The sequence below is a fragment of the Pseudophryne corroboree genome, chromosome 9 (assembly GCF_028390025.1).
Source record: "Pseudophryne corroboree isolate aPseCor3 chromosome 9, aPseCor3.hap2, whole genome shotgun sequence".
In the NCBI taxonomy this organism is placed as follows: Eukaryota; Metazoa; Chordata; class Amphibia; order Anura; family Myobatrachidae; genus Pseudophryne; species Pseudophryne corroboree.
The window spans coordinates 334917268-335061446 of record NC_086452.1 but is presented as its reverse complement, the minus strand read 5'-3'; the positions used below and the strand labels follow the sequence as shown (position 1 = coordinate 335061446).

Below are 144179 nucleotides of genomic sequence, written 5' to 3'. Positions count from 1 at the left end.
AGATCCGCTACTGCTGTGCCCCCCGCTGCCCGCTGTGTCCCCCGCCGCCCCGCTGTGAAGGGAACTAGACTCTATGCGTCTAGTTTCCCTTCATGCAGAGGACCTTTGCTGTGCGGTGCGCGATGACGTTATCGTGCAACGCACAGCATTGTGGTACTGACAGACGCTAGGGGTCATTATTGACCTCTAGTGTCTGTCTATGGCAGATCCGAGGAGAGGAGCGACGCCGGCAAAGGTCTGCAGCGGTCAGGAGCGGGGATAGTAAGTATTAATTTTTTTTCTTTTTCAGCGGTGCTACTCTACTGTACAAGGGGCTTAACTGACCATGCCCCCTGTATGAAGCCACGCCCATATTTCCAGCCCGAGGCGCCAAAAGGGCAAGAACCGGCCCTGCTCTCAATAGACCATTAACTCCCCCTGCATCGTCTCTCAGCACACCATCACCTCCCCATGCGTTGTCACTCAGATCACCATCACCTTCACCTGTGACGTCTCTCAGCATACTGTCACCTACCCCCTGCTTAGTCTCTCAGTACACCATCACTTCCAGCTGCATTATCTCTCTGCACTTCATCTCCCACTCTGCATCATCTCTCAGCACACCATCATCTCCCTCTGCATCATCACTCAGCACGTTATCATCTCTCCCTGCGTCGTGTCTCAGCACAACATCACCTCCCCCTGCGACGTCTCTCAGTGTGACACTCTGAACTGGACCCCCTTAATTTTTTTTTTTATACTGTTTATTGAAAGATTTTCATCAAAATACAACAAAAGCATTGAGGTGCATCAAAGAGGGTAGGGAAAAACAGAGAAAAGAGGAGGGAGGGGGGAGGAAAAGGGGGAGTATTGCAGCAACGCTCAAGACATAGTCAAATTGCTTACTATATTAATTGTGTAGCGTACAATAACATCTGATTAATCTAAAAGAAAACTGATTGAAGTAAAAATAAAAATATTGAGGTCTAAACACATAGCGATATAAGTCCCTAAAGGACATTGTCCTCAGAAGCCAAATGTAAGAGGAGGTGTGCTAACCATGTGTTATGCACACCAGTGCCAGCAGGAATGTACTGGTGTCTGAACGGAGAGGGATGCAAAACAAATGAACTCACAGACAGACTGGGGAATATGACATTACATACACAGAAGGCGATAGGGTAACAAAATAAACACAAAGTGAACAGAGAAGCCCAAAGGCTAAGAAACTGGGTGTCTCCCTAGTATTAGGAATGCTCAGATGGAAAGAAGTGAGATGTTGTGATTTAATACGTAGAGAACCCGAAATGCTGTTGCTAAGGGCAACAGCAAAACCCTAAAGGGTTACCAACGGGTGTGGCAGTAAACTCCTTGGTCAGAGATGGAATAATAGACACAAGGAGAGTCTCCACAATCCTAGTCTTCACTTGCAGTGCACTGGTTCAGCTTACTGCCACTAAACTGACACCTGAACACCTTGCACAGTGAGAAAGGATTTTGGCAGGCAAGTCTGAGAATACAGCCGCAAACTTGCTAGGTTCACAGAGTAGCAAAAGAACCCCAGCAGGTTAAATGACTGACTCCAGTCTTACTGCTAGGTCTGGATTGGCAGAGTGTAATACCAAATCCCAAGGCCTATTTGCAGTAAGCAACAAACAAATACAAAGTTTACACAGTGCTAGCTAGCTTTCAGGAACTGACTAACCAACAAAGATTCAGCAGCATCTGCCTAACCTGAGAAGAGGGTTTATATAGCAGGTGCTGTCCACGCCCCACTCAGACCTCACAGACTGTGAGCACAAAAACCAGCACCGGATCCCCTGCCGTGCACAGAGCCTGTAACCACTGCACAGCAAAAGACCCGAACCGGAGTATCAGCTACGCTCAGGTTACTCCGCTAGCACTTGTCTCCCGGTTGCCATGACGACGTGGCAGCACAGAGCAGGAGACCCTAACAGTACCCCCCCTCTGACGAGGGGTCAAAGAACCCCTACCACCGGGTTTATCGGGGAACTGCGAGAAGAAAGAGCGTAACAGTCTGGGGGCATGAAGATCACAACTGCGCACCCACGACCGCTCCTCCGGGCCATACCCCTTCCAGTGCACCAAAAATGACAGCCGACCCCGAACCATCTTGGAGTCAAGAATCCTTTCAACAACAAACTCCCTCTGGCCACGTATCAGAAGAGGGGAAGGTCTTCCACTGGAAGAAGGATTACTAATCGCCCGTTTTAAAAGGGAACAATGAAATGTTTTATTGATACCCAAAGAACGGGGTAGATCTAACTGAAATGCCACCGGATTGATAACCCTAGTGATCTTATAAGGACCGATGAACCGGGGGCCTAACTTATGAGATGGCTGTCTCAACTTCAAATTCTTGGTAGACAACCAGACGAAGTCTCCTAATTTGAAGCTGGAGGGTCTCTTCCGCTTATCAAAAACCCTTTTGGTCACTAATGACACAGACACAAGGGCTTTCTTCACTTTCCTCCAAATACCTCTAAGGACCGAAACCACAGAGGAACCACCAGGCGTGGAGTCCAGGGGGTCAAAAGAATTGGCCTTAGGATGATGCCCATACACACAAAGGAAGGGAGAGATCCCTGTAGCAGAGTGAGCCGCGTTGTTATAGGCAAACTCCGCCATGGACAGATGAGCAACCCAGTCAGTCTGACACTTGGAGACATAACACCTGAGGAACTGCTCCAAGGACTGGTTCACCCTTTCAGTCTGCCCATTAGACTGCGGATGGTAGCCTGACGACAAGCTGACAGAAATCTGGAGATCGGAACAAAATGCCCTCCAGAATTTGCTCACAAACTGAGATCCGCGGTCAGAGACCACATCAAGTGGCAACCCGTGGAGGCGCACAACATGCAGCCTAAATAATTCAGACAGGCGTCTGGCCGATGGCAGCCCAACCAATGGAACGAAGTGCGCCATCTTCGAAAACCTGTCAACGACAACCCAGATGGCTGTCATCCCCGAGGATTTGGGCAAGTCCACCACAAAATCCATTGAAATGTGGGTCCATGGCTTAGATGGAATAGAGAGTGGATGTAATGGGCCAACAGGAACCCCTCTAGGAGTCTTATTTCAGGCACAGATGTCACATGCCCGAACCCACTGATCCACATCCCTAGCCACCGAGGGCCACCACACCGCCCTAGATAGCAACTCCCGAGTTCTGGCAATACCCGGGTGACCTGCCGACTTCTTGGCATGGAATTCCTGGAACACTCGCTGTCTTAACCTAGGAGGCACAAACAAAAGACCTACCGGAAGGTCTGGAGGAGCCTGCTCCTGTGCTCTAAGGACTAATGACAAGAGGTCCTAGGTAATGCCCACTTTAATACATGATGGGGACACAATGGGCAATGGCTCCTCGGTGGTCTCCTGGATTGGAGCAAAACTCAGCGAGAGCGCATCAGCCTTGATGTTTTTTGACCCAGGGCGATATGTTATCAAAAAATTAAAGCGAGCAAAAAACAAAGCCCATCGTGCCTGCCTGGCATTGAGGCGCTTCGCTGACTCTAAATATGCCAAATTCTTATGGTCGGTGAGAATTGAGACCACAAACTTAGCCCCCTCAAGCCAGTGTATCCACTCCTCGAGTGCATCCTTAATAGCCAACAATTCCCGGTTACCCACGTCTTAATTCATCTCGGCAGGCGAAAATTTACGGGAAAAGTAAGCACAGGGATGAAGGCGATTATCAGACACCCCCATCTGAGAGAGCACTGCCCCAATACCCCTCTCAGAGGCATCCACCTCCACCACAAAAGGACGCTCTGGATCTGGGTGTCGCAGCACCTTGGCCGAGACAAATGCCCTTTTGAGACGGGCAAAAGCCGCTTTGGCCTCACAAGACCAGTGAGCAACATCCGCCCCTTTCTTAGTGAGTGCCACCAAGGGCGCCACTATAGACGAAAATCCAGCGATAAATCGTCTATAAAAATTCGCAAAGCCCAGAAAATGCTGAAGCGCCTTCAAACTAGTGGGCTGCACCCAATCCAGGACTGCCTGTACCTTGGAACCCTCCATTTGGAAACCTTCTGGAGAGATAATATATCCTAGAAATGCGATTTGCTGAACTTCAAATTCGCACTTCTCCAGCTTCGCCCCAAGCCGGTGGTCTCTGAGATTCTGGAGGACTAAGCGTACATGCTTCCGATGTTCCTCCAGGGAATGGGAGAAGATTAGGATGTCATCTAAGTATACAACTAAGAATCTATCCAAATATTCCCTGAGCACATCGTTCATGAAGTCCTGGAAGACTGCCGGGGCATTACAGAGCCCAAAAGGCATCACCAAATATTCATAGTGCCCTGAGTGGGTATTAAAGGCAGTATTCCATTCATCCCCCTCTCTTATTCGGATTAGATTGTACGCACCGCGTAGGTCAATCTTAGAAAAAATGGTGGCCGTACGAAGCTGGTCAAACAAGACCGAAATGAGAGGCAGTGGGTATGAGTTTTTAATCGTGATACGGTTCAATTCCCTGAAGTCGATGCAGGGTCGCAACGAACCGTCCTTTTTACCCACGAAGAAGAACCCCGACCCAACTGGAGACTGTGAAGGTCTGATAAATCCCTTAGCCAAGTTCTCCTGAATGTACTCTGCCATAGCCTGAGTCTCAGGACGTGACAGGGAGTACAACCTGCTCTTGGGAAGCTTAGCATTCGGCAACAAATTAATGGCACAGTCATAGGGGCGATGGGGAGGTAGTACCTCTGCAACTCTTTTGGAGAACACGTCCGCAAAATCTACATAACATTCTGGCAATCCTGGCAAACTTAGCTGCGAAAGCCTGACTGGAAGGCTCAAGCAACTCCTGAAACAATCAGTACCCCAACTAAGAATCTCCCCAGAGACCCAGTCAAATTGAGGATTGTGGGCCCTTAACCAGGGTAACCCCAACATCAATGGGGCAAAAGTACAGACAGTCACATAAAAGGACAATTTTTCAGGGTGTGTGGCTCCAATAAACAAAGAAATCTGGCTAGTGCAAGAGGTAATTTTACCCTAGGATAATGGTTCCCCGTTTAACCCACAAATCTCAATTTCCAATGCCAAGGGTACTAAGGGAACAGAGTGTTTCAGGGCGAATTGGCGGTCCATAAAAACCCCGTCGGCCCCACTGTCCACAAAGGCCTCAGTCTTGACAGTTTGACCGAGGATCTTCAAGGTCACCGGAATGATAAAAGTCTTCTTGGGAAATTCTGACTTCTGGCCTGACAGGATATTTCCCATCACCCTCAGGCCCTGAAGTTTTCCGGCTTTTCTGGGTATGATACTACCACATGACCTTTATTCCCACAGTACAAACATAACCCCTGCTGTCTCCTCCGCGTCTTCTCACGCGAGGAGAGGCGGGTAGCCCCAATCTGCATAGGCTCCTCGGAAAATTCCTCAGAGTCTGAGGTTCCCTTGGGAAAGAAGGAAACCTCGGTCTCCCTTTCAAGCCTGCGCTCTCTCAGCCGTCTATCCACCCGAATGGATAACTGCATGAGCTGATCCAAGCTATCAGGCAAGGGATATTGTACCAGTTGGTCTTTTAACTGGTTAGAAAGACCTTTTCGGTACTGGTGTCTCAGGGCTGGGTCATTCCACTGGGTATCATGGGCCAACCTCCGAAACTCCGTACAATAAACCTCAACTGGCCTTCGCCCTTGCTTAAGGATCGAAATCTGAGCCTCGGCTGAGGCCGTCTTGTCAGGGTCATCATACAACATGCCCAGTGCCGTAAAAAAAGCATCAACACTTTTAAGCGACGGACAGTCAGGCTGCAACCCATATGCCCAGACCTGTTGGTCTCCTTGTAGCAAGGAAATCACTATGCCCACCCGCTGAATCTCCGACCCAGAAGACTGAGGCCTAAGCTGGAAATATAGCTTGCAGCTCTCCTTGAAACAAAAGAACTGCGAGCGATCTCCATAAAAACGATCCGGGAGATTTACTTTCGGCTCCTTAACCCCTGAAGGTGCTGCTGCTGCGGGAGCTCCGCCAGCGGCCTGCGAGGTGTGCATTTTAATGGACAAATCATTAAATTGTCGAGTCAGGACCTGCACCTGATCGACCACCTGTTGCAAAGTATTTTGAGGGGTATGCTCCATATTCCCACAAAATTTCAACAGGAGTATTAGGCTGCTGAATATGTTATGCACACCAGTGCCAGCAGGAATGTACTGGTGTCTGAACGGAGAGGGATGCAAAACAAATGAACTCACAGACAGACTGGGGAATATGACATTACATACACAGAAGGTGATAGGGTAACAGAATAAACACAAAGTGAACAGAGAAGCCCAAAGGCTAAGAAACTGGGTGTCTCCCTAGTATTAGGAATGCTCAGATGGAAAGAAGCGAGATGTTGTGATTTAATACGTAGAGAACCCGAAATGCTGTTGCTAAGGGTTACCAACGGGTGTGGCAGTAAACTCCTTGGTCAGAGATGGAATAATAGACACAAGGAGAGTCTCCACAATCCTAGTCTTCACTTGCAGTGCACTGGTTCAGCTTACTGCCACTAAACTGACACCTGAACACCTTGCACAGTGAGAAAGGATTTTGGCAGGCAAGTCTGAGAATACAGCCGCAAACTTGCTAGGTTCACAGAGTAGCAAAAGAACCCCAGCAGGTTAAACGACTGACTCCAGTCTTACTGCTAGGTCTGGATTGGCAGAGTGTAATACCAAATCCCAAGGCCTATTTGCAGTAAGCAACAAACAAATACAAAGTTTACACAGTACTAGCTAGCTTTCAGGAACTGACTAACCAACAAAGATTCAGCAGCATCTGCCTAACCTGAGAAGAGGGTTTATATAGCAGGTGCTGTCCACGCCCCACTCAGACCTCACAGACTGTGAGCACAAAAACCAGCACCGGATCCCCTGCCGTGCACAGAGCCTGTAACCACTGCACAGCAAAAGACCCGAACCGGGTCCGCTAGCACTTGTCTCCCGGTTGCCATGACGACGTGGCAGCACAGAGCAGGAGACCCTAACACCATGGAGCCCATGTTTTAGAGAAAGTTGCTGTATTGTTTTCCACTATACTAGACAGGAATTCCATATGGTATGTATCCCATATAGCCGTTGAAATTGCTTCCATAGAGGGGATGGAGTGGGATTTCCAGTGAAGCGCAATCTTGCACTTCACTGCACAAGTGACATGCCAGATAAGTTTCTGATGTGATTTAGCTGTATCACAAATGGGGCAAGGAAATAGAAAATAGGATGGGGAAAAGGGGATATTTACTTCTGTGATGCGTAAAATCAATCTACGAATCGCTGTCCATAAAGGAGAAATTTTGGGACAGTCCCAGAAAATATGGAGCAGGGTACCCTCCATCCCACAACCTCGCCAACAAAGATCTGAAGAAGATGGGAAATACACTTTAAACATGTTGGGACTAAATACCAGCATACATATATTTTAAATTAATTTTCCCTGTGTCTAATAGCAGTGGAGGAGGCTACAAGGTTTTGCCTTATTTGGGTCCATATAGCAGGATCTAGCTGTTCATGTATATCGGCTTCCCAAGCCATCTCGTGTACTGCAAGATTGTGTTTAAGCAAAATCCGGTATACTGTCAAGATTAGGCCTTTTGAGGGGGAGCGAAGAAAACGAGCAGCGAGTAAGCTTTACTAATTCTGTCCCACAGAGATAGAGTAAATGCTTTAGTCGGGTGTTTTGATAGATCAGTGGGTCTTTGAGTACGAGGGATCCACAAGAACGAGGAAACAGAACTCATCTAGCGCTGATTCTAATTGAACCCATCTACGTGTAGATATGTTAGCTATATAAAGGGTCTTAAGACATACACGCGGCCGTTTGCCAGACCACAAAAATAGAGTAATTTTTTTCTGTAGAGTTAATAAAACGTGTGATGGTATAGTGACTGGAAGCGCTTGGAAAAGATATAAGAGGTGAGACAAAATATTCTCTTTTAAGGCATTCGCTCGCCCCATCCATGAAATAAATTGTCCCATCCATTTATTAAGATCTGTCGTTATAGAATTAATCAACCTAGGGTAGTTAGCTGCGAATAGTTGGGAATATTTTTTAGTAAGGTGAATACCTAGATATGTCATATAAGATTGTCTCCAAGCAAAGGTAAAGCTCGAGGTTAAAGAATCTTTCAGGGAACTAGAAATGTAGAGATCTAAGACCTCTGTTTTAGTAGTATTAATTTGAAAGTTTGAAATGTCACCAAATTCTTGCAGAATCTGAAACAGGTTAGGTAAAGATATAAGGGGGTTAGAAAGAGTGAGGAGGATGTCGTCAGCATAGAGGGATATTTTAAATTCCACTGATCCTATTGTGACACCTGAGACATCCGGACTATTTCTGTTTTTAGAAGCTAAGGGTTCTATCATGAGAGCGAATATAAGAGGGGAGAGGGGGCAGCCCTGTCTAGTGCCATTGTGTATTGTGAAGGATTGTGAAGTGAGACCGTTAACCAAAACACAGGCAGAAGGGGGAATTACAGAGAGAATTAACTCCCGTTAGAAATTCATATAGAGCCATGAAACGCGGTCGAACGCTTTTTCTGCGTCTAAACCAATAATCAGAGAAGGAGTTTTGGAGTGATCTGCAATGTGAATAGTATCAACGGCTCGTCTAATATTGTCAAAAGCCTGTCTGCCTGGAATGAATCCCACCTGATCCGTGTGAACCAAGTGGGAGATCACTCCAGTAAGACGATTCGCTAGAATTTTTGCAAATCATTTTAGGTTGGAGTTTAATAGCGATATAGGACGGTAGTTACCACACATAGTGGAATCACGATCAGGTTTGGGGATAACAACTATCTCCGATTTGGTGGTGGCACTATCAAATGATGCACCTGATAGAATATCATTAAAAAATTATTTTAAGAAGGGTATCAGTGACCTTTTAAATTTCTTGTAGTAAAGGGCAAGTAAACCATCTGGGCCAGGAGCCGATGAATTCCTGAGAGATTTAATAGTATATTCAATATCTTCAGTCGTGATTACCGCATTAAGAGAGTGAAGTTCTTTATCGGATAACCTTGGGAGAGAGCAACTAGAAATGAAGGTGTCAATACGATCTTGTAAGATTATATTATCCACAGAGTTGGGAATATTATATAATGCCTGATAAAATTCCTTGAAACCGTGAGCGATTTTCTGCGTGTCGTAAATCGGTTTATGTTGTGAGTCGTTCAAAGAAAGGATTCTATTTCTTTGCTTGCGGGCACGTAATCGAGCAGCCAAGAGAGAATCTGCCTTATCTCCTTTCACATAAAATTTATATTGTAACCATCTCATGGTTTTGGCTGCCTTAGCTGAAAGGATTTGGTACAGCTGACCTTTGATAGCTAAAAGTTTGCTCTAAATCGAGCGTTTAGGGGTCTGTTGGTGTTTAAACGTCAGAGCCTCTATCTAACTCTCCAAATCTTTAATAGCTTATATATCTTTTCATTTTTGGGCTTTAGCCAGGGAGATAAAGTGACCCCAAATAGAGGCTTTGTGTGCTTCCCAGACTATAGCTAAATATATCCCTTCAGTGGTGTTGAAGTTAAAGTACTCTTCCAGAAATTTCTCAGTTTGAGCCACAAATTCCTGTTTCAGAAGGAGAGAAAAATTCAATCTTCATCGAAAGGAGGAAGGTGTAGAAAGTGTGGAAGAGATAGACAGGGAGACTGCCAAGTGATCAGACCATACGATCGGAGTGACCCTGGCTTTGGATATTCCGGGAACGGAGTTGGCGTCAATCAAAAAGAGATCAATTCTAGAGTGCAAAACGTGGGGATTAGAATAATGTGTGTACGTACGTTCAGAAGGTTACAATACTCTCCATGTATCAAATAGACCCTGTGAGGTTATAGCATTAGCTAATCTTCTAGATTCTCTTATCGTGGAGGGGCTCGGGTTTCTAGTTTGAGAACGATCCCAATGTAGGTCAGGGACTGCGTTAAAGTCGCCTCCAATAATTAAACGTCCTTTGACTAACTGCTCTAATCGAGGGAAAAAATCTTTATGAAAGGCACCCTGCTCCAGATTAGGGGAATATACTGAGGCCACCGTCAAATATGAATGACCCAAGTATAGAACTAGAATAATAAAACGGCCCTTAGGGTCAGAAAAGGATTGTTCTATTGTATAGTTTAGTGTATTACGAAGTAATATAGCCGTACCTTTTTGTTTTTTGTCAACAGCAGAATAAAAAGCCTGAGGGTAGGCACGAGTTGCTAAAGATGGGTGAGAAGTTTTGAAATGAGTCTCCTGCAGGAGAATGATATCAGCTTTTTGCATCTTGAAAAATTGTAAGGCCATAGTATGCTTACGTGGAGAATTTAGACCATTTACATTTAGGGTTAAAATATTCAGAGTCAAACCAGAAAAAGGAGTGGCTAAGAATAACTCTGATATGCTGTATTGTTGAGTGCAACTGCATTTGGGTAGAACAGGAAAACCTGTAGGAAAAGAAAACATGGTGAAAGGGAGGAAGTGGTCCATGGACCAACAGTAAAACCGAATATGGTCGCAGTCTCGAAGACACGACAAAAAACTAGCCAACCAGGAAACAAGCTTACTATTGTAAGAAAAAAAACACCATCATATTAATAATGAAAGTAACAAGGCAGGGCTGGGTAGACCCATAAAACATCATCAAACACTAAACACTGAAAACTTATGTCTGTGCAAAACCATGAAACACTAAGTTAGAGTAACATAACACATCAATCGTCGATAGTCAAAAAGAGCATTAACATCCCAACAATATAAAACATTAAAATATTAGCATAGGAGATAGGAGTGTTACATAAGTCTCCTAAGTCTCATTACCATTAGCAATAATATCAGAAAATGAGACTACCCTGAACGGAGGCACGGGAAACCAAGGCCACAATAAATACAGGGAATGTACACATCTACGCCTAAAAAGGTAGTAAATATCCTCCTGAAGACTGACACTCAAAGAGAGTGTCAACCATTAACAACAGCCGTATCCCCCATGCCCTCAAGCAGGGAGAGACCATCTATCGAGTTCCTGAAAAAAAAGGCAAACAGTGTTACACGTATGTTATAAACCTCTAACACCTGAAAGAGAGAAGAGTCAGACAAAAAGGGGAAGACAAGTCCAAATCAACAATCCGAAAGTATGGTACAGATCAGATTATGAGGCCGACCATTCAGCCTATGAGGGGGATTGTGACTTAGAACTATTCGCAAGGCTATGAGATGGAGATACCGATGTAGGCGGTAAGAGGCCCAATCTCTGAAGGGACTCCACACCATCTTCAGGGTTTCTAACAGTATGATTCCAGCCATTGAATGAGAATTGCAAAGAAAATGGAAATCCCCATCTATAGAGAACTTACTGATTGCGGAGAGCCTTTTTAACCGGCAACATCTCTCTTCTCTTTCTCAGAGTGGAGGGAGCCCAATCTTGAAACCCCCTTAATTTGTATTACAAAGGGTGCACATTGCTGGCATCTGTCGGACTGGATTAGACATGACTAAGGTTCACTAATTTTCCCCTTGGTGAGCTTCAATTATTACCCATCCTGTTAATGCTGAAGGGGTTAACACTCCCTTCTGCTGTTGCCTGGGAGACGTCAGCAGGACCAGTGAGCGGACAAGCACTAGGACCCTGGGGCCGTCTTGTTATGTGAGATGAGAGTGGGAAGCTGGGATGGAGAGGATTGGATGAAGTGAGGTGGGAGAACGAGGGTCGGAGTTGGCGCTCAGTGCACTGTGGAGAGCCCGCTGAGAAGAGTCACTGACGGGAGCCGAGCGGAAGATGGGAGCTGAGAGCTGCCAGCCGCCCACTGCGATCAGAGTCGGGACACATCCGTCGCTGCCAGCCTGCCTGCTGTGGAGGAGATCGTGGTGAGGGAGCCCTGAATCATCGCCCATTGCCACAACCGGAGCCGGTGAGAGCCGTGACCTGCTGAGGAGAAGCGCTGCACACAGGGAGAGAGAGCTTTGAGCTGCCAGATGCAGCAGGGGCGCCTGCTTGTCCAGCACGTAGAAAAGACCACTGGTGATAAGTACCTCCTTCTGTTGCACAAACACCTCAGCCAACACCCGCAGTTAGGGACAACTCTCATAGTTATTATCCCTTTCTACTCAGTTATTCAGCATCACTGCACTAGCCTGAGGGAAAAATCAGATGACTCTGGGGGATATAATGCTATGCTGGGAATTGTGGTACCTTGAAAAACATACTTCCCTGTAATCTTACCTCAGACTTAGGGGAACATTTTCTAAGTAGTGATAAGAGCGGAGAAGTGAGCCAGTGGAGAAGTGGCCCCATCAACCAATCAGCAGCTATGTATCATTTTATAGTATGCAGATTATAGATGTTACTTCAGTGTTGCTTGGTTGCCATGGGCAACTTCTCCACTGGCTCACTTCTCCGCTCTTTTCACTGCTTAGTAAATGTCCCCCTTAGAGAGAGAGAGACACTGTCACTCCCGCCTATGCAGACTCAGTTAAGCAGAGCCCCAGACATTGACTCAGCTTGAGGTAAAAATTTTGCTTCACTCATTTTGTGTGCCTAAAAAACTGTTCTCCTTTGCAACCTAAGAGAATTATGCTGTCTGCATGTTAATGAATCCCTTGTTGCACCTGTCAGCTTATGCATGCTTCCCCATCTTGACTGAACTCTGTGAGGAATTTGCATGCTATTCTTCACTCCACACTGTACTGCTTGCTGTAAACTGTGTACCTTCTACTTGCCATTCTGCACTTATGAACTGTGCTACATTCTGCTATTTAATGTGATTTATTTGCTTATCTGCTAACTTTTGGACTGCAAGTAGTAAGGCGTTCACACTGCAAAGACTTAACGGGACTTTTTTGCTACTTGGCGTAGCCATAAACTGAGCAACAGCTCGCAGGGTCAGTTAAAGTCAAACTGCCACCTAGTAGACAAAGAAGGCTAGTACTAACAGACACCTTTATGAGATGATTAGGGAATTGTATTTCCCTAGGTTATGCCCAATTCTGATGCTTATCACCCAACCTGAGTGTCTTTGCTGCGAAGTGCAGTTTACTATATGTAGTACATACATTTTGTTACATACTAATTGATACTGAGCCTTTGATATTGTACTGTAAATGTGAATACCTTCCTAGTTCTTAACTGAAAGTTAAAGTTACAACAGTGATCATTATTTTGTTCCCGAATAATAAATCTTTATGTCACCGTCCTAACGTGTGGTGACTTAAGTGTTGGGTCCTCCGGGGTTGGGGTTCCTTGTCCCTCTGCCTAGGGTTTTAGCAGCGAGATCCAGTTGAAGAGTTGATCCCGGGCGAAAAATCCAGGTATGTCAACTGACACCGGCTCCTGCATAGACATCCCACCTTTGTTCACCTGTTACATCAGCACACCATCACTTCTTCCCTGCATCATCTCTTAGCACACCATCGCCTCCCCCTTTGTCGCCTCTCTGCACACTAACATCTCCCACTGCACTGCCACTCAGCTCACCATGACTTCCCACTGTGACGTCTCTCAGCACACTATCACCTACCACCTGCATAGTCTCTCAGCACACCATCACCTCCGCCTGTGACGTCTCTCAGCACACCAACACCTATTCCCTGCATCATCTCTCAGCACACCATCGCCTCCCCTGTGTCTCCTTTCTGCACAACATCATCTCTCACCCTGCTTCATCATCAGCACGCCATCATCTCCCCCAGCATTGTCACTCAGCATTACATCATCTCCCACCCTGCATCATCTCTCAGAACACTAAAATCTCCCCCTGCTTTGTCACTCAGCTCACCATCACCTCCACCTGCATCATCTTTCTGCACATCATCTCCCACCCTACGTCACTCAGCACACCATCATCTCCCTGCGACATCTCTCACCACTACATCATCTCCCACCCTGTGACGTCTCTCAGCATACTATCACCTACCCCTGCGTAGTCTCTCAGCATACCACCACCTTCAACTGTGTCGTCTCTCTGCACATCATTGCCCACCCTACGTTGTCACTCAGCACACCATCATTTCAATCTGCGTTGTCACTCAGTATACTATCATCTCTCCCTGCATCGTGTCTCTGCACACCATCACCTCCCTCTGCGACGTCTCTCAGCAGACCATCACCCATTAGCTGCATCAACTCTCAGCACGCCATCATCTCCCCCAGCGTTGTCACTCAGCACTACATCATCTCCCACCCTGCGTCATGTCTCAGCACACTAACATCTCCTACTGAGTTGTCACTCAGCTCATCATCATCTCCCCCTGCGACATCTCTCAGCACACTATCACCTACTGTTAGGGTCTCCTGATCTGTGCTGCCACGTCGTCATGGCAACCGGGAGACAAGTGCTAGCGGAGTAACCTGAGCGTAGCTGATACTCCGGTTCGGGTCTTTTGCTGTGCAGTGGTTACAGGCTCTGTGCACGGCAGGGGATCCGGTGCTGGTTTTTGTGCTCACAGTCTGTGAGGTCTGAGTGGGGCGTGGACAGCACCTGCTATATAAACCCTCTTCTCAGGTTAGGCAGATGCTGCTGAATCTTTGTTGGTTAGTCAGTTCCTGAAAGCCAGCTAGTACTGTGTAAACTTTGTATTTGTTTGTTGCTTACTGCAAATAGGCCTTGGGATTTGGTATTACACTCTGCCAATCCAGACCTAGCAGTAAGACTGGAGTCAGTCGTTTAACCTGCTGGGGTTCTTTTGCTACTCTGTGAACCTAGCAAGTTTGCGGCTGTATTCTCAGACTTGCCTGCCAAAATCCTTTCTCACTGTGCAAGGTGTTCAGGTGTCAGTTTAGGACTAGGATTGTGGAGACTCTCCTTGTGTCTATTATTCCATCTCTGACCAAGGAGTTTACTGCCACACCCGTTGGTAACCCTTTAGGGTTTTGCTGTTGCCCTTAGCAACAGCATTTCGGGTTCTCTACGTATTAAATCACAACATCTCGCTTCTTTCCATCTGAGCATTCCTAATACTAGGGAGACACCCAGTTTCTTAGCCTTTGGGCTTCTCTGTTCACTTTGTGTTTATTTTGTTACCCTATCACCTTCTGTGTATGTAATGTCATATTCCCCAGTCTGTCTGTGAGTTCATTTGTTTTGCTTCCCTCTCCGTTCAGACACCAGTACATTCCTGCTGGCACTGGTGTGCATAACACCTACCCCATGCATAGTCTCTCAACACACCATCACCTTTCCCTGTGTCATCTCTCTGCACAACAACATCTCCTACTCTGCATCATCACTCAGCACACCATCATCTCCCCCAGCGTTGTCACTCAGCACATAATCACCTACCTCCTGCTTCATCTCTCAACACACCAGCACCATGCGACGCATCTCAGCACATCATAATCTCCTCCTGCGTCATCTCTCAGCACACCATTACCTACCCCCTGCGTCATCTCTCTGCACATCATCATCACCCCCCTGTGTTGATTCTCTGAACACCATCATCTCCCACCCTACGTCGTCTCTCTGCACACCATCATCTCCCCTGTGTCTTCTTATGTTCCACCTGTGTCTCACACCATCCCCTTATTCCTTCTGTGTCAGTCAGCCTCCCCATCTTCATTCTGTCTTCCCCCACTTCATTCTATGTCTCTCAGTGTGTATGTCCCCTTTATTCTATGTCTCTATGTTTCTCCCCCATCTTTCAATCTCTCTCTGTGTGTCTTCCTCCCCCTTCATTCTGTGTCTCTCAGTGTGTCACCCCCCTATTCAATGTCCCTCTCTGTGTCTCTCCCCCTTCTTCTATGTCTCCCCACACACACACACACACACACACACACACACACACACACACACACACACTTCTAAGCTTCTCTTGTTTGTCACCCCTCCCCCCCATCCATTCCTACTGGGAGCTACGAACTGGGAGCCGACAGGGACAGTGTGCTCCCAGCAGCATGCAGACATGGTGGAGGGTGGAGAGGATGGACAGCGGTCTGGTAGTGGTGGGCACAATGGTGGCACAGTGGGGTGAGCAGGCCATGCAGGTTCTGGTGGCGCCCCCCTCTGTTGGGCCTGCCACGGTGTCTAGTGCATGTTCCCTGCTCACTCTGTGCTAGTTACACCATCACAATCATGTTGCAATGCACAGGGATGCCAAGAGGAGGGATGGAAGTTACAAACTTGGGTCTGCCCTCTGTAGGGCTTGTAATTGCTTGTAAGGTATAACCATATTGCCTAAAATGTCAGAAACGTGCCCCCCCCCCCCCCTTTCCCAAGCAGCATGCACTGCTACAGTACACAGCTCCTTCAAATGGCACTTGGAGGGTCATTCCGACCAGGTCGCACGCTGCAGTTTTTCGCAGCGCAGCGATCGGGTCGGAACTGGCGCATGCCAGACGGCCGAAGGCCATCATTACCTAGTGATCGCCTCTGCCTGATTGACAGGCAGAAGCATTTCTCTGGGTGGGAGGGGGTGGCACGGTGGCGTTTAGCAGACATGGCTGGACCGTGCGGGGGGGGGGGGGGGCGTGACATCACATACAGCCACTGCGACGAGTAACTCCCGGCCAGCCGCAGGAGCTACGCTGGCCGGGAGTTACTCTTCAAGTACAAAAGCATTACCACTGTGCGATGCTTTTGTACTTGTGCAGGGAGGAAGGGGGAGGCAGACTGCCATGTGGGGGGGACTAGCCCTGTGCTGGGCGTCCCCCCACATGTCAGGGAAGATGATCGTAACTGTGCTAAATTTAGCACAGCTACAATCAACTCGGAATGACCCCCTTGATGGGGTGTGGCCACGTCCTTCAGCATTGGGACACAGCAAAGCTCCTGGGCGCCACGGCGGGCGCCCAGTGCGGTTGCACTGCTCGCCTGCCCCAAGAAACGGCCCTGGTGCCAATAACCCAAAGGGGAGCAGGATTGTATATGAAAATATTAATTGTGAAGAAAAACAGAGGTTTTCACTTTATTACAGGCCCAAGGTAGCTCAGCAGTGGCGTACCTACAGATGGTGCAGGCGATGCAACTGCTATGGGGCCCTGCAAGCATCCCTCTTTTGAATTTTTATTTTTATTTCAGGGTACAGAACCGCCCTCAGTGTGTGACCTGCAGCGCCTCGTGAGAAAACCCGGAAGCATAAAGTATCTACAGTAGCGCTGGTAGCACTGCGCAGATGGCAGAGAGATCGTGTTTAGACAGTGCCACAGCAGCCACACAGACCCGCTGATGGTGAGCCCTCCCTCCCCTACAATCAGTCCATATGTACGTCCATCTATGACCTGGTGTTCTGTCTGTCAATGCCACCCCATGTCTGTCTGTCTGTTCATATATCTATCTATGCCCCCATGTGGTGCTGTGTCCATGTATGACCCTATCCGTCTATGCCAGCCCCCGGTCCGTCTGTCATCTATCCATCTATGCCCCCATATGGAGCTCTGTCTGTCTGTTTATGCCCCCATATCTATCCGTCTGTCCTTCTATGCCCACATGATGCTCTGTCCATCCTTCCATCTGTCCATTTACGTGTCTAGTTCCCTTCGTGGAGAGGACCTTTGCTGTGCGGTGCGCGATGACGTCATCACGCACCGCACAGTAAAGGTCCTCTCCACGAAGGGAAAATAGACGCTACGCGTCTAGTTCCCTTCACAGCGGGACACAGCGGGCAGCTGCAGCGGGGCACAGCGGGCAGCGGGGGGCACAGCAGTAGCGGATCTTGCCATGGTGCAGCGCCCTCTGTACAGTGTAATATGAATTGGTATTATTTTATGGCCATGCCCCTTCCTCGTGAAACCACACCCCTATATTTTTTGCGCATGCCTATGGTGTGCACTGGCCCTGTTTTATATATGATATGGGGGGGCGCAGATGCTGTTTCTTGCACACAGCGCTAAAATGTCTAGTTACGGCACTGCTGGTAAGCTTACCACAGACATACTACAACATCACATTCCGTTTAATACCTAAGACTGACCAACAGATGTCACCTCAATACTTGTTTCTAAACATATTTGGACTAACTACAGCCTGTACTCTACTACATATGTAGCTACGTATCTGAACTTATTTTTTACTGCAAATTTAAACACTTCATTTAGGGCTTGTGCATTCTCTTACATTAATGCTTTTCGTGCTGCTTTTATTTCATGTATTATGTACTGTTTACTGTTTCTAAATCTTATTTCAGTCTAACCTTGTCACTCACAGAACACCTCTGCTGAGTGCAGTACCGACTCTCTCTGTTATATTTGTATTATGTTAGGAGGATCATCTCACAGGTTTACTGCAGCTGGCAACAAATCACTTTTCCTCAGTGAGCGCAGTTAAATATAATTAATAATATACTGTAGTAGCAGGGCTCTGTGTCAAATGGGTCCATGGTGAGTGAGAGGAGTAATGTATCACAAAAGTGGTAAGACCTGCTGGCAAGAAGAGTGGGGCTGCTGCTGCTGCATGCACTGGGTACTGGCTCACCAGTGCATTCTCAGTGCAGTCTCATGACATCCAGAGAGAGCTGCAGCCTGGGAGAGGACAGTAACACTCAGGGACTAATCACAGAACTCAGGTGGCAGCAGCATCAATCAGCAGCGCATGGAGAAAGGCAGGTGACTACATCAAATGAGGGGGGCTGTCACCAAGTCCAGAGGTAAAGGGGGGAGGAGTCTGTATAAGCTGTCAGCATGTGGGGTAGGGACATGCAGTCAGGGGAGGCAGAGCCTCACCCAGAGGCGGATTGGCCATAGGGTTCACAGGGATGATTCCAAGTGGGCCGATGCACCCGTGGGGCCTGTTTTGTTTGAGGACACGTGGTCCTTTTTATAGACATAATGAATAAGATGCAAAATAATTTGCATATATGAAAATGACTTTGCCACTTATCCTGTGATTGCAGATGATCTAGTGTATGCTCTGTCTGCCTGCTTGGCTGACATATAAGATTGAGTGAATAGTGATTGGGATACGGTTGGTGTAATAAGCAAGAAAATATATCTTTCTAAAGAATGATAGTTTCCTAAATTCTGAAGGTGTATCATATAATGTGCTCATAATATTTAATTTTATTTCTTTTTAACTTCCCCTTGATGCTGGACATCCCCACTATCTGGAAAGTCCTGGGGGGAGGGTGCTGCTGCCATGCCCCACGGCTAGACCTTACACCTCTGGTGCTGCCCATGTGGGGCCACTAGTACACCTGTCATGCTCCCTGTCATATTCAGAGTTCTCACTAAAAAAGTGATTGGAAGAACACAAAGAAGATATGTATAACTTACAGTATAAGCATAAACTTTGTACTAATACTTTATAAATAAAACTTACCAGAGTTGCAGGGCTCCTGGAACTGCAGGGAGAGATAGAGATAAGGCAGCTGCAGCTCAGCCTCATCTCTCACACTGTCATAGACTGCCTGCACAGATGGGCGGGGCTACACAGCGGCCAATCAGACCCCATAGAACAGAGAAATGTGAGGCATGCCTCACAGTGGGGGCATGTGTAAGCTCTGATGGACAGCTCAGGTTGGTCATGTGACCAATCCAGGACGGGAAGGAAGACAGACACTGGAGCTGAGCAGTATGGCAGAGGAGGAGGAAAGTGGGGACCCCCAGTCCCAGCAGCAGCCACCCATGCACAGTGACTGGGGTGAGTAGCTGCCAGTACATGGACTCTGTGTGTGTAACATTTGTAGTGAGTGTGGGGACAGGACTGTGTGTGTGTGTGTGTGTGTGTGTGTGTGTGTGTGTGTGTAATCTGTAGTGAGTGTGGGGACAGGACTGTGTGTGTGTGTGTGTGTGTGTGTGTGTGTGTGTGTGTGTAATCTGCAGTGAGTGTGGGGACAGGACTGTGTGTGTGTGTGTGTGTGTGTGTGTGTGTGTGTGTGTGTAATCTGTAGTGAGTGTGGGGACAGGACTGTGTGTGTGTGATCTGTAGTGAGAGTGGGGACAGGACTGTGTGTGTGTGTGTGTGTGTATAATCTGTAGTGAGTGTGGGGACAGGACCGTCTGTGTGTGTAATCTGTAGTGAGTGTGGGGACAGGACTGTGTGTGTAATCTGTAGTGAGTGTGGGAACAGGACTGTGTGTATGTGTGTGTGTGTGTGTGTATAATCTGTAGTGAGTGTGGGGACAGGACTGTGTATGTGTGTGCAATCTGTAGTGAGTGTGGGGACAGGACTGTGTATGTGTGTGTGTAATCTGTAGTGAGTGTGGGGACAGGACTGTGTGTATGTGTGCAATCTGTAGTGAGTGTGAGGACAGGAGTGTGTGTGTGTGTGTGTGTGTGTGTGTGTGTGTGTAATCTGTAGTGAGTGCGGGGACAGGACTGTGTGTGTGTGTAATCTGTAGTGAGTGTGGGGACAAGACTATCTGTGAGTGTGTGTGTGTGTGTGTGTGTGTGTGTGTGTGTGTGTAATCTGTAGTGAGTGTGGGGACAGGACTGTGTGTGTGTGTGTATAATGTGTAGTGAGTGTGGGGACAGGACTGTGTGTGTGTGTATGATCTGTAGTGAGTGTGGGGACAGGACTGTGTGTGTGTGTGTGTGTGTGTGTGTGTGTGTATGTGTGTGTGTGTGTGTGTGTGTGTGTGTGTGTGTGTGTGATATCTGTACTGAGTGTGGGGACAGGACTCTGTGGGTGAGATTCAAATGACATATCACGCCCAATTTCCTTCTAAAATGATCTCCGTTATTGCGCATATTGCGCCCATAGTGATCAGGTTTAGCTGTGTAAAGGGTTGGGTGCCTCCATACTCCGGAGGTAGCAAGCTGAAATAATGATACCACGCCCCTGAGGGCAGAAATAGAATGGGTGTGAAAAGGGGTGAAAAGAATTGAATCTCCCCCTGTGTGTGTGACATCTGTATTGAGTTCTCTCCCTCCCCAGGTGCTGCTGACAATATCACTGATGATTGTATTGCCTTGTGTAACCTGCTGCGCCAGGCCAGCTGTGTTTCTGCAGGTGAGGGGGCAATCGGGGGCATCTCACCGCACCAGTTAACTCACAACACTAGGGTGAAGGCTGTGACCTGGCTATTATTGTATGTATGTTCTCCCTGTGTTTGCATGGATGTAGTGCAGGGACATAAGAGTTCAGTTGTGTAGGGGGTGAGACAGGCTCCTGGCACTGAGAGCCTCCACCATTTGTGCCTCCCCAGCCTCTGACGTCACCGCACGTCACTGATGTCCGTGCTCGCTGTATCCACACATCGCTCCCAGAGGTTCGCTAGCGCTGATCCAGCATGAAGTCTCCTGCAGCTGCTTCTGCGTATAGTACTTAACAGCGCTGTCTTCCATTGTTTCAGTGCTTATTTCTCATTATGCTCTGTTTGGGCCTAGTCAGAGTATCCCTCCAAGTCCGGACATGGGCGCTGCCATCTTGGATTCCATCAGCTGATCCTCCACTGTCCAATCCTGGAGCTCCTTTCGTCAGCTGACTGGAACACCCATTGAATCCATACTGCAAGGTATAAAGGTAACTTCCTGGGATTACCAATTCATCAGTACAACAGTCTCTATCCAGGAAGTAATAGCTATTTGCTGAGCGGCTTCATTCCAGTGACTTTGTATGATCCAGTCCGTCCCGATTCCACTTCGGCTACCATTGTTATATGGACTTTGTCTTTCTTCAATGCTATCAGTGTTAATATTCCGGATCAAGCCCAGTGAACACTCCAATCTGTTTCGGTTCCATACCGTATGCTATTATATTTGTACTGTGTCTTTCTACAATGCTATAAGTGTTAATATTTTGGCTGAAGCCCAGTGAGCACTCCAGTCCGTTCTGGTTCCATTCCGAATTCTATTATATTTGAACTGTGTCTTTCTCTAATGCTATCAGTGTTAATATTCCAGTTCAAGCTCGGTCAGCACTCCAGTCCATTCCGGATATTATTATTATTTGAACTTTGTCTTTTTCAGTCCAATCCAGTTCCATTCCGGTCATCATTTCTGTGGATAACTTGGTATCTTTTGTCAGCATACAGTATCACAAGTGAATCATGGATGTTGTTCTTTAATAAAAGCTTAATTTATTAATATATCTACCTCTGGGTTTGTCACTGCTCGAACACCAACGATTCTTTCAAGTACATGCACCATACCTGGTTAAAGCCTCCTCAATTCATTTATATTTCCTCAGTGTCAGCTCCATCCACAAACGCCTGTCCAAACCAAACCCAACCCTCAGGCATGACATTATGGAAATACATAGGTATCCCTCACAGAGGGAAGACTGAGGGGCGGAGTTATACAGCGCAGTGCGGAATGATTCAGCCTATGGGTTATGAGTCATGTCATGTGAACTCTCCTGATGTAACTGTGGAGAAGAATGGAGCTGCGCTGTCGAAGCAGCATTGACAGGCTCCCATACTGCCCGGACAACCCAATAAAACATTACAAAGCAGCACATTTTAGTGGAACCTGGACCTAGTGAGGTCGATGCAGTCACATGACCGGTGGTCGGGATTCCTGCAGTCAGGATGCCGACGCTGGGATCTCGATCGCTGGCAATGCTGACAGTTGGCATGCCAACAACAAAGGGACTATTCCAACTTGTGGTTGTCCACGACTCCCATAGAGTAGGAATAGAACCTGTGGCGAACCTGCTGCGTGGCAAGCGCAGTGCCTGCATCCCCCCTCCAGAATTCTGGTGCCGGGATCCCAGGGTCGGTATGATGACCTCCGGGATCCCGAACTCTGGCAAAACAGTCCCAACCCCTAGTGAGTGCCCATTAGCACTAAACACACTCTAGAGGAGTGTTCTCCTTTATCAGCATTAAGCTATAACTAGCAACTGCAGCATAGAGAATTGTCGCAGTAGATCACAGCTCAGGGATTACCTTTTGCTGTCAGGTTACACGAAGGACCAATTTAGTTTTAAAACCTGAGCTATTCTGAGTTCTGTCAAAAGACAATTTATATTCAGTTCCTCAGTTAGAAATAGGAGTTGTCATTCCTGTCAGCTATTCTACTGCTACATCAAACCCCTATCTGCCATCAGGACAGTCAGTGACAAGGAAAACTGAGGAATAAAAGCATTTATTTTAACCTATCCTAGCAAGGAGTAGTAATAAGCAAGAGTTCTTTTTTTATTTGAGAGAATACTGTCTTCCGGCATAAATTCTGAGGATTCACACAGAGTAGGAGAAATTTACACAGTTTAGCCAGAGATAAGTAACCTTGTAGACATTCTAAACAAAACCTGTGTCATGGAAACAAAGTTACAGTTGGTAGCATCCTAAAAGGACTCCCTCTTCTTTTATTGCAAGAAATATTTCAAATGTGCACCAACAAAAGAGTACTCAGCTGAAGTGTAATAATAAGATTTTACTTACCGATAAATCTATTTCTCGTAGTCCGTAGTGGATGCTGGGACTCCGTAAGGACCATGGGGAATAGCGGCTCCGCAGGAGACAGGGCACAAAATAAAAGCTTAAGGATCAGGTGGTGTGCACTGGCTCCTCCCCCTATGACCCTCCTCCAAGCCTCAGTTAGGATACTGTGCCCGGACGAGCGTACATAATAAGGAAGGATCTTGAATCCCGGGTAAGACTCATACCAGCCACACCAATCACACCGTACAACTCGTGATCTGAACCCAGTTAACAGTATGATAAATGCAAAGGAGCCTCTGAAAAGATGGCTCAAACAATAATAACCCGAATTTTTGTAACAATAACTATATACAAGTATTGCAGAGAATCCGCACTAGGGATGGGCGCCCAGCATCCACTACGGACTACGAGAAATAGATTTATCGGTAAGTAAAATCTTATTTTCTCTGACGTCCTAGTGGATGCTGGGACTCCGTAAGGACCATGGGGATTATACCAAAGCTCCCAAACGGGCGGGAGAGTGCGGATGACTCTGCAGCACCGAATGAGAGAACTCCAGGTCCTCCTCAGCCAGGGTATCAAATTTGTAGAATTTAGCAAACGTGTTTGCCCCTGACCAAGTAGCTGCTCGGCAAAGTTGTAAAGCCGAGACCCCTCGGGCAGCCGCCCAAGATGAGCCCACTTTCCTTGTGGAATGGGCTTTTACTGATTTTGGCTGTGGCAATCTTGCCACGGAATGTGCAAGCTGAATTGTACTACAAATCCAACGAGCAATCGTCTGCTTTGAAGCAGGAGCACCCAGCTTGTTGGGTGCATACAGGATAAACAGCGAGTCAGTTTTCCTGACTCCAGCCGTCCTGGAAACATATATTTTCAGGGCCCTGACAACGTCTAGCAACTTGGAGTCCTCCAAGTCCCTAGTAGCCGCAGGCACCACAATAGGTTGGTTCATGTGAAATGCAGAAACCACCTTAGGTAGAAATTGAGGACGAGTCCTCAATTCCGCCCTGTCAGAATGAAAAATTAAGTAAGGGCTTTTATATGATAAAGCCGCCAATTCTGACACCCGCCTGGCTGAAGCCAAGGCTAACAGCATCGACACCTTCCACGTGAGATATTTTAAGTCCACAGTGGAAAGTGGTTCAAACCAATGTGATTTTAGAAAACTCAATACAACATTGAGATCCCAAGGTGCCACTGGAGGCACAAAAGGAGGCTGTATGTGCAGCACCCCTTTCACAAATGTCTGAACTTCAGGTACTGAAGCCAGTTCTTTCTGGAAGAAAATCGACAAGGCCGAAATTTGAACCTTAATGGACCCTAATTTTAGGCCCATAGACAGTCCTGTTTGCAAGAAATTAAGGAAACGACCCAGTTGAAATTCCTCCGTAGGGGCCTTCTTGGCCTCACTCCACGCAACATATTTACGCCAAATGCGGTGATAATGTTTTGCGGTTACGTCCTTCCTGGCTTTGACCAGAGTAGGGATGACTTCTTCTGGAATGCCTTTTTCCCTCAGGATCCGGCGTTCAACCGCCATGCCGTCAAACGCAGCCGCGGTAAGTCCTGGAACAGACAAGGCCCCTGCAGTAGCAGGTCCTTTCTTAGAGGTAGAGGCCACGGTTCGTCCGTGAGCATCTCTTGAAGTTCCGGGTACCAAGTCCGTCTTGGCCAATCCGGAACCACGAGTATAGTTCTTACTCCTCTCCTTCTTATGATTCTCAGTACTTTTGGTATAAGAGGCAGAGGAGGGAACACATACACTGACTGGTACACCCACGGCGTTACCAGAGCGTCCACTGCTATTGCCTGAGGGTCCCTTGACCTGGCGCAATATCTGTCCAGTTTTTTGTTTAGACGTGACGCCATCATGTCCACCTTTGGTTTTTCCCAACGGTTTACAATCAGGTGGAAGACTTCCGGGTGAAGTCCCCACTCTCCCGGGTGAAGGTCGTGTCTGCTGAGGAAGTCTGCTTCCCAGTTGTCCACTCCCGGAATGAACACTGCTGACAGTGCTATCACATGATTTTCCGCCCAGCGATGAATCCTTGCAGCTTCTGTCATTGCCCTCCTGCTTCTCGTGCCGCCCTGTCTGTTTACGTGGGCGACTGACGTGATGTTGTCCGATTGGATCAACACCGCCTGACCCTGAAGCAGAGGTTTTGCTTGACTTAAGGCATTGTAAATGGCCCTTAGTTCCAGAATGTTTATATGAAGAGATGTTTCCATGCTTGACCACAAGCCCTGGAAATTCCTTCCCTGTGTGACTGCTCCCCAGCCTCTCAGGCTGGCATCCGTGGTTACCAGGATCCAATCCTGAATGCCAAATCTGCGGCCCTCTAGAAGATGAGCACTCTGCAGCCACCACAGGAGAGACACCCTTGTCCTTGGCGACAGGGTTATCCGCTGATGCATCCGAAGATGCGATCCGGACCATTTGTCCAGTAGATCCCACTGAAACGTTCTTGCATGGAATCTTCCGAATGGAATCGCTTCGTAAGAAGCCACCATTTTTCCCAGGACCCTCGTGCACTGATGTACTGAGACCTGTCCTGGTTTTAGGAGGTTCCTGACTAGCTCGGATAACTCCCTGGCCTTCTCCTCCGGGAGAAACACCTTCTTCTGGACTGTGTCCAGAATCATTCCTAGGAACAGTAGACGTGTCGTTGGAATCAGCTGCGATTTTGGAATATTTAGAATCCACCCGTGCTGACGTAACACTACCTGAGATAGTGCCACTCCGACTTCTAACTGTTCCCTGGTTCTTGCCCTTATCAGGAGATCGTCCAAGTAAGGGATAATTAAGATGCCTTTTCTTCGTAGAAGAATCATCATTTCGGCCATTACCTTGGTAAAGACCCGAGGTGCCGTGGACAATCCAAACGGCAGCGTCTGAAACTGATAATGACAGTTTTGTACTACAAACCTGAGGTACCCTTGGTGAGAAGGGTATATTGGGACGTGGAGATAAGCATCTTTGATGTCCAGAGACACCATATAGTCCCCTTTTTCCAGGTTCGCTATCACTGCTCTGAGTGACTCCATCTTGAATTTGAACCTTTTTATGTAAGTGTTCAAAGATTTCAGATTTAAGATTGGTCTCACCGAGCCGTCCGGCTTCGGTACCACAAACAGCGTGGAATAATACCCCTTTCCCTGTTGTAAGAGGGGTACCTTGATTATCACCTGCTGGGAATACAGCTTGTGAATGGCTTCCAAAACTGCCTCCCTGTCGGAGGGAGACTTTGGTAAAGCAGACTTCAGGAACCGATGAGGGGGAAACGCCTCGAATTCCAGTTTGTACCCCTGTGATACTACCTGTAGAATCCAGGGATCCACTTGCGAGTGAGCCCACTGCGCGTTGAAATTCTTGAGACGGGCCCCCACCATATCTGAGTCTGCTTGTAAAGCCCCAGCGTCATGCTGAAGACTTGGCAGAAGCAGAGGAGGGCTTCTGCTCCTGGGAAGCGGCTGCATGGTGCAGTCTTTTTCCCCTTCCTCTGCCCCGGGGCAGAAAAGAGTGGCCTTTTGCTCGCTTGTATTTATGGGAACGAAAGGACTGAGTTTGAAAAGACGGTGTCTTTTTCTGTTGATGTGAAGTGACCTGGGGTAAAAAGGTGGATTTTCCACCCGTTGCCGTGGCCACCAGGTCCGATAGACCAGCCCCAAATAACTCCTCCCCTTTATACGGCAATACTTCCATGTGCCGTTTGGAATCTGCATCCCCTGACCACTGTCGCGTCCATAACGCTCTTCTGGCAGAGATGGACATAGCACTGACTCTTGATGCCAGGGTGCAAATATCCCTCTGTGCATCACGCATATATAGCAATGCATCCTTTAAATGCTCTATAGTTAACAAAATACTGTCCCTATCCAGGGTATCAATATTCTCAGTCAGGGAATCCGACCATGCGACTCCAGCACTACACATCCAGGCTGAGGCGATTGCTGGTCGCAGTATAACACCAGTATGTGTGTATATACTCTTTAGGATATTTTCCAGTCTTCTATCAGCCGGTTCTTTGAGGGTGGCCGTATCAGGGGACGGTAACGCTACTTGTTTAGATAAACGTGTGAGCGCCTTATCTACCCTAGGGGGTGTTTCCCAGCGCGTCCTAACCTCTGTCGGGAAAGGATATAGTGCTAATAATTTATTAGAAATTAGCTGTTTTTTATCGGGGAAAACCCACGCTTTATCACACACCTCATTTATTTCATCTGACTCAGGAAAAACTATTGGTAGTTTTTTCACCCCCCACATAATACCCTTCTTTGTGGTACTTGTAGTGTCAGAAAGGTTCAATGCCTCTTTCATTGCTGTGATCATGTAACGTGTGGCCCTGCTGGACATCACGTTTGTCTCGTCACCGTCGACACTAGACTCAGTATCTGTGTCTGGGTCTGTGTCGACCCACTGAGGTAACGGGCGTTTTAGGGCCCCTGACGGTGTCTGAGACGCCTGGACAGGCACTAATTGATTTGCCGGCTGTCTCATGTCGTCAACAGTTTTTTGCAAATTGCTGACATTATCACTTAATTGTTTAAATACAATCATCCAGTCAGGTGTCGACTCCCTAGGGGGTGACATCACTAACACAGGCAACTGCTCCGCTTCCACCTCATTTTCCTCCTCATACATGTCGACACACGCGTACCGACACACAGCACACACCGGGAATGCTCTGATAGAGGACAGGACCCCACTTAGCCCTTTGGAGAGACAGAGGGAGAGTCTGCCAGCACACACCCAGCGCTATATATATATACAGGGATAACCTTATATAAGTGTTACTCCCTTATAGCTGCTGTTAATATATTTATTTGCTGCCAAACGTGCCCCCCTTTCTCTTTTTTACCCTGATTCTGAAGCAGGACTGCAGGGGAGAGTCAGGGAGCCGTCCTTCCAGCGGAGCTGTGAGGGAAAATGGCGCTTGTGTGCTGAGGAGATAGGCTCCGCCCCTTCACGACGTCCTTATCTCCCGCTTTTTCTGTGTAAAATGGCAGGGGTAAAATACATCCATATAGCCCAGGAGCTATATGTGATGTATTCTTTTTAGCCACCTAAGGTATATACTGTAATATTGCGTCTCAGGGCGCTCCCCCCCCAGCGCCCTGCACCCTCAGTGACCGGAGTGTGAAGTGTGCTGAGAGCAATGGCGCACAGCTGCGGTGCTGTGCGCTACCTTAGTCTGAAGACAGGATCGTCTTCTGCCGCCGATTTCACCGGACCTCTTCGTCTCTTCTGGCTCTGTAAGGGGGACGGCGGCGCGGCTCCGGTGACCCATCCAGGCTGAACCTGTGATCGTCCCTCTGGAGCTAATGTCCAGTAGCCTAAGAAACCCGATCCACTCTGCACTCAGGTGAGTCCGTTTCTTCTCCCCTTAGTCCCACGATGCAGTGAGCCTGTTGCCAGCAGGACTCACTGAAAATAAAAAATCCTAAACTAAACTTTTATTCTAAGCAGCTCAGGAGAGCCACCTAGATTGCACCCTTCTCGGCCGGGCACAAAAATCTAACTGAGGCTTGGAGGAGGGTCATAGGGGGAGGAGCCAGTGCACACCACCTGATCCTTAAGCTTTTATTTTGTGCCCTGTCTCCTGCGGAGCCGCTATTCCCCATGGTCCTTACGGAGTCCCAGCATCCACTAGGACGTCAGAGAAAATTAGACAGCTTTGGATTTAACTTTAGTACTAAATAAGATTGAATATATAAGATGAAGTTGTACTGTTATGGTAATGTTATTTTGTGCATTGATAAGGTTTTGCATATAAATGTGTTTGTACCTGCCTACAGTCAATGGGGTTAATTCAGAGTTGATTGCAGCAGCAAATATGTTAGCAGTTGGACAAAACCAAGGGGGTAATTCTGAGTTGATCGCAGCAGGAACTTTGGCCCTCATTCCGAGTTGTTCGCTCGCTAGCCGCTTTTCGCAGCAGTGCACACGCTAAGCAGCCGCCCTCTGGGAGTGAATCTTAGCTTAGCAGAATTGCGAACGAAAGATTTGCAAAATTGCGAATAGACATTTCTTAGCATTTTCTGAGTAGCTTGAGACTTACTCTGCCACTGCGATCAGTTCAGTCAGTTTCGTTCCGGGTTTGACGTCACAAACACACCCAGCGTTCGCCCAGACACTCCACCGTTTCTCCAGCCAGTCCCGCGTTTTTCCCAGAAACGGCAGCGTTTTTTCACACACTCCCATAAAACGGCCAGTTTCCGCCCAGAAACACCCACTTCCTGTCAATCACACTCCGATCACCAGAACGAAGAAAAAACCTTGTAATGCCGTGAGTAAAATACCAAACTTCTTAGTAAATTTACTTGACGCAGCCGCAGTGCGAACATTGCGCATGCGCAGTTAGCGGAAAATCGCACCGATGCGAAGGAAAAGAACGAGCGAACAACTCGGAATGAGGGCCTTTGTTAGCAGTTGGGCAAAACCATGTGCACTGCAGGGGAGGCAGATATAACATGTGCAGAGAGAGTTACATTTGGGTGGGGTGTGTTCAATCTGCAATCTAAATTGTAGTGTAAAAATAAAGCAGCCAGTATTTACCCTGCACAGAAACAAAATAACCCACCCAAATCTAACTCTATCTGCACATGTTATATCTGCCTCCCCTGCAGTGCACATGGTTTTGCCCAACTGCTAACAAAGGCCCTCATTCCGAGTTGATCGCTCGCTGCCGTTTTTCGCAGCATAGCAATCAGGCTAAAAATCGGCTGTTCTGCGCATGCGTATGGTACGCAGCGCGCACGCGCGAAGTACTTTCACACAAAACTATGCAGTTTTACACAATCTCGAGCAACGCTTTTCAGTCGCTCGAGTGTTCGTAGTGTGATTGACAGGAAGTGGGTGTTTCTGGGCGGCAACTCAGCGTTTTCAGGGAGTGTGCTGAAAAATGCAGGCGTGCCCGATAAAAACGCAGGAGTGGCTGGGGAAACGGGGGAATGGCTGGCCGAACGCAGGGCGTGTTTGTGACGTCAAACCAGGAACTAAACATTCTTCAGTCATCGAAAGGTAGGAGTAAGTATCGAGCCACTCTGAAACTGCATGAAATTTTTTAGTAGCAGAACTGCTAATCTTTTGTTCGCACTTCTGCTAAGCTAAGATACACTCCCAGAGGGCGGCGGCTTAGCGTTTGCACTGCTGCTAAAAGCAGCTAGCGAGCGATCAACTCGGAATGAGGGCCCAAGTTCCTGCTGCGATCAACTCAGAATTACCCCCCATGTGCACTGCAGGGGAGGCAGATATAACATGTGCAGAGAGAGTTAGATTTGGGTGGGGTGTGTTCAAACTGAAATCTAATTGCAGTGTAAAAATAAAGCAGCCAGTATTTACCCTGCACAGAAACAAAATAACCCACCCAAATCTAACTCTTTCTGCAAATTATATCTGCCCCACCTGCAGTACACATGGGGGGTCATTCAGAGTTGTTCGCTCGTTATTTTTTTCTCGCAACGGAGCGATTAGTCGCGAATGCGCATGCACAATGTCTGCAGTGCGACTGCGCCAAGTAAATTTGCTATGCAGTTAGGAATTTTACTCACGGTTTTTTCTTCGTTCTGGTGATCGTAATGTGATTGACAGGAAGTGGGTGTTTCTGGGCGGAAACTGGCCGTTTTATGGGTGTGTGCGAAAAAACGCTACCGTTTCTGGGAAAAACGCGGGAGTGGCTGGAGAAACGGAGGAGTGTCTGGGCGAACGCTGGGTGTGTTTGTGACGTCAAACCAGGAACGACAAGCACTGAACTGATCGCAGATGCCGAGTATGTTTGAAGCTACTCAGAAACTGCTAAGAGGTGTGTAATCGCAATTTTGAGAATCTTTCGTTCGCAATTTTACTATGCTAAGATTCACTCCCAGTAGGCGGCGGCTTAGCGTGTGCAAAGCTGCTAAAAGCAGCTTGCGAGCGAACAACTCGGAATGACCCCCATGGTTTTGCCCAACTGATAACAAATTTGCTGCTGTGATCAACTCTGAATTATCCCCATTATAATCGAATACCGTATATACTCGAGTATAAGCCGACTTTTTCAGCACATTTTTCTGTGCTGAAAAAGCCCCCCTCGGCTTATACTCGAGTCAATGGCTGCAGCAGACGCCGTGGGCTGTGTGGGCGTCCGCTGCAGCCGGCTCCAGGACAGACACTAGAGGTCATTATTGACCTCTAGTGTCTGTGCGCGTTGCTATGGGAGAGACGTCATGACGTCTCTCCCATAGAGATGATCGGGTGCCGGGGAGCGGGCGGCCGGACAGAGCGGCGGCCGGACGGAGCGTGCGGCCGGATGGAGCGAGCGGACGGACGGAGCGGAGCAGCGCAGCAGCAGAAGAAGCGGTCGGGAAGCAGGAGCGGGGCAGTGGTAAGTATTGTTTTTGTGTGTGTTTGTGTGTTTGTAAGCGGCGACGGGGGCACTGCAACAGGGGGCAAAGAAAGAAGGGGGCACTGCAACAGGGGGCAAAGAAAGAAGGGGGCACTGCAACAGGGGGCAAAGAAAGAAGGGGGCACTGCAACAGGGGGCAAAGAAAGAAGGGGGCACTGCAACAGGGGGCAAAGAAAGAAGGAGGCACAACTACTGGGGGCAATGAAAGGGGGCACAACTACTGGGGGCAATGAAAGGGGGCACAACTACTGGGGGCAAAGAAAGAGAGTGCATAACTACTGGGGGCAATGAAAGAGGGGCACAACTACTGGGGGCAAAGAAGGGGCATAACTACTGGGGGCAAAGCAACGGCAGCATGTTTTTATCTGGCACTGTGGGGGGATATCTGTTACTGGGGGTATATGTGGCACTGGGGGCACAACCCTAGCAACAAGCATAACACCTACCGCATGAAACCCCTGGCAACGAGCATGACACCCTGAGCATGAAAACCCCTGGCACCGTACATTTCCCACCCTAGGCTTATACTCGAGTCAGTCATTTTTCCCAGTTTTTTGTGGTAAAATTAGGTATCTCGGCTTATATTCGGGTCGACTTATACTCGAGTATATACGGTAATTTAAATTCAGGTAATGCTTAATTGGTATATACAAGACCCAGAGTCAGCAAGTTCCTTAATAATACATTTTTCGGTGTAACTCATTCCCATTGTTTGAGTTACAGAATTGTACAGTGTAGTACATATTGTACTAATTGGTGTTTGACCAAATCCATCATTGAGAATCTTCAATAAATAGTAAAGTGAATTAGAAAATGGTAACACAGTTTCTGAAGTGAATTCATATCTTTGACCTTTCTGAGAAGATTTGAGAAGACCTTTGGGCTGAAAAGGGATTGCTGTCACCAGTTATCTGCTTTACTTACCTGTAAAGTCCAGCACTACATTTATCCTGAGTCATACTTACCTGAGTGTCACAGATATAAATAGTATGGGCATGTTGTTGAAAGTGGTTACATATAGAGATGTTGAATTGCTTGCATTGGAAGTCATACTCAGATGGATGATCTGCACCTAGCATAGGGCTGGTGAAAGTTATAATGATACGACCCATGGGGGCACAAAACATGATTTTGAGCATCTGTAGCCATAGAAAGTGGGCATCTCAGTCCTTACATATTTGGACACACAGATGTACACCAGGGAAAACATCATTAGCATAAAGTCACAGATGCAACTGCAGCAAAAGATGCAAGGAAGGCCACAACTGCTACCAACTCAGAAACAGACGCTATGAGGAGGAATCCCACCCCCACAACAGACCCTGCACCCATTAGGGCTTCTTCCAAAAATGTCTTGGGCTGATTTTCCATCCTAGTCCGCCCCTGAAGCCATATGCATCCTTTTGTATGTAATTCCTAAGTAGCTCTGTCTGAAAAGTTAGCAGTCATCACTATCATTGGCATTTACACATGCTCTATGCTGCGTGCAGGAGACACAGCATGTACAACTGAGTATAGTTAATAACTCTAGCAGCAAGCCCATGGCATCCACAGGTGATGGTTCTCATCTATACATACAGTACGCCCACTTGCCACTCACAAATGTCCATATCCCGTTCAGCAATAAATGGCAAAGATCTGTCTGCCCCAGCATATGCACAGATACATATACAGGCTGCACATGCATGCACAGTAAGCAAAAGAAAAAATTCTCAATCTGTACATAATTGGAGCTATTAGTTATTCTCAATCAGGCTATTAATTGTTATGTACATTTTATGAATATTTTTTCATTAATTCTACGTTTTTGTATATTAAATAATTGTTTGAGTAATAATAATAATAATAATAATAATAATAATAAGATACTCAAATCCATCTGTTACATTGCAACTATATATCTTTTTCTTACATATATCTTTACTTTTTATAATCTTATAAATTATGAATTAGTTCTGGCCTTGTGCCTCTTAATAACATATTTTAGTTTTTATTCAAAGGGTAATATTTTCCTGTTATACTGCAGGCAGCGCTCCACTGATTTGTAAGCACATTTAGTAAAATTGGTTTTGGCTAGTTAAGACCTGGCATGCTGCTCCTATGGAATACATGACTTGCCTTTCACATGACTGTGGAACACTTTCATAAGGGTTTGGTCCTCTGGTGTATACACAATTCCTTCCTTCCTAGTCCCCAGGGTTTATAGCCATTTACAATCCTATTTTCTTATTGTTTTAAAAACCAACCACTCCTTTACTATATTTGCTTAAATAAAATGATTATGACCTTGGACATTACTGTTCCGCCTTCACCCTACCTTTTCCTGTCTATCATCTGCAACCCCCTCATTATTTTTTCTCTTTTCTCAAAGAAATAAAATAAGGAACTGAAGAGCCTCTTTACTGTACGTTATTTGTGACCTTCACTGTTCTGTTCAAGCATAAATAATATTGTACTAATGGGATCCAGTCACAATGTCGAGTTAGCATTTCTACAATCATAATGCCACAACGGTGACACTAGAATGTGAACATGGTTCAACATGTTCAGGCACCATGTTGACATCCCCAGAATGTTGACAGGTTCACAGTGTCAACATCTGAAAGGGTTAGGCACTGCCTGGAGGGTTAGGGTACAGCTGTGGCGGAAAGGGTGGTTAGTGTTAGGCACTAAGAGGAGGATTAGGGGTAGGGATTAGGGTAAAATTCTCACCTAAACCGCTGCTCCATCCAAAGTAATGGTCACATGACTGCCGAGGCCCATGAGCTGCGCTGGAGGTGCTACAGCACTAGTAAGCGACCAGTATGGAACCAGGGACGTTAGCTCAACTTTCTATCATGTTGACATGTCCTTCTTGTAGACATAATGAATGTCAAAATGGTCCCTGTCAACTGACCTGCATGCCGACATAGCATCGATGTTGATATTCTCATGTCGACCTGGTAACTGTTGACCTAACCTACCACAGCCCTAAAAATATGTACTGTGATTGTACCTAAGTATGTCTTACTTGATCTTATTATACAGACCTTTTTGCTCTTTTTATTTAATCTAATTAAAAAAAAGAAACAAAGCTTTAACATGTGCATGGCTCCTAAATATTTAGTGTAGCTCATAGATTTTAAATGCTTGTGGAACCCTGAGGTAGGAGACATGTAAGACATATTACAGCACCACATACAGGCAGCGAGCATCGGATACTGTACATACACCTGAGTGAGTGACAAGAGATTAATTAACTTCTATAGTCTTTAGCCCTAGAGCGTTAATGTGTTTAGTAATCCATTAAAGCTAGGACGTCACAGTAAACTGATTTAAGATAATTACAAGGTGTTTTATGAACCATGAATTGATTACTGATTTGCAGCATAATTTGTCAATTCAGCATAATTTGTCTTCTTATCTTAAATAGGACTGAAGATAACAACGCTGGACTTCCCTTTCAAGCATGGTAAATTTTAATGTGAAGTGAAGGGATTTCAAATGATTGTGCTTGTCTGGTATAAAACCTAGAGGGCAACTCCAATCCTATACATATTTTAATCACAGGGTGAGACAGACCACATACTTCTGCAAATATTCCAAAAATGTTATGAATTTAAAAAAAATAGTGATTGGTATACACAATTTGGGAGCCTCTCTGCCATTCTGGGCGGTATATTTACTAAAGTACCAGTCAATCAGATTCTACTTATTTTCTAGCACCATCTAGAAGATAAAAGCTAGAATCTGATTGGTTACTATGGGCAACATCTCCCCTTCTAAAAGCGTGCACGTTAGTAAATATACCCTTTGTGAGAGTAGGCATACATCATAAAGAAAGTGAATTCTATATATGTTGGAAATATAATCCCCCTTTCAAATGAATACATCAACTTAATTATAAAAATAAAAATAAAAAACAGGTGATATGTAAAATATTGGATGACTTGTAAATTATAGTTGTATCTTAATAGTTTAACCACCATTCTATTTGTAGAAGTCACACCTGTAGAAATACCAAAAAGGCCATATGGATGTCCCCGACCCCTGACTCATCACAGAATGCAGTCGCTACATGGGAAGTTCTGTACATGATGACAAGGTCCAAAGGATACCCTCTTTAGCACTGAATTCAACTCCATGGCCTCATTCAACCCCTGGGGGTGGAGTGTATCCAATTGGAATGTCCAGAATATCTCCTGTCTACATAGCCTGTTATATCTATCGCCACCATGGTTAGTTGAGGGGAAATGTTCTAGACCGATTATCTTTAAGGATCTCGGGTCACTCCCATGATGTATAGAGAAGTGTCTGGGTATACTATGATTTTGTAATTTCTTCATGATGTTTCTTCTGTGTTCCATAAAGCGTATTTTTAAGGGTCTGGTGGTTCTCCCCACATATTTTAAATTACAACCACATATCAATAAATACACCACCGAGCTTGTGTCACAATTAATGAAGGTGGATATTTTATTTTCTCTATCAGAGGTGGACAAAGGAAGAGTTGTAGTTTGATTGATCACATGTTGTACAGCAGTTTTTTCCGCATTTATAAAAACCAATTTGTTTACTAGGCAGCCACATAGTTGTTAGTTTCTTTCCTGATTCTCTAGGTTGTTTAACAAAGCTCTGAGGTGCTGTTAAGTAGCAGTTTCTGAGGCTGGTAACTCTAATGAACTTATCCTCTGCAGCAGAGGTTACTCTTGGTCTTTCTTTCCTGGGGCGGTCCTCATAAGAGCCAGTTTCATCATAGCGTTTGATGGTTTTTGCAACTGCACTTGAGGATACATTCAAAGTTCTTGAAATTTTCCGTATCGACTGACCTTCATGTCTTAAAGTAATGATGGACTATTGTTTCTCTTTGCTGAGTTGAGTGGTTCGTGCCATAGTATGGATTACAACAGTAGTCAAATAGGGGTGTCCACTGTGTACTAACTCTTCCTCTGCACAACACAACTGAATTGTGAACACATTAAGAAGGCAAGTACAGTAATTCCACAGATTGACTCTTGACAAGGCACACCTGTTAATTCAAAACCATTCCAGGAGACTACCTCATGAAGCTGATTGAGAGAATGCCAAGAATGTGCAAAGCTGTCATCAAAGCAAAAGGGGGCGACTTTGAGGAATCTAAAATATAAAACATATTTTAAATTAACACTTTTTTGTTTACAACATAATTCCATATGTGTTCTTTCATAGTTTTGATGTCTTCAGTATTAATCTACAACGTAGAAAATAATTAAAATAAATAAAAATCATTGAATGAGAAGGTGTGTCCAGACTTTTGACTGGTACTGTACTCTGTGCTGCTGCCACACCCCTAGCATCCCTAGGGGTGTCTTACACACACAGTGTTTGTTCCCCGACTGTAAGTCATATGTGTAGCAAGTTTGGTGTAAAGTGGTCCAGGCATTCCTGAGTTATGCTATCCCCTGATATATTCTGTGCTTCTGTCCAACCCCTACGGGTGCTAGGTGTGTTTTACCCACACAGTGTTTGTTTCCAGATTGTAAATCATAAGTGTAAGCAAGTTTGGTGTAAAGTGCTCCAGGCATTCCAGAGTTATACTGTCTACTGAATTACGCTGTGCTGCTGTCACACCCCTAGGGGTGCTAGGGGTGTCTTATCCCCACAGTGTTTGTTCCCAGATTCTAGGTTATATGTGTGCCAAGTGCGGTGTAAATTGGTCCAGGCATTCCGGAGTTAGGTTATCTCCTGATAAACTCTGTGCTGCTGTCCCACCTCTAGGGGTGCTAGGGGTGTCTTACCCACACAGTGTTTGTTCCCAGATTGTAAGTCATATGTGTGCCAAGTTTGGTGTAAATTGCTCCAGGCATTCCAGAGTTATGCTATCTGCTGCAATACTCTTAGCTGCTGCCTCACCCCTAGGGGTGCTAGGGGTGTGTTACCCCCCCACAGTGTTTGTTCCCAGAGTGTAAGTCATGTGTGTATCAAGTTCGGTGTAAATTGCTGCAGGCCTTCCAGAGTTATGCTGGAACATACATATATATATATATATATATATATATATATACATACACACATACATTTTTGGCGATTTCCGTGGATGGTCCGTGACGTTTGTAAAACTGGTTCTTAGCAAGCACCTGGGACCTAAGGAGAAGCCACCTGCCAAGTTCCAAGATTGTAGGCCTTGTGGTTTAAGAGATTTCGTGATGAGTCGATCAGTGAGTCAATTTCCTTTTTTGCTATATATATATATCAGGCCAATTATTCCTGATTTACAGTGGATCAATTATTCTGTATTTTTAAAGGGGTGATAAAAAAATTTTAAGGTAACATTTATAGTGCACATTCGAGGCACTACAAAGATGCAATCTGCTTACTGCAAATTTCCCCTAAAGTGTGAAAGCTTTTTTTCCCTTGCTTTTACTGTATTTTTAAAACGGAAGCAGACATTTGCAACTGACACTGAATGTCATCTGTTCTCATCTGTTCACTGTGAGAATAGAAGTTATAGATAAGCTAGCAGACATCAATACAGCAGCAATGTTTTCTGTGGATATTTTGGCTGTGGCAGCGGATGGTTAAGAGTTAATATTTAACCTGTCAATAGTCTGCATGTCATTTGCCCATTGTATTAGAGCAGTGGTTCTCAAACTCGGTCCTCAGGACCCCACACAGTGCATGTTTTGCAGGTAACCCAGCAAGTGCACAGCTGTATTAATTACTCACTGACACATTTTAAAAGGTCCACAGGTGGAGCTAATTATGTCACTTGTGATTCTGTGAGGAGACCTGCAAAACATGCACCGTGTGGGGTCCTGAGGACCGAGTTTGAGAACCTGGGCATTTGCCCAGGAATATAAGTACAGATGAAGCAAGATCATTCTGAGGTACAATAGTCTACACCAGTGATCTCCAACCCGTAGCTCGAAAGCTATCGGTAGCTCGCAGTAGTATTTTCGGTAGCTCACAGAGCGCACGGCCTTGGGCAGTCACTGGCACTCCTCCTCCCTTCATTTTTAATATGGTGCTGGCCGTCAGCCAATCAGAGCTCGTGGACCGGCAGTGGCGGCACCTGATTGGCTGCCGGACCGCGAGTTTTGATTGGCTCACTTACCGGCACCATATTTTAAATGGCCACCGCCGCCGGAGACTCTGTCACCCTCACCGCAGCCGCACTCCGGACTTCACAGGAGAGGCGCGCGCTGCACTCTCCTCCCCTTCCGTCCCTCATACAGGAGGAGCAGCACCGGTGGCAGTAGAAGAAGCCAGCAAGGGATAGCACTGTGTGGGGCACTGTATCGGACACTGCGGGGGGGCATTTTATCTGGCGCTGCGGGGGGGATTTCAAATGGCACTGCTGGGGGAATTGTATCTGGCACTGGTGGGGACATAGTATCTGGCACTGCTGGGGGCATTATTTGTGTATCTGGCACTGCTGGGGGCATTATTTGTGTATCTGGCACTGCTGGGAGGCATTATTTGTATATCTGGCACTGCTGAGGGGCATTATTTGTGTATCTGGCACTGCTGAGGGGCATTATTTGTGTATCTGGCACAACGTGGGGGGAGCATCACTTGTAGTTTTGAGGACACACCCACTTTTGTCAGGCCACACCCACTTTCACAGGAACACACGCGCATTGGGGGAGGGGGTAGCTCCTTTAGAGGTTTTATTTTCCGAAAGTAGCTCACACCCCAATTAAGGTTGGAGACCACTGGTCTACACTCTGGAGTGCTGGAATCAGCAATGTATACAGGTTATTTAACAATCTACATAAATAATAAAACAGCAGTCAGTGGAGATAATGAAAACAAACTACAGTCGTGTGTAACCAACTGTCTTGAAAATAATGAGGTAGTAATTAGAATTAGAGATGTGCGGCGGACATTTTTCGAGTTTTGTGTTTTGGTTTTGGATCTGGATCCCCGCTCGTGTTTTGGATCTGGATTGGATTTGCCAAAAACACCTTTTTGGTAGAGATGTGCAGCTGGCACTTTTGGTGTTTTGTGTTTTTGGTTTTGGTTCTAATTCCACTTTCGTGTTTTGGTTTTGGCTTGGTTTTGCCAAAACCACCCTTTCGTGTTTTGGTTTCGGTTTTGGATCTGGATGACTTTTGAGAAAAAAAACCCATAAAAACAGCTAAAATCACAGAATTTGGGGGTCATTTTGCTCCTACGGTATTATTAACCTCAATAACAATCATTTCCACTCATTTCCAGTCTATTCTGAACACCTCACAATATTGTTTTTAGGCCAAAAGGTTGCACCGAGGTTGCTGGATGACTAAGCTAAGCAACACAAGTGGACAACACAAACACCTGGCCCATCTAGGAGTTGGCACTGCAGTGTCAGACAGGAGGGCAGATATAAAAAAAATGGCCCCAAACAGCACATGATGCAAAGAAGAAAAAGAATTGCAATGAGGTAGTTGTATGACTAAACCAAGCGACACAAACAATTGGCCCATCTAGGAGTGGCACTGCAGTGGCAGACAGGAGGGCAGATATAAAAAAAGGCCCCAAACAGCACATCATGCAAAGAAGAAAAATAATTGCAATGAGGTAGTTGTATGACTAAGCCAAGCGACACAAACAATTGGCCCATCTAGGCGTGGCACTACAATGGCAGACAGGAGGGCAGATATAAAAAAAAGGCCCCAAACAGCATATCATGCAAAGAAGAAAAGTAATTGCAATGAGGTAGTTGTATGACTAAGCCAAGCAACACAAACAATTGGCCCATCTAGGCGTGGCACTACAATGGCAGACAGGAGGGCAGATATAAAAAAAGGCCCCAAACAGCACATCATGCAAAGAAGAAAAATAATTGCAATGAGGTAGTTGTATGACTAAGCCAAGCGACACAAACAATTGGCACATATAGGCGGGGCACTGCAGTGGCAGACAGGAGGGCAGATATAAAAAAAAGGCCCATAACAGCCAGGGGTGTAGTGAGGGTGGTTCCAGTGGAGCGCAAACTCCGGGCGCAGGAAAAGTTAGAGAGTGCACTGCCTCCCACCACTCTCCATGGACCACTGTACTGGCAGCTGCAGCGCAGGAGGAGGAGAAGCAGAGGGGGCGCAAATTGAATTGTACTCAGAGACTAGGGCTCAGATTTATCAAGCCTTGGAGAGTGAGAAATTGCACAGTGATAAAATACCAGCCAATCAGCTCCTAACTGTTATTTTTCAAACACGGACGGTAGCATGGCAGTTAGGAGCTGGTTGGTTGGTATTTTATCACTGTACAATTTATCACGTTCCAAGGCTTGATCTAGGCCTAGGTAGGGAACAGGGCAGGCCAGAGGCGACAGCAGGAGACACTGGGGCAGATTTATTAAGCTCAGTGAAGCGATAAAGTGGAAGGTAATAAAGTACCAGCCAATCAGATCCATGCCGGAGCACTACCCACCCTCTTTATATGTTTCACTTTCTGCTTGTAGTTGTGCAGCAGGGTGTCGAAGTCGAAAATATTACAGGCACATTCATCACATACAAACACCACACAGATTACCTCCGTGCGGGTGCTTGTTCTGCCGTGCATGCGCATACTCGCAAGCTACGTATAATCACTTGCGCGGTCTTTCGAGTTAGCGCGTGGTATGAGTAATTACGGTAGCATATGCATTCGCATGGAAAAGCCATGAAGACATATCTCATATTTAATTCACATAGCACATCATTTACACATAGTCTACACGCACCACACCAGCGAGTTTCATTTGTTTAAAAGGTACAACAACAGAGGGATTTGACTTTACAGGATATGAGGGGACAGAATTAGGTTAGGAGGTGGTGTTTGGTATCCAGCTGTACAGTATTTTAAGAGCAATATTCCGGTAGCAGTTTGCAGAAGATAGCACGCTCCTGTGCATAGATATGCACAGGAACAGAATATTAATATAACACTGTATTTACTGTACTCTGATATTCGTCGGGAACCCAGTGGATAACACCTGCAAGTGCACCTGGACCAGGCATCGCCCACCTATTCAAACCAACCTATGACCCCTCCTGTACTGTAAATGACCAGCCCTTTGACCTATGGGTGAAGAGATTACAGATTCTATAGTGGGGAAAGTATTGGAAGGTATTCTAAGAGATAGTATTCAGAAGTTCCTTGAAGTCAATAAGGTCATTAAAAGGAATCAACATGGGTTTATGAAGGACAGATCCTGTCAAACCAACTTACTTGGCTTTTATGAAACAGTAAGCGCAAACCTAGATCAGGGTAAAGACGTGGATGTAATCTTTTTAGACTTTGCCAAAGTGTTCGATACTGTACCACACATGAGACTTATCTACAAGCTACAAGAATCAGGGCTAGGAAGCACAATATGCACTTGGGTCAAAAACTGGTTAGATAATAGGGAGCAGCGCGTTGTGGTTAATGGATATTTTTCAACTTGGACTGAAGTGCTAAGTGGTGTGCCGCAAGGCTCAGTATTAGGACCGCTATTGTTCAATATTTTCATTAACGACCTAACAGAAGGTCTAGAGAGCATGGTGTCAATTTTTGTAGATGATACCAAATTGTGTAAGGCTATAAATACAGAGGAGGATGCCGAGTCTCCACAGAACGACTTAGTTAAATTAGAAGCATGGGCAGCCAAATGGAGAAGGCGCTTCAACACAGACAAGTGTAAGGTAATGCACTGTGGTAACAAGAACAAAAATTATACCTACCTACTAAATGGGGTAAAATTAAGGGATTCTGTACTGGAAAAGGACTTAGGTGTCCTCATAGATAGCAAACTAAGCAGTAGTACCCAAAGTAGGACTGCAGCAAAGAAGGCTAATAAGATATTAGCATGCATAAAACGGGGTATTGATGCTAGGGACGAGAGTATTATACTCCCGTTATATAAATCACTAGTGAGGCCACACCTTGAATACTGTGTACAATTCTGGGCACCGTACTACAAAAAGGATATCCTGGAGCTAGAAAAGGTTCAGAGGAGGGCGACCAAACTAATTAAGGGCATGGAGACGATGGAATACAAGGAAAGGCTTGAAAGACTAGGCATGTTTACATTGGAAAAGCGGAGACTAAGAGGGGATATGATCAACATCTACAAATATATAAGGGGACAATACAAAGAGCTTGCGCAGGACCTGTTTTTGGTTAGATCAACACAGAGGACTCGTGGACACTCGCTCAGGTTAGAGGAGAGAAGATTCCGCACAATACGGCGTAAAGGCTTTTTCACAGTAAGGACAATACGTGTTTGGAATTCCCTGCCTGAGGGAGTTGTAATGGCGGAATCTGTCAACACCTTTAAGAATGGGTTAGATAAATTCCTAATGGATAAGGATATCCAGGGGTATGGTGCATAGTCATGCATTATAGTTACTATAAATAGGGATAAAATGCAACGGCTGACATCAGCATCAGTCAGAAATTTTAGTCAAATCATCATGCATAGGAGACCACAAATAGGTTGAACTCGATGGACAATTGTCTTTTTTCAACCTCAGATACTATGTTACTATGTTAGATTCCATTGTTTCATGAGTTGGACTAATGTATAAAAGCCACGCTGCCTGGCTGGTCAAACACATTCTCTGAAGGTCATCTATTCAGATAGACTGAGGACCGGAACCGGGTGGCGCTGGCGAACAAACATATGTATCCATTGATTGTAGCCTCTTCTCTTATTGTGATTGTATTATTGTTGTAACCCCCTTTTAGTAAATAACTGTTGGTGGGTCGGATCCCAACATGTTTAAATACAATTGGTGTCGTGTCCCTTTCCTGCTAGGGGTTATAGAGTGTATTCCGCCTCACGTGTAGCTACTCTGTGCTTACAGCGTGACGGCATGCGCACACAACGTGTACGCATCTGTTAGGGGTTTCACACACACACGCTTAGCGGTTGCAGCGGCCTGCACATATAAGTTAAAGGTATTGCTTTTTCTTTCTGAAAGTTAATCAGTGTTAACAATTGGGGGCTCCTCTGGTTTAACACACACTCACAGACTTACAGGCCATAGCAGACTTTGATCTATCAGCAAAGGGTGGAGACGCATGTTGAATAACCTTTTCATTGTGCTGAAACCAGTTTGTGCTGTTAGATCACGTCTGTTCTGTCTAGTCCTAGAGGTGCTGTTGTTGTAATCCGAAGGACACAGGAAAAAAGCAGTTTAAAATTTGTGTGTAAATTTTTGGCGCGAAAAGTGTACACAAAGCATACAGATACTTTGCATACTCTCTCACATATTGTTGCCATAGGTTAACAGTTATTTTAGATCTGTGTGAAATCGGAAACATTTGTTTGCTATATAGATACGCTAGGCCGCCGCCCTCTGGGAGTGTATCTTAGCTTAGCAGAATTGCTAACGAAAGGTTAGCAGTTCTGCTATTAAATATTTCCCTGCAGTTTCTGAGTAGCTCCAGACCTACTCCTAGATTGTGATCACTGCAGACTGGTTCCTGGTTTGACATCACAAACACGCCCTGCGTTTGGCCAGCCACTCCCCCATTTCCCCAGCCACTCCTGCATTTTCATCTGGCACGCCTGCGTTTTTTAGAACACTTCCGGAAAACGCTCAGTTACCAACCCAAAACACCCACTTCCTGTCAATCACTCACCGATCAGCAGAGCGACTGAAAAGCGTTGCACAGCCCTGTGTAAAATAGCATAGTTTTGTGTGAAAGTACTTTGCGCATGCGCCCTGCAGCCCATACGCATGCGCAGAACTGCTGGTTTTTAGCCTGATCGCAATTCTGCTAAAAACGGCAGTGAGCAAATAACTCGGAATGACCACCAGCGTACTGAAGCGTGCACGTGGCGCAGGGTCGCACACGTGGTGTAGAGGCAAACACGGTCGCGTGTTTACGCAAGGTTGCGTACAGTTGTGGGTGCAAGGTATGACCACACGATAGCTGTTCAATATTAAGGTGGGATTACATTTAATACTGTAGCACATAACTATCCGATTTCAAAAGCAGGTTACCTTGATATTTTGTTTAAACTGTACTAGCTCTGGGGTAAAGTAGCCAGCCAAAGGGAGTGATATTTTTCTGTACATAAAAAGAAAATACTGTGTATTTGTGTGAACTGAAAGTAGGAGTGAGTGGATTGAACCCCGGAAGTCGGGATCCCGAGGTGACACTGAGTAAGTAGAGGCTCGGTGGCGTAAGGCTGCTGACTTACGTTAATAAATAAATATGTAAATCGTGAGATTTGCAGAGGAGCGTGATATAGAATTGTGCATTGTGAAGTATAGAATTGTGAATTGAAGTAAAGATTTTGTGTTACGCTCCGGCTGAGGAGCGCAACTTATGTATTCGACTCCAGTGGTCGTAGGGCGGATAGGTAACAAGTACCTATACGCTGTGCAATTGGACCGCGCGTTTGTGTGTGCGATACGTGGTGCAACTTGATACCCTTTTGCAAGCTTTTGCGTAAAACCGTGGTATAATTAGCGCCGTGTAGAGCATACGCAAGCGTGATTTGTGTATAGCAAAAAGGGAAGTTTTCGCTGGTCTCTCTCAGGAAAATCTTCAACGGAAGATATTCACTGGAAAAGGTAAGTCAATCCTAAAAACTTCCAGTGAATAGGAAACCAGGTAGGATCCTAACTGGGTACGCATTGTTCACTATTGGAGTGAGTCTTGGTACGTCAGTGGAGAAGGAGCAAGTGGAAAGCGCTCAGAGGACTTTCACCGTCATCTCAATTGTGCAGTTGGGGATTGCGTTCACAGGCAAAAAATCCATGATGGGATCCAATTGCACAAGCGAGGGGCATTTGGCAGCCAGGGTTCAGGCTGGAGAGCTGCGGCCCAGGGGGTCAGCTCGGTTTATAATGTGTGAGAAGTATGGTTCACACGCGGAAGCTTTTTGCAATAAATGGGTGCGTATGACTGCTGGAGATAGGGCATCATTTTCTAGGGTGGGTAGCTTTGAATCAGAGGTATTACAGAGCATAAGGATTAGAATATGTCTGGTCAAATCTAGAAAACAGAGGATCAGACATACCGACTGTTTAAATCTGTGGCAGCAAGAGGGGGAGGTGCAAAGGGAACTGGCTCGCACAGCAAGTTCCAAACCTAGCAGGAAAGCGATTGTGAGCGCACCACCACTGCCATGTGTCGATGGGGATAAATTGGCTACAACCAATGGTGCATTGGTAAAGAATAGCAAAATGATTAATCAATGTGTTAACCCTAACCCTTGCCAGTTGTATCCCGTTTTGAACTTTTCCCAAAGTTGTGAAGAGGATGATGAGCCCAGCACGATATCGGCACTCTCTTTAGCAGCCACCATACAGGATACCCAAGTAGGCACAGCCCAACCACCAAGAGTAGTAGCGATACCCCCCAGCGGAGGGGTAAGTGAGGTTGTGTCCACCGGTAAGTATGGTACCATACATTATGCAGAGACAATAGCCCCCTGTATTATAGAATCAAACAAAAATGATGTGGTTGAGCTAAATCCAGTCAGGATGATTGCAGTGCCCAATGGAAGAACAGATAGTCAGGGAGTAACTCCAATCAGGAACATTACAATGCATTGTCCTTGGTCCCGATCAGAACTAAGATCGATTATGTCAGAATTCCCCGATCCCAGAAAAGATCTAGTCGGATGCCAGAAATTTATTAAAGAATTGGGCAATGCCCATAAGGCCACAAATAAAGATTGTCGAACAGTGCTACGAGTGAGTTTACCCTCAAATATTAACATCCCAAAATTCATAACTGATTGCAAACTAGATGCAGAAGTGCCTCTCACTGATGAGTACAACCAGGAGAATGTAAAGCAAATTAACCTACAATTAGGAGTGTATTTCCCTACTGTTGTTAAATGGAACAAAATTTTCTCCAAAAGACAGAAGGACAGTGAAATGGCATCCGAATATTTCCATAGAGCACTGCTGGAAATGGCTAGATACACTGGGATAGAAGATATTAAAGAGAATGCCAACCACAGGTAGGTAGCTGTCTCTGTGCTAATGGATGGATTAAAGGAGGCACTGAGGACAAGGGTGCAAACCTCTCTGCCTAATTGGAGAGGTAAAACTGGAAATAGGTGTTGAATTGGCGCTCCACAATGTACACAAACCCAATTAGACTCTGACGGCCGCTCACCAGTTGTGGGCGGGCTGCCCCAACAAAATATCAATATGATCAAAAGAAACGAAAAGTGGGAGCGCTGGGAGAGTCTAATAATTAAATTTATTAATGAAACAGTGTTTCAAATAACACATAAATAACGATAAAATAACCTAATTAAAAAATACATACAGTTTATTTGATACAAAACATGAAAGACAATGTTAGATACGGCTGCAATGTATCACCTGAAATAAATTATAAGAGTCTTTATGGACTGAAATAAAGAATGAAGTAATGCTTCATATAAACCGGTATTTCGGCCGTGCGTCCACAGACTAAAGTGTATTATAGGTGGGAGACTAGTGAGAGATACCTCTTACTGTAATCGTTGCTGTTATAATGAATACAGTCTCTCCTCTCCTTATGTGCATATGAGCCCCGCTATGATGTTAGAGACGGCTCGACTTAGCCGAGCGGGCAGCGTCTCAATGCTGGAATCGTGGACGTTAACATTGAGCTGATCATATAGTGCTGGTTGAAAAGGGGCTGATCTCTCCTGTTATGCGGTGTCCGATGGAAAGAAATCTTTCAATTGTAAATTCTGTACTGAGCCGGGTGTGCAGCGGCTCGATGGAGAGGTACCTCGGTGGCTGCGCTAAGAGAGTCCGCTATCGAGCATGATCGTAAGTAACATCAGTAAACACAGGGAGTCACAAGGGGATAAACTGATGATGGTAAGTATACAGGCTCTTACAGCAAAGCATCATCAACCTAAACCCCAGACCTCTGATGTTAAGCCACTGTCAACATGTTTTCTTTGCAAGAGGGAAGGGCATTACGCAAGGGATTGTAGAAATAGTGGGACACATAACGTTTATAGACCCCCTAGACCTGATTACGAACCACGCTACAATACACATAGTTGGGACAAGGGACCACATAGAAGGGATTAGAGGGGAAACAAGGAGGTACCCACCCAGGAGCGACTGACAGGCCCCCGAGAATATTCAGTTATCCACCTCACATATTGTAGCTGCCAATGCCCTGCGGGAGGGTCCCACTACACAATAGAGGTTAGGCCACACCTGTAGTCTGCAGCCAGTGAAATTGATTGCTGGCCTTGGTAGTGAACCTGAGGTCATGGTTGATGTAGCTGGTGTACCACTACCCTTTCTTGTAGATACAGGGGCGGCCAGATCAGTGTTAAATTCCACCACAAGTGTAACAACCATGGGAAAAATTATTTCGGCAATGGGAGTAACTGGAAAGGTGCAACAATACCCTTTGAGTAGACCTGCAGAGGTTATGATAGGGCCTTTGCAAACCAAGCATTCTTTCCTGCTGGCTGCATCGGCTTCGACTAATCTACTTGGCAGAGACCTATTGTGTAAAATGTGGTGTGTCATATACTGTACCCCTGAGGGGGTGTTCTTAGATATACCTGAGAACCATGCACAAGAGGTGCAAGACATATTAGACACCCCTCAAAGGCTAATGTTGCACTCTACTGTTATAGACACGTGTCCATCAAAGGTAGAGGAAATGATCTTGCAAATACCAGGTTCCCTTTGGATCAAAGATGGACAGGACACTGGATTGATGGCAAATGTAGCCCCAGTAGCAGTACAAGTAAAAGATGGCAGGATAGCTCCAAAAATTCCCCAGTATCCTCTGAAGCCAGAGGTAGTATTAGGAGTGAACCCCGTCATAGAGCGGCTGCTACAGCAGGGCATCCTAGTCAGGACGTTCAGCACAGCCAATAGTCCCATCTTCCCTGTGAAAAAGAGTGGGCGGAGGGGTTACCAGCTAGTGCAGGATCTAAGGGGGATAAACAAGATAGTTGAGAGTCAATTCCCCGTAGTGCCCAATATAGCTGTCATCCTAATGCAGATTACCTCAACCTCAAAATTCTTCACTGTCATTGACCTCTGTTCTGCCTTCTTTTCTGTCCCTCTCCTCCCTGACAGCCAATACCTCTTTGCCTTCACTTAAAGGGGAGTACAGTACACCTGGACTTGTCTCCTCCAAGGTTTTATTGACAGCCCAAGTATTTTCTCCCAGGCCTTACATGACTGTTTGCAAACTTTTCAACCTAAGAGTGGGTCAGTACTAATACAGTATGTTGATGACTTGTTGTTGTGCTCTGACTCATTCGAGTCGTCCTTGGAAGACACTAAACAAGTTCTGTTTCATCTCTCCCAGACAGGACACAAGGTTTCAAAGGATAAGTTGCAGTTGTGCCGGGCTAAGGTTAAATACTTGGGGCATTGCTTGATGCAGGGACTTAGGCACCTGACCACTGACAGGCCATCCACGACATGACTCTGCCACAAACTCAGCAACAGATCCGCACTTTCCTTGGAATGTATGGGTACTTTCAGAACTGGATTCCAGGGTTCTCTATACTGGCACTACCGCTGCAAGAAATGGTCTCCTCAAATAAACCAGAATGGGTCTCTAACACAGATGAGTCCAAACTGGCGTTTGAGAGACTAAAACAGAGCTTGTCGCAAGCACCAGCATTGGGTATGCCAGATTATGAGATGCCCTTTGAATTATACGGTACTGAAAATGCTGAGTGCACGGCAGGAGTCCTAACACAGAAACATGGTGATGCCAGCAGACCGGTAGCCTACTACAGTGCACAGTTGGACACTGTAGCACGGTCTCTCCCCACTTGCTTTCGAAGCATTGCAGCCATAGCTCTCCTGGTAAGTAAAAGCGAGGACGTAGTGTTAGGACACGACTTGACCATCCATACACCTCATGCAGTATCAGCCTTGCTAAACTCTGCCCAAACCAGACATGTTTCATCCGCTCGGTTTACAAGGTGGGAACTATCACTGATGACACCTGTAAACATCACCATTAATAGGTGCAGCTCACTAAATCCTGCAACTCCACAAAGGGTGGAGGATGAGAACGATGGTGAAGGAGGATTTAGTACAGATACTGATATGCATGATTGTATGGAATACCTGAACCAAACTTTCACTGCGAGACCTGACATTGGGGGTCATTCTGAGTTTTTCGCTATATTTTTCGTTCGCACAAGGTATGTGCAAATTTGCGAACATGTTGCAAAATTGCGATATTCCGCCCCCAACGTGTTTTTGCTAATTCGTATGCAGTGTTACACAAAGTGGGCGTACGCCAAATGACCTCGCAACAATGCGAAACCATCGCAGCAATGCGACACCATTGCATTAATACATACTTCATCGTAAAACTTCAAAGTTTTAGTACATTTACACATTCATCTTAAAAGTGCACACTTTTGCGGACAAACGCACCACAATGTGTTTTTTTTCTCCTATTAAGTGGAATTACACCTTTCTGTTAAAAGTCCACAAGCCCTCCTCAATTACGAAGCCAATTAGTGTAAGGAATTGTAATGTTCATGATCAATTAAGTCTTTTAAAAATACCTGAGGAACACTTTGTAGGCATAATTGTCCTGCAACTGTTTTTTTTTTAAATTAGAAATATAGATGTTTGAAATGTGCCTGTTCTAATTTTTTATAATGTTTTTTTGGGTGTCGAGTTTAATTGTGTGAATGAAGGTGTTTGCATGTTTATTTAGACAATAACAACCTTTTTTTGTTTATTTTGGTTATTTAAATAAACCTACGTTAGATGTGTGAAATGTTTAAGGTAATAAATGTATGATAGGCAATCTGCTGTTCCTTTATTGCATTAATAAACACAACACCCGCTTAACTTTAAATATGTTTTTATTTTTTTTAAATAAAAATAGAAAATGTAACATGTTTTTTGTTTTTTTTTAACAAAAAGAAATCAAGCACAATTTTTAAGTTGCTCCACACAAGCAAGCATGGATTGCAGATTTTGCTGCATTGTTGACAGAATGCCCGCAAAAGTGGTGGGATCTCCAACTGCAACATCTGTAATTAAGAGGCAACATAAACATTACTAACTTACTCACATTACCTATTCTACAAGCAAGGAACAAACCACACTTTAATGCAGGCATGTCTAAACTGCGGCCCTCCAGCTGTTGTGAAACTACATATACCAGCATGCCTTGACACAGTTTTGGGGTCCGAGAATGCAAAAGCTGTGTCAGGGCATGCTGGGATGTGTAGTTTCTCAACAGTTGGAGGGCCGCAGTTTGGAGTGGCCTGCTTGAATGGCAAAGTTACTACATCATGGCTGTTGTAATGAAAAATCATTAGCAGAACAACACACAAGCCTGCTCTGAATTTATCATAAATTTTGCTTTGAAAAGTGTACCAGACCATGGGATACATTTACTACTATGTGAGTTCTATTTAAGATGGCACGTTGACCATAGCAAACAAGCCAAATTAAGAATATTATATTGTAGAAGTGGTTCAAACAAATTAAAGTATAATCGTATTGGTTGCTAGGGGCAACATCCCATGTTAAAGAGAACTACCATCTTAGTAAATGTTACACCATGTTGGCATTCATTCACATCTGGAGTGACAAGAAAAATATTTTTGGTGGGTTGTCCCTGCATCATCACAATTCATATCAACATCTTCAGAAGGACAACATATCCTAGCATGCCCACACTCCCTGAAAGCCGCTCTTACTAAATAAGGACAAACAGGTTTGTTTAAATCCAATAAACATTTTGTGAGTGTAACTTTCACACCTCAAATCATTGTGTCGTTAGGCTGGCTAACAAAGTGAAGCATGTTATTTGAAAGTGCAAACATTATGAATACACAGGCACAAGTGTAAAAGACCAACAACATACTAAACTCTATTTCCCTATAGATTGTAAGCTTGCGAGCAGGGCCTTCCTACCTCTATGTCTGTCTGTTTTTACCCAGTTTTGTTCTATTACTGTTGTTCTAATTGTAAAGCGCAACGGAATATGCTGCGCTATATAAGAAACTGTTAATAAATAAAATAAATAAACTCCACTCAGGTATAAATGTTACCCAGAAAACCTAGCACATATAAACACTGTTGTCCTAGCAACCCTGTCGACCTAATGAGTGTCGACCTAGAGTGGTCACACAAAACATTGCACACATAAACACTGTACATATAATGACACTCTCAAAAATGTAAATGCAACATCTAGACCATGATGAAGAACACAAACCTTTTTCCTTGGTGCAAGATTTCCAACAGTACAACACTGCATTTTTTGTCTTTGTAAGTGTAAGTAGGTAATCATTAATGTTAAAATGTTAAAACACTTACTTTCTTCACCAACATGAGGACTCCCCGAAGCTTCCACTGGTGCTTCTTCTGCCCATTCACTGGGTGGGGAAGGCGGCTGGATGGGGGAAGGCGGCTGGATGGGGGAAGGAGGAGGGATTGGGGAAGGAGGAGGGATTGGGGAAGGAGGCTGGATGGGGGAAGGAGGAGGGATTGGGGACGTAATTTCAGAGGGTGGGTCTGATTGAGAGGGTGAGGGGGGCAGAGAGAGTGTTTGGGCAATAGAGGGTGAGGGGGGCTGAGAAGGGGACTGGGAAGGAGAAGGAGAAGGGGACTGGGAAGAAGAGGGGGCCTGAGAAGGAGAATGAGATGGGGGCCGAGAAGGAGAAGGAGAGGGGGCCTGAGAAGTGGACTGGGAAGGACAAGGAGAAGGGGACTGGGAAGAAGAGGGGGCCTGAGAAGGAGCATGAGAAGGGGGCTGAGAAGGAGAAGGAGAGGGGGCCTGAGAAGTGGACTGGGAAGGAGGAGGAGAAGGGGACTGGGAAGAAGAGGGGGCCTCAGAAGGAGAAGGGGAGGGGGGCTGAGAAGGGGACTGGGAAGGAGAAGGGGACTGGGAAGAAGAGGGGGCCTGAGAAGGAGAAGGGGAGGGGGGCTGAGAAGGGGACTGGGAAGGGGAGGTGGACTGGGAAGGGGAGGGGGGCTGAGAAGGGGTCTGGTCTGGCCTCCCTGCAGCAGCTTGCCTTTGTGGTGGTCCTAGAATGACATATGTATTTTATGTGGTGTTGCCTGACAAATTTAAAAAGCAACATTAGTAAATTACACTGTTCTGTCCCATGTAAAAGACACAGGGCTCACATTATTTTGTTTGGCTAATTTTTAATCTGGTGATGTTGTCCATAGCAACCAATCTGATTATACGTAACATTTTTTAAGCTCATTACAGAATCTATTCTATTTACTCATATTGATTGTTATAGGCAACATCACCAGATCTAAAATCAACCCACCTTATGAAATTTACACCACTGAGCAAGTTATTGGGTACAGATTACAGCCTGTGTAGCAATTCTGTACAACAAAATGCACTTGTTTAGAATCACTCTGCTACAGTCAGTACTGCTTGCCCTAACCACACACACTGTCATATTTATTTAACTAGTTCAGTCAGTGTGGCAATTTAGACACTATCACTTAGTGTAATTTTTCAAAGTTTTTGCTAATATTACTTAGTGTAAATTTGCACACTTTATGCTAATATTCTCTGTGTTATGTAATGTATTTTACTTACTGCGTCCACGCAGTTGCCGGATTTGCTGGCGGAGCTCTGCCAACAGTTCCGGCGTCCGCCTGCGGAGATCACTCCATCTCCTCTCCAATTGTATGATGGTCCGACTGCTGCGGAAGCGCATCCTCAGTAGGTGACGGACCTCCGCGTAGGCCTCGCGCTTTACCCGATTAGGTACAAAGCACCCTACGTGGCCTACGCGGTGGTCCATCACCGCCACCAGCACACGGAGCTCACGCCGGGTGAACGGTGCTGCACGCATCATGGCAATGGCGTTTTCCATATTTGGGCATATATTTATAGTGTGTGTTGGCATGTGATTGGTGGAAAATCTATGTTGTCATCTAAATAAACTTTATTGATGTGTGCATTGAATAAACTTTATTGATGTCTGCAGTGCTGTGAAGAGCAGAGGGGTTCGTTCGCTATAGTGGAAATTCGCAGTCGCGGAAGAGCATGATAATCAACGAACCTATTCTCACAATTACACACACACACACACACACACACACACACACACACACACACACACACACACACACACACACACACACACTTTAACTTAAAAGTTATAATCAATCAGTGTGCTCACCACATTTTGGATGAACAATCAGCTGCACAGTCACAAAGTTGACAACATTTAGTATCATATGTTGTGTTTTTGTTTTGGTAAACAGGATTAGACCGAAAAAAAAAGTTAATACAACAATTAAACAACTTAACAATATTTTACAAAGAATACAAACATTGTAAGGTTAACATGTTTGATTATTTACAGAAACAACTAATAATATATTCACACACACCAAAACAATTACACAATGACCTTTCAATAGCTACATAAATGACATCAGAGCAAAATGAACATAAACAGACAGTGTTTATTTTAAAAATTCAAATATTGAAAAAAAAACACTATACCTGAAATATTCTTGCACAATGCGTGCCCTTACTTCGCTTCCCTTCCGGGAAACACTCCCCCCACCGAATCTCCGTCCAACCCCTGGCTCCTCATCTGGCAATTCCTCTGTGTGAGGAAGCTCAACGCAACTCCTTACAGCGATGTTATGTAGAATAGCGCACAGGACCACTATTTTACTTACCATCTCCGGCGAATACATGATGTCGCCACCAGTGCGGTGGAGCACACGAAAGCGTCCTTTAAGGACACCAATCGTGCGCTCCACCAGCTGTCTAGTGGCAGTAAGCGCGGAGTTAAATGCCGTCTGTGGTCCTGGCCTGGGCTTACTGTAAGGAGTCATGAGCCAGGGGGTGCAAGGATATCCACGGTCTCCTGTTTGATGAGAAGACAAGACAAAAATTAGATAGAAAAATGTTAAAATATTATTGTAAGTAAATAAACAAAAACACTCACCCAATAACCACATGTCTTGTCTTTCCATCGATCTTAATCTGTGCCATATCCCTGATTGTCTAATGACATGGGCATCATGGGAGTTCCCCGGGAACTTAGCATTCAGGGACAGGATCTGGAGGGATGGCCCACATACAACCATTACATTCAGAGAATGAAACAGTTTCCTGTTTCTATAAATTTCTTCATTATGTCTTGGTGGTACAATAGCTACATGTGTGCCATCCACAACCCCAATAACATGTAAGAAGCGACTACCACCTTCCTCAAATTGGCGCTTTACCACATCTAGGGCCCCAACATCCAAAGGCATAGCAATAAATTGCTTAACGCGCTTAATAAAAGCCTGGCTGACACGGCGCAGGACCTTACTGAACTGGCCCTGCGACATGCCAACCAGATCGCCCACAACATGCTGGTATAAACCAGTGGCCACAAAATGTAACACAGCAAGGAATTGTGTCAATGCTGGTATTGCTGTAGGATACCTAATGGATTGTTCTAGATCACTCTCTATTATGGAGAGAGTGTCTAGGATTAGATGAGGTGGCAGCCTATATCTGCGCACAACCACATCATCAGGCATCCCAAAAAGGAGGACACGGGTACGGAAAATTGGTGGCCTAGCACGCCTCTGTTGCCTTGGATGATGAGGACCCGGTTGCGGTTGGAGGGCTTGCAGCGGTTGGGGTGGGAGTGGTTCCGTGGGTTGGGGTGGGAGGGCTTCAGCTGCCACATGAATGGACATCACCAACTTAAAATGAAGGTAATAATCAATTTATTTGAAAAAAAAACATTGTCAGCCATAATCAAAGTCAAAGTGTATGGGTGTTAACTTACTGGAGGAGCATACTCCATTTCTTCAAGAATAAAATACGGGTACAAAACAAAAAATTGGGAACAAAACAAAAAGAAACCTTTAGCTAATTTTTAAAAACATAGGTTAACATCACTAAAAAAAAATGATTTGAGATTTGAAACATACCCATATAATAACTGCCACAATATATAATAAAAGAAAATTAATACAATACCAGAATTGCGCAGTGAAACAAAAAGAGCTGCCCAGACACACTGTTCAGTGGGGGAAAAACACCAATTCCCAATGTAGCATAAAGAAAAAACTGGTGAACAGAGTGTCACTGGTGCTCAATCCGTAAGGATGTGTGGGGGCCCCCAATGACGGGGTCCTATATCCCTGAAATGGGACTAGGTCCTTTCGGTGGTAAAAAGTAGCTCAATAACAATTAATATAAAATCACATGAAAATATTTAATGTTAAAAACATACAATACGTGAACACTGAAAGTGCATGGTGGTCATGAACAATCCAAAAAAGTGACTTGTGCTTTTTTAGTCCACAAAGATGCTCTCACCCTCTTACTGTGGTGCGGTGGGCTAGCTTATAAAATAAGCTGGTGTGGTCCTGGGCTGAATTAGCCTAGCACCACCGCAGAAGATTTATCAGCATGGATTCACTTCCAGTTCACATGTGCTTCTCCTCAGTCCAAAAACAACGCGTTTCGGTTCCACAGAACCTTTCTCAAGAATTGGATGAGGTTTCCTATCCTGTAGTGTCTTTTATACCTGGTTAATGAGCTACTAAATTGATTAATTAGTTATGATGTCACTTCCTGTTTTTCAAAACGGAAGTGCTATGTTTGCGATCCAGTGCCGTTCTTACAAAAATTCCTTCCCTTAAAATACTTCTCTCTATTCATATATAGTATGCTACCTCATTGTATAACAACACCACTTCATTATATTTCAAAAATGTCCAAAGAAGCCAAAGTTCCGCCGCGTCTGTGCTTCCGTTTACGCCAACCGGAAGTCACATGGGCGCTGTCTCGCATCCGCTTCCTGTCGTGGCCGAGCCGCATGCATCTCCTCACTCCGGAAGTGACGGAAATGCGGTCCACACATGCGTTCCACACGGGGCGGCGGAGATCTATCACAATGAAGTATGTTCAGCCATCTTGTTTAATGGATAGAGTGCTGGTATGCATGTACTTTGGAGCGGCCGGGAGCACCCACTCGTTACATTTCTTTGTGGTACTTTATATTCCCAGCCTGTCCATCCCTTTTACCCGAGTGGGGTCCCAAACCTGCTCCGTTGATTCCACATTAGGATGCTTGTGTAAATGATGTTATAGGCATAAAAAGGATAAACAAGAAAAATATATATTAGAACCATGACATAGGAAAACTAAAAAAGACTAAAAAAGACATATAATGAATCAATACATTATTTATAATATTTCAAATGCCATTTAAAATACCAGCAAATCATTAAAATACCAGCAAATCATTAAAATGTCAGAGGAAAACTATTAGTGGATAATTTATGATAGCTCCAGGGACATGCACCTCGCCTAAGAATATTAATCTAAAGACCACTTTAGCTCGAAGTCTACATTATGCCCCCTGGGTTTCAAAGTATCTAAATTAAAAATCCACTTCATTTCACATTGTGCAAGACGCTTTTCTAAATTTTTGTTCTTCCAATTCGGTTTGATTTGCTGTAGTCCTAAAAATCGTTTTATATGTCCTTCACATTTGTTATGTGTGGTTCTGAAATGGTCAGATAGGGGATGGGTTTCCAACCCCTTGCGGATATTATATATATGCTCCGCAGCACGAGTTTTCAAAGGGCGCGAGGTCTTTCCTACATATATCAGTCAGCATTTACATTCCAGTAAATATACAATATTTCGGGAGTGGCATGTCACAAAGTCATTTATCCTATATTTGGAACCATTCACTTCAAATTCAGTGATTTTACGCGATATGTCCTTCTTACTGGTGGTGCGGCACATCAGGCATTCCCCACACCTGTGGAAACCCTTGTTACAACTTCTGACCCCTATATTTTCCGTAAGGCTACTCTTGACCAGATGGTCCTTCAAACATTTGGCTTTTTTGTAGATAAACACCGGTTTGGGTGGAAGATGATCCCCAAGTACCGGGTCATCTTTCAATATGCGCCAATTGTTCCTGAAGATGTTTTCAATCTTCTTATGGTAGCCCCCATATCTCGTAATGAAGGCCCATTGATACGGATTCTCTCCTTGCTGCTCCTTCACTTTCTCTACAAGCAAGTCCTTTCTATCTATTTTTTGGACCTTCTCTTTCGCTTTTTCCAAAAGTCCATCATCATATCCTTTTTCCCGGAAGCGATCTGTCATTTCATCCATCTGTGTGTCCAGAATCGCCTTGTTTGTACGATTTCTTTTCAATCATTTGTACTGGCCAACAGGAATATTCTCCAGCCACCTATGGTGGTGTTCACTATTTATGTTCAGGTAGGCATTAGAGTCCGTTGGCTTCCGATGGGTTTTAGTACAAATCTCGTTGTTTTCTATGTATATGCTCAAATCCAAAAAGGATAATTCTTCATTACTCTGGGTATAGGTTAGGATGATATTAAACTGATTACAATTGAGAAGGTCCTGAAATGCACGAAGGGATACCTCACTCCCTTTCCAAACCATAAAAATATCATCAATGAACCGCCACCAGCAAACCAGGCCCGCCCCCAGCTCTCTCAAAGGGTCCACTGTGGATGCCTCCCAGTAGGCCATGTAGAGGTTGGCATAGCTGGGGGCAAACCTGGTGCCCATGGCGGTCCCCCTGATCTGCAGATAGTAGGTACCCTGGAAATAAAAATAATTATTTCTCAAAATGAGATCACTTGCTTCCAAGATGAATTGCTTTGTGGTGTTATTGTAAGGGCTTTTCTCAAGGAAAAATTCCACTGCTTCCTTTCCTTTATCCCAATCGATGATCGTGTAAAGTGAGCTTACGTCTGCACTCACTAGAGTGCAGTCCGTGCCCCAATCAACACAGGTTAATTTTCTAAGCACATCTCCTGTGTCCTTTAGGAACGCTGGTGTATTGGTGACCAATGGTTGTAAAAAGGAATCCACCATAGCGGACAAGTTGGATGTAACACTGTTGGTGCCCGTGATAATGGGTCGTCCGGGGGGGTTTGATAGATCCTTATGGACTTTAGGCAACACGTAAATGGTAGGTGTAGATGGCTCATCAATGAGGATAAAATCTTTTTCCTCCTCCGTGATGGCCCCGTGATTTGCCGCCTTTTGTGTTAGACCCTCTATTTTCTTAATGATGTTAATGAGAGGATCTGTTTTTAATTTCTTATACGTGTTCTCGTCGCCTAATTGTCTCTCTATCTCCTTGATGAAATTATCATGGTTCATGATAACTACCCCCCCCCCTTATCTGCAGGTTTTACTACAATAGTTTGATTCTCCTGTAGGTTCTGTACTGCAAGGAATTCCTTTCTAGAAAGATTTTTCTTTTTTGTTCTTGGAATTTTTCTTAATTCTTTAGTGACGATAGAATTAAAGCAGTCAATGCTGCCTCCTTTCACATGTTTAGGATAAAAATTTGACTTTTTCCTAAACTTAGATCGTTCTACGGGGTCCTCCTTATTAGCACTTTCTTTCCCCATGAAAAATTTCTTTAGGGAGATTTTGCGAATATACTTCTGCAGGTCCACAAATAAATCAAAAGGGTTGGGATCACTTGATGGTGCGAATTTTAACCCCTTTAATAACACACTCTGTTCCTCTGCAGTTAGCACATGGGAACTGAGGTTAAATATCTTGCTCTGCATATTCCGGTTATCTTCCTTTTTCATTTAGAGAGGGTCCCTCCTTGGTAGGTCTACTAGATTTAGATCTAGGTTTTTTTGTTGTTACTTTCCCACCTCTTTTACCCCGTTTAGTACGTTTGGGGATTGGACCAGTTATTTTCTTCTTGGGATCCAGTGTCCTCTCTCTAAAAAAGAACGACCAGATTGTGGGGTCGACACATGACCAGATCTAATATTCCCTATATTTCTTTCCCTAGGGATATATTCTGGCTCAAGATGAGGATCATATCCTCTTCTTACATTGGTTTCAGTTCTTCTAGGACGAGGTCCTGCATTTCTCCAGGATGTAGATGAAAATTCATCTCCATATTTTTTCCTGGGTGTTTCCTCATATTCTCCTGCTCTACCCCGACTCGATCCCTCTATGAGGTTTCTGTCCTGAAATTTAGGTTAATTTCTATTCCTTCTCTGAAGGGTTACCCTTTCCTCATTACCATTTCTTCCCCTTCCTATTGGTCTTAAACGTGGTTCAGTAGGTCTCTTGCACCAAGTGGGAGTGGATTTACCCTCTCCCCTATTCTTTGGTGCCCTAAATTTTTGGCCATTCGGTACACAAGATTGAGGTTCTAGCGCCTCCTGGGGACTTCAGAATCTCGTAATAACTTTCTTTTCTTCCTTGCTTTAAGTTCTTTCATTTCCCTTTCTAATTTCTGTATGATGAATTTCTCCTTTTCCTTTACTTCTTCTACCTCCAAAAAAGGGTCCACTAGAATTTTTAAAGAATCAATATCTTTATTTATTTCTATAAGGTTTTTCTTCCTCTCTTTTATTATTAGTTCCATCAAGGACAGACTACAGTTGGTTAAGATTTTATCCCATTCTATGATGAACGCCTCATTATCATTGGTGAAAGAGGATTTTTTGATGATCTTAAGGCCCTTAGGAACCAGGTGGTGCACTAGGTAATGTTCTAACGTGGTTACCTCCCACCAAATCCTATTCTCTTTTACCATCAATTTCTCTAATTTGTTTAATACAGTGGTGAGGTCTTCATCCTCCACATTAGAGTCTATTGCGGATTCATCAAGGAACCCTTTCGCTAGATTCCTCCTTGTTTCCCTAAACGTAAACATCCCTGCTGCAGACTGATATGTACAGGTGTTTCAAAGGACTATACAACAAAAGAAAATTAATACAATACCAGAATTGCGCAGTGAAACAAAAAGAGCTGCCCAGACACACTGTTCAGTGGGGGAAAAACACCAATTCTCAATGTAGCATAAAGAAAAAACTGGTGAACAGAGTGTCACTGGCGCTCAATCCGTAAGGATGTGTGGGGGCCCACAATGACGGGGTCCTATATCCCTGAAATGGGACTAGGTCCTTTCGGTGGTAAAAAGTAGCTCAATAACAATTAATATAAAATCACATGAAAATATTTAATGTTAAAAACATACAATACGTGAACACTGAAAGTGCATGGTGGTCATGAACAATCTAAAAAAGTGACTTGTGCTTTTTTAGTCCACAAAGATGCTCTCACCCTCTTACTGTGGTGCGGTGGGCTAGCTTATAAAATAAGCTGGTGTGGTCCTGGGCTGAATTAGCCTAGCACCACCGCAGAAGATTTATCAGCATGGATTCACTTCCAGTTCACATGTGCTTCTCCTCTGTCCAAAAACAACGCGTTTCGGTTCCACAGAACCTTTCTCAAGAATTGGATGAGGTTTCCTATCCTGTAGTGTCTTTTATACCTGGTTAATGAGCTACTAAATTGATTAATTAGTTATGATGTCACTTCCTGTTTTTCCAAACGGAAGTGCTATGTTTGCGATCCAGTGCCGTTCTAACAAAAATTCCTTCCCTTAAAATACTTCTCTCTATTCATATATAGTATGCTACCTCATTGTATAACAACACCACTTCATTATATTTCAAAAATGTCCAAAGAAGCCAAAGTTCCGCCGCGTCTGTGCTTCCGTTTACGCCAGCCGGAAGTCACATGGGCGCTGTCTCGCATCCGCTTCCTGTCGTGGCCGAGCCGCATGCATCTCCTCCCTCCAGAAGTGACGGAAATGCGGTCCACACATGCGTTCCACACGGGGCGGCGGAGATCTATCACAATGAAGTATGTTCAGCCATCTTGTTTAATGGATAGAGTGCTGGTATGCATGTACTTTGGAGCGGCCGGGAGCACCCACTCGTTACCTTTCTTTGTGGTACTTCATATTCCCAGCCTGTCCATCCCTTTTACCCGAGTGGGGTCCCAAACCTGCTCCGTTGATTCCACATTAGGATGCTTGTGTAAATGATGTTATAGGCATAAAAAGGATAAACAAGAAAAATATATATAAGAACCATGACATAGGAAAACTAAAAAAGACTAAAAAAGACATATAATGAATCAATACATTATTTATAATATTTCAAATGCCATTTAAAATACCAGCAAATCATTAAAATACCAGCAAATCATTAAAATGTCAGTGGAAAACTATTAGTGGATAATTTATGATAGCTCCAGGGACATGCACCTCGCCTAAGAATATTAATCCAAAAACCACTTTAGCTCGAAGTCTACATTATGCCCCCTGGGTTTCAAAGTATCTAAATTAAAAATCCACTTCATTTCACATTGTGCAAGACGCTTTTCTAAATTTTTGTTCTTCCAATTCGGTTTGATTTGCTGTAGTCCTAAAAATCGTTTTATATGTCCTTCACATTTGTTATGTGTGGTTCTGAAATGGTCAGATAGGGGATGGGTTTCCAACCCCTTGCGGATATTATATATATGCTCCGCAGCACGAGTTTTCAAAGGGCGCGAGGTCTTTCCTACATATATCAGTCAGCATTTACATTCCAGTAAATATACAATATTTCGGGAGTGGCATGTCACAAAGTCATTTATCCTATATTTGGAACCATTCACTTCAAATTCAGTGATTTTACGCGATATGTCCTTCTTACTGGTGGTGCGGCACATCAGGCATTCCCCACACCTGTGGAAACCCTTGTTACAACTTCTGACCCCTATATTTTCCGTAAGGCTACTCTTGACCAGATGGTCCTTCAAACATTTGGCTTTTTTGTAGATAAACACCGGTTTGGGTGGAAGATGATCCCCAAGTACCGGGTCATCTTTCAATATGCGCCAATTGTTCCTGAAGATGTTTTCAATCTTCTTATGGTAGCCCCCATATCTCGTAATGAAGGCCCATTGATACGGATTCTCTCCTTGCTGCTCCTTCACTTTCTCTACAAGCAAGTCCTTTCTATCTATTTTTTCGACCTTCTCTTTCGCTTTTTCCAAAAGTCCATCATCATATCCTTTTTCCCGGAAGCGATCTGTCATTTCATCCATCTGTGTGTCCAGAATCGCCTTGTTTGTACGATTTCTTTTCAATCATTTGTACTGGCCAACAGGAATATTCTCCAGCCACCTATGGTGGTGTTCACTATTTATGTTCAGGTAGGCATTAGAGTCCGTTGGCTTCCGATGGGTTTTAGTACAAATCTCGTTGTTTTCTATGTATATGCTCAAATCCAAAAAGGATAATTCTTCATTACTCTGGGTATAGGTTAGGATGATATTAAACTGATTACAATTGAGAAGGTCCTGAAATGCACGAAGGGATACCTCACTCCCTTTCCAAACCATAAAAATATCATCAATGAACCGCCACCAGCAAACCAGGCCCGCCCCCAGCTCTCTCAAAGGGTCCACTGTGGATGCCTCCCAGTAGGCCATGTAGAGGTTGGCATAGCTGGGGGCAAACCTGGTGCCCATGGCGGTCCCCCTGATCTGCAGATAGTAGGTACCCTGGAAATAAAAATAATTATTTCTCAAAATGAGATCACTTGCTTCCAAGATGAATTGCTTTGTGGTGTTATTGTAAGGGCTTTTCTCAAGGAAAAATTCCACTGCTTCCTTTCCTTTATCCCAATCGATGATCGTGTAAAGTGAGCTTACGTCTGCACTCACTAGAGTGCAGTCCGTGCCCCAATCAACACAGGTTAATTTTCTAAGCACATCTCCTGTGTCCTTTAGGAACGCTGGTGTATTGGTGACCAATGGTTGTAAAAAGGAATCCACCATAGCGGACAAGTTGGATGTAACACTGTTGGTGCCCGTGATAATGGGTCGTCCGGGGGGGTTTGATAGATCCTTATGGACTTTAGGCAACACGTAAATGGTAGGTGTAGATGGCTCATCAATGAGGATAAAATCTTTTTCCTCCTCCGTGATGGCCCCGTGATTTGCCGCCTTTTGTGTTAGACCCTCTATTTTCTTAATGATGTTAATGAGAGGATCTGTTTTTAATTTCTTATACGTGTTCTCGTCGCCTAATTGTCTCTCTATCTCCTTGATGAAATTATCATGGTTCATGATAACTACCCCCCCCCCCTTATCTGCAGGTTTTACTACAATAGTTTGATTCTCCTGTAGGTTCTGTACTGCAAGGAATTCCTTTCTAGAAAGATTTTTCTTTTTTGTTCTTGGAATTTTTCTTAATTCTTTAGTGACGATAGAATTAAAGCAGTCAATGCTGCCTCCTTTCACATGTTTAGGATAAAAATTTGACTTTTTCCTAAACTTAGATCGTTCTACGGGGTCCTCCTTATTAGCACTTTCTTTCCCCATGAAAAATTTCTTTAGGGAGATTTTGCGAATATACTTCTGCAGGTCCACAAATAAATCAAAAGGGTTGGGATCACTTGATGGTGCGAATTTTAACCCCTTTAATAACACACTCTGTTCCTCTGCAGTTAGCACATGGGAACTGAGGTTAAATATCTTGCTCTGCATATTCCGGTTATCTTCCTTTTTCATTTAGAGAGGGTCCCTCCTTGGTAGGTCTACTAGATTTAGATCTAGGTTTTTTTGTTGTTACTTTCCCACCTCTTTTACCCCGTTTAGTACGTTTGGGGATTGGACCAGTTATTTTCTTCTTGGGATCCAGTGTCCTCTCTCTAAAAAAGAACGACCAGATTGTGGGGTCGACACATGACCAGATCTAATATTCCCTATATTTCTTTCCCTAGGGATATATTCTGGCTCAAGATGAGGATCATATCCTCTTCTTACATTGGTTTCAGTTCTTCTAGGACGAGGTCCTGCATTTCTCCAGGATGTAGATGAAAATTCATCTCCATATTTTTTCCTGGGTGTTTCCTCATATTCTCCTGCTCTACCCCGACTCGATCCCTCTATGAGGTTTCTGTCCTGAAATTTAGGTTTATTTCTATTCCTTCTCTGAAGGGTTACCCTTTCCTCATTACCATTTCTTCCCCTTCCTATTGGTCTTAAACGTGGTTCAGTAGGTCTCTTGCACCAAGTGGGAGTGGATTTACCCTCTCCCCTATTCTTTGGTGCCCTAAATTTTTGGCCATTCGGTACACAAGATTGAGGTTCTAGCGCCTCCTGGGGACTTCAGAATCTCGTAATAACTTTCTTTTCTTCCTTGCTTTAAGTTCTTTCATTTCCCTTTCTAATTTCTGTATGATGAATTTCTCCTTTTCCTTTACTTCTTCTACCTCCAAAAAAGGGTCCACTAGAATTTTTAAAGAATCAATATCTTTATTTATTTCTATAAGGTTTTTCTTCCTCTCTTTTATTATTAGTTCCATCAAGGACAGACTACAGTTGGTTAAGATTTTATCCCATTCTATGATGAACGCCTCATTATCATTGGTGAAAGAGGATTTTTTGATGATCTTAAGGCCCTTAGGAACCAGGTGGTGCACTAGGTAATGTTCTAACGTGGTTACCTCCCACCAAATCCTATTCTCTTTTACCATCAATTTCTCTAATTTGTTTAATACAGTGGTGAGGTCTTCATCCTCCACATTAGAGTCTATTGCGGATTCATCAAGGAACCCTTTCGCTAGATTCCTCCTTGTTTCCCTAAACGTAAACATCCCTGCTGCAGACTGATATGTACAGGTGTTTCAAAGGACTATACAACAAAAGAAAATGAATACAATACCAGAATTGCGCAGTGAAACAAAAAGAGCTGCCCAGACACACTGTTCAGTGGGGGAAAAACACCAATTCTCAATGTAGCATAAAGAAAAAACTGGTGAACAGAGTGTCACTGGCGCTCAATCCGTAAGGATGTGTGGGGGCCCACAATGACGGGGTCCTATATCCCTGAAATGGGACTAGGTCCTTTCGGTGGTAAAAAGTAGCTCAATAACAATTAATATAAAATCACATGAAAATATTTAATGTTAAAAACATACAATACGTGAACACTGAAAGTGCATGGTGGTCATGAACAATCTAAAAAAGTGACTTGTGCTTTTTTAGTCCACAAAGATGCTCTCACCCTCTTACTGTGGTGCGGTGGGCTAGCTTATAAAATAAGCTGGTGTGGTCCTGGGCTGAATTAGCCTAGCACCACCGCAGAAGATTTATCAGCATGGATTCACTTCCAGTTCACATGTGCTTCTCCTCTGTCCAAAAACAACGCGTTTCGGTTCCACAGAACCTTTCTCAAGAATTGGATGAGGTTTCCTATCCTGTAGTGTCTTTTATACCTGGTTAATGAGCTACTAAATTGATTAATTAGTTATGATGTCACTTCCTGTTTTTCCAAACGGAAGTGCTATGTTTGCGATCCAGTGCCGTTCTAACAAAAATTCCTTCCCTTAAAATACTTCTCTCTATTCATATATAGTATGCTACCTCATTGTATAACAACACCACTTCATTATATTTCAAAAATGTCCAAAGAAGCCAAAGTTCCGCCGCGTCTGTGCTTCCGTTTACGCCAGCCGGAAGTCACATGGGCGCTGTCTCGCATCCGCTTCCTGTCGTGGCCGAGCCGCATGCATCTCCTCCCTCCAGAAGTGACGGAAATGCGGTCCACACATGCGTTCCACACGGGGCGGCGGAGATCTATCACAATGAAGTATGTTCAGCCATCTTGTTTAATGGATAGAGTGCTGGTATGCATGTACTTTGGAGCGGCCGGGAGCACCCACTCGTTACCTTTCTTTGTGGTACTTCATATTCCCAGCCTGTCCATCCCTTTTACCCGAGTGGGGTCCCAAACCTGCTCCGTTGATTCCACATTAGGATGCTTGTGTAAATGATGTTATAGGCATAAAAAGGATAAACAAGAAAAATATATATAAGAACCATGACATAGGAAAACTAAAAAAGACTAAAAAAGACATATAATGAATCAATACATTATTTATAATATTTCAAATGCCATTTAAAATACCAGCAAATCATTAAAATACCAGCAAATCATTAAAATGTCAGTGGAAAACTATTAGTGGATAATTTATGATAGCTCCAGGGACATGCACCTCGCCTAAGAATATTAATCCAAAAACCACTTTAGCTCGAAGTCTACATTATGCCCCCTGGGTTTCAAAGTATCTAAATTAAAAATCCACTTCATTTCACATTGTGCAAGACGCTTTTCTAAATTTTTGTTCTTCCAATTCGGTTTGATTTGCTGTAGTCCTAAAAATCGTTTTATATGTCCTTCACATTTGTTATGTGTGGTTCTGAAATGGTCAGATAGGGGATGGGTTTCCAACCCCTTGCGGATATTATATATATGCTCCGCAGCACGAGTTTTCAAAGGGCGCGAGGTCTTTCCTACATATATCAGTCCGCATTTACATTCCAGTAAATATACAATATTTCGGGAGTGGCATGTCACAAAGTCATTTATCCTATATTTGGAACCATTCACTTCAAATTCAGTGATTTTACGCGATATGTCCTTCTTACTGGTGGTGCGGCACATCAGGCATTCCCCACACCTGTGGAAACCCTTGTTACAACTTCTGACCCCTATATTTTCCGTAAGGCTACTCTTGACCAGATGGTCCTTCAAACATTTGGCTTTTTTGTAGATAAACACCGGTTTGGGTGGAAGATGATCCCCAAGTACCGGGTCATCTTTCAATATGCGCCAATTGTTCCTGAAGATGTTTTCAATCTTCTTATGGTAGCCCCCATATCTCGTAATGAAGGCCCATTGATATGGATTCTCTCCTTGCTGCTCCTTCACTTTCTCTACAAGCAAGTCCTTTCTATCTATTTTTTGGACCTTCCCTTTCGCTTTTTCCAAAAGTCCATCATCATATCCATTTTCCCGGAAGCGATCTGTCATTTCATCCATCTGTGTGTCCAGAATCGCCTTGTTTGTACAATTTCTTTTCAATCTTTTGTACTGGCCAACAGGAATATTCTCTAGCCACCTATGGTGGTGTTCACTATTTATGTTCAGGTAGGCATTAGAGTCCGTTGGCTTCCGATGGGTTTTAGTACAAATCTCGTTGTTTTCTATGTATATGCTCAAATCCAAAAAGGATAATTCTTCATTACTCTGGGTATAGGTTAGGATGATATTAAACTGATTACAATTGAGAAGGTCCTGAAATGCACGAAGGGATACCTCACTCCCTTTCCAAACCATAAAAATATCATCAATGAACCGCCACCAGCAAACCAGGCCCGCCCCCAGCTCTCTCAAAGGGTCCACTGTGGATGCCTCCCAGTAGGCCATGTAGAGGTTGGCATAGCTGGGGGCAAACCTGGTGCCCATGGCGGTCCCCCTGATCTGCAGATAGTAGGTACCCTGGAAATAAAAATAATTATTTCTCAAAATGAGATCAATGGCTTCCAAGATGAATTCCTTTGTGGTGTTATTGTAAGGGCTTTTCTCAAGGAAAAATTCCACTGCTTCCTTTCCTTTATCCCAATCGATGATCGTGTAAAACGAGCTTACGTCTGCACTCACTAGAGTGCAGTCCGTGCCCCAATCAACACAGGTTAATTTTCTAAGCACATCTCCTGTGTCCTTTAGGAACGCTGGTGTATTGGTGACCAATGGTTGTAAAAAGGAATCCACCATAGCGGACAAGTTGGATGTAACACTGTTGGTGCCCGTGATAATGGGTCGTCCGGGGGGGTTTGATAGATCCTTATGGACTTTAGGCAACACGTAAATGGTAGGTGTAGATGGCTCATCAATGAGGATAAAATCTTTTTCCTCCTCCGTGATGGCCCCGTGATTTGCCGCCTTTTGTGTTAGACCCTCTATTTTCTTAATGATGTTAATGAGAGGATCTGTTTTTCATTTCTTATACGTGTTCTCGTCGCCTAATTGTCTGGTGTTGTTATACAATGAGGTAGCATACTATATATGAATAGAGAGAAGTATTTTAAGGGAAGGAATTTTTGTAAGAACAGCACTGGATCGCAAACATAGCACTTCCGTTTTGAAAAACAGGAAGTGACATCATAACTAATTAATCAATTTAGTAGCTCATTAACCAGGTATAAAAGACACTACAGGATAGGAAACCTCATCCAATTCTTGAGAAAGGTTCTGTGGAACCGAAACGCGTTGTTTTTGGACTGAGGAGAAGCACATGTGAACTGGAAGTGAATCCATGCTGATAAATCTTCTGCGGTGGTGCTAGGCTAATTCAGCCCAGGACCACACCAGCTTATTTTATAAGCTAGCACACCGCACCACAGTAAGAGGGTGAGAGCATCTTTGTGGACTAAAAAAGCACAAGTCACTTTTTTGGATTGTTCATGACCACCATGCACTTTCAGTGTTCACGTATTGTATGTTTTTAACATTAAATATTTTCATGTGATTTTATATTAATTGTTATTGAGCTACTTTTTACCACCGAAAGGACCTAGTCCCATTTCAGGGATATAGGACCCCGTCATTGGGGGCCCCCACACATCCTTACAGATTGAGCGCCAGTGACACTCTGTTCACCAGTTTTTTCTTTATGCTACATTGGGAATTGGTGTTTTTCCCCCACTGAACAGTGTGTCTGGGCAGCTCTTTTTGTTTCACTGCGCAATTCTGGTATTGTATTAATTTTCTTTTGTTGTATAGTCCTTTGAAACACCTGTACATATTAGTCTGCAGCAGGGATGTTTACGTTTAGGGAAACAAGGAGGAATCTAGCGAAAGGGTTCCTTGATGAATCCGCAATAGACTCTAATGTGGAGGATGAAGACCTCACCACTGTATTAAACAAATTAGAGAAATTGATGGTAAAAGAGAATAGGATTTGGTGGGAGGTAACCACGTTAGAACATTACCTAGTGCACCACCTAGTTCCTAAGGGCCTTAAGATCATCAAAAAATCCTCTTTCGCCAATGATAATGAGGCTTTCATCATAGAATGGGATAAAATCTTAACCCACTGTAGTCTGTCCTTGATGGAACTAATAATAAAAGAGAGGAAGAAAAACCTTATAGAAATAAATAAAGATAATGATTCTTTAAAAATTCTAGTGGACCCTTTTTTGGAGGTAGAAGAAGTAAAGGAAAAGGAGAAATTCATCCTACAGAAATTAGAAAGGGAAACGAAAGAACTTAAAGCAAGGAAGAAAAGAAAGTTATTACGAGATTCTGAAGAACCCCAGGAGGCGCTAGAACCTCAATCTTGTGTACCGAATGGCCAAAAATTTAGGGCACCAAAGAATAGGGGAGAGGGTAAATCCACTCCCACTTGGTGCAAGAGACCTACTGAACCACGTTTAAGACCAATAGGAAGGGGAAGAAATGGTAATGAGGAAAGGGTAACCCTTCAGAGAAGGAATAGAAATAAACCTAAATTTTAGGACAGAAACCTCATAGAGGGATCGAGTCGGGGTAGAGCAGGAGAATATGAGGAAACACCCAGGAAAAAATATGGAGATGAATTTTCATCTACATCCTGGAGAAATGCAGAACCTCGTCCTAGAAGAACTGAAACCAATGTAAGAAGAGGATATGATCCTCATCTTGAGCCAGAATATATCCCTAGGGAAAGAAATATAGGGAATATTAGATCTGGTCATGTGTCGACCCCACAATCTGGTCGTTCTTTTTTAGAGAGAGGACACTGGATCCCAAGAAGAGAATAACTGGTCCAATCCCCAAACGTACTAAACGGGGTAAAAGAGGTGGGAAAGTAACAACAAAAAAACCTAGATCTAAATCTAGTAGACCTACCAAGGAGGGACCCTCTCTAAATGAAAAGGAAGATAACCGGAATATGCAGAGCAAGATATTTAACCTCAGTTCCCATGTGCTAACTGCAGAGGAACAGAGTGTGTTATTAAAGGGATTAAAATTCGCACCATCAAGTGATCTCAACCCTTTTGATTTATTTGTGGACCTGCAGAAGTATATTCGCAAAATCTCCCTAAAGAAATTTTTCATGGGGAAAGAAAGTGCTAATAAGGAGGACCCCGTAGAACGATCTAAGTTTAGGAAAAAGTCACATTTTTATCCTAAACATGTGAAAGGAGGCAGCATTGACTGCTTTAATTCTATCGTCACTAAAGAATTAAGAAAAATTCCAAGAACAAAAAAGAAAAATCTTTCTAGAAAGGAATTCCTTGCAGTACAGAACCTACAGGAGAATCAAACTATTGTAGTAAATCCTGCAGATAAGGGGGGGGGGGTAGTTATCATGAATCATGATAATTACATCAAGGAGATAGAGAGACAATTAGGTGACGAGAACACGTATAAGAAATGAAAAACAGATCCTCTCATTAACATCATTAAGAAAATAGAGGGTCTAACACAAAAGGCGGCAAATCACGGGGCCATCACGGAGGAGGAAAAAGATTTTATCCTCATTGATGAGCCATCTACACCTACCATTTACGTGTTGCCTAAAGTCCATAAGGATCTATCAAACCCCCCCGGACGACCCATTATCACGGGCACCAACAGTGTTACATCCAACTTGTCCGCTATGGTGGATTCCTTTTTACAACCATTGGTCACCAATACACCAGCGTTCCTAAAGGACACAGGAGATGTGCTTAGAAAATTAACCTGTGTTGATTGGGGCACGGACTGCACTCTAGTGAGTGCAGACGTAAGCTCACTTTACACGATCATCGATTGGGATAAAGGAAAGGAAGCATTGGAATTTTTCCTTGAGAAAAGCCCTTACAATAACACCACAAAGGAATTCATCTTGGAAGCCATTGATCTCATTTTGAGAAATAATTATTTTTATTTCCAGGGTACCTACTATCTGCAGATCAGGGGGACCGCCATGGGCACCAGGTTTGCCCCCAGCTATGCCAACCTCTACATGGCCTACTGGGAGGCATCCACAGTGGACCCTTTGAGAGAGCTGGGGGCGGGCCTGGTTTGCTGGTGGCGGTTCATTGATGATATTTTTATGGTTTGGAAAGGGAGTGAGGTATCCCTTCATGCATTTCAGGGCCTTCTCAATTGTAATCAGTTTAATATCATCCTTACCTATACCCAGAGTAATGAAGAATTATCCTTTTTGGATTTGAGCATATACATAGAAAACAACGAGATTTGTACTAAAACCCATCGGAAGCCAACGGACTCTAATGCCTACCTGAACCTAAATAGTGAACACCACCATAGGTGGCTAGAGAATATTCCTGTTGGCCAGTACAAAAGATTGAAAATAAATTGTACAAACAAGGCGATTCTGGACACACAGATGGATGAAATGACAGATCGCTTCCGGGAAAAAGGATATGATGATGGACTTTTGGAAAAAGCGAAAGAGAAGGTCCAAAAAATAGATAGAAAGGACTTGCTTGTAGAGAAAGTGAAGGAGCAGCAAGGAGAGAATCCGTATTAATGGGCCTTCATTACAAGATATGGGGGCTACCATAAGAAGATTGAAAACATCTTCAGGAACAATTGGCGCATATTGAAAGATGACCCGGTACTTGGGGATCATCTTCCACCCAAACCGGTGTTTATCTACAAAAAAGCCAAATGTTTGAAGGACCATCTGGTCAAGAGTAGCCTTACGGAAAATATAGGGGTCAGAAGTTGTAACAAGGGTTTCCACAGGTGTGGGGAATGCCTGATGTGCCGCACCACCAGTAAGAAGGACATATCGCGTAAAATCACTGAATTTGAAGTGAATGGTTCCAAATATAGGATAAATGACTTTGTGACATGCCACTCCCGAAATATTGTATATTTACTGGAATGTAAATGCGGACTGATATATGTAGGAAAGACCTCGCGCCCTTTGAAAACTCGTGCTGCGGAGCATATATATAATATCCGCAAGGGGTTGGAAACCCATCCCCTATCTGACCATTTCAGAACCACACATAACAAATGTGAAGGACATATAAAACGATTTTTAGGACTACAGCAAATCAAACCGAATTGGAAGAACAAAAATTTAGAAAAGCGTCTTGCACAATGTGAAATTAAGTGGATTTTTAATTTAGATACTTTGAAACCCAGGGAGCATAATGTAGGCTTCGAGCTAAAGTGGTTTTTAGATTAATATTCTTAGGCGAGGTGCATGTCCCTGGAGCTATCAGAAATTATCCACTAATAGTTTTCCACTGACATTTTAATGATTTGCTGGTATTTTAATGATTTGCTGGTATTTTAAATGGCATTTGAAATATTATAAATAATGTATTGATTCATTATATGTCTTTTTTAGTCTTTTTTAGTTTTCCTATGTCATGGTTCTAATATATATTTTTCTTGTTTATCCTTTTTATGCCTATAACATCATTTACACAAGCATCATAATGTGGAATCAACGGAGCAGGTTTGGGACCCCACTCGGGTAAAAGGGATGGACAGGCTGGGAATATGAAGTACCACAAAGAAAGGTAACGAGTGGGTGCTCCCGGCCGCTCCAAAGTACATGCATACCAGCACTCTATCCATTAAACAAGATGGCTGAACATACTTCATTGTGATAGATCTCCGCCGCCCCGTGTGGAACGCATGTGTGGACCGCATTTCCGTCACTTCCGGAGGGAGGAGATGCATGCGGCTCGGCCACGACAGGAAGCGGATGCGAGACAGCGCCCATGTGACTTCCGGTTGGCGTAAACGGAAGCACAGACGCGGCGGAACTTTGGCTTCTTTGGACATTTTTGAAATATAATGAAGTGGTGTTGTTATACAATGAGGTAGCATACTATATATGAATAGAGAGAAGTATTTTAAGGGAAGGAATTTTTGTAAGAACGGCACTGGATCGCAAACATAGCACTTCCGTTTTGAAAAACAGGAAGTGACATCATAACTAATTAATCAATTTAGTAGCTCATTAACCAGGTATAAAAGACACTACAGGATAGGAAACCTCATCCAATTCTTGAGAAAGGTTCTGTGGAACCGAAACGCGTTGTTTTTGGACTGAGGAGAAGCACATGTGAACTGGAAGTGAATCCATGCTGATAAATCTTCTGCGGTGGTGCTAGGCTAATTCAGCCCAGGGCCACACCAGCTTATTTTATAAGCTAGCCCACCGCACCACAGTAAGAGGGTGAGAGCATCTTTGTGGACTAAAAAAGCACAAGTCACTTTTTTGGATTGTTCATGACCACCATGCACTTTCAGTGTTCACGTATTGTATGTTTTTAACATTAAATATTTTCATGTGATTTTATATTAATTGTTATTGAGCTACTTTTTACCACCGAAAGGACCTAGTCCCATTTCAGGGATATAGGACCCCGTCATTGGGGGCCCCCACACATCCTTACGGATTGAGCGCCAGTGACACTCTGTTCACCAGTTTTTTCTTTATGCTACATTGGGAATTGGTGTTTTTCCCCCACTGAACAGTGTGTCTGGGCAGCTCTTTTTGTTTCACTGCGCAATTCTGGTATTGTATTAATTTTCTTTTGTTGTATAGTCCTTTGAAACACCTGTACATATCAGTCTGCAGCAGGGATGTTTACGTTTAGGGAAACAAGGAGGAATCTAGCGAAAGGGTTCCTTGATGAATCCGCAATAGACTCTAATGTGGAGGATGAAGACCTCACCACTGTATTAAACAAATTAGAGAAATTGATGGTAAAAGAGAATAGGATTTGGTGGGAGGTAACCACGTTAGAACATTACCTAGTGCACCACCTAGTTCCTAAGGGCCTTAAGATCATCAAAAAATCCTCTTTCACCAATGATAATGAGGCGTTCATCATAGAATGGGATAAAATCTTAACCCACTGTAGTCTGTCCTTGATGGAACTAATAATAAAAGAGAGGAAGAAAAACCTTATAGAAATAAATAAAGATATTGATTCTTTAAAAATTCTAGTGAACCCTTTTTTGGAGGTAGAAGAAGTAAAGGAAAAGGAGAAATTCATCATACAGAAATTAGAAAGGGAAACAAAAGAACTTAAAGCAAGGAAGAAAAGAAAGTTATTACGAGATTCTGAAGAACCCCAGGAGGCGCTAGAACCTCAATCTTGTGTACCGAATGGCCAAAAATTTAGGGCACCAAAGAATAGGGGAGAGGGTAAATCCACTCCCACTTGGCGCAAGAGACCTACTGAACCACGTTTAAGACCAATAGGAAGGGGAAGAAATGGTAATGAGGAAAGGGTAACCCTTCAGAGAAGGAATAGAAATAAACCTAAATTTCAGGACAGAAACCTCATAGAGGGATCGAGTCGGGGTAGAGCAGGAGAATATGAGGAAACACCCAGGAAAAAATATGGAGATGAATTTTCATCTACATCCTGGAGAAATGCAGGACCTCGTCCTAGAAGAACTGAAACCAATGTAAGAAGAGGATATGATCCTCATCTTGAGCCAGAATATATCCCTAGGGAAAGAAATATAGGGAATATTAGATCTGGTCATGTGTCGACCCTACAATCTGGTCGTTCTTTTTTAGAGAGAGGACACTGGATCCCAAGAAGAGAATAACTGGTCCAATCCCCAAACGTACTAAACGGGGTAAAAGAGGTGGGAAAGTAACAACAAAAAAACCTAGATCTAAATCTAGTAGACATACCAAGGAGGGACCCTCTCTAAATGAAAAGGAAGATAACCGGAATATGCAGAGCAAGATATTTAACCTCAGTTCCCATGTGCTAACTGCAGAGGAACAGAGTGTGTTATTAAAGGGGTTAAAATTCGCACCATCAAGTGATCCCAACCCTTTTGATTTATTTGTGGACCTGCAGAAGTATATTCGCAAAATCTCCCTAAAGAAATTTTTCATGGGGAAAGAAAGTGCTAATAAGGAGGACCCCGTAGAACGATCTAAGTTTAGGAAAAAGTCACATTTTTATCCTAAACATGTGAAAGGAGGCAGCATTGACTGCTTTAATTCTATCGTCACTAAAGAATTAAGAAAAATTCCAAGAACAAAAAAGAAAAATCTTTCTAGAAAGGAATTCCTTGCAGTACAGAACCTACAGGAGAATCAAACTATTGTAGTAAAACCTGCAGATAAGGGGGGGGGGGGTAGTTATCATGAACCATGATAATTACATCAAGGAGATAGAGAGACAATTAGGCGACGAGAACACGTATAAGAAATTAAAAACAGATCCTCTCATTAACATCATTAAGAAAATAGAGGGTCTAACACAAAAGGCGGCAAATCACGGGGCCATCACGGAGGAGGAAAAAGATTTTATCCTCATCGATGAGCCATCTACACCTACCATTTACGTGTTGCCTAAAGTCCATAAGGATCTATCAAACCCCCCCGGATGACCCATTATCACGGGCACCAACAGTGTTACATCCAACTTGTCCGCTATGGTGGATTCCTTTTTACAACCATTGGTCACCAATACACCAGTGTTCCTAAAGGACACAGGAGATGTGCTTAGAAAATTAACCTGTGTTGATTGGGGCACGGACTGCACTCTAGTGAGTGCAGACGTAAGCTCACTTTACACGATCATCGATTGGGATAAAGGAAAGGAAGCAGTGGAATTTTTCCTTGAGAAAAGCCCTTACAATAACACCACAAAGGAATTCATCTTGGAAGCAATTGATCTCATTTTGAGAAATAATTATTTTTATTTCCAGGGTACCTACTATCTGCAGATCAGGGGGACCGTCATGGGCACCAGGTTTGCCCCCAGCTATGCCAACCTCTACATGGCCTACTGGGAGGCATCCACAGTGGACCCTTTGAGAGAGCTGGGGGCGGGCCTGGTTTGCTGGTGGCGGTTCATTGATGATATTTTTATGGTTTGGAAAGGGAGTGAGGTATCCCTTCGTGCATTTCAGGACCTTCTCAATTGTGATCAGTTTAATATCATCCTAACCTATACCCAGAGTAATGAAGAATTATCCTTTTTGGATTTGAGCATATACATAGAAAACAACGAGATTTGTACTAAAACCCATCGGAAGCCAACGGACTCTAATGCCTACCTGAACATAAATAGTGAACACCACCATAGGTGGCTAGAGAATATTCCTGTTGGCCAGTACAAAAGATTGAAAAGAAATTGTACAAACAAGGCGATTCTGGACACACAGATGGATGAAATGACAGATCGCTTCCGGGAAAAAGGATATGATAATGGACTTTTGGAAAAAGCGAAAGAGAAGGTCGAAAAAATAGATAGAAAGGACTTGCTTGTAGAGAAAGTGAAGGAGCAGCAAGGAGAGAATCCATATCAATGGGCCTTCATTACGAGATATGGGGGCTACCATAAGAAGATTGAAAACATCTTCAGGAACAATTGGCGCATATTGAAAGATGACCCGGTACTTGGGGATCATCTTCCACCCAAACCGGTGTTTATCTACAAAAAAGCCAAATGTTTGAAGGACCATCTGGTCAAGAGTAGCCTTACGGAAAATATAGGGGTCAGAAGTTGTAACAAGGGTTTCCACAGGTGTGGGGAATGCCTGATGTGCCGCACCACCAGTAAGAAGGACATATCGCGTAAAATCACTGAATTTGAAGTGAATGGTTCCAAATATAGGATAAATGACTTTGTGACATGCCACTCCCGAAATATTGTATATTTACTGGAATGTAAATGCGGACTGATATATGTAGGAAAGACCTCGCGCCCTTTGAAAACTCGTGCTGCGGAGCATATATATAATATCCGCAAGGGGTTGGAAACCCATCCCCTATCTGACCATTTCAGAACCACACATAACAAATGTGAAGGACATATAAAACGATTTTTAGGACTACAGCAAATCAAACCGAATTGGAAGAACAAAAATTTAGAAAAGCGTCTTGCACAATGTGAAATGAAGTGGATTTTTAATTTAGATACTTTGAAACCCAGGGGGCATAATGTAGGCTTCGAGCTAAAGTGGTTTTTAGATTAATATTCTTAGGCGAGGTGCATGTCCCTGGAGCTATCAGAAATTATCCACTAATAGTTTTCCACTGACATTTTAATGATTTGCTGGTATTTTAATGATTTGCTGGTATTTTAAATGGCATTTGAAATATTATAAATAATGTATTGATTCATTATATGTCTTTTTTAGTCTTTTTTAGTTTTCCTATGTCATGGTTCTAATATATATTTTTCTTGTTTATCCTTTTTATGCCTATAACATCATTTACACAAGCATCATAATGTGGAATCAACGGAGCAGGTTTGGGACCCCACTCGGGTAAAAGGGATGGACAGGCTGGGAATATGAAGTACCACAAAGAAAGGTAACGAGTGGGTGCTCCCGGCCGCTCCAAAGTACATGCATACCAGCACTCTATCCATTAAACAAGATGGCTGAACATACTTCATTGTGATAGATCTCCGCCGCCCCGTGTGGAACGCATGTGTGGACCGCATTTCCGTCACTTCCGGAGGGAGGAGATGCATGCGGCTCGGCCACGACAGGAAGCGGATGCGAGACAGCGCCCATGTGACTTCCGGTTGGCGTAAACGGAAGCACAGACGCGGCGGAACTTTGGCTTCTTTGGACATTTTTGAAATATAATGAAGTGGTGTTGTTATACAATGAGGTAGCATACTATATATGAATAGAGAGAAGTATTTTAAGGGAAGGAATTTTTGTAAGAACGGCACTGGATCGCAAACATAGCACTTCCGTTTTGCAAAACAGGAAGTGACATCATAACTAATTAATCAATTTAGTAGCTCATTAACCAGGTATAAAAGACACTACAGGATAGGAAACCTCATCCAATTCTTGAGAAAGGTTCTGTGGAACCGAAACGCGTTGTTTTTGGACTGAGGAGAAGCACATGTGAACTGGAAGTGAATCCATGCTGATAAATCTTCTGCGGTGGTGCTAGGCTAATTCAGCCCAGGGCCACACCAGCTTATTTTATAAGCTAGCCCACCGCACCACAGTAAGAGGGTGAGAGCATCTTTGTGGACTAAAAAAGCACAAGTCACTTTTTTGGATTGTTCATGACCACCATGCACTTTCAGTGTTCACGTATTGTATGTTTTTAACATTAAATATTTTCATGTGATTTTATATTAATTGTTATTGAGCTACTTTTTACCACCGAAAGGACCTAGTCCCATTTCAGGGATATAGGACCCCGTCATTGGGGGCCCCCACACATCCTTACGGATTGAGCGCCAGTGACACTCTGTTCACCAGTTTTTTCTTTATGCTACATTGGGAATTGGTGTTTTTCCCCCACTGAACAGTGTGTCTGGGCAGCTCTTTTTGTTTCACTGCGCAATTCTGGTATTGTATTAATTTTCTTTTGTTGTATAGTCCTTTGAAACACCTGTACATATCAGTCTGCAGCAGGGATGTTTACGTTTAGGGAAACAAGGAGGAATCTAGCGAAAGGGTTCCTTGATGAATCCGCAATAGACTCTAATGTGGAGGATGAAGACCTCACCACTGTATTAAACAAATTAGAGAAATTGATGGTAAAAGAGAATAGGATTTGGTGGGAGGTAACCACGTTAGAACATTACCTAGTGCACCACCTAGTTCCTAAGGGCCTTAAGATCATCAAAAAATCCTCTTTCACCAATGATAATGAGGCGTTCATCATAGAATGGGATAAAATCTTAACCCACTGTAGTCTGTCCTTGATGGAACTAATAATAAAAGAGAGGAAGAAAAACCTTATAGAAATAAATAAAGATATTGATTCTTTAAAAATTCTAGTGAACCCTTTTTTGGAGGTAGAAGAAGTAAAGGAAAAGGAGAAATTCATCATACAGAAATTAGAAAGGGAAACAAAAGAACTTAAAGCAAGGAAGAAAAGAAAGTTATTACGAGATTCTGAAGAACCCCAGGAGGCGCTAGAACCTCAATCTTGTGTACCGAATGGCCAAAAATTTAGGGCACCAAAGAATAGGGGAGAGGGTAAATCCACTCCCACTTGGCGCAAGAGACCTACTGAACCACGTTTAAGACCAATAGGAAGGGGAAGAAATGGTAATGAGGAAAGGGTAACCCTTCAGAGAAGGAATAGAAATAAACCTAAATTTCAGGACAGAAACCTCATAGAGGGATCGAGTCGGGGTAGAGCAGGAGAATATGAGGAAACACCCAGGAAAAAATATGGAGATGAATTTTCATCTACATCCTGGAGAAATGCAGGACCTCGTCCTAGAAGAACTGAAACCAATGTAAGAAGAGGATATGATCCTCATCTTGAGCCAGAATATATCCCTAGGGAAAGAAATATAGGGAATATTAGATCTGGTCATGTGTCGACCCTACAATCTGGTCGTTCTTTTTTAGAGAGAGGACACTGGATCCCAAGAAGAGAATAACTGGTCCAATCCCCAAACGTACTAAACGGGGTAAAAGAGGTGGGAAAGTAACAACAAAAAAACCTAGATCTAAATCTAGTAGACATACCAAGGAGGGACCCTCTCTAAATGAAAAGGAAGATAACCGGAATATGCAGAGCAAGATATTTAACCTCAGTTCCCATGTGCTAACTGCAGAGGAACAGAGTGTGTTATTAAAGGGGTTAAAATTCGCACCATCAAGTGATCCCAACCCTTTTGATTTATTTGTGGACCTGCAGAAGTATATTCGCAAAATCTCCCTAAAGAAATTTTTCATGGGGAAAGAAAGTGCTAATAAGGAGGACCCCGTAGAACGATCTAAGTTTAGGAAAAAGTCACATTTTTATCCTAAACATGTGAAAGGAGGCAGCATTGACTGCTTTAATTCTATCGTCACTAAAGAATTAAGAAAAATTCCAAGAACAAAAAAGAAAAATCTTTCTAGAAAGGAATTCCTTGCAGTACAGAACCTACAGGAGAATCAAACTATTGTAGTAAAACCTGCAGATAAGGGGGGGGGGGTAGTTATCATGAACCATGATAATTACATCAAGGAGATAGAGAGACAATTAGGCGACGAGAACACGTATAAGAAATTAAAAACAGATCCTCTCATTAACATCATTAAGAAAATAGAGGGTCTAACACAAAAGGCGGCAAATCACGGGGCCATCACGGAGGAGGAAAAAGATTTTATCCTCATCGATGAGCCATCTACACCTACCATTTACGTGTTGCCTAAAGTCCATAAGGATCTATCAAACCCCCCCGGATGACCCATTATCACGGGCACCAACAGTGTTACATCCAACTTGTCCGCTATGGTGGATTCCTTTTTACAACCATTGGTCACCAATACACCAGTGTTCCTAAAGGACACAGGAGATGTGCTTAGAAAATTAACCTGTGTTGATTGGGGCACGGACTGCACTCTAGTGAGTGCAGACGTAAGCTCACTTTACACGATCATCGATTGGGATAAAGGAAAGGAAGCAGTGGAATTTTTCCTTGAGAAAAGCCCTTACAATAACACCACAAAGGAATTCATCTTGGAAGCAATTGATCTCATTTTGAGAAATAATTATTTTTATTTCCAGGGTACCTACTATCTGCAGATCAGGGGGACCGTCATGGGCACCAGGTTTGCCCCCAGCTATGCCAACCTCTACATGGCCTACTGGGAGGCATCCACAGTGGACCCTTTGAGAGAGCTGGGGGCGGGCCTGGTTTGCTGGTGGCGGTTCATTGATGATATTTTTATGGTTTGGAAAGGGAGTGAGGTATCCCTTCGTGCATTTCAGGACCTTCTCAATTGTGATCAGTTTAATATCATCCTAACCTATACCCAGAGTAATGAAGAATTATCCTTTTTGGATTTGAGCATATACATAGAAAACAACGAGATTTGTACTAAAACCCATCGGAAGCCAACGGACTCTAATGCCTACCTGAACATAAATAGTGAACACCACCATAGGTGGCTAGAGAATATTCCTGTTGGCCAGTACAAAAGATTGAAAAGAAATTGTACAAACAAGGCGATTCTGGACACACAGATGGATGAAATGACAGATCGCTTCCGGGAAAAAGGATATGATAATGGACTTTTGGAAAAAGCGAAAGAGAAGGTCGAAAAAATAGATAGAAAGGACTTGCTTGTAGAGAAAGTGAAGGAGCAGCAAGGAGAGAATCCATATCAATGGGCCTTCATTACGAGATATGGGGGCTACCATAAGAAGATTGAAAACATCTTCAGGAACAATTGGCGCATATTGAAAGATGACCCGGTACTTGGGGATCATCTTCCACCCAAACCGGTGTTTATCTACAAAAAAGCCAAATGTTTGAAGGACCATCTGGTCAAGAGTAGCCTTACGGAAAATATAGGGGTCAGAAGTTGTAACAAGGGTTTCCACAGGTGTGGGGAATGCCTGATGTGCCGCACCACCAGTAAGAAGGACATATCGCGTAAAATCACTGAATTTGAAGTGAATGGTTCCAAATATAGGATAAATGACTTTGTGACATGCCACTCCCGAAATATTGTATATTTACTGGAATGTAAATGCGGACTGATATATGTAGGAAAGACCTCGCGCCCTTTGAAAACTCGTGCTGCGGAGCATATATATAATATCCGCAAGGGGTTGGAAACCCATCCCCTATCTGACCATTTCAGAACCACACATAACAAATGTGAAGGACATATAAAACGATTTTTAGGACTACAGCAAATCAAACCGAATTGGAAGAACAAAAATTTAGAAAAGCGTCTTGCACAATGTGAAATGAAGTGGATTTTTAATTTAGATACTTTGAAACCCAGGGGGCATAATGTAGGCTTCGAGCTAAAGTGGTTTTTAGATTAATATTCTTAGGCGAGGTGCATGTCCCTGGAGCTATCAGAAATTATCCACTAATAGTTTTCCACTGACATTTTAATGATTTGCTGGTATTTTAATGATTTGCTGGTATTTTAAATGGCATTTGAAATATTATAAATAATGTATTGATTCATTATATGTCTTTTTTAGTCTTTTTTAGTTTTCCTATGTCATGGTTCTAATATATATTTTTCTTGTTTATCCTTTTTATGCCTATAACATCATTTACACAAGCATCATAATGTGGAATCAACGGAGCAGGTTTGGGACCCCACTCGGGTAAAAGGGATGGACAGGCTGGGAATATGAAGTACCACAAAGAAAGGTAACGAGTGGGTGCTCCCGGCCGCTCCAAAGTACATGCATACCAGCACTCTATCCATTAAACAAGATGGCTGAACATACTTCATTGTGATAGATCTCCGCCGCCCCGTGTGGAACGCATGTGTGGACCGCATTTCCGTCACTTCCGGAGGGAGGAGATGCATGCGGCTCGGCCACGACAGGAAGCGGATGCGAGACAGCGCCCATGTGACTTCCGGTTGGCGTAAACGGAAGCACAGACGCGGCGGAACTTTGGCTTCTTTGGACATTTTTGAAATATAATGAAGTGGTGTTGTTATACAATGAGGTAGCATACTATATATGAATAGAGAGAAGTATTTTAAGGGAAGGAATTTTTGTAAGAACGGCACTGGATCGCAAACATAGCACTTCCGTTTTGCAAAACAGGAAGTGACATCATAACTAATTAATCAATTTAGTAGCTCATTAACCAGGTATAAAAGACACTACAGGATAGGAAACCTCATCCAATTCTTGAGAAAGGTTCTGTGGAACCGAAACGCGTTGTTTTTGGACTGAGGAGAAGCACATGTGAACTGGAAGTGAATCCATGCTGATAAATCTTCTGCGGTGGTGCTAGGCTAATTCAGCCCAGGGCCACACCAGCTTATTTTATAAGCTAGCCCACCGCACCACAGTAAGAGGGTGAGAGCATCTTTGTGGACTAAAAAAGCACAAGTCACTTTTTTGGATTGTTCATGACCACCATGCACTTTCAGTGTTCACGTATTGTATGTTTTTAACATTAAATATTTTCATGTGATTTTATATTAATTGTTATTGAGCTACTTTTTACCACCGAAAGGACCTAGTCCCATTTCAGGGATATAGGACCCCGTCATTGGGGGCCCCCACACATCCTTACGGATTGAGCGCCAGTGACACTCTGTTCACCAGTTTTTTCTTTATGCTACATTGGGAATTGGTGTTTTTCCCCCACTGAACAGTGTGTCTGGGCAGCTCTTTTTGTTTCACTGCGCAATTCTGGTATTGTATTAATTTTCTTTTGTTGTATAGTCCTTTGAAACACCTGTACATATCAGTCTGCAGCAGGGATGTTTACGTTTAGGGAAACAAGGAGGAATCTAGCGAAAGGGTTCCTTGATGAATCCGCAATAGACTCTAATGTGGAGGATGAAGACCTCACCACTGTATTAAACAAATTAGAGAAATTGATGGTAAAAGAGAATAGGATTTGGTGGGAGGTAACCACGTTAGAACATTACCTAGTGCACCACCTAGTTCCTAAGGGCCTTAAGATCATCAAAAAATCCTCTTTCACCAATGATAATGAGGCGTTCATCATAGAATGGGATAAAATCTTAACCCACTGTAGTCTGTCCTTGATGGAACTAATAATAAAAGAGAGGAAGAAAAACCTTATAGAAATAAATAAAGATATTGATTCTTTAAAAATTCTAGTGAACCCTTTTTTGGAGGTAGAAGAAGTAAAGGAAAAGGAGAAATTCATCATACAGAAATTAGAAAGGGAAACAAAAGAACTTAAAGCAAGGAAGAAAAGAAAGTTATTACGAGATTCTGAAGAACCCCAGGAGGCGCTAGAACCTCAATCTTGTGTACCGAATGGCCAAAAATTTAGGGCACCAAAGAATAGGGGAGAGGGTAAATCCACTCCCACTTGGCGCAAGAGACCTACTGAACCACGTTTAAGACCAATAGGAAGGGGAAGAAATGGTAATGAGGAAAGGGTAACCCTTCAGAGAAGGAATAGAAATAAACCTAAATTTCAGGACAGAAACCTCATAGAGGGATCGAGTCGGGGTAGAGCAGGAGAATATGAGGAAACACCCAGGAAAAAATATGGAGATGAATTTTCATCTACATCCTGGAGAAATGCAGGACCTCGTCCTAGAAGAACTGAAACCAATGTAAGAAGAGGATATGATCCTCATCTTGAGCCAGAATATATCCCTAGGGAAAGAAATATAGGGAATATTAGATCTGGTCATGTGTCGACCCTACAATCTGGTCGTTCTTTTTTAGAGAGAGGACACTGGATCCCAAGAAGAGAATAACTGGTCCAATCCCCAAACGTACTAAACGGGGTAAAAGAGGTGGGAAAGTAACAACAAAAAAACCTAGATCTAAATCTAGTAGACATACCAAGGAGGGACCCTCTCTAAATGAAAAGGAAGATAACCGGAATATGCAGAGCAAGATATTTAACCTCAGTTCCCATGTGCTAACTGCAGAGGAACAGAGTGTGTTATTAAAGGGGTTAAAATTCGCACCATCAAGTGATCCCAACCCTTTTGATTTATTTGTGGACCAGCAGAAGTATATTCGCAAAATCTCCCTAAAGAAATTTTTCATGGGGAAAGAAAGTGCTAATAAGGAGGACCCCGTAGAACGATCTAAGTTTAGGAAAAAGTCACATTTTTATCCTAAACATGTGAAAGGAGGCAGCATTGACTGCTTTAATTCTATCGTCACTAAAGAATTAAGAAAAATTCCAAGAACAAAAAAGAAAAATCTTTCTAGAAAGGAATTCCTTGCAGTACAGAACCTACAGGAGAATCAAACTATTGTAGTAAAACCTGCAGATAAGGGGGGGGGTAGTTATCATGAACCATGATAATTACATCAAGGAGATAGAGAGACAATAAGGCGACGAGAACACGTATAAGAAATTAAAAACAGATCCTCTCATTAACATCATTAAGAAAATAGAGGGTCTAACACAAAAGGCGGCAAATCACGGGGCCATCACGGAGGAGGAAAAAGATTTTATCCTCATTGATGAGCCATCTACACCTACCATTTACGTGTTGCCTAAAGTCCATAAGGATCTATCAAACCCCCCCGGACGACCCATTATCACGGGCACCAACAGTGTTACATCCAACTTGTCCGCTATGGTGGATTCCTTTTTACAACCATTGGTCACCAATACACCAGTGTTCCTAAAGGACACAGGAGATGTGCTTAGAAAATTAACCTGTGTTGATTGGGGCACGGACTGCACTCTAGTGAGTGCAGACGTAAGCTCACTTTACACGATCATCGATTGGGATAAAGGAAAGGAAGCATTGGAATTTTTCCTTGAGAAAAGCCCTTACAATAACACCACAAAGGAATTCATCTTGGAAGCCATTGATCTCATTTTGAGAAATAATTATTTTTATTTCCAGGGTACCTACTATCTGCAGATCAGGGGGACCGCCATGGGCACCAGGTTTGCCCCCAGCTATGCCAACCTCTACATGGCCTACTGGGAGGCATCCACAGTGGACCCTTTGAGAGAGCTGGGGGCGGGCCTGGTTTGCTGGTGGCGGTTCATTGATGATATTTTTATGGTTTGGAAAGGGAGTGAGGTTTCCCTTCATGCATTTCAGGGCCTTCTCAATTGTAATCAGTTTAATATCATCCTAACCTATACCCAGAGTAATGAAGAATTATCCTTTTTGGATTTGAGCATATACATAGAAAACAACGAGATTTGTACTAAAACCCATCGGAAGCCAACGGACTCTAATGCCTACCTGAACATAAATAGTGAACACCACCATAGGTGGCTAGAGAATATTCCTGTTGGCCAGTACAAAAGATTGAAAAGAAATTGTACAAACAAGGCGATTCTGGACACACAGATGGATGAAATGACAGATCGCTTCCGGGAAAAAGGATATGATGATGGACTTTTGGAAAAAGCGAAAGAGAAGGTCGAAAAAATAGATAGAAAGGACTTGCTTGTAGAGAAAGTGAAGGAGCAGCAAGGAGAGAATCCGTATCAATGGGCCTTCATTACAAGATATGGGGGCTACCATAAGAAGATTGAAAACATCTTCAGGAACAATTGGCGCATATTGAAAGATGACCCGGTACTTGGGGATCATCTTCCACCCAAACCGGTGTTTATCTACAAAAAAGCCAAATGTTTGAAGGACCATCTGGTCAAGAGTAGCCTTACGGAAAATATAGGGGTCAGAAGTTGTAACAAGGGTTTCCACAGGTGTGGGGAATGCCTGATGTGCCGCACCACCAGTAAGAAGGACATATCGCGTAAAATCACTGAATTTGAAGTGAATGGTTCCAAATATAGGATAAATGACTTTGTGACATGCCACTCCCGAAATATTGTATATTTACTGGAATGTAAATGCGGACTGATATATGTAGGAAAGACCTCGCGCCCTTTGAAAACTCGTGCTGCGGAGCATATATATAATATCCGCAAGGGGTTGGAAACCCATCCCCTATCTGACCATTTCAGAACCACACATAACAAATGTGAAGGACATATAAAACGATTTTTAGGACTACAGCAAATCAAACCGAATTGGAAGAACAAAAATTTAGAAAAGCGTCTTGCACAATGTGAAATGAAGTGGATTTTTAATTTAGATACTTTGAAACCCAGGGGGCATAATGTAGGCTTCGAGCTAAAGTGGTTTTTAGATTAATATTCTTAGGCGAGGTGCATGTCCCTGGAGCTATCAGAAATTATCCACTAATAGTTTTCCACAGACATTTTAATGATTTGCTGGTATTTTAATGATTTGCTGGTATTTTAAATGGCATTTGAAATATTATAAATAATGTATTGATTCATTATATGTCTTTTTTAGTCTTTTTTAGTTTTCCTATGTCATGGTTCTAATATATATTTTTCTTGTTTATCCTTTTTATGCCTATAACATCATTTACACAAGCATCATAATGTGGAATCAACGGAGCAGGTTTGGGACCCCACTCGGGTAAAAGGGATGGACAGGCTGGGAATATGAAGTACCACAAAGAAAGGTAACGAGTGGGTGCTCCCGGCCGCTCCAAAGTACATGCATACCAGCACTCTATCCATTAAACAAGATGGCTGAACATACTTCATTGTGATAGATCTCCGCCGCCCCGTGTGGAACACATGTGTGGACCGCATTTCCGTCACTTCCGGAGGGAGGAGATGCATGCGGCTCGGCCACGACAGGAAGCGGATGCGAGACAGCGCCCATGTGACTTCCGGTTGGCGTAAACGGAAGCACAGACGCGGCGGAACTTTGGCTTCTTTGGACATTTTTGAAATATAATGAAGTGGTGTTGTTATACAATGAGGTAGCATACTATATATGAATAGAGAGAAGTATTTTAAGGGAAGGAATTTTTGTAAGAACGGCACTGGATCGCAAACATAGCACTTCCGTTTTGAAAAACAGGAAGTGACATCATAACTAATTAATCAATTTAGTAGCTCATTAACCAGGTATAAAAGACACTACAGGATAGGAAACCTCATCCAATTCTTGAGAAAGGTTCTGTGGAACCGAAACGCGTTGTTTTTGGACTGAGGAGAAGCACATGTGAACTGGAAGTGAATCCATGCTGATAAATCTTCTGCGGTGGTGCTAGGCTAATTCAGCCCAGGGCCACACCAGCTTATTTTATAAGCTAGCCCACCGCACCACAGTAAGAGGGTGAGAGCATCTTTGTGGACTAAAAAAGCACAAGTCACTTTTTTGGATTGTTCATGACCACCATGCACTTTCAGTGTTCACGTATTGTATGTTTTTAACATTAAATATTTTCATGTGATTTTATATTAATTGTTATTGAGCTACTTTTTACCACCGAAAGGACCTAGTCCCATTTCAGGGATATAGGACCCCGTCATTGGGGGCCCCCACACATCCTTACGGATTGAGCGCCAGTGACACTCTGTTCACCAGTTTTTTCTTTATGCTACATTGGGAATTGGTGTTTTTCCCCCACTGAACAGTGTGTCTGGGCAGCTCTTTTTGTTTCACTGCGCAATTCTGGTATTGTATTAATTTTCTTTTGTTGTATAGTCCTTTGAAACACCTGTACATATCAGTCTGCAGCAGGGATGTTTACGTTTAGGGAAACAAGGAGGAATCTAGCGAAAGGGTTCCTTGATGAATCCGCAATAGACTCTAATGTGGAGGATGAAGACCTCACCACTGTATTAAACAAATTAGAGAAATTGATGGTAAAAGAGAATAGGATTTGGTGGGAGGTAACCACGTTAGAACATTACCTAGTGCACCACCTAGTTCCTAAGGGCCTTAAGATCATCAAAAAATCCTCTTTCACCAATGATAATGAGGCGTTCATCATAGAATGGGATAAAATCTTAACCCACTGTAGTCTGTCCTTGATGGAACTAATAATAAAAGAGAGGAAGAAAAACCTTATAGAAATAAATAAAGATATTGATTCTTTAAAAATTCTAGTGAACCCTTTTTTGGAGGTAGAAGAAGTAAAGGAAAAGGAGAAATTCATCATACAGAAATTAGAAAGGGAAACAAAAGAACTTAAAGCAAGGAAGAAAAGAAAGTTATTACGAGATTCTGAAGAACCCCAGGAGGCGCTAGAACCTCAATCTTGTGTACCGAATGGCCAAAAATTTAGGGCACCAAAGAATAGGGGAGAGGGTAAATCCACTCCCACTTGGCGCAAGAGACCTACTGAACCACGTTTAAGACCAATAGGAAGGGGAAGAAATGGTAATGAGGAAAGGGTAACCCTTCAGAGAAGGAATAGAAATAAACCTAAATTTCAGGACAGAAACCTCATAGAGGGATCGAGTCGGGGTAGAGCAGGAGAATATGAGGAAACACCCAGGAAAAAATATGGAGATGAATTTTCATCTACATCCTGGAGAAATGCAGGACCTCGTCCTAGAAGAACTGAAACCAATGTAAGAAGAGGATATGATCCTCATCTTGAGCCAGAATATATCCCTAGGGAAAGAAATATAGGGAATATTAGATCTGGTCATGTGTCGACCCTACAATCTGGTCGTTCTTTTTTAGAGAGAGGACACTGGATCCCAAGAAGAGAATAACTGGTCCAATCCCCAAACGTACTAAACGGGGTAAAAGAGGTGGGAAAGTAACAACAAAAAAACCTAGATCTAAATCTAGTAGACATACCAAGGAGGGACCCTCTCTAAATGAAAAGGAAGATAACCGGAATATGCAGAGCAAGATATTTAACCTCAGTTCCCATGTGCTAACTGCAGAGGAACAGAGTGTGTTATTAAAGGGGTTAAAATTCGCACCATCAAGTGATCCCAACCCTTTTGATTTATTTGTGGACCTGCAGAAGTATATTCGCAAAATCTCCCTAAAGAAATTTTTCATGGGGAAAGAAAGTGCTAATAAGGAGGACCCCGTAGAACGATCTAAGTTTAGGAAAAAGTCACATTTTTATCCTAAACATGTGAAAGGAGGCAGCATTGACTGCTTTAATTCTATCGTCACTAAAGAATTAAGAAAAATTCCAAGAACAAAAAAGAAAAATCTTTCTAGAAAGGAATTCCTTGCAGTACAGAACCTACAGGAGAATCAAACTATTGTAGTAAAACCTGCAGATAAGGGGGGGGGGGTAGTTATCATGAACCATGATAATTACATCAAGGAGATAGAGAGACAATTAGGCGACGAGAACACGTATAAGAAATTAAAAACAGATCCTCTCATTAACATCATTAAGAAAATAGAGGGTCTAACACAAAAGGCGGCAAATCACGGGGCCATCACGGAGGAGGAAAAAGATTTTATCCTCATCGATGAGCCATCTACACCTACCATTTACGTGTTGCCTAAAGTCCATAAGGATCTATCAAACCCCCCCGGATGACCCATTATCACGGGCACCAACAGTGTTACATCCAACTTGTCCGCTATGGTGGATTCCTTTTTACAACCATTGGTCACCAATACACCAGTGTTCCTAAAGGACACAGGAGATGTGCTTAGAAAATTAACCTGTGTTGATTGGGGCACGGACTGCACTCTAGTGAGTGCAGACGTAAGCTCACTTTACACGATCATCGATTGGGATAAAGGAAAGGAAGCAGTGGAATTTTTCCTTGAGAAAAGCCCTTACAATAACACCACAAAGGAATTCATCTTGGAAGCAATTGATCTCATTTTGAGAAATAATTATTTTTATTTCCAGGGTACCTACTATCTGCAGATCAGGGGGACCGTCATGGGCACCAGGTTTGCCCCCAGCTATGCCAACCTCTACATGGCCTACTGGGAGGCATCCACAGTGGACCCTTTGAGAGAGCTGGGGGCGGGCCTGGTTTGCTGGTGGCGGTTCATTGATGATATTTTTATGGTTTGGAAAGGGAGTGAGGTATCCCTTCGTGCATTTCAGGACCTTCTCAATTGTGATCAGTTTAATATCATCCTAACCTATACCCAGAGTAATGAAGAATTATCCTTTTTGGATTTGAGCATATACATAGAAAACAACGAGATTTGTACTAAAACCCATCGGAAGCCAACGGACTCTAATGCCTACCTGAACATAAATAGTGAACACCACCATAGGTGGCTAGAGAATATTCCTGTTGGCCAGTACAAAAGATTGAAAAGAAATTGTACAAACAAGGCGATTCTGGACACACAGATGGATGAAATGACAGATCGCTTCCGGGAAAAAGGATATGATAATGGACTTTTGGAAAAAGCGAAAGAGAAGGTCGAAAAAATAGATAGAAAGGACTTGCTTGTAGAGAAAGTGAAGGAGCAGCAAGGAGAGAATCCATATCAATGGGCCTTCATTACGAGATATGGGGGCTACCATAAGAAGATTGAAAACATCTTCAGGAACAATTGGCGCATATTGAAAGATGACCCGGTACTTGGGGATCATCTTCCACCCAAACCGGTGTTTATCTACAAAAAAGCCAAATGTTTGAAGGACCATCTGGTCAAGAGTAGCCTTACGGAAAATATAGGGGTCAGAAGTTGTAACAAGGGTTTCCACAGGTGTGGGGAATGCCTGATGTGCCGCACCACCAGTAAGAAGGACATATCGCGTAAAATCACTGAATTTGAAGTGAATGGTTCCAAATATAGGATAAATGACTTTGTGACATGCCACTCCCGAAATATTGTATATTTACTGGAATGTAAATGCGGACTGATATATGTAGGAAAGACCTCGCGCCCTTTGAAAACTCGTGCTGCGGAGCATATATATAATATCCGCAAGGGGTTGGAAACCCATCCCCTATCTGACCATTTCAGAACCACACATAACAAATGTGAAGGACATATAAAACGATTTTTAGGACTACAGCAAATCAAACCGAATTGGAAGAACAAAAATTTAGAAAAGCGTCTTGCACAATGTGAAATGAAGTGGATTTTTAATTTAGATACTTTGAAACCCAGGGGGCATAATGTAGGCTTCGAGCTAAAGTGGTTTTTAGATTAATATTCTTAGGCGAGGTGCATGTCCCTGGAGCTATCAGAAATTATCCACTAATAGTTTTCCACTGACATTTTAATGATTTGCTGGTATTTTAATGATTTGCTGGTATTTTAAATGGCATTTGAAATATTATAAATAATGTATTGATTCATTATATGTCTTTTTTAGTCTTTTTTAGTTTTCCTATGTCATGGTTCTAATATATATTTTTCTTGTTTATCCTTTTTATGCCTATAACATCATTTACACAAGCATCATAATGTGGAATCAACGGAGCAGGTTTGGGACCCCACTCGGGTAAAAGGGATGGACAGGCTGGGAATATGAAGTACCACAAAGAAAGGTAACGAGTGGGTGCTCCCGGCCGCTCCAAAGTACATGCATACCAGCACTCTATCCATTAAACAAGATGGCTGAACATACTTCATTGTGATAGATCTCCGCCGCCCCGTGTGGAACGCATGTGTGGACCGCATTTCCGTCACTTCCGGAGGGAGGAGATGCATGCGGCTCGGCCACGACAGGAAGCGGATGCGAGACAGCGCCCATGTGACTTCCGGTTGGCGTAAACGGAAGCACAGACGCGGCGGAACTTTGGCTTCTTTGGACATTTTTGAAATATAATGAAGTGGTGTTGTTATACAATGAGGTAGCATACTATATATGAATAGAGAGAAGTATTTTAAGGGAAGGAATTTTTGTAAGAACGGCACTGGATCGCAAACATAGCACTTCCGTTTTGCAAAACAGGAAGTGACATCATAACTAATTAATCAATTTAGTAGCTCATTAACCAGGTATAAAAGACACTACAGGATAGGAAACCTCATCCAATTCTTGAGAAAGGTTCTGTGGAACCGAAACGCGTTGTTTTTGGACTGAGGAGAAGCACATGTGAACTGGAAGTGAATCCATGCTGATAAATCTTCTGCGGTGGTGCTAGGCTAATTCAGCCCAGGGCCACACCAGCTTATTTTATAAGCTAGCCCACCGCACCACAGTAAGAGGGTGAGAGCATCTTTGTGGACTAAAAAAGCACAAGTCACTTTTTTGGATTGTTCATGACCACCATGCACTTTCAGTGTTCACGTATTGTATGTTTTTAACATTAAATATTTTCATGTGATTTTATATTAATTGTTATTGAGCTACTTTTTACCACCGAAAGGACCTAGTCCCATTTCAGGGATATAGGACCCCGTCATTGGGGGCCCCCACACATCCTTACGGATTGAGCGCCAGTGACACTCTGTTCACCAGTTTTTTCTTTATGCTACATTGGGAATTGGTGTTTTTCCCCCACTGAACAGTGTGTCTGGGCAGCTCTTTTTGTTTCACTGCGCAATTCTGGTATTGTATTAATTTTCTTTTGTTGTATAGTCCTTTGAAACACCTGTACATATCAGTCTGCAGCAGGGATGTTTACGTTTAGGGAAACAAGGAGGAATCTAGCGAAAGGGTTCCTTGATGAATCCGCAATAGACTCTAATGTGGAGGATGAAGACCTCACCACTGTATTAAACAAATTAGAGAAATTGATGGTAAAAGAGAATAGGATTTGGTGGGAGGTAACCACGTTAGAACATTACCTAGTGCACCACCTAGTTCCTAAGGGCCTTAAGATCATCAAAAAATCCTCTTTCACCAATGATAATGAGGCGTTCATCATAGAATGGGATAAAATCTTAACCCACTGTAGTCTGTCCTTGATGGAACTAATAATAAAAGAGAGGAAGAAAAACCTTATAGAAATAAATAAAGATATTGATTCTTTAAAAATTCTAGTGAACCCTTTTTTGGAGGTAGAAGAAGTAAAGGAAAAGGAGAAATTCATCATACAGAAATTAGAAAGGGAAACAAAAGAACTTAAAGCAAGGAAGAAAAGAAAGTTATTACGAGATTCTGAAGAACCCCAGGAGGCGCTAGAACCTCAATCTTGTGTACCGAATGGCCAAAAATTTAGGGCACCAAAGAATAGGGGAGAGGGTAAATCCACTCCCACTTGGCGCAAGAGACCTACTGAACCACGTTTAAGACCAATAGGAAGGGGAAGAAATGGTAATGAGGAAAGGGTAACCCTTCAGAGAAGGAATAGAAATAAACCTAAATTTCAGGACAGAAACCTCATAGAGGGATCGAGTCGGGGTAGAGCAGGAGAATATGAGGAAACACCCAGGAAAAAATATGGAGATGAATTTTCATCTACATCCTGGAGAAATGCAGGACCTCGTCCTAGAAGAACTGAAACCAATGTAAGAAGAGGATATGATCCTCATCTTGAGCCAGAATATATCCCTAGGGAAAGAAATATAGGGAATATTAGATCTGGTCATGTGTCGACCCTACAATCTGGTCGTTCTTTTTTAGAGAGAGGACACTGGATCCCAAGAAGAGAATAACTGGTCCAATCCCCAAACGTACTAAACGGGGTAAAAGAGGTGGGAAAGTAACAACAAAAAAACCTAGATCTAAATCTAGTAGACATACCAAGGAGGGACCCTCTCTAAATGAAAAGGAAGATAACCGGAATATGCAGAGCAAGATATTTAACCTCAGTTCCCATGTGCTAACTGCAGAGGAACAGAGTGTGTTATTAAAGGGGTTAAAATTCGCACCATCAAGTGATCCCAACCCTTTTGATTTATTTGTGGACCAGCAGAAGTATATTCGCAAAATCTCCCTAAAGAAATTTTTCATGGGGAAAGAAAGTGCTAATAAGGAGGACCCCGTAGAACGATCTAAGTTTAGGAAAAAGTCACATTTTTATCCTAAACATGTGAAAGGAGGCAGCATTGACTGCTTTAATTCTATCGTCACTAAAGAATTAAGAAAAATTCCAAGAACAAAAAAGAAAAATCTTTCTAGAAAGGAATTCCTTGCAGTACAGAACCTACAGGAGAATCAAACTATTGTAGTAAAACCTGCAGATAAGGGGGGGGGTAGTTATCATGAACCATGATAATTACATCAAGGAGATAGAGAGACAATAAGGCGACGAGAACACGTATAAGAAATTAAAAACAGATCCTCTCATTAACATCATTAAGAAAATAGAGGGTCTAACACAAAAGGCGGCAAATCACGGGGCCATCACGGAGGAGGAAAAAGATTTTATCCTCATTGATGAGCCATCTACACCTACCATTTACGTGTTGCCTAAAGTCCATAAGGATCTATCAAACCCCCCCGGACGACCCATTATCACGGGCACCAACAGTGTTACATCCAACTTGTCCGCTATGGTGGATTCCTTTTTACAACCATTGGTCACCAATACACCAGTGTTCCTAAAGGACACAGGAGATGTGCTTAGAAAATTAACCTGTGTTGATTGGGGCACGGACTGCACTCTAGTGAGTGCAGACGTAAGCTCACTTTACACGATCATCGATTGGGATAAAGGAAAGGAAGCATTGGAATTTTTCCTTGAGAAAAGCCCTTACAATAACACCACAAAGGAATTCATCTTGGAAGCCATTGATCTCATTTTGAGAAATAATTATTTTTATTTCCAGGGTACCTACTATCTGCAGATCAGGGGGACCGCCATGGGCACCAGGTTTGCCCCCAGCTATGCCAACCTCTACATGGCCTACTGGGAGGCATCCACAGTGGACCCTTTGAGAGAGCTGGGGGCGGGCCTGGTTTGCTGGTGGCGGTTCATTGATGATATTTTTATGGTTTGGAAAGGGAGTGAGGTTTCCCTTCATGCATTTCAGGGCCTTCTCAATTGTAATCAGTTTAATATCATCCTAACCTATACCCAGAGTAATGAAGAATTATCCTTTTTGGATTTGAGCATATACATAGAAAACAACGAGATTTGTACTAAAACCCATCGGAAGCCAACGGACTCTAATGCCTACCTGAACATAAATAGTGAACACCACCATAGGTGGCTAGAGAATATTCCTGTTGGCCAGTACAAAAGATTGAAAAGAAATTGTACAAACAAGGCGATTCTGGACACACAGATGGATGAAATGACAGATCGCTTCCGGGAAAAAGGATATGATGATGGACTTTTGGAAAAAGCGAAAGAGAAGGTCGAAAAAATAGATAGAAAGGACTTGCTTGTAGAGAAAGTGAAGGAGCAGCAAGGAGAGAATCCGTATCAATGGGCCTTCATTACAAGATATGGGGGCTACCATAAGAAGATTGAAAACATCTTCAGGAACAATTGGCGCATATTGAAAGATGACCCGGTACTTGGGGATCATCTTCCACCCAAACCGGTGTTTATCTACAAAAAAGCCAAATGTTTGAAGGACCATCTGGTCAAGAGTAGCCTTACGGAAAATATAGGGGTCAGAAGTTGTAACAAGGGTTTCCACAGGTGTGGGGAATGCCTGATGTGCCGCACCACCAGTAAGAAGGACATATCGCGTAAAATCACTGAATTTGAAGTGAATGGTTCCAAATATAGGATAAATGACTTTGTGACATGCCACTCCCGAAATATTGTATATTTACTGGAATGTAAATGCGGACTGATATATGTAGGAAAGACCTCGCGCCCTTTGAAAACTCGTGCTGCGGAGCATATATATAATATCCGCAAGGGGTTGGAAACCCATCCCCTATCTGACCATTTCAGAACCACACATAACAAATGTGAAGGACATATAAAACGATTTTTAGGACTACAGCAAATCAAACCGAATTGGAAGAACAAAAATTTAGAAAAGCGTCTTGCACAATGTGAAATGAAGTGGATTTTTAATTTAGATACTTTGAAACCCAGGGGGCATAATGTAGGCTTCGAGCTAAAGTGGTTTTTAGATTAATATTCTTAGGCGAGGTGCATGTCCCTGGAGCTATCAGAAATTATCCACTAATAGTTTTCCACAGACATTTTAATGATTTGCTGGTATTTTAATGATTTGCTGGTATTTTAAATGGCATTTGAAATATTATAAATAATGTATTGATTCATTATATGTCTTTTTTAGTCTTTTTTAGTTTTCCTATGTCATGGTTCTAATATATATTTTTCTTGTTTATCCTTTTTATGCCTATAACATCATTTACACAAGCATCATAATGTGGAATCAACGGAGCAGGTTTGGGACCCCACTCGGGTAAAAGGGATGGACAGGCTGGGAATATGAAGTACCACAAAGAAAGGTAACGAGTGGGTGCTCCCGGCCGCTCCAAAGTACATGCATACCAGCACTCTATCCATTAAACAAGATGGCTGAACATACTTCATTGTGATAGATCTCCGCCGCCCCGTGTGGAACACATGTGTGGACCGCATTTCCGTCACTTCCGGAGGGAGGAGATGCATGCGGCTCGGCCACGACAGGAAGCGGATGCGAGACAGCGCCCATGTGACTTCCGGTTGGCGTAAACGGAAGCACAGACGCGGCGGAACTTTGGCTTCTTTGGACATTTTTGAAATATAATGAAGTGGTGTTGTTATACAATGAGGTAGCATACTATATATGAATAGAGAGAAGTATTTTAAGGGAAGGAATTTTTGTAAGAACGGCACTGGATCGCAAACATAGCACTTCCGTTTTGAAAAACAGGAAGTGACATCATAACTAATTAATCAATTTAGTAGCTCATTAACCAGGTATAAAAGACACTACAGGATAGGAAACCTCATCCAATTCTTGAGAAAGGTTCTGTGGAACCGAAACGCGTTGTTTTTGGACTGAGGAGAAGCACATGTGAACTGGAAGTGAATCCATGCTGATAAATCTTCTGCGGTGGTGCTAGGCTAATTCAGCCCAGGGCCACACCAGCTTATTTTATAAGCTAGCCCACCGCACCACAGTAAGAGGGTGAGAGCATCTTTGTGGACTAAAAAAGCACAAGTCACTTTTTTGGATTGTTCATGACCACCATGCACTTTCAGTGTTCACGTATTGTATGTTTTTAACATTAAATATTTTCATGTGATTTTATATTAATTGTTATTGAGCTACTTTTTACCACCGAAAGGACCTAGTCCCATTTCAGGGATATAGGACCCCGTCATTGGGGGCCCCCACACATCCTTACGGATTGAGCGCCAGTGACACTCTGTTCACCAGTTTTTTCTTTATGCTACATTGGGAATTGGTGTTTTTCCCCCACTGAACAGTGTGTCTGGGCAGCTCTTTTTGTTTCACTGCGCAATTCTGGTATTGTATTAATTTTCTTTTGTTGTATAGTCCTTTGAAACACCTGTACATATCAGTCTGCAGCAGGGATGTTTACGTTTAGGGAAACAAGGAGGAATCTAGCGAAAGGGTTCCTTGATGAATCCGCAATAGACTCTAATGTGGAGGATGAAGACCTCACCACTGTATTAAACAAATTAGAGAAATTGATGGTAAAAGAGAATAGGATTTGGTGGGAGGTAACCACGTTAGAACATTACCTAGTGCACCACCTAGTTCCTAAGGGCCTTAAGATCATCAAAAAATCCTCTTTCACCAATGATAATGAGGCGTTCATCATAGAATGGGATAAAATCTTAACCCACTGTAGTCTGTCCTTGATGGAACTAATAATAAAAGAGAGGAAGAAAAACCTTATAGAAATAAATAAAGATATTGATTCTTTAAAAATTCTAGTGAACCCTTTTTTGGAGGTAGAAGAAGTAAAGGAAAAGGAGAAATTCATCATACAGAAATTAGAAAGGGAAACAAAAGAACTTAAAGCAAGGAAGAAAAGAAAGTTATTACGAGATTCTGAAGAACCCCAGGAGGCGCTAGAACCTCAATCTTGTGTACCGAATGGCCAAAAATTTAGGGCACCAAAGAATAGGGGAGAGGGTAAATCCACTCCCACTTGGCGCAAGAGACCTACTGAACCACGTTTAAGACCAATAGGAAGGGGAAGAAATGGTAATGAGGAAAGGGTAACCCTTCAGAGAAGGAATAGAAATAAACCTAAATTTCAGGACAGAAACCTCATAGAGGGATCGAGTCGGGGTAGAGCAGGAGAATATGAGGAAACACCCAGGAAAAAATATGGAGATGAATTTTCATCTACATCCTGGAGAAATGCAGGACCTCGTCCTAGAAGAACTGAAACCAATGTAAGAAGAGGATATGATCCTCATCTTGAGCCAGAATATATCCCTAGGGAAAGAAATATAGGGAATATTAGATCTGGTCATGTGTCGACCCTACAATCTGGTCGTTCTTTTTTAGAGAGAGGACACTGGATCCCAAGAAGAGAATAACTGGTCCAATCCCCAAACGTACTAAACGGGGTAAAAGAGGTGGGAAAGTAACAACAAAAAAACCTAGATCTAAATCTAGTAGACATACCAAGGAGGGACCCTCTCTAAATGAAAAGGAAGATAACCGGAATATGCAGAGCAAGATATTTAACCTCAGTTCCCATGTGCTAACTGCAGAGGAACAGAGTGTGTTATTAAAGGGGTTAAAATTCGCACCATCAAGTGATCCCAACCCTTTTGATTTATTTGTGGACCAGCAGAAGTATATTCGCAAAATCTCCCTAAAGAAATTTTTCATGGGGAAAGAAAGTGCTAATAAGGAGGACCCCGTAGAACGATCTAAGTTTAGGAAAAAGTCACATTTTTATCCTAAACATGTGAAAGGAGGCAGCATTGACTGCTTTAATTCTATCGTCACTAAAGAATTAAGAAAAATTCCAAGAACAAAAAAGAAAAATCTTTCTAGAAAGGAATTCCTTGCAGTACAGAACCTACAGGAGAATCAAACTATTGTAGTAAAACCTGCAGATAAGGGGGGGGGTAGTTATCATGAACCATGATAATTACATCAAGGAGATAGAGAGACAATTAGGCGACGAGAACACGTATAAGAAATTAAAAACAGATCCTCTCATTAACATCATTAAGAAAATAGAGGGTCTAACACAAAAGGCGGCAAATCACGGGGCCATCACGGAGGAGGAAAAAGATTTTATCCTCATTGATGAGCCATCTACACCTACCATTTACGTGTTGCCTAAAGTCCATAAGGATCTATCAAACCCCCCCGGACGACCCATTATCACGGGCACCAACAGTGTTACATCCAACTTGTCCGCTATGGTGGATTCCTTTTTACAACCATTGGTCACCAATACACCAGTGTTCCTAAAGGACACAGGAGATGTGCTTAGAAAATTAACCTGTGTTGATTGGGGCACGGACTGCACTCTAGTGAGTGCAGACGTAAGCTCACTTTACACGATCATCGATTGGGATAAAGGAAAGGAAGCAGTGGAATTTTTCCTTGAGAAAAGCCCTTACAATAACACCACAAAGGAATTCATCTTGGAAGCAATTGATCTCATTTTGAGAAATAATTATTTTTATTTCCAGGGTACCTACTATCTGCAGATCAGGGGGACCGTCATGGGCACCAGGTTTGCCCCCAGCTATGCCAACCTCTACATGGCCTACTGGGAGGCATCCACAGTGGACCCTTTGAGAGAGCTGGGGGCGGGCCTGGTTTGCTGGTGGCGGTTCATTGATGATATTTTTATGGTTTGGAAAGGGAGTGAGGTATCCCTTCGTGCATTTCAGGACCTTCTCAATTGTGATCAGTTTAATATCATCCTAACCTATACCCAGAGTAATGAAGAATTATCCTTTTTGGATTTGAGCATATACATAGAAAACAACGAGATTTGTACTAAAACCCATCGGAAGCCAACGGACTCTAATGCCTACCTGAACATAAATAGTGAACACCACCATAGGTGGCTAGAGAATATTCCTGTTGGCCAGTACAAAAGATTGAAAAGAAATTGTACAAACAAGGCGATTCTGGACACACAGATGGATGAAATGACAGATCGCTTCCGGGAAAAAGGATATGATAATGTACTTTTGGAAAAAGCGAAAGAGAAGGTCGAAAAAATAGATAGAAAGGACTTGCTTGCAGAGAAAGTGAAGGAGCAGCAAGGAGAGAATCCATATCAATGGGCCTTCATTACGAGATATGGGGGCTACCATAAGAAGATTGAAAACATCTTCAGGAACAATTGGCGCATATTGAAAGATGACCCGGTACTTGGGGATCATCTTCCACCCAAACCGGTGTTTATCTACAAAAAAGCCAAATGTTTGAAGGACCATCTGGTCAAGAGTAGCCTTACGGAAAATATAGGGGTCAGAAGTTGTAACAAGGGTTTCCACAGGTGTGGGGAATGCCTGATGTGCCGCACCACCAGTAAGAAGGACATATCGCGTAAAATCACTGAATTTGAAGTGAATGGTTCCAAATATAGGATAAATGACTTTGTGACATGCCACTCCCGAAATATTGTATATTTACTGGAATGTAAATGCGGACTGATATATGTAGGAAAGACCTCGCGCCCTTTGAAAACTCGTGCTGCGGAGCATATATATAATATCCGCAAGGGGTTGGAAACCCATCCCCTATCTGACCATTTCAGAACCACACATAACAAATGTGAAGGACATATAAAACGATTTTTAGGACTACAGCAAATCAAACCGAATTGGAAGAACAAAAATTTAGAAAAGCGTCTTGCACAATGTGAAATGAAGTGGATTTTTAATTTAGATACTTTGAAACCCAGGGGGCATAATGTAGGCTTCGAGCTAAAGTGGTTTTTAGATTAATATTCTTAGGCGAGGTGCATGTCCCTGGAGCTATCAGAAATTATCCACTAATAGTTTTCCACTGACATTTTAATGATTTGCTGGTATTTTAATGATTTGCTGGTATTTTAAATGGCATTTGAAATATTATAAATAATGTATTGATTCATTATATGTCTTTTTTAGTCTTTTTTAGTTTTCCTATGTCATGGTTCTAATATATATTTTTCTTGTTTATCCTTTTTATGCCTATAACATCATTTACACAAGCATCATAATGTGGAATCAACGGAGCAGGTTTGGGACCCCACTCGGGTAAAAGGGATGGACAGGCTGGGAATATGAAGTACCACAAAGAAAGGTAACGAGTGGGTGCTCCCGGCCGCTCCAAAGTACATGCATACCAGCACTCTATCCATTAAACAAGATGGCTGAACATACTTCATTGTGATAGATCTCCGCCGCCCCGTGTGGAACGCATGTGTGGACCGCATTTCCGTCACTTCCGGAGGGAGGAGATGCATGCGGCTCGGCCACGACAGGAAGCGGATGCGAGACAGCGCCCATGTGACTTCCGGTTGGCGTAAACGGAAGCACAGACGCGGCGGAACTTTGGCTTCTTTGGACATTTTTGAAATATAATGAAGTGGTGTTGTTATACAATGAGGTAGCATACTATATATGAATAGAGAGAAGTATTTTAAGGGAAGGAATTTTTGTAAGAACGGCACTGGATCGCAAACATAGCACTTCCGTTTTGAAAAACAGGAAGTGACATCATAACTAATTAATCAATTTAGTAGCTCATTAACCAGGTATAAAAGACACTACAGGATAGGAAACCTCATCCAATTCTTGAGAAAGGTTCTGTGGAACCGAAACGCGTTGTTTTTGGACTGAGGAGAAGCACATGTGAACTGGAAGTGAATCCATGCTGATAAATCTTCTGCGGTGGTGCTAGGCTAATTCAGCCCAGGGCCACACCAGCTTATTTTATAAGCTAGCCCACCGCACCACAGTAAGAGGGTGAGAGCATCTTTGTGGACTAAAAAAGCACAAGTCACTTTTTTGGATTGTTCATGACCACCATGCACTTTCAGTGTTCACGTATTGTATGTTTTTAACATTAAATATTTTCATGTGATTTTATATTAATTGTTATTGAGCTACTTTTTACCACCGAAAGGACCTAGTCCCATTTCAGGGATATAGGACCCCGTCATTGGGGGCCCCCACACATCCTTACGGATTGAGCGCCAGTGACACTCTGTTCACCAGTTTTTTCTTTATGCTACATTGGGAATTGGTGTTTTTCCCCCACTGAACAGTGTGTCTGGGCAGCTCTTTTTGTTTCACTGCGCAATTCTGGTATTGTATTAATTTTCTTTTGTTGTATAGTCCTTTGAAACACCTGTACATATCAGTCTGCAGCAGGGATGTTTACGTTTAGGGAAACAAGGAGGAATCTAGCGAAAGGGTTCCTTGATGAATCCGCAATAGACTCTAATGTGGAGGATGAAGACCTCACCACTGTATTAAACAAATTAGAGAAATTGATGGTAAAAGAGAATAGGATTTGGTGGGAGGTAACCACGTTAGAACATTACCTAGTGCACCACCTAGTTCCTAAGGGCCTTAAGATCATCAAAAAATCCTCTTTCACCAATGATAATGAGGCGTTCATCATAGAATGGGATAAAATCTTAACCCACTGTAGTCTGTCCTTGATGGAACTAATAATAAAAGAGAGGAAGAAAAACCTTATAGAAATAAATAAAGATATTGATTCTTTAAAAATTCTAGTGAACCCTTTTTTGGAGGTAGAAGAAGTAAAGGAAAAGGAGAAATTCATCATACAGAAATTAGAAAGGGAAACAAAAGAACTTAAAGCAAGGAAGAAAAGAAAGTTATTACGAGATTCTGAAGAACCCCAGGAGGCGCTAGAACCTCAATCTTGTGTACCGAATGGCCAAAAATTTAGGGCACCAAAGAATAGGGGAGAGGGTAAATCCACTCCCACTTGGCGCAAGAGACCTACTGAACCACGTTTAAGACCAATAGGAAGGGGAAGAAATGGTAATGAGGAAAGGGTAACCCTTCAGAGAAGGAATAGAAATAAACCTAAATTTCAGGACAGAAACCTCATAGAGGGATCGAGTCGGGGTAGAGCAGGAGAATATGAGGAAACACCCAGGAAAAAATATGGAGATGAATTTTCATCTACATCCTGGAGAAATGCAGGACCTCGTCCTAGAAGAACTGAAACCAATGTAAGAAGAGGATATGATCCTCATCTTGAGCCAGAATATATCCCTAGGGAAAGAAATATAGGGAATATTAGATCTGGTCATGTGTCGACCCTACAATCTGGTCGTTCTTTTTTAGAGAGAGGACACTGGATCCCAAGAAGAGAATAACTGGTCCAATCCCCAAACGTACTAAATGGGGTAAAAGAGGTGGGAAAGTAACAACAAAAAAACCTAGATCTAAATCTAGTAGACATACCAAGGAGGGACCCTCTCTAAATGAAAAGGAAGATAACCGGAATATGCAGAGCAAGATATTTAACCTCAGTTCCCATGTGCTAACTGCAGAGGAACAGAGTGTGTTATTAAAGGGGTTAAAATTCGCACCATCAAGTGATCCCAACCCTTTTGATTTATTTGTGGACCTGCAGAAGTATATTCGCAAAATCTCCCTAAAGAAATTTTTCATGGGGAAAGAAAGTGCTAATAAGGAGGACCCCGTAGAACGATCTAAGTTTAGGAAAAAGTCACATTTTTATCCTAAACATGTGAAAGGAGGCAGCATTGACTGCTTTAATTCTATCGTCACTAAAGAATTAAGAAAAATTCCAAGAACAAAAAAGAAAAATCTTTCTAGAAAGGAATTCCTTGCAGTACAGAACCTACAGGAGAATCAAACTATTGTAGTAAAACCTGCAGATAAGGGGGGGGGTAGTTATCATGAACCATGATAATTACATCAAGGAGATATAGAGACAATAAGGCGACGAGAACACGTATAAGAAATTAAAAACAGATCCTCTCATTAACATCATTAAGAAAATAGAGGGTCTAACACAAAAGGCGGCAAATCACGGGGCCATCACGGAGGAGGAAAAAGATTTTATCCTCATTGATGAGCCATCTACACCTACCATTTACGTGTTGCCTAAAGTCCATAAGGATCTATCAAACCCCCCCGGACGACCCATTATCACGGGCACCAACAGTGTTACATCCAACTTGTCCGCTATGGTGGATTCCTTTTTACAACCATTGGTCACCAATACACCAGTGTTCCTAAAGGACACAGGAGATGTGCTTAGAAAATTAACCTGTGTTGATTGGGGCACGGACTGCACTCTAGTGAGTGCAGACGTAAGCTCACTTTACACGATCATCGATTGGGATAAAGGAAAGGAAGCAGTGGAATTTTTCCTTGAGAAAAGCCCTTACAATAACACCACAAAGGAATTCATCTTGGAAGCCATTGATCTCATTTTGAGAAATAATTATTTTTATTTCCAGGGTACCTACTATCTGCAGATCAGGGGGACCGCCATGGGCACCAGGTTTGCCCCCAGCTATGCCAACCTCTACATGGCCTACTGGGAGGCATCCACAGTGGACCCTTTGAGAGAGCTGGGGGCGGGCCTGGTTTGCTGGTGGCGGTTCATTGATGATATTTTTATGGTTTGGAAAGGGAGTGAGGTATCCCTTCGTGCATTTCAGGACCTTCTCAATTGTGATCAGTTTAATATCATCCTAACCTATACCCAGAGTAATGAAGAATTATCCTTTTTGGATTTGAGCATATACATAGAAAACAACGAGATTTGTACTAAAACCCATCGGAAGCCAACGGACTCTAATGCCTACCTGAACATAAATAGTGAACACCACCATAGGTGGCTAGAGAATATTCCTGTTGGCCAGTACAAAAGATTGAAAAGAAATTGTACAAACAAGGCGATTCTGGACACACAGATGGATGAAATGACAGATCGCTTCCGGGAAAAAGGATATGATGATGGACTTTTGGAAAAAGCGAAAGAGAAGGTCGAAAAAATAGATAGAAAGGACTTGCTTGTAGAGAAAGTGAAGGAGCAGCAAGGAGAGAATCCGTATCAATGGGCCTTCATTACGAGATATGGGGGCTACCATAAGAAGATTGAAAACATCTTCAGGAACAATTGGCGCATATTGAAAGATGACCCGGTACTTGGGGATCATCTTCCACCCAAACCGGTGTTTATCTACAAAAAAGCCAAATGTTTGAAGGACCATCTGGTCAAGAGTAGCCTTACGGAAAATATAGGGGTCAGAAGTTGTAACAAGGGTTTCCACAGGTGTGGGGAATGCCTGATGTGCCGCACCACCAGTAAGAAGGACATATCGCGTAAAATCACTGAATTTGAAGTGAATGGTTCCAAATATAGGATAAATGACTTTGTGACATGCCACTCCCGAAATATTGTATATTTACTGGAATGTAAATGCGGACTGATATATGTAGGAAAGACCTCGCGCCCTTTGAAAACTCGTGCTGCGGAGCATATATATAATATCCGCAAGGGGTTGGAAACCCATCCCCTATCTGACCATTTCAGAACCACACATAACAAATGTGAAGAACATATAAAACGATTTTTAGGGCTACAGCAAATCAAACCGAATTGGAAGAACAAAAATTTAGAAAAGCGTCTTGCACAATGTGAAATGAAGTGGATTTCTAATTTAGATACTTTGAAACCCAGGGGGCATAATGTAGACTTCGAGCTAAAGTGGTTTTTAGATTAATATTCTTAGGCGAGGTGCATGTCCCTGGAGCTATCATAAATTATCCACTAATAGTTTTCCACTGACATTTTAATGATTTGCTGGTATTTTAATGATTTGCTGGTATTTTAAATGGCATTTGAAATATTATAAATAATGTATTGATTCATTATATGTCATTTTTAGTCTTTTTTAGTTTTCCTATGTCATGGTTCTAATATATATTTTTCTTGTTTATCCTTTTTATGCCTATAACATCATTTACACAAGCATCATAATGTGGAATCAACGGAGCAGGTTTGGGACCCCACTCGGGTAAAAGGGATGGACAGGCTGGGAATATGAAGTACCACAAAGAAAGGTAACGAGTGGGTGCTCCCGGCCGCTCCAAAGTACATGCATACCAGCACTCTATCCATTAAACAAGATGGCTGAACATACTTCATTGTGATAGATCTCCGCCGCCCCGTGTGGAACGCATGTGTGGACCGCATTTCCGTCACTTCCGGAGGGAGGAGATGCATGCGGCTCGGCCACGACAGGAAGCGGATGCGAGACAGCGCCCATGTGACTTCCGGTTGGCGTAAACGGAAGCACAGACGCGGCGGAACTTTGGCTTCTTTGGACATTTTTGAAATATAATGAAGTGGTGTTGTTATACAATGAGGTAGCATACTATATATGAATAGAGAGAAGTATTTTAAGGGAAGGAATTTTTGTAAGAACGGCACTGGATCGCAAACATAGCACTTCCGTTTTGAAAAACAGGAAGTGACATCATAACTAATTAATCAATTTAGTAGCTCATTAACCAGGTATAAAAGACACTACAGGATAGGAAACCTCATCCAATTCTTGAGAAAGGTTCTGTGGAACCGAAACGCGTTGTTTTTGGACTGAGGAGAAGCACATGTGAACTGGAAGTGAATCCATGCTGATAAATCTTCTGCGGTGGTGCTAGGCTAATTCAGCCCAGGACCACACCAGCTTATTTTATAAGCTAGCCCACCGCACCACAGTAAGCTGGTGAGAGCATCTTTGTGGACTAAAAAAGCACAAGTCACTTTTTTGGATTGTTCATGACCACCATGCACTTTCAGTGTTCACGTATTGTATGTTTTTAACATTAAATATTTTCATGTGATTTTATATTAATTGTTATTGAGCTACTTTTTACCACCGAAAGGACCTAGTCCCATTTCAGGGATATAGGACCCCGTCATTGGGGGCCCCCACACATCCTTACGGATTGAGCGCCAGTGACAATATATAATAAAACAACTAAGTATGAATAAACGTTTTTTAAAAGCAAATCTTTATAATTTAAAAAATTAACAAGGTGGTCCTTTAGTAGCTAATACAGCAAAAATCAGCCCTACTTTGTCAAAAGTAAATGCTTTGTAAACCAAGAAATAACACCTACAAGAGAGAGAAATGGACCCAAATAAAAAAAAAAACACTTGCTACAAACACACTCCAGGACACACAGGGAGTGGCAACTTACCTGCTCCAGATATAAAAATTAAAATGTGTAGAAAATGTAAAGCAAAAATCCGCCTACTTGGCACAAAACAAAAGTGAGGAATGAAATCCCACAATGAGACACCTACAAGAGACACAGAAGGAGTCTAAGAGATCATATAGACAATTACAACAAACAGCAGCACACACAGGGAATGGCTACTTACCTGCTCCAGATATAAAAATTCAAATGTGTAGAAAATGTAAAGCAAAAATCCGCCTACTTGGCACAAATCAAAAGTGAGGAATGAAATCCCACAATGAGACACCTACAAGAGACACAGAAGGAGTCTAAGAGATCATATAGACAATTATAACAAACAGCAGCACACACAGGGAATGGCTACTTACCTGCTCCAGATATAAAAATTCAAATGTGTAGAAAATGTAAAGCAAAAATCCGCCTACTTGGCACAAAACAAAAGTGAGGAATGAAATCCCACAATGAGACACCTACAAGAGACACAGAAGGAGTCTAAGAGATCATATTAGACAATTACAACAAACAGCAGCACACACAGGGAATGGCTACTTACCTGCTCCAGATATAAAAATTCAAATGTGTAGAAAATGTAAAGCAAAAATCCGCCTACTTGGCACAAATCAAAAGTGAGGAATGAAATCCCACAATGAGACACCTACAAGAGACACAGAAGGAGTCTAAGAGATCATATAGACAATTACAACAAACAGCAGCACACACAGGGAATGGCTACTTACCTGCTCCAGATATAAAAATTCAAATGTGTAGAAAATGTAAAGCAAAAATCCGCCTACTTGGCACAAATCAAAAGTGAGGAATGAAATCCCACAATGAGACACCTACAAGAGACACAGAAGGAGTCTAAGAGATCATATAGACAATTACAACAAACAGCAGCACACACAGGGAATGGCTACTTACCAGCTCCAGATATAAAAATTCAAATGTGTAGAAAATGTAAAGCAAAAATCCGCCTACTTGGCACAAAACAAAAGTGAGGAATGAAATCCCACAATGAGACACCTACAAGAGACACAGAAGGAGTCTAAGAGATCAAACTGTGCAAACAATATAACATACACAATGTAAAGTACAGGTCAGAAAAAAACAAATATGGCATACTAAACCATTTAAATAACAAACAGATATTCTCAAAAATACATAAACCCAGTTCCATTGCACCCATACATACTTGGCTTGATAATTGACTAATGTAGGAATACTCACAAAAGAAACTTAGCCAAAAAAGCGCACTACGCTATACATGTTAAAAGCTAATAAACGGACATCTGTCTGCAAGACAATGCTAAAACTACTCACTCTGCAAAGTTGGGCAAAAGACGACCACCTTCTCTGTAAACACACAGCAAACACACAGCAGCTTCTTTCATCATACACCCACTCACACAGGCTGCAAACCATGCTCTTAAATAAGCAGTACAATCAGTCACACAATTAGCATAATTTACACCTGTGTGAATTAACGCTGCGCACGTAGCTATAAATACCTACACACCTGTGCGTACAGAACATGTCATTACCAACATGGCTACTCGTGAGGATTTTGCAGCAGAGATGGACCGCTTGCAGCGGGAGCAGGCAGAATTGGCTCAAAGACGTATCGCATTGCGTCGGCGAATGCTGGAATCCGCCTCTGCGGAATGTGAAGACGCAGGACCCAGTACTAGAGACATTCCAGCTTCTGAGACCCAGCAGTTAAGCGGGGTTACCCTGCCAGACAGACATACTGGGGAAACTGAGGGAGATTCCGCATTAGCCGCACAACCACAACATACAGAAGCTGCTAGTGACGAGGAAGATGGTGAGGAGCAACAGGAACAAAGCTCACAGGCTACTTCAAGGCGCAAAAAAAGGCAGCCCGCATTCACTAAGAGGGAGTTGCGTGTTTTGGTCACGCAGGCCATGTCAAAAATTCATAGAGGACCGAAAAACATGGGTGCTGCTACGAAAGAACGCATCTGGAGGGACATCACTCATTCTGTCAATGAAGTCGGCTCTATCGTCCGAACATCACAAGAAGTTAGACGACGGTAAGTGTATATTGGCAGTCCATTATGTGTGCTAAGTATTTGTCAAAAGCTAGTTACATTGATGTTGTCTATAGCAAACAAATGCATAACATGTGTCCTATATATTAAAGCCTTTATTTTTAATACTCTACCTTGCCCCTATTTTTCCAAACATATGTAGTTGGGCCGACTTCAAATCCTGCCTGAAGGGCAAGAGGGCTGCGGAGTGGAATGCCTCGAGGGCTACAGGGGGAGGACCATCTGTCGCTGTGGAGTATACAGAGTTGGAGGAGATAGCGATGGACTGTGTCAGTTATGAGGAGGGGACAGGGGTGTCTCATATGGACCCGGACCTGCCTGAAATCCTGACGGCACATGACTTGCCAGGTAAGTTTACACACATATTTTTTAATTTTTAAAATTATAAAAGCAAAAGTCTCATATTGTTTTTTTCTACTCTTTTTCCACACATTCTTCTATTTGCTTTGCACATAACACAGCACAGGGGGGTGAGCAGGTCGAGTCACAGGAGGGTTATGTGGCTGAGGCTGAGGTGGAGGGACCTAGTGGGTCTGGTAGTGTGGGACCCCAAATCCCACCTATCCAGGTTCCAACTGGCCCACCCACCCAACCCTCTGCTATCCCGGTGATCCTGCTTGAAATAGCTAGGTATGGTGAGAGCCTAAATGCATTTCAGGACAGGATGATCCGGGAGGTAAGCCAGATAGCTGTCCGGCTCACTGAGCACAGAACCAGTGTGGAGCAAGGTGTTGCTCAACTCTGCCAAGGTCTGGCAGAGATCAGGCAGGGACAAGATCATCTTGCCTCCTCATTCCAAAGCCTTGCAAATAACATCTTGCAAGGGCTCCAGGCCATCGCTGTCTCCCTTGCCCACAGTGGCAGAGAGCCAGCCACATTGGCTCCCTCCCCTGCCCCTGCCCAGGAAGAACATCCCACTGGGCAGGGCCCACGAAGGTCGCTCCGCAGACCAAGCCAAGAAGAACAGCATCAGGCGGGGACAAAAAAAAGAAAGTGATGTCTCTCCAGATGGGCAGCACCCATGTTTTTCATGTTGTCTCTATGTTTTTTTTGTGTTGGCTTGTGTGGCCAGAATGGATAACTCCCTCTTAGTGAAATGTATTATATATGTTTTGATATATTGTAGCCTGTGAGCTTATTTTCCTAAACACCAGAGCCACCTTCCTCTTCCTAGTGTGCTGTGTATTGTTGTGTTTGTGTGGTGGCTCATGAATCTTTCTCAGTTGCCCAAATATATTTGTCTTGCAGGGTGTTTACACCATATTATTTATTTGCAATTACATTATGATTTTGTCAGAAGCTGGAGTTTCCCTAGTACTGAGTTCTGCTATGTCATTTGTGTCAGTGGCATCTGCTTTCTGCTTGGTCCATCTTTGCCTGTGATACTCACCTGTAGACATGTTGTTTTGCTCCCAAAATATATTACATCAGTAATAAAAAATAAATTAATTAAAAAATGTGTGTACTTTCTTAAAGTTAATGCATTATGTTAATCTTAGTCCAGGAAAGTTTAGCAAAGCATATAGACACTTGGGGAACAAGGGAACAATCTTAAAAAAAATACAAGCATTGCATCTTTAAAAATGCAACAGGTATGCCTTGCACCACACTTTAATGTCCATATTCCAAAAATAGTCACAACTCGGGATTTGATTTACTATGGGCAACAGGACATAATTTTAAACATTGCCAGATATTCTAACCAAATAAAAAAGTTTTATTCATGCAAAAAAATAAGTGTATGCTGCATTATGTTGGTCCTGAGATTTGGAATATACAAAGGTTACATTTTATGAAGTTTAGATGTTGCTGATGTAGTTTATAAATTTGGTTAATTTCACTTGTTTGCATTTGGTAGTAGTACACACATTAAAACATGCACTTAACAACAATGTTTAGCCAAACACTTGGCCCTAAATAAAAACCTTATTTGGCAGCGTGACAGATTTATAGGTGCTTAGAATAAACATGTAATGTGTCCACACAATTGCTGTTTGCAGTAATTCAGCAGAGCAGTGTTTAGCAAGTAATTGGACAACAGATGAATGGGCTCTCCAATTAACTGCTAATTAGTGCATACACACTTGTAACACTACTTCGCAAATGCAGAGTAACTGCAGACCTACTCGGCTGCTGCGTAAAGATTGCAAGGAATTGCTATGTTAGGTTTAACAGCGACAATGCATTTATACGAAAAACACGCCTACTGCTAGTTGCATACTCCCACACTATACGCCCACTTTTACGCCCATGTCGGAAGATTGCGAAGTCGCGCCTCTGTCACGCCTTCGCCACTCCCCGTTTTCGTTTCTGTGTAACGAGCAATTTCCTTTGTAGTATTTCTGCACAAGTGTCGTATCGCTATGCTCGCGCATGCGTATTTCCGCTTTTGCGCATGCGCGTTTTGTTGATTTCGGACCGTTTGCGATGCGATGATTCTCTGCGTACAACTCGGAATGAGGGCCCTTAGTGACAACCCACTGGAAGGAGTAGACTTTACCTTCTACACTGACAGTAGTTGTCACAGACAAACGGAATCGGGAGACCTGTGCATCCAATACGCAGTTGTAGATGATGAAAGTATTATAGAAGCTGAACCACCTGGCCCACCACACTCAGCACAAGTCGCTGAGCTGGTAGCACTGACCAGAGCATGTGAGTTGGCAAAGGGTAAATCAGCTAATATATACACAGATTCTAGGTACACCTTCGGAGTGGTGCATGATTGTGGGGCCCTGTGACGCCTCAGAAATTTCATGACGGCAGCTGGCACACCTTTAGCGCATGCGTCTTACATCAAAAGGATTTTGACAGCAATACAGGAACCAGAGTGGCTGTTATCAAGTGTAAAGCACACACCTACAACCAAGACCCAATTTCACTTGGTAACAGCCAGGCAGACGAAGCTGCAAAATCAGCAGCAAGCACTACTATACAAACTAACATCACATCACTGATGACATTTGAAACAGTTAACATGCAACAGTTAATTGAATTGCAAAACTTGTGTTCCCTACAGGAACATACAGTCTGGAAGGCAAATTGATATGGTCAGGAGTCCTCAGGACTTTGGATAGATGGACATGGTAAGCCAGTGGCCCCCAGAGCATATCTCCCAAGTTTAGCTGAGGCGGCACATGGTCTGACTCATCTGGGTAAGGAAGGTATGTGCAAACTGGTAAGAGCCTACTGGAGTGCACCAGGTTTCTCTTCTCATGCAGGTAAGAAAGCAATGACATGTCTTACTTGCTTGAGGAAGAATATTGGTAAGGCAATACCAACAGAGCCATCCCATATCCCTCCTACAGACGGACCTTTTCAGGTAATACAAATCGACTTCATACAGTTACCACCCTGTAGGAATTTAAAATATGTGTTAGTATGTACTGATGTGTTTTCAAACTGGGTAGTAGCATTCCCTGCTGCCACAAACACTGCTGTGTTCACTGCAAAGAAAATTGTGCAGGAATTTGTGTGCAGATATGGTATCCCTAGAATGATTTACAGGTGAAGTCTTTCAGGTCATGTGCAAACTGATGGGTATTAATAGCAAGCTGCATACTCCATACCGGCCACAGGCAAATGCGAAGGTGGAGAGAATGTACAGCACTATTAAGAATAAGCTGAGCAAAGTGATGGCTGAAACTGGATTGTTGTGGCCACTAGTGTTGTACAGCATCAGAACCACTCCCAGGTCACCGCTTAACTTATCACCCTTCGAAGTTCTTTTTGGTCGACAACCTTATGTAATGATAGACACCCAGGATGATTTGAAGTGCAATAATGAAATAACTGTGCAATATTTGGCTAGGATGAGCCAGCAACTGAGAAATCAACAAAGGAATATAAAGCTGGTGATTCCTGACCTACCAAGCAGCAATTGTCATTACACTGAGCCTGGGGATTATGTGATGATTCAAAAAAAATTACGCTCAGGTTGCCTCGTAGACAGGTGGGAAGGACTGTGTCAGGTTTTGTTGACAGCATGACGGCACTAAAGGTTGCCGAGAGAGAGACTTGGGTCCACTCGTCCCACTGCAAGAAGGTTCCTGAACCGGAAGAAAACTCATGACAAAGAGCAAGGTGAAGAGAACCTCGTATCACTAGAGAATTTGTTCCGGGAAAGCTGAGAGGCAGGACTGTTGAACGGCACCTGAGCGCGGAGAACAACAAAATCAAATATGGTTGTCGTACCATTTTTCTTTTTTCACCCCCCCCCCACTGCATTTTTTATTTTTCCCTTCTTGTTTTTCTTTTTGCTCCTTATCAAAATGGATCTACCTCAAGAGACTGTGTTTCGGGTTTTCTGGTGACTCTGTTTTTGATCAGGACAATCTGTTTTTGTGAGGGTCCCAGAAACGTCGAGCAAGGATCTGGAATGGGTTCTGATGGCGAGTACGGATTTGCAGGATCTCAGGAGCAGCACATCACTTTAGTAAAGGCTGGTATCAGTAAGCGATCTGGTAGTCATGGAGCTCGGAGGCACTGTGAAGGGTTATTGTCTGACGAATATTGTATATGTTGAAATTGCGAGAACATAGTCGAAGATGGGTGCATCCAGAGATGTCAGTCAAACAGTAATATTGACATTGGCCGACATCCTTTGAGTGATTACCACTCATTAGTGGGTATGGTCTTAAACCAAACTGAATGATGGGTGTGCTCTCAAGTACCTCAAGGACAGAGTAAGTCGGGATTAGTGCCATATCCTTTAACGATAGATGAGGTACTCGAATTACGGGGTGGGAGACCGGTGGACCAGAAATTCAATATATCTAGGCCCCCTAGCTTGAAGCTTCACCAGTACCACGTAAATAGGTCATTATTATGTTTTAATGTGTCCAATTTCCGGAAACCAGGAAATTGGGAAGTGACTTGGAATAACCAGACAATGACCTTTTCACACAGAGCTGATAATGTTCCCATCAACTCTGAACTTGTACGTAAGATAGCCACAAGTGGGAGGTATTTTTGGTACAGGTATACACGTGGGGTTAAAACCATGTGGGTTGGAAAAGTATTGCAGGGCTATTGTGCCCACATCATCCAGCCGGATACTTGTACTGAACAAATGAGAGAACTAGGGATTGGTCTCTTTATAAGGAAGATATGTGATATGGTGTTGTTACATTTTGTCCCTTATGTTCTCCCAGATGATGCATATTTCATATGTGGGAGGAAAGCGTAGAAGTGGCTTACTCTGAGCTCTGAAGGGTTGTGCTATATAGGGAGAGTACTACCAGAGGTCATGACCATAACGCACGATAAAATGAAAGACATTCACCGCAACGCTCAGACTCCTTATACTCATACCCATTATGAACACATCATCAAGAGACACCTCATAGATAGGGCAGCGCACGCAGCCTCTGATTTGATCCATGAATCCACCGGGATTCAGTTCCTTCTCACATTAGACATCACCCGTACTGCCAGAGGAACTATAAATTATAGGTATATCCATGCGCTAGCAAACTTGATAGATAATATTACTGAGATGTATGATGATACCTTCAGGTATACGGGCAGGGAGTTACAAGCCTACAAGAAGGAGCTGATCCAGCACAGGATGGTCCTTAATTATGTCACGGCTGTGACAGGTGGGTACTGTGTTACTCTGGCAACTCAATATGGTGTGAAGTGCTGTACGTACATTACGAATAGCACTGACGAGCCCACGGAGATCATCGATCAAAAGATGGACGCGATTTTGCAGTTAAAGTGGGAGTTCCGGAGGAAACACAACCTTACCTTGATGGCTGTGGGTAAGGAACTGACCGGCTGGGTCTCATGGTTGAACCCACGTAAATGGTTCTCAGCATTAGGAGAATGGGCACAAAGTGTAATTGTGACTAGGAAAGTTTCTCCTTTGTATACTGGCTTCTCATCATAATTATTGGTTTGATATTCAGGTATGTTCAAATTCTGACACGGCGCAAGCACAGCACAAATTTAATGAGTCTAAGGAGTGAGGGCACTGTCACAGCAGCGGATTTGATTTATGACCCATCTGTAGAAACAGCATTATGATAAGGATTGAAAATTAATTTCATGGCCTGTTTCTTTCACCGTTTTTCTCTGTTTCCCCCTCTACCCAGAAACATCCAACCGGAAAAGACGTCAACCATACCCAATTTTATGTGAATGTATTTTCTTTATATATGAATATGTCTTACCCTTATCTCTGCAACCTCCAGTTAATGGCACACATAGTCGACAGATGTTATCCACATATAGTAGCACTCACATATGTTTCCCATCCATGTATCATCAGATAAATGTGCTCCCCATTTGTTGGTATAAGAAGCCAGAAAGGTGAGGGCTACTGGCCTTGCCTAGAAAAAACTCGGTAGTGTTTGTTTGCCCATTTACAGACACTTAATACGGGATAAGAAGGAGTTAATGTATACTTCGCAAAGCCTCGAAGCTTACTTAGAACATGTACGGCACGATGATACATGCCCCTCAGACATTAATTCATACATACATGCTTTTTCCTATCTCACTAGGTTAAATATTTCCCACCTACAACTCTCCCCCAGTCATCCGAACGTTGTATATATTGCATAGATAATATTTTCAGTTTATTAGTTATGTGTGGCAGTTATTATTGACTGCCAAAGGGTGGACTGTCGAAGTCAAAAATATTACAGGCACATTCATCACATACAAACACCACACAGATGGCCTCCATGCGGGTGCTTGTTATGCCGTGCGTGTGCATACTCGCAAGCTATGTATAATCGCTTGCACGGTCTTGCGTGTTAGCGCGTGGTATGAGTAATTATGGTAGCATATGCATTCGCATGGAAAAGCCACAAAGATATATCTCATATTTAATTCACATAGCACATAATTTACACATAGTCTACACGCACCACACCAGCGAGTTTCATTTGTTTAAAAGGTAAAACAACAGAGGGATTCGACTTTACAGGATATGAGGGGACAGAATTAGGTTAGGAGGTGGTGTTTGGTATCCAGCTGTACAGTATTTTAAGAGCAATATTCCTGTAGCAGTTTGCAGAAGATAGCACGCTCCTGTGCATAGATATGCGCAGGAACAGAATATTAATATTACACTGTATTTACTGTACTCTGATATTCGTCGGGAACCCAGTGGATAACACCTGCAAGTGCACCTGGACCAGGCATCGCCCACCTATTCAAACCAACCTATAACCCCTCCTGTACTGTAAATGACCAGCCCTTTGACCTATGGGTGAAGAGATTACAGATTCCATTGTTTCATGATTTGGACTAATGTATAAAAGCCACGCTCCCTGGCCGGTCAAACACATTCTCTGAAGGTCATCTATCCAGATAGACTGAGGACCGGAACCGGGTGGCGCTGGCGAACAAACGTATGTATCCATTGATTGTAGCCTCTTCTCTTATTGTGATTGTATTATTGTTGTAAACCCCTTTTAGTAAATAACTGTTGGTGGGTCGGATCCCAACATGTTTAAATACAATTGGTGTCGTGTCCCTTTCCTGCTAGGAGTTATAGAGTGTATTCCGCCTCACGTGTAGCTACTCTGTGCTTACAGCGTGACGGCGTGCGCACACAACGTGTACGCATCTGTTAGGGGTTTCACACACACACACGCTTAGCAGTCGCAGCGGCCTGCACATATAAGTTAAAGGTATTGCTTTTTCTTCCTGAAAGTTAATCAGCATTAACAAGGGTTACTTCTGTCCTGCAGCACCACTCTCTGCCCCTGCTGCTGCAGCACCTCTCTCTTTCCTGGTAGCTGCAGTATATGTCTCTACTTCAGATGTTGCAGCACCTCTCTCTGCTCCGGCAACTTTCGTCCTGATCTCCATAAGGTCTAGAGCCGGCCCTATCACCAATTTAGGATTTTTAAATAATGTTTACTTTCAAATGTAACATGCCACCACATATTGACTAGACCCCCAATTCAGTACAGGGGAGAGGGGCTCCAAAACATACCCTTGCTCCGGGCACCATGGTGCCTAGCTACACCTCTGCTAATAGCACATGATGCAATGAAGAGAAAAGGTGTACCGAGGTTGCTGTATGACTAAGCTAAGTGACACAACCACCTGGCCCATCTAGTAGTGTCACGCAGTGGCTGAATGTCGAGAGTGGGCCGCAATTGTTCAGTCCACTGACAGCATCTCCAGCACACTCCAGTCACTTTTAAAAAAATCTGCAACTGGTGGACTTATAGGGCAGTACCCCAGGACTAATACAGCAGTAGCCTTGGACTCATATGGCAGTGTCACACAGGATGGTACTTTTCAAAAACTAGGCCTCAAACAGCACCTCCTGCAAAGAGGTGCAATGAGGTAGCTGTATGACTAAGCCAAGGGACACAAACAATTCCAACTGGAATTATACGTCCAAATCACTGGAATTATACATCCACATCACTGGAATTACTTGGGAAGATCACTGTAACTATACGTCCAAATCACTGGAATTAATTGGCAAGATCACTGTAATTAATAATTATTAGAGATGAGCGCCTGAAATTTTTCGGGTTTTGTGTTTTGGTTTTGGGTTCGGTTCCGCGGCCGTGTTTTGGGTTCGAACGCGTTTTGGCAAAACCTCACCGAATTTTTTTTGTCGGATTCGGGTGTGTTTTGGATTCGGGTGTTTTTTTCCAAAAACACTAAAAAACAGCTTAAATCATAGAATTTGGGGGTCATTTTGATCCCAAAGTATTATTAACCTCAAAAACCATAATTTACACTCATTTTCAGTCTATTCTGAATACCTCACACCTCACAATATTATTTTTAGTCCTAAAATTTGCACCGAGGTCGCTGTGTGAGTAAGATAAGCGACCCTAGTGGCCGACACAAACACCGGGCCCATCTAGGAGTGGCACTGCAGTGTCACGCAGGATGTCCCTTCCAAAAAACCCTCCCCAAACAGCACATGACGCAAAGAAAAAAAGAGGCGCAATGAGGTAGCTGTGTGAGTAAGATTAGCGACCCTAGTGGCCGACACAAACACCGGGCCCATCTAGGAGTGGCACTGCAGTGTCACGCAGGATGGCCCTTCCAAAAAACCCTCCCCAAACAGCACATGACGCAAAGAAAAAAAGAGGCGCAATGAGGTAGCTGTGTGAGTAAGATTAGCGACCCTAGTGGCCGACACAAACACCGGGCCCATCTAGGAGTGGCACTGCAGTGTCACGCAGGATGTCCCTTCCAAAAAACCCTCCCCAAACAGCACATGACGCAAAGAAAAAAAGAGGCTTTTTACTGATATTTGGTGTTTTGGATTTGACATGCTCTGTACTATGACATTGGGCATCGGCCTTGGCAGACGACGTTGCTGGCATTTCATCGTCTCGGCCATGACTAGTGGCAGCAGCTTCAGCACGAGGTGGAAGTGGATCTTGATCTTTCCCTAATTTTGGAACCTCAACATTTTTGTTCTCCATATTTTAATAGGCACAACTAAAAGGCACCTCAGGTAAACAATGGAGATGGATGGATTGGATACTAGTATACAATTATGGACGGGCTGCCGAGTGCCGACACAGAGGTAGCCACAGCCGTGAACTACCGCACTGTACTGTGTCTGCTGCTAATATATAGACTGGTTGATAAAGAGATAGTATACTCGTAACTAGTATGTATGTATAAAGAAAGAAAAAAAAACCACGGTTAGGTGGTATATACAATTATGGACGGGCTGTCGAGTGCCGACACAGAGGTAGCCACAGCCGTGAACTACCGCACTGTACTGTGTCTGCTGCTAATATATAGACTGGTTGATAAAGAGATAGTATACTCGTAACTAGTATGTATGTATAAAGAAAGAAAAAAAAAACACGGTTAGGTGGTATATACAATTATGGACGGGCTGCCGAGTGCCGACACAGAGGTAGCCACAGCCGTGAACTACCGCACTGTACTGTGTCTGCTGCTAATATATAGACTGGTTGATAAAGAGATAGTATACTCGTAACTAGTATGTATATATAAAGAAAGAAAAAAAAACCACGGTTAGGTGGTATATACAATTATGGACGGGCTGCCGAGTGCCGACACAGAGGTAGCCACAGCCGTGAACTACCGCACTGTACTGTGTCTGCTGCTAATATATAGACTGGTTGATAAAGAGATAGTATACTCGTAACTAGTATGTATGTATAAAGAAAGAAAAAAAAACCACGGTTAGGTGGTATATACAATTATGGACGGGCTGCCGAGTGCCGACACAGAGGTAGCCACAGCCGTGAACTACCGCACTGTACTGTGTCTGCTGCTAATATATAGACTGGTTGATAAAGAGATAGTATACTCGTAACTAGCATGTATGTATAAAGAAAGAAAAAAAAACCACGGTTAGGTCACTGGTATATACAATTATGGACTGGCTGCCGAGTGCCGACACAGAGGTAGCCACAGCCGTGAACTACCGCACTGTACTGTGTCTGCTGCTAATATATAGACTGGTTGATAAAGAGATAGTATACTCGTAACTAGTATGTATGTATAAAGAAAGAAAAAAAAACCACGGTTAGGTCACTGGTATATACAATTATGGACGGGCTGCCGAGTGCCGACACAGAGGTAGCCACAGCCGTGAACTACCGCACTGTACTGTGTCTGCTGCTAATATATAGACTGGTTGATAAAGAGATAGTATACTCGTAACTAGTATGTATGTATAAAGAAAGAAAAAAAACCCACGGTTAGGTGGTATATACAATTATGGACGGGCTGCCGAGTGCCGACACAGAGGTAGCCACAGCCGTGAACTACCGCACTGTACTGTGTCTGCTGCTAATATATAGACTGGTTGATAAAGAGATAGTATACTCGTAACTAGTATGTATGTATAAAGAAAGAAAAAAAAACCACGGTTAGGTGGTATATACAATTATGGACGGGCTGCCGAGTGCCGACACAGAGGTAGCCACAGCCGTGAACTACCGCACTGTACTGTGTCTGCTGCTAATATATAGACTGGTTGATAAAGAGATAGTATACTCGTAACTAGTATGTATGTATAAAGAAAGAAAAAAAAACCACGGTTAGGTGGTATATACAATTATGGACGGGCTGCCGAGTGCCGACACAGAGGTAGCCACAGCCGTGAACTACCGCACTGTACTGTGTCTGCTGCTAATATATAGACTGGTTGATAAAGAGATAGTATACTCGTAACTAGTATGTATGTATAAAGAAAGAAAAAAAAACCACGGTTAGGTGGTATATACAATTATGGACGGGCTGCCGAGTGCCGACACAGAGGTAGCCACAGCCGTGAACTACCGCACTGTACTGTGTCTGCTGCTAATATATAGACTGGTTGATAAAGAGATAGTATACTCGTAACTAGTATGTATGTATAAAGAAAGAAAAAAAAACCACGGTTAGGTCACTGGTATATACAATTATGGACGGGCTGCCGAGTGCCGACACAGAGGTAGCCACAGCCGTGAACTACCGCACTGTACTGTGTCTGCTGCTAATATAGACTGGTTGATAAAGAGATAGTATACTACTAATATTATATACTGGTGGTCAGGTCACTGGTCACTAGTCACACTGGCAGTGGCACTCCTGCAGCAAAAGTGTGCACTGTTTAATTTTAATATAATATTATGTACTCCTGGCTCCTGCTATAACCTATAACTGGCACTGCAGTAGTGCTCCCCAGTCTCCCCCACAATTATAAGCTGTGTGAGCTGAGCAGTCAGACAGATATATAATATATATAGATGATGCAGCACACTGGCCTGAGCCTGAGCAGTGCACACAGATATGGTATGTGACTGAGTCACTGTGTGCTGTGTATCGCTTTTTTCAGGCAGAGAACGGATTATAAATAAAAGTGGTGGTCACTGGTCACTATCAGCAAAACTCTGCACTGTACACTACTGAGTACTCCTAATGCTCCCCAAAATTAGTAAATCAAGTGTCTCTCTAATCTATTCTAATTCTAAACGGAGAGGACGCCAGCCACGTCCTCTCCCTATCAATCTCAATGCACGTGTGAAAATGGCGGCGACGCGCGGCTCCTTATATAGAATCCGAGTCTCGCGATAGAATCCGAGCCTCGCGAGAATCCGACAGCGTCATGATGACGTTCGGGCGCGCTCGGGTTAACCGAGCAAGGCGGGAAGATCCGAGTCGCTCGGACCCGTGAAAAAAACCATGAAGTTCTGGCGGGTTCGGATTCAGAGAAACCGAACCCGCTCATCTCTAATAATTATACGTCCAAATCACTGGAATTATACATCCAAATCACTGGAATTAATTGGCAAGTTTACTGTAATTAGTAATTATATGTCCAAATCACTGGAATGAAGTGGCAAAATCTCGCTATCGCCTGCCTAGTGAAGTGGAATCTAGATGGGATTTGGTACCGGAGACACAATACCTCCATCAATTGTCTAAATCCCACTGCACTAATGGCGGATACCGGAAGCACGTCTAACACCAACATAAGTGTCAACGCTTCAGTTATGAGGGCTTCCATCGTCATGTGAAGCTGAACCACTAGTCATGAACATAGGCCAGGGACTCAGCCGTTCCTTGCCACTCCGTGTCATAAATGGGATATTGGCAAGTTTACGTTTCTCCTCAGACCATTTAAATTTATTTTTTTGGGTCTTTTTACTGAACTTTTGCTTTTTGGATTTTACATGCCCTCTACTACCACAATTGGCATCGGCCTTGGCAGACGACGTTGATGGCATTTCATCGTCTATGTCATGGCTAGTGGCAGCAGCTTCAGCACTAGGAGGAAGTGGTTCTTGATCTTTCCCTATTTTATCCTCCAAATCTTTGTTCTCCATTATTTTTCTGGAGTTATATAACACAATATGCGGTACAGGAATGACTGATGGCTGATGGCCAGGACACTACCATTGGTCTGATGCAGCACAACACAGCAACACTGTGAGAGACTTGTTGTTATTATTGTTATAATACTGTAGCAGTGGACATATAGCAGCAGCGTATACCACTGTGACTGCCTGGTCACTGGAATGACTGATGGCCAGGACACTACCACTGGTCTGATGCAGCACAACACAGCAACACTGTGAGGGACTTGTTGTTGTTATTATTATTATTATTATTATTATTATAATACGTCAGCAGTGGACATATAGCAGCAGTGTATACCACTGTGACTGCCTGGTCACTGGAATTACTGATGGCCAGGACACTACCACTGGTATGATGCAGCACAACACAACACAACAACACTGTAAGGGACTTGTTGTTGTTGTTATTATTATTATACGGCAGCAGTGGACATATAGTAGCAGCGTATACCACTGTAATTGCCTCGTCACTGGAATGACTGATGGCCAGGACACTACCACTGGTCTGATGCAGCACAACACAACAACACTGTAAGGGACTTATACAGCTACACTGGATATATGGCAGCAGAGGACACCACCACTGTGATTGGTCACTGGACTGATGCACAAGAGACTTCCCCTGGTCTAATGCAGTACAACACAGCACCACTGAAAGGGACTTATACAGCTACAGTGGATATATGGCAGCAGAGGACACCACCACTGTGACTGGTCACTGGACTGATGCTGCACAAGAGACTTCCCCTGGTATAATGCAGGACAATACAGCACCACTGAAAGGGACTTATACAGCTACACTGGATATATGGCAGCAGAGGACACCACCACTGTGACTGGTCACTGGACTGATGCTGCACAAGAGAGACACTACCCCTGGTCTGACGCAAGACAATACAGCAAAAATGCAAGGGACTTATACAGCAGCCAGCAGCAGAGTACACCAACACTGTGACTGGCTGGACTGATGCAGCACAATACACTGACTACACTGGACTGGACTGAGCAACACAAAAAAGCACAAGACTCGCCACCCCACTTTCCCGCCCAAACAGACACTGAGGACACATCCTCTCAATACACTCTCCGAGACTGGAGTGAAAATGGGCGCGACGCGCGGCTCCTTATATGGAATCCACAAATTTTGGGGTCATTTTGATCCTACAGTATTACTAACCTCAATACCATTCATTTCCACTAATTTCCAGTCTATTCCGAACACCTCAGAATATTGTTTTTAGGCGACAAGGTTGCACCAAGGTTGCTGGATGACTAAGCTAAGCGACACAATTGGCGGCACAAACACCTTGCCCATCTAGAAGTGGCACTGCAGTAGCAGACAGGATGGCAGTTTTAAAAAAATAGGCCCCAAAGAGCACATAATGGAAAGAGAAAAAAGAGGTGCAAGATGGAATTGTCTTGGGCCCTCCAACCCACCCGGGCTCTCCCACCCACCCATATGTTGTTTAAACAAGACATGCACAGTTTAATAAACCCATCATTTCAGTGACAGGTGGTCCCCCTAGAAAAATCTCGCCAACTTCTCTGAATCATAGCTAGCTACAAACATACCATCTCCTTCTTTGATGACTTTTCACATTATGAGAAGAGGCAAGAGGAAGAGGACAGTGTCAAGAAGGTGATTTAAAATTAGAGAGGCACACGCAATCAGGAACAACACACAGACTTTCACCTCAACTCCTATATTGGTGTGGAACAGAAAAGACTTCAACCAAGAAAATATATAATTATTAATTACCACTTTCCTGGACAAACTGAAAAACTAGGGGCCAAAGCCTTCAAATTTGCACCCCCATCTCCCTTTTCAGGGATTAAGATAATCTTGGATTTAATGCTGGGAAGCAAATAAACTGGTGTATACCACAGGATCAAGATTGGATATTTTCCCCTCCACAGAGTCTGAAGACTTATTTTGTGAAAATCTTGTGGGTTTCTTTTTTTCCATTTTTTTATTGCATTTTTATTTACATATTTTGTGGCAGATGCCTTATTTTAGTTTTTCACAACTCCCAGTTACACAAATGTGAGCATACATGTGTGTCCCAGTTACACACGTTTGAGCATACCTGTGTGTCTTGTTTATTTTTGTCATATTTTATTTTTAAATAAAGCAACCCTGTAGATGTTTTAGCAGCCCCTCCCTAGCCACCACAGCAGCCCCAGATAGGGCAAGTTGAATTCGGGTGGGTTCGGTAAAGTGCAGTGAATTTTTCTGTTATTGAGCCCCTGCCCTAGTGGAGCTTACCACTCTACAGTTGAAACTCATTTCATACTATAAATAGGACTGTGGGAGGAAGCAATACTAACCTCTGTGCCCACAGCATGCCTCAGTCTGGCAAGCCAGACATCTTTCTGGCTGTAAACCACCATGAGACTCCATACTGGGCCTTATTCAGTAACTGTTTGTGCCTCACAGGAGCTCCTGGCCCATCTAGTGCTGCAGTGCAATGGAAAGCTGATGCAATGCAAGATCACTGAAACTCTGTTCTTCTAACACTGCAAGGACTTGCGATAACTCTACGCAGCCCTTAGGAAAAGAAGATCCATGTACAATAAATGCTCATCTGCTAAATAAATAATCCCAAAATGTGGAACATCAATAATAAATCAAAATTAAGGTTGACTAATTGGAGCCATTCATTTGAGTGAGTCCCTAACATGTAATAATTGAGAAGAACCTCTCTCTAATTTTCCAGGATAAAATATCACTTTTATCTCTCCAGCAGTTGCGCTGGATTATGATTCAGTCTCTTCTGAGTCACACTGACTCAATTTCCATTTCCACCTTTGTGGCTATGTTTTCACAAATCTGTTTGTGATGCTGAAGCATGTTTCATATCTGCTCTAGGCTTTCATTTAAACCTAGGATCAAGTACAGCAGCACCCCTGGAATTATACGGCAGCAGCCCTGGATTTATACAGCATAAGCAGCATCCCTGGAGAATTACACAGCACAGCAGACAGGCAACATCACCCCTGGATTTAAATGGCAATGGGGTAGCACCCCTGGACTGATAGGGCAGAGGGGCAGCACTCCATATAGGGCAGCACCCCTGGAATGATGTGGCAAAGAAAGACGTGAAAGATGGAATTGTCCTTGGGCCCTTCCACCCACCTTTATGTTGTATAAACAGAACATCTACACTTTAACAAACCAATCATTTCAGCGACAGGGTCTGCCACATGACTGTGGCTAAAATGGTTGGTTTGTTTGGGCCCCCACCAAAAAAAGTAATTCATCTCTCTTTGCACAAACTGGCTCTACAGTGGCAAGATGTCCTCCCCATCCTCCGATTCCCCCTTTCAGTGTTTATAATCTCATCCTCACAGCGAAAAAATATTCAAAACAAAACTGTGTGAGGTACTGTGTCGAAAGCTTTTGCTAAATCCAGATAAACCACATCTATTACGTTACACTGGTCAAGATTGTCACTTACTATCTCATAGAAGCTAATTAAAATAGTTTGGCATGACCTATTTCTCACAAAATCTTGCTGGTTCTTATTAATAGCATGGGTGTTCCCCAAGTAGTCCTGTATGCTGTCCCTTAGTATACTTTAAAAGAGTTTCCCCACCATTGATGTCAGACTAACTGGTCTATAGTTACCAGGATGAAGTTTAATACCCTTTTTAAATATTGGGACTATATCTGCTCTACGCCAGTCCTTTGGTACCATGCCTGATCTAAGTGACTCAGTAAAAATCAGATACAGAAGCCTTGCTATTTCAGCATTTAGCTCCATCAGAACCCTAGGACGTAAGCCATCTGGACCAGGAGATTTATTAGTCTTAATTTTTTTTAATCATTCATGGACTACTTCCTCAGACAGATAAGTATTAAGCAATGTGCCTTTATCAATACTGTTGTTATTGTTACTCACTAATCACACGATCTGGTGAAAAAAAAATTGTTCGATATTTCAGTTTTTTCATTGTCGTTATTTATCAGGAATCCCTACAGTCTCTTTTTGTAGCATCTTGCCATGTATGTACTTAAATAATTTTTTAGGGTTAGTTTTACTCTCCTTAGTGATTTGCTTTTCGTTTTCTATTTTAGCTGCTCTGATTTCCTTTTTGCATTTTTTGTTACATTCCTTGTAGTACTGGAATGACTCCGCCTTCTCATCTGATTTGAAAGCTTTGAATGCTCGCCTTTTTTTATCCATTTCTTCCTTAACTTTTTTGTTTAACCCCATTGGTTTGATTATAATACTCTTATTTTTACTGCCGAACTTATGGGTATATTTGTCAAGCATCATTTTAAAAACATCCCACATTTCGGGCGTGTTTTTTTCCTGAAACAAAGTTCCTCAATTTATGTCCTTTAGTGCATTTTTCAGCATGTTAAAATTAGCTTTTTTACGTTCAGAGTCTTAGTTGTACCCTTAGAGTTCTGCTTTTGAATGCTAATGTCGAATGTGATCATATTATGATCACTGTTACCCAAGGTCTTACCTCCTGCAGTATTCACTATTATCTCCACATTGTTAGTTAGTACCAGGTCCAGTATAGTCCCTAATCTGGTTGGTTCCTCGACTATTTGCGACAAGTAGTCTCCTTTAGCATATTTAAGAATCCTTTACCCCTAGCTGTATTACATGATTCGTTGGCCCAATTTAAGTCCGGATAAATAAAGTCCCCAATGATTAGGACCTCCCCCAGCCCTGTAGCTTTCTTGATTTGCATCAAGAGTTGCACTTCCTCAGTTGCACTAATATCAGGCGGTTTATAACATGCCCCTATTAAAAGTTTTTTTGTACTTTTCTTTCCCATAGAAATTTCAACCCATAATGTCTCCACAATATCTTCAGTTCCCTCTTAAATACCATCCTTTAAGTATTGTTTTAGGAATGGTTTAACATAAAGACATACACCACCCCTCTTTTAATAGCCCTGTCTCTCCTGAAAACAGTATAACCCTCCAAGTTAGCTACCCAATTGTGGAAATCATCCCACCATGTCTCCGTGATACCTATGATATCATATTGCTCTTTCATTACAAGCATTTCTAATTCCCCCATTTTGACTGTAAGGCTTCTTGTGTTTGCATGCATACATTTTAGGTTAGCAATACCATTATCTATTTGTCTATTCATTGGTATCCTTTCCCTTCTTACTTTAGTATTCCCTGATTTTCCAATTCTTGCTGTTCTTCCCCTCCCCCCTTCTCTACTCCCATTATACTTAATACCCCCCATTGCTGCACTCACTAATGATCCCGTAGTTTCTTTCTAATGCCTCCCCCAGACATCTAGTTTAAAAGCTCCTCCAAACTTCTAACCATCCTGCCCCCCAGCACTGCTGCTCCCTCCTCATTCATTGCGACAAAAAATATGGCAAATGACTGAGAAGTCCGCCCAGTGTTCCAGGAACACAAACCCTTCTTTCCTACACCAGTCTCTAAGCCACACATTTACCTCCCTAATCTCCCTCTGCCTCCCTAGGCTAGCACGTGGCACAGGTAATATTTCAGCGAATATTACCTTAGATGTCCTTGCCTTAAGCTTCTGGCCTAAGTCCCTATAGTCTTTCTTAAGGACATCCCACCTTCCGCTAACCTTGTCATTGGTGCCAACGTGCACCAAGACCGCCGGGTCGTTCCTTGCCCCTCACAACAATCTTTCTACCCAGTCCACAATGTGTCATTTCCTCACTGCCATCCTCAGAATCTTCATCCAATCGGGAGAATTTGTTGGTGTTTGGCAGATCGGAGTTGTCCTGTCTCGCCCTCTTCTTCTTCCTTCTAACTGTGACCCAGCTGGCTACCTGTTTATCCTCATCTACCAATGTCCCCCCCTGCAACTCCTCCATCATTCTATCTAAACTTTGCTCGAGATTGTGAATATCTCTCAGTTTTGCAACGGTTTGCTCTAGATCAGTTACACACCTCACGCAGATGTATTCACAGTGGGACGGTTGCTCAAGGTGTGCACACATCTTGCACGACATGCACTGAGTGAGATTCTCAATCACGGCCCAACCCATTTTGTTTGAAAGTTCTAACTCCCTGTTACCTTCAGAACACAATACAAACTATGAAATACCCTATGGTACTATAGCCTGGCTGTAAAGAGAAACAATTATTAAACAACAGAACAGTATTTAATAATACAGTGTGTTACAGTGAATCAATGCGAAACAGTCAATTCAGTAGTAATGATGATACTTGCATGTCTGGGGGGAGTCAGGACCTCATGCAGCAGCACCTCCTGTAGCAGCACCTGCTCACAGGTCCCTACTTCCCCTGTGTTGGCTCCGTCCACCTGCTCACGGCACCTTGTCTCCTTTTCCAAAAGTTCACAGTGTCACCTCCTGCCACAAAATAAACAAGACAAAAAACAAAAAAACAGACACTCCCCACTCCAGTGGGTAAGCGACTCATCAGCACACACTTACCCCCACTCCTGCTGCTCAGATGTCCTCCTCACATACACCTGTAGCAGCAGTTGTCTCTCCTGCTGCCTGCACCTCACTGTGAGTAATTGAGCTCCTACACACACACACACACACACACACACACACACACACACACACACACACATACACACACACGGAGAGGCAGCTCTTTCATTTATTTCTTTGCGGCACCTGACAGATATAGCCTGTCAGGTTCATTCCTAATCACAGGTCAGCTGTTTTTTTCTTCCTATTTAGGATTATGAATTTGTATGACACTGTTTGATTTTTTTGCATTTGCTTGCATTTGATCTGTATGAATTGTGAATTGTTGGCATGCTAAATTCATCACTGTGTTCTCTGTGTAGGAAATTCATTGTGCATGCTATATACATGTCTGTGTTCATTTACTATTCTTAGAGCATTTTTGGGCAGGCTGCCTAATTAACTTATTTGTTTATTGTGGCGATAATACCGCCGCCTAGCACCATACTCTGTGATAACTGATATTTCCTAGGAAGATCCTAGTGACAGCATTTGGGGGCAGGCTGCCTAAACAATTTACTGTGGTGATCATTTTTGTTAGATAAACCGTATCCACAGTAATACTCTGTGTCATTAACTTAATCTATTACCCAGTCTGGGTCATAACCCTAACAATCAAGAACACCAATCTAGATTCATTCACTTCTTCACCTGTCTCGTGGACTCTTATCCATGATCCACGGATCACAGAACCACGGACGTGGGTACTGTTGAACCGTGCCTAACGTGGAAAGCAGATCCACCTATTTTTGCTTATCTTTCAATTTCTTTCTCTGGGGTGCACGGGTACAAAGAGCCCGTTATTCCAGGGATCACTATGGCGCCAAACGGGACAGGCCGGCGGGTGGAGACTGGCCCAATGTCACTGCTTGTAGCGGCCGATCCCGGGTGTCTATTGGCTGCAAGCCACGGAGGTGCAGTATGGTGTGTGCGGGCCCGGTTCTCGGTTAGTGGAGGTAGCGTGGGGGAGGCCTTTTGTGGCGCACTCACCCGTCTCCAGTCCGCATCTTCACCCCAGTCGGGCACCTGCGGCGTCTCTCTCTTCGCCGCCAGCGTCAGCGGCACGGAGCCTGGGGGGACAGAGAGCCAGGCGGGGCCGCTATCGACGGCCGTCTCAGGCAGAGAGCCAGGCCGGGAGAGCGAGGGTCAGGGCACCCGGCCACTTCCAATATGGCGGCCACGGGCAGCAGGCGCCACAGCTGGCACTCGGACTCCGGGAAAAAAGGCGGTGGGGAGACAGGGAGATGGTCTCCTCTTGCCCACTACTATCTCCGCTGGCCCCTGGTGTGAATTTGGGGCGCAGGTCCCGGTGTTTAACCCCTCAGATATCGCTCGAGGCAGCAGGAAACGGAGAGCTCCTTTAAAACGCGGCCAGCAGGGGGTCCCAGAATACCCTGTTTTAAGCAAGCTACTGAACCCATTTAAAGTAGCAAATAATGAAATATGGAAAAAGACTCATGTTCATAAAAATGAACTACAAATTCTATTAGAAAGAACTTTGACGCCCAATGCAACAAAGTACAGAGACTTCTGCAATGGTGGATTCCAGTCTTCTGCAATTTTATATTTTTTCCCAGTAAATGTTCCCTTTGTTAGAGGTGTTTATTTTTCTTTAGCATTGTAAAGTATTGTTTTGATTTCAGGTGCCCTTTCTTAAACCCTCCATGGTCCAGAGCACCGGCTTTAGTTGATGTTAAAATACTACTTACTTACATTATGATCATATATGGAGGGGTGCCTAGACTGCACACCCTAACTAAGGTGTTACCTTGCTTAGACTTTAGTGCCTCAAACAAAGAAAAAGAATGCAGGTGCACTATTCAAACATAACTAATTAGAATTGTAACACATTTTTTTCATAATCTTGGCCAAGGTTGTGGGCTTACCCAACATGTCCAGGTAACCTTATTATTATTATTATTATTATTAGTATCCTTTATTTATATGGCTCCACAAGGGTTCCGCACCGCCCAATTACAGAGTACATAAACAAATAATCAAAACATTAAAACAGCAACTTACAGTTGAAGACAATATAGGACAAGTACAGGGTAACTAAACATAGCTACATCAGCAGATGACATTGGAATAAGTATCAGGTGGCAGAAGACTGCTGGATTTGGTGCAGTTGAAGATTATTAAAGTAAGAAAAAGGATAAGCACATGAGGGAAGAGGGCCCTGCTGGTGAAAGATTACATTCTAAAGGGTAAGAATCATTGGGTAAGTCCCTACCATTCTAAGTGTTCAAGTCTAGGGCATGGGACACCCCAAAACCAGCCTAACCAAATTATCCCAAGGCAACACATTAGTGAGAGATAGCAATTGCAGTGTTAAAGAATGTTACTGTAGATTAGTGGCACCTAATAAACTTTATTAAACACACAAGTTGTATGAAATAAATAAAAAAAATGTTTTTGTTTTTTTACAAATTGCAACTCACAATGCAGACTCACAGTGCTTATATTAATAAACCCAGTGGCACACGGCCTGGCCCTCAACATACACAAGTTTCTTTAATTTTTATTATATATTTTTTTTTTACTCACTACTGCGAATCACTGCACTTATAGAATTATAGTAATGGTGGCATGCACCAGTCTGCACCAATAAATAATTATTGCTACACTGGGGGAAGTGACTATTAGGAAGATAATATTGTTGATATTAACCCTGGCAGTCTAGTGGCTGTGCTCTCAGACAAAAAAACTAGTGATGTGCACCTGACATTTTTCGGGTTTTGTGTTTTGGTTTTGGATTCGGTTCCGCGGCCGTGTTTTGGATTCGGACGCATTTTGGCAAAACCTCACCGAAATTTTTTTGTCGGAGACAGGTGTGTTTAGGATTCGGGTGTTTTTTTCAAAAAACCCTAAAAAACAGCTTAAATCATAGAATTTGGGGGTCATTTTGATCCCATAGTATTATTAACCTCAATAACCATAATTTTCACTCATTTCCAGTCTATTCTGAACGCCTCACACCTCACAATATTATTTTTAGTCCTTAAATTTGCACTGAGGTCGCTGGATGGCTAAGCTAAGCGACACAAGTGGCCGACACAAACACCTGGCCCATCTAGGAGTGGCACTGCAGTGTCAGGCAGGATGGCACTTCAAAAAAATTGTCCCCAAACAGCACATGATGCAAAGAAAAAAAGAGGCGCACCAAGGTCGCTGTGTGACTAAGCTAAGCGACACAAGTGGCCGACACAAACACCTGGCCCATCTAGGAGTGGCACTGCAGTGTCAGGCAGGATGGCACTTCTAAAAAATTGTCCCCAAACAGCACATGATGCAAAGAAAAAAAGAGGCGCACCAAGGTCGCTGTGTGACTAAGCTAAGCGACACAAGTGGCCGACACAAACACCTGGCCCATCTAGGAGTGGCACTGCAGTGTCAGGCAGGATGGCACTTCAAAAAAATTGTCCCCAAACAGCACATGATGCAAAGAAAAAAAGAGGCGCACCAAGGTCGCTGTGTGACTAAGCTAAGCGACACAAGTGGCCGACACAAACACCTGGCCCATCTAGGAGTGGCACTGCAGTGTCAGGCAGGATGGCACTTCTAAAAAATTGTCCCCAAACAGCACATGATGCAAAGAAAAAAAGAGGCGCACCAAGGTCGCTGTGTGACTAAGCTAAGCGACACAAGTGGCCGACACAAACACCTGGCCAATCTAGGAGTGGCACTGCAGTGTCAGGCAGGATGGCACTTCTAAAAAATTGTCCCCAAACAGCACATGATGCAAAGAAAAAAAGAGGTGCACCAAGGTCACTGTGCGACTAAGCTAGTATACAAAAAGCCATGGAAAATGGTGTGTTGACACAAAATGAAGTAGATTTCATTAATATAAAGAATCCCACAATTCCAACAATATATAACCTCCCAAAAGTTCACAAAGACTGCAATAATCCTGCCGGTCGCCCTATTATTTCGGGCTGTAATAGTATTACCTCAAATCTTTCTGCAGTAATTGACTATTACCTACAACCGTTAGTAATTTCTACGAAAGCCTACTTGAAAGATACAGGGGACGTCCTTAGAAAACTCAAGGATCAAAATTGGGAACCTGACCTATTCTTATGTAGTGCTAATGTCACCACATTATATACGGTAATTGAGATGGAAAGGGGATTAGCAGCAGTCTCCTTTTTCCTAGAAAAAAGTGATTTGGATCAACCGACAAAGAATTTTATTCTAGAAGGAATAGAGTTTATACTTGCCAACAATTATTTTAGTTTTGACGGTGACTTTTTTTTACAGGTTGTGGGCACTGCCATGGGCACCAGGTTCGCCCCCAGTTACGCCAATCTGTTTATGGCGTACTGGGAAGACCGCCAGATATGGCAGGATGGCAGTCTGGTGGCGAACCTGGTGTCCTGGCAGAGGTATATAGATGATATTTTATTTGTATGGAAGGGTGATGAGGAATCACTGATTATGTTCCTTAACAAACTCAATGAGAACAATATGGAAATACCACTTACGTTCTCATATAGTAAAAAGGAAATCCATTTCTTGGATCTCTGTATTTATGTCGAACAAGGTTTTTTAAAAACTAAAAATTATAGAAAACCTACTGATACTAACCGTTTTATTGAGAGATCAAGTCTGCACCATGACAACTGGCTGGAGGGAATTCCTTTCAGCCAGTTCTCAAGGGTTAAACGCAATTGCACTGACAAAGAGATTTGTGATTTACAGTTGAATGAGATCTCTGAACGTTTTAAACAGAAGGGTTATGCATCAGCTACGATTGAGAAAGCAAGAACTAAAATAAATAATATAGAAAGAGAAGACCTGTTAATGATTAAAGATTGTGATAATATGAAAAATGATAAATATGAATGGGCCTTCATCAGCCAATATAGCAATAATTTTAAAAGTATAGAAAGGATTTTTAGAACAAATTGGAAACTTTTACTACAGGATCAAGTTCTTGCTGACAGCCTTCCACCAGTACCGTCTTTCATATATAGGAAAGCTCCAGTTCTAAAAGATAAACTTGTGAGGAGCAGTTTAAACGTAGAATCACGTCAGAGTGTTCGCACTAAGGGTTTCCACCGTTGTGGGTATTGCCTTATGTGTCGAACAGTTAAAAGTGATACTAGTAAAATTAAAGAATTAACCATTAATGATAAGATTTACACCATTAATCAGTTTATTATGTGTAATTCACGTAATGTTGTATATGTGTTCGGCTGCAGTTGTGGCCTGCATTATGTAGGTAAGACAACCAGAGCTTTAAAAACTAGGTTGGCCGAGCACATATACAACATTAGAAAAGGTTTGGATACACACACTGTGTCGGCACATTTTTAAAAATGCCATGATAAAAAGGACTGTCATTTAAAAATTTTCTGTGGTATAGAATTAATTTTGCCAAAATTAAGAACTAGGGATGTAGAAAAAAGATTGTCCAGAGCAGAGATGCGGTGGATCTTCTTATTAAAAACCCTTACTCCTAATGGTTTGAATAATGAATTTGAATTGGGGTGCATTTTAACATAGTGAATATAATAATATTTCCTCTTTTTAAATACCTTTTAATAAGCACTGTCACTTTATGGATGTTGATACGGTGATGGTTGACACTGAGAGATCATTAAACTTTGAATATATGTATCACCGTTTATTCCATATTTTTTGCAGTGTCTGTCTGAATATTGATATGGACATAATGTGCTACCAATATTGTTATCTATACGTGTAGCATATTTAAGAACTGGACTTGAATGAACTACTTCCGTATTGACTGCGTGGACCCTATGGACCGCAGTGGAACGCAGCGCTGACGTATGGAGGCTAGTACTTCCTGCCTTCGGTGATTACATCTAATGGATAGCCGTGGAACGCAGCGCCGATATACGGATGACATAATTTCTGGTCGGGAAACAGGAAGTGAAGATCCCGCACCGCTGCTGCTATTTTAGTAATTAGTAAACCTTTAAAAGACTTATTCGGGGACTGCAACAACACTTCTGACGAAGGACCCAGCGAGGTCCGAAACGCGTTAAGTGTGGTCTCTACAACTCCTGTTGGTCGGACACTCATTCACCCTGCATAGCCACCTTGGAGAAGCTCCTACAGGTTCCAGAACTGTGGCCGCTAATCCCTTCCTGATTACATCAGCAGGATTCTGGTGATATGCTTGCAGTGTTCCCGTGTCTTTGCCATGAAAGGATGTCTTACATGTGATTTTTATTTCTATTTGTTGTAAGTGCAATTTGTATTAAAACGCTTCCTCTTTTATACAAAATACTGCACTATTATTTATTCTCTGTGCTGACTCCCCCTGTAATGGGTAATACCCCTGTGAGGGAAGCACGATTGTTCTGATTTCAGAGACTTCTGGACGGTACCAACCTCTACATGCATTGAGGAGCTATTCACAGAAGATTGTGATTAATTCATCATTCATTTATAAAAGCTCAGTAATTTCTATTATATTTGGATGTTGTGCTTTGCATGTATACACCTTTTTGTATGATTGTTCGTTTTTTCCTATGCACATTCCTGGTATCATTCTGTACATGGTTAAGCAGAATAGCGCAGGATTGAGCACGTAAAAAATCCTTCAGACTAGTATACTTGACGACACAGAGGTAGGTAGAGCAGTGGCCTTCTGCTACTGCTATATATACTGGTGGTTACTGTCAGCAAACTGCACAACTAAAATGCACCACAGGTATAGAATGTAGATGGATAGTATACTTAATGACGACACAGAGGTAGGTACAGCAGTGGCCTTCCGTACCGTACTGCTATATATCATATACTGGTGGTCACTGTGTCAGCAAACTGAAATACAAAAATGCACCACAGGTATAGAATGTAGATGGATAGTATACTTAATGACGACACAGAGGTAGGTACAGCAGTGGCCTTCCATACCGTACTGCTATATATACTGGAGGTCACTGTGTCAGCAAACTGCAAAACTAAAATGCACCACAGGTATAGAATGTAGATGGATAGTATACTTAATGACGACACAGAGGTAGGTACAGCAGTGGCCTTCCATACCGTACTGCTATATATAGTATACTGGTGGTCACTGTGTCAGCAAACTGCAAAACTAAAATGCACCACAGGTATAGAGTGTAGATGGATAGTATACTTAATGACGACACAGAGGTAGGTACAGCAGTGGCCTTCCGTACCGTACTGCTATATATACTGGTGGTCACTGTGTCAGCAAACTGCAAAACTAAAATGCACCACAGGTATAGAATGTAGATGGATAGTATACTTAATGATGACACAGAGGTAGGTACAGCAGTGGCCTACTGTACCGTAATGCTATATATTATATTATATACTGGTGGTCACTGGTCAGCAAAACTCTGCACTGTACTCCTCCTATATAATATTAATTATACTGGTGGTCCCCAGTCCCCACAATAAAGCAGCACACTGAGCACAGATATGGAGCGTTTTTCAGGCAGACAACGTATACTGGTGGTCACTGTCAGCAAAACTCTGCACTGTACTCCTCCTATATAATACAGCTGCTCCCCCGTCCCCACAATTAAGTAGTGTGAGCACAGATATATGCAGCACACTGAGCACAGATATGGAGCGTTTTTTTCAGGCAGAGAACGGATAACTGGTGGTCACTGATCAGCAAAACTCTGCACTGTACTCCTCCTATATTATACAGCTGCTCCCCAGTCCTCCCCACAATTAAGCAATAATGCACAATCAAGTTCAACAATAACGGAGAGGACGCCAGCCACGTCCTCTCCCTAACATTTCCAATGCACGAGTGAAAATGGCAGCGACGCGCGGCTGCTTATATAGAATCCGAATCTCGCGAGAATCCGACAGCGAGATGATGACGTTCGGGCGCGCTCGGGTTAACCGTGCCATACGGGAGAATCCGAATATGCCTCGGACCCGTGTAAAGTGGGTGAAGTTCGGGGGGGGGTTCGGTTTCTGAGACACCGAACCCGCTCATCACTAAAAAAAACCCACCAGTGGGTTAATGCTGCCCCTGTATTAGTAGCATAATATTGTTGATATTTGCCCTAGTAGTCTAGTGACTGTGCTCTTGACCAGCATCTGCTCTGAAATGGAATCTCTGCAGGACGGATTTCAAATCCAAAACACACAAGATCCAATGCCGGGAAGGTGACGTTTTGCCTCGTCTTGGAATTCCATTTGACCCCTGAAGTTCGGATGGGCTCAGTTCATCTCTAATTTATATTATATATCTGTTTTATTGTGCTTTGAGCAGTATATAATAGTTCTGTTAGTAAATAATTTCAGTGTTTATCATACTTGTCCACTCCCCTGGAATGTCAAGTAGAGTACACCAACCTCAGGTATCCTACCTACTTCCCCATTAAAGTGGGTGGTAATTGGCAGGATGATACAAATTGTGGCAAATTAGGTAACCATGACCCTGCACCCTGCTGCCATAAATTGTGCCATGCAAAGCAGCAGTTTTTCTGACTCCATTGTCAAATCCACAAACTCCTGCTGAGCATAAGTACAAAGAGGCACATATAGCCACCCAATCCATGACAGAATACATCTTTGTTTGATTATTTTTATTATTCAGAAGGCATATTATTATATCATTTGGCAAAAATGTTCAATATTGTGCTCTGCTGCCATGTATTGTAAAATCCAGCATTTAAACACCCCACTACCCCCAGATTATGCAATAAACAGGGAGCAGGCAGAGATTTTTTTTATTAGTAACAACTGACTATGTGTGCACAGAAAGTGGAAGGCAGGCAGGAAGGCAGCTTAGGGCTAAGCTTATTGTCAACTTTTTCACCTGTATTTTTAAAAAATCATTACTTAGGTGTTCATGTATAAAACAGTGTAAAGAGAGAGTTTCCATTTTAATTAGTGTGCATGTGATACATTTGGACCAATAGAAAGTAATGAGAAAGTTATGTTCGAGTCTGCTTTTGATTTTGCTGGGTACTTTAATGGTAATTTGAGGTTCGATTTGGTAAGGGAATTCATAAATTCAACTCATAATCCCTTCCCAAAATCGATCAACATCGAATTTTATTACAAACTCGAATAAAATGTTTAATTTTTTGTAAATAAGGGATTTTAAAAATTTTTGAGAAACTCAAAAGGAATCGATTTGAATAGATTTAGAAGTTTCAAAAAGTGCTTTTCAAAATGGTGGTTACTAAGCGACAGAGCAGCGGCACAATCACATAGCACTTTATAGCCATCTATGAAACATTGCCACACAGCAGTGGCAAAAATTAAAGTTGGTGCAATATGGAATTGTCCTTTTTGTCCTTAATTGTCCAATATGGGCCCTCCCTACCACCCTTATGTTGGATATTAGAAAGGACATGCACAGTTTAAGAAACCAGGGACTGATACTTTTGTGGCTGAAGTGCTTGCTTTGTTTGGGCCCCCACAAAACAATTTTTTGGAAGGACTACTTCCAATCACTAATGAGGAAGTTGATGATGAGTGTGTTAATTACATTATAATCTTGTACAATAAATTTCATGAACTTACTGCAAATGACATAACATGTAGGAGTTGCCTAAATGGCTAACATCCCTTCCTCTACTAACGTTGGCCTCGCAAATGGAGCATATGACTTCACAAAATTTGTTAGGATTTGGGTAAAAATAATCCCACACAAAAGAGGTGGCTTTTTGGTCTTATGCCCAGTCATCAATATGGCTTTCTTTTTATCACGGGCAAGAACTGCTGCCACTGGTGGCTGACTTACACAAATAACATCATCAGCATCCTCCTCAGTGTCAGATAGTAGTACACACATATCCCCCTTATCCACTTCCACACATGAATCCTCACACATACTGTAGTTAATGCAGACACCTCTAAACGTTCCTCAGGAATGTTTGATGGTTCTGAATGTACAGTTTATTCTACTGCCTTAGTGGTTTTAATTTTTTTGACACCTCTTCTAGACTGCTGCATCATCATGAGAGGCCTTTCCTTGCCACTGCATGTGGTGAATGGCATGTTAGCAATTTTATGTTTTTCTGCACCACAACTTCCCTTTATAAGATGTGTCTTTTTCTTTAACACTGTATATTGGGATTTTAATTTTAGATGCCCTGACTTAGACCCACTATGCCCTGGAGCATCAGCTTTAGTAGATGACATTGCTGGACTAGCATCATCATCATGACTTGTGGCAGCAACTGCTGCACTAGTATTTGGTTGCTCTTCTCTAAACTTATAACTATCCGTTTGTCAAGTCGCAGATCATTGCGCAGATCACAGGGCTTATAGATGCACATGAACAAAGTGCACCAAACAGTACACACAATAGAAATATTTATTTTATTTTTCTGTTTTTTTAACTTGCAGCTTGGTTCGAACTGCGTGGATCACAATAGATGCACATGCCCCCTATACACAGTCCCTATACAGCACAGCCACTTGTGAGTCTGGTCAAAGCACAGCCAGTATAGCAGAGTATTGCACAGTACGCATGCAGCATGCCACCTATACACAGTCACTCACTATACAGCACAGCCACTTGTGAGTCTGGACACAGCACAGCCAGCATAGCAGAGTATAGCACAGCATGTATCAGCATACAGTGTGCCCCTTATACACAGTCACTATCCAGCACAGCCATGGCCCACTATAGAGTACAACCACTACTGCAGAGTATAACACGGCAAATGGCAGCATGTGTTCCAGTGAAATGGGGCCGCGGCACTGTATATAGAATCTAAGTCCCATGAGAATCTGATGCCGGGAAGATGACGTTCGGCCTCGAATGGGAATCTGGCTATCTGGCTCGGATCCTAATGTGCGGAGTGGGATGAATTCCAAGCAATCGGAACTGCTCATCTAATATATATATATATATATATATATATATATATAGCGTCCTGTCGGCGGCACTCCGGTATCACAAAGACACAACAGCAGGTTTGCAGAAATAACAACGTTTCGAAGCTTTAATCACTCCGTCTTCAGGTTATACAAATGTTAAACACCACATACCTTTTATCCCCTCCCAATGTGCAAAGAGCCCCGGCGTGGACCCGGCGTTTTAATTTTATGTATGTTATGTATTTGTTTGTAGATGTTTTTATATGGTATTACAGTCACATTTATTAAAGTAATGCCTTCGGCAGGTGGGACGGCGGGATGACGTCATTAGCGGGCGTCGGAACGCCGGGTCCACGCCGGGGCTCTTTGCACATTGGGAGGGGATAAAAGGTATGTGGTGTTTAACATTTGTATAACCTGAAGACGGAGTGATTAAAGCTTCGAAACGTTGTTATTTCTGCAAACCTGCTGTTGTGTCTTTGTGATACCGGAGTGCCGCCGACAGGACGCTATATATGACCCGCTGCCATACGGGTTTAGGAGGGCACCGGACAGTTATATTTTTATTTGGGAGTGCTGCCGAAATCCCTTGTATATATATATATATATATATATATATCCAAACACAGTCCCGGCACTCCTCAAACCCCTTACAGTGCACTTGCTGCGGTGCCATCCATGTGATGTAGAATCACCAGCATATGTGAAAGAAAACGGCAGCACTCGTCAGGCTTGTTGTCAGATAGAAAAGAATTCCATTTAATAGTGTCGTGAAGCCGACATGTTTCGGGGTAAACCCCGTCCTCAGGGCCAAACACAAGTGAAATGATCTTAACACAGAACACATATTTATACCAACCCTAATGAGACATATAAGTGCTTTAATCATACTCACCTGCTCACCGTCGAGCGCGCTCGTCGGATCCCAGCTGTGACTTCCGCGTCGCGGCTCTCTGATGTCCGGACGCTGCTAGCCTCGCCTCCGTCACCATGGAGATAACCCACGCTGGGCCGAATCATCCACGGCTGGTTGCGCCGCCTGCTGCTCCACGACCTCTGACGCCACTTCCGCTTTTGTAACAGCGGTCCTGACGTAATCGCACTCCGTGTAGCGGTGGTATTTCCATGACAACAAAGGTTGTCTCTGGAGTAATCATCTAAACAAGTGATCAAAAACAAAAACAAAAACATATTGAACAATAAGTAATATGAAACAAATACATACATACATAAGCAAATAGATAAAAATACTAGAACTTCTGGTTGCAGTCTTAGAACTAAGGTGGTCTAATTCCGTTTATTAATCTAATACCTTTTAATAAGTACTGCTGTATTAATAGCCATAACTAAGTACCATAGGATAATGCTACCTATTGTTAAACCCTAGTTGCTCTAAGGGACTCAAAACTAGAGAAAACATTGTAACCCTAGGTTTTCATTTAAGCCACCCGGCGAGAGGGTCCCTAGGGTATATATCCATCTTGTCTCTCTTTGTAGAAGGGTCCTAGCCCTATTGCCACCCCTCAACGAGGGAGGCACATGGTCAATCAAGATCGCTCGGATACTAGCGACTCCATGTTTGGCTGTGAGACAGTGGCGTGCAAATGGTTGTTCACTGCTGCCAGTTTCATACACCTTTTTAATGGCACTACGATGTTGTGCCATTCTCTCCCGAAATTGCCTAATGGTCTTGCCCACATAAGCAAGACCACATGGGCAAGTCAGGAGATAAACAACATACGTGGAGGTACATGTCAACCTGTGTGCTATTTTCAACTTCTTCCCGGAATGTGGGTGATTAAACGTGGTACCCGACATCAGGGTGTTGCATGTCGTGCAACCCAAACACTTAAAGCATCCTAATTTGGGTCTTAGAAAATGTGACTGAGAGTGTTTGGTAAGGTTAGTGACGTCTAATTTGATGACAAAGTCGCCTAAGTTACGGCCCCTCGTATGACTTGACATTATCTGGGTGTCAGCCAAATCTGATAGAGCTGTATCACTCTGGATTATTGGCCACAATTGTTTAGCCTTCTTCACTACACGAGTGGAGGACGTGGTGAATCTGTTAACCCAGGGTAGTCGTTTATTAGAATGATGTTTAGTACTACCTCCAAGGGCCTGTTCTCTGGTCATATTAAGGACCTTACGTTTAGATTTTTCTAATTCATTAACTGGGTATCCCCGCTCCGCAAATTTATGTAGCATATTGTCAAGTGCTATGTTAGTTTCTATTGGATCAGAAGTGATCCGCCTTACCCTTAAGAATTGTGAAAAGGGTAGACCCTTGCGGAGAGGCAGTGGATGAAAGCTTTGGTGGTTAAGTAATGTGTTTCTATCCGTGGGTTTAACATGTAGGGAGGTTTTTAGTGTGTCACCCTTATATGTGATGGTGACATCCAAGAAGTTGATTGTCTCCTCATCCATGTTAAAGGTAAAATTAGCCACGTGTCCTGTAGCATTGTGGTTCTCCCACAGTGAGACTAGTGTGTCTTTGGGCCCTTGCCATAGCACCAACAGGTCATCTATGTATCTCCTGTAATATAACAAATGATCTGTAATAGTAGTATCAAGATAAAACATCTGTTTTTCAATTTGGTACATGAAGGCGTTGGCGTACGACGGGGCCACCGCTGACCCCATCGCACACCCCGCTATTTGCAAGTAAAACAGACCATTAAAGAGAAAATAGTTCCTATGTAGGACATTAAACAACAACTGCAAAAAGAATCTTGGTTCTGGACCCATATAATGTGCATTATCAACAATTAGGGATCTCACTGCCTCTACACCCGCATCGTGTGGGATGCAGGTGTAGAGGCTTGTGACATCCGCACTACACAGTATTAGCTGTTTAGGCAAAGGCTTCAATTGCTGTAGCTGAGTTAATAGTGAGGTGGTATCCTTCAAGTAAGAGGGCAACGCCTGTACGCAAGGATTAAGGAAAGCATCTAAGTAAATTGAAATAGGGTGGTACAAGGACCCCCTGGCCGACACTATAGGGCGGCCAGGTGGGTCAACCAAAGTTTTATGTACCTTTGGTACCGTGTAAAATAAGGGTACCCTAGGATGTTCTACCATAAGTGCTTTCCTAGTTTCTGCTAATATAATCCCTGAATCATTAGCTGCCAATAAGATAGTATCCAATTCCGTTTTATACTCCTTGGTGGGATCTGACCTCAATTTCTGGTAAACCCCTGTATCACTCAACTGACGTACACACTCATGTACGTAAGCCGTGATGTCTTGTACTACTATGGAGCCCCCCTTGTCAGCTTTCCGTATTATGATATCCTCCCTACTAGATAGCTCCCTGAGGGTTAATTTCTCCTGTTTTGATAGATTAAAATATACAGGATCCCTAGAGGCTTTATGACCCTCTTCTTCAAGCATCCGAGTAAAAGTACGGATAGAGGGATTGAGAGAGGGGGGGTCAAATTGTGATTTTGGGGCTACTTTATATAATTGAGGTGGGAGACCAGAATCTGTTGCAGGAGCCACTTTGTTGTTAAAGAATTCCTTTCTTCTCAATGTCCTGTTTAGACGATGTACATCAATCTTCCACTCAAGTGGATCTTGTAAAGTGGTAGGGACAAAAGATAGTCCTTTAGCCAAAAGTTGATGTTCTGAGTCCGTTAGTGGTACTGATGAAAGGTTAAATACCAGCTCCTTCAGTGTCGTGGAGGTCTTGGAGCGTAGGTCCCTCTGGTTCTGCCCCTTCCTCCTCGTCCTCGTCCACGGCCTGCCACTGGAGTGCGATTGGACCGTGTGCGAATCCCTAAAGGGAATTGACCTGTGGCATGTTGTTCATCCGCTGAGGACCTGTGCGTGGATACGTGTTCAGAGTCACTAGCAGATGTGCTTGTTTCTTGTCTCCCCTTCCATCTGCGTGACTGTGGTCTCCTGAAAGGTTGTCTATGATCATGTGTTGGTCCGGTGCTACCCAACCAAGGGTACACCTGCCGCTGTTCGTAGTCTCGTTTGACTTTAATTAGTTTATCTTGTTTAAAGCGTTTCAGGTCCTGTCTGTATTGATCCATCTGTGTCGACAGTTTGGTGATCCAATCCGTCTGTTTATCCTGGCCAAGGGTTTGTTTATGTTGAAGCTCAAACGTGGTGATCTGTTCTTTAACAAGGTTTAACTCCCTTGTTGATTCTTCTACCACAAGTAGTAGGAGGTCCATGGAACATTTATTCAGGATCGCAACCCACCGACGGCAAAATTGTGTATTGTATCTGCCGATGGTCGGTGAGTTGCGTATCCTGAAGCCCCTCGGAATTAAATTACTGCGGTAGTAGTCTGATAAAGAGATACCATGATATTCATAGTCACATTCACGTTGCTTCATTCGTAGCCATTGCCGAAAGAGTTCATCATTGGAGCTTATTGTGGGTTCATCCTCCATACTCCTCCCCACCAGTATGGCTTTTGCTTCAGCATCTGAGAAGCTCAGTTGCTCACTGGCGTCTCTATGTATTAATCCCAGTGCATCATCCAATATTGTCTCAGCGTCAGACATTTTGCACTAGCAGTGTTTATGTTGTATCCTGCTGTGTCCTTAGTCCCAAGATCCAACAAATCCTCCGTTCTAGTAATAATAAAAGCAACAGCCTCAGCGGGCCGAAAAAGAGTGTCCTGGTCCAAATAATTATGAAGTTAACAACAGGGGGGGTGCC

General features: G+C 43.2%; 1 protein-coding gene across 1 annotated transcript; it reads right to left on the bottom strand.

Annotated features, from left to right (window-relative positions):
* Positions 1 to 50345: 50345 nt before the first annotated feature.
* On the bottom strand, positions 50346 to 127279 carry LOC134957203 (uncharacterized). Its single transcript, XM_063938901.1, has 14 exons — positions 127231 to 127279; positions 126622 to 126794; positions 115165 to 115338; positions 108266 to 108367; positions 108082 to 108183; positions 107898 to 107999; positions 107713 to 107814; positions 107529 to 107630; positions 107345 to 107446; positions 55290 to 55309; positions 54450 to 54564; positions 53996 to 54368; positions 51832 to 52542; positions 50346 to 50534 (listed from the first exon to the last, which is right to left on the bottom strand). Exons 1-9 carry the CDS (start codon positions 127277 to 127279, stop codon positions 107363 to 107365), a joined length of 990 nt encoding a protein of 329 aa, XP_063794971.1. The 3' UTR covers positions 50346 to 50534; positions 51832 to 52542; positions 53996 to 54368; positions 54450 to 54564; positions 55290 to 55309; positions 107345 to 107362.
* Positions 127280 to 144179: the final 16900 nt, after the last annotated feature.

Bases quoted from the DNA above. Each gene is read 5' to 3' on its own strand.
- LOC134957203 (XM_063938901.1), bottom strand. From the start codon at position 127,279: ATGGGGGAATTAGAAATGCTTGTAATGAAAGAGCAATATGATATCATA. The intron at 126,795-127,230 runs GTATCACGGAGA...TGTCGCAAATAG, and splicing joins AGAGCAATATGATATCATAG to TCGAGGAACCAACCAGATTA. The intron at 108,368-115,164 runs GTAAGGTTGTGT...TGTCTCTTGTAG, and splicing joins CCTTACCCACAGCCATCAAG to GTGTCTCATTGTGGGATTTC.